At 39.6% G+C, this 144,179-nt stretch overlaps 6 protein-coding genes and 1 long non-coding RNA gene across 7 annotated transcripts; 2 read left to right on the top strand and 5 right to left on the bottom strand.

Annotated features, from left to right (window-relative positions):
- Positions 1–23,800: 23,800 nt before the first annotated feature.
- On the bottom strand, positions 23,801–31,418 carry LOC137737602 (coatomer subunit beta-1-like). Its single transcript, XM_068477137.1, has 5 exons — positions 31,219–31,418; positions 28,113–30,169; positions 26,229–26,738; positions 25,288–25,373; positions 23,801–24,435 (listed from the first exon to the last, which is right to left on the bottom strand). The coding sequence occupies exons 2-5, from the start codon at positions 30,153–30,155 to the stop codon at positions 24,231–24,233; spliced, it is 2,844 nt and encodes a 947-aa protein (XP_068333238.1). The 5' UTR covers positions 30,156–30,169; positions 31,219–31,418; the 3' UTR covers positions 23,801–24,230.
- Positions 31,419–64,091: 32,673 nt separating this feature from the next.
- On the bottom strand, positions 64,092–66,577 carry LOC137736564 (probable aldo-keto reductase 2). The gene is made up of 5 exons (XM_068475813.1): positions 66,316–66,577; positions 65,410–65,610; positions 64,920–65,092; positions 64,734–64,836; positions 64,092–64,526 (listed from the first exon to the last, which is right to left on the bottom strand). Exons 1-5 carry the CDS (start codon positions 66,538–66,540, stop codon positions 64,191–64,193), a joined length of 1,038 nt encoding a protein of 345 aa, XP_068331914.1. The 5' UTR covers positions 66,541–66,577; the 3' UTR covers positions 64,092–64,190.
- A 1,414-nt stretch (positions 66,578–67,991) lies between these two features.
- LOC137736565 (probable aldo-keto reductase 2) lies at positions 67,992–71,509 on the bottom strand. The gene is made up of 5 exons (XM_068475814.1): positions 71,157–71,509; positions 70,578–70,778; positions 69,461–69,633; positions 69,280–69,382; positions 67,992–68,554 (listed from the first exon to the last, which is right to left on the bottom strand). Exons 1-5 carry the CDS (start codon positions 71,370–71,372, stop codon positions 68,228–68,230), a joined length of 1,020 nt encoding a protein of 339 aa, XP_068331915.1. The 5' UTR covers positions 71,373–71,509; the 3' UTR covers positions 67,992–68,227.
- Positions 71,510–73,276: 1,767 nt separating this feature from the next.
- On the bottom strand, positions 73,277–102,271 carry LOC137736542 (uncharacterized). Its single transcript, XR_011068764.1, has 3 exons — positions 102,207–102,271; positions 73,695–73,815; positions 73,277–73,617 (listed from the first exon to the last, which is right to left on the bottom strand). It is a non-coding gene; the product is annotated as an uncharacterized lncRNA (long non-coding RNA).
- Positions 83,668–87,732, top strand: LOC137737261 (uncharacterized). The gene is made up of 6 exons (XM_068476694.1): positions 83,668–84,424; positions 84,478–84,837; positions 86,101–86,387; positions 86,556–86,832; positions 86,932–87,124; positions 87,426–87,732. The coding sequence occupies exons 1-6, from the start codon at positions 83,668–83,670 to the stop codon at positions 87,730–87,732; spliced, it is 2,181 nt and encodes a 726-aa protein (XP_068332795.1).
- A 7,533-nt stretch (positions 102,272–109,804) lies between the features above and the next one.
- On the bottom strand, positions 109,805–114,277 carry LOC137735931 (uncharacterized). Its single transcript, XM_068475284.1, has 9 exons — positions 113,911–114,277; positions 113,585–113,801; positions 113,418–113,502; positions 112,664–112,832; positions 112,482–112,615; positions 112,244–112,366; positions 111,985–112,120; positions 110,882–111,390; positions 109,805–110,572 (listed from the first exon to the last, which is right to left on the bottom strand). The coding sequence occupies exons 1-9, from the start codon at positions 114,275–114,277 to the stop codon at positions 109,805–109,807; spliced, it is 2,508 nt and encodes an 835-aa protein (XP_068331385.1).
- A 16,088-nt stretch (positions 114,278–130,365) lies between these two features.
- Positions 130,366–131,267, top strand: LOC137735930 (secreted RxLR effector protein 161-like). The gene is made up of 2 exons (XM_068475282.1): positions 130,366–130,524; positions 130,944–131,267. The coding sequence occupies exons 1-2, from the start codon at positions 130,366–130,368 to the stop codon at positions 131,265–131,267; spliced, it is 483 nt and encodes a 160-aa protein (XP_068331383.1).
- Positions 131,268–144,179: the final 12,912 nt, after the last annotated feature.

The following is a 144,179-nucleotide window of genomic DNA, read 5'->3' as shown; positions in this document are numbered from 1 at the left end:
GTTCAGAAGAGGATATGAGAAGCATACTTGGGTATGTTTTTACATCTGGTAGTGCAGTTTTCTCTTGGGCGTCTGTCAAACAACAATGTGTTGCTTTATCCACAACTTAAGTAGAGTATATCAGTGCATCGAAGGCAACTGCGCAAGCTACTCGGTTAAGATTTGTACTGAAAGATTTTGTTGAAATGCAATCTATTGCAACACCACTGAACTGTGACAACACTTCAGCTATTGCTATCACTAAGAACCCCATATTTCACCAGAAAACCAAGCATATCAACAGAAGGTATCATTTCATCAAGGAGGCATTGCAGCAGGGAGTGTTTAACTTAGTTCACTGTCCTACAAAGGAACATGTTCCTGACATTTTCACAAAGGCACTGGCGAGAGAGCAATACACTTATCTTAGAGATCTTCTTAGAGTGAAATCAGTTCACAATTTAAAGGGGAGTGTTAGTGTGTAAATTGATGAACTGATTAGTGAAGATTATAAGTATTTCATTTGTGTTATGCCTCAGCTCATAGGCTGAGTTTGTGTGTTAAAATGTAATGTGTTGGTTAAGTCTCATAGGGCTTAACATTGGACAAGTGTCTTAATCTCAAAATAGGATGTAATGGATGGCTGAGATTGAATTTAGAATTGTGTCTATCTCTCTCTAACCTCCAACGGTTATAATTGCTAATGTATGAGCTCATATGCTCAAAATGAGTGCCCGAAATATATGGAAGAATGCAGAAGTATATTCTCTGAGATTTTCTAATCCAGTTTCTTTTCATCTTTTCCCTAAAACTTTTTGTGACTCTTCTATAACTATTGCTAGAATTCCCATGTAATTTTAATCCTCTAATAGATGCACCACACCGTCTGAATAGTTGAAACGCCTTTAACGAAGTTGTACCACATCTTGGTTTTTCGATCAGTTTTGCACGCTTATGCTTGAATTTCGGACAGGTGGACAAGAGGTTGAGATCAGTAGAGAAGGGGACAAAAGGTCGTGAAGGGGAAAAAAGAGGAAGATTTTTATTTTTTTTTAGTTTTTAATTATATAAAAATAAAATTTATTTTTAATTATATGGCATTATTTAATTAAACTTGTGGGACTCCGTTATGTGCCACATCAGCACATAATATAATTTTTAATAGAATTGTGACGAAAGGAACACATTAATTTCAGGGACTACATTTGACACACCCTAACCCGGAATGTCCACTAGGACCTCGAATCGAGCTGTGCTGGCCGACACCTGGAAGGTGACGAAGCCATAAAGTGTGATAGTGTATAAAATGTGAATAAATTAAAACCTAAAAGTGCTTAAGTACACAAGTGTGCGATGAGCGGGTCTGGACCCATTTCACGCGTGATACAGAGCATAAGTATAGTACAGTAAGGTAAGATAATGATTATACCATCATAAGAAGACATCTGTACTGAAAAGTGCCACAAATCTTCGTTGATACGGAACTCTGCTGCTAGAACCTGGAGGGGTGCAAAAATAAAAAATTTGAGTGAGCGAAACAAAACTTTTCAAATCAATTTCAATTACCAAAGGCAGTAACCCCTCACCGTAACACCTGTATAATTTCCCAAAAAATAACATGCGCGACGATAACTCAAAACCATAACCAAAATAACAGTCTCACAGCTATGCCGTGTCAAATATCTCAACAAGAATAAGTAACCCAGGTGAAATAAATCAATATGAAATGGTATGTTAGCCGGATCCACCTATTGTGGCCTGTACGGCTGAACCAATAGCTCATCAACATGCTAGCTGGAGTCACCTCACGTGACCTGTACGACTGAATCAATAACTCATCAACATGCTATCCAATAGCTCATCAACATGCTAGCCAATAGCTCAATAACATGCTAGCCAATAGCTCAATAACATGCTAGCTAATAGCTCATCAACATGCTAGCCAATAGCTCAATAACATGCTAGCCAATATCTCAATAAGTATACATGCACACGAGTTGGAACCACCTAAAGTGGTATGTACAACAGTACTGTCCACCTACCTTGTATCCAAGGTGAGCATAAGGTGCGGGAGGTGAACATCACGTGAAGAACTGTGCCCTGGCCACGGGTGGGAGCACTAACACCGAGGTGCATGTTTATGAGCTCTAACTGCATCTAATATAACATGTACTCTGTACAACAAGGTCGGAGTTGCCTATTATTGCAACCTGTACAACAATTACAGAGTTGCCTAAAACATAAATGTAGTCATGCCATAACTCCATTATTTTAATTTATTCCATAAACTCACCTGAACTTACCTGTGTGTCCTGCGTTCACCTTTGCACTTCAAAGCATTCACAATAATTATGTGCAGATAATATACATATGGATATGCCATGATGCAATCTAATACTCAACCATAACATAGTGTTTCCAAATATATATACACACACACACACACACACACAACATGGCGTGAAATGCATAATCTATAACGCCCTACTTCCAAACTATTTATTTTTGGGAATAATTATCGGTGATAAGCCTAACTAGACACTAGTTTAATTAACTATCATTTCCTTACTTTAATTTCTTGATTCTTCACACATTGAATTCTGACCAACATTTAACCACCAAATCATAAGGTTAAATCTCACCTTTTCCACCAATGTCCCTCACATTGCTCAATTCCCCAAACAAGGCTATTGTCTCAATTATTTAGTCTCATTTATTATATGGTTGCATCTAACGTCTAGTAGACTGCCTATACCCTAAATAGGGATCAAGCCATTCGTAGTTCGCACTAGCACTTCAAAGCATTCGCAGTAATTATATGTGATATTAAATTTATAACGTTTTAGAATTATTAATCATATATATGCAAATACAATAGAAAGGAAAAGTCCACGCTATGGTTCTCTAGCACGCACCTTGAGGCGTCCCAAATGATAGGCGCCTAGAACAATTATCAAATCACATCTTAGAACTCTTATCAATAGAATATGTAATTCACATAAAATACATCCTCAAGGACATTCTAAAATAATTTGAGACCCATTGCCCACAAGTCAACCATCGATCGAAGATCGACGGTAGGGTCTACAACCAAGTATAACTTGATCCGGAAGATCCGCATATCAAATTTCTAATCCGCAACTTCCAAATATCCACATTATGCTTCTAGAATAACATACTAAAATTTCATTACAATCCAACGGTCGGATCTTCGCCAATTGCCCAAACCAAGTGGCGGTTAACATTTATTTTACAAACTTACAAATCCAATTCAGAAAGATCCGTACATTAGATTCTCGATCCATAAGTTTCTATGGTCATCAAATATTACATACTATAATGTATTAAGGTTTGGTGACGATCTAACGGTCAGATCGTCGATTCATATTGTAGAGAATTTAGGTTCCAATGATCAATCCACGTCCTACGAACCTCAAAACTGAACTCCAGGCATCTAATTTATCCTAAACATAGCATTGACAGCCCTCTGGCCACATGCCGCCGCACGCATCGCCGTGAGTGGCGGTCGGCTGCCCCGACTCACCGGAAAATTCAACTATTTCTAAAAATTCTCAAAAATTACAGAAATGAAGATCTTAGTGAGTAGAACAACTTTCATACCTGTGACCAAGGCCAATTTGGCCGAGAAACACCTCAATTTTACACAAACCCGTCGGAAATCCCTAACTTGGGTGTCCTTAATTCGCCTCCAAACAAGCTCCAACACCCCAACCATTGCTTGGGCTTTGTTCCAGGCCCCAAGAGGATGCTATGGGTGGTGGTGATCAGAGGAATTTGTTTCAGATTTGCTCAATCGAAAACAAGGAACTCCCGCACCCACTAGTGCGGGTTTCACGATTTCAAAGCCAATTTCATCAATTTTTGGGTTGGAAAAGGAAGAGGGAAGGACTAGATGATGTTTGGGAATGTTTTCTTGGTCCAATTTGTGGAAAATCTGATGGAAAACCATAGGGAATTATGGAGAAAATGGGTCGAAGGCACGGGTTGAAACGGGTCAAGGGAATCCAGCTGATTCCCTCCCTCTCTCTCCCTCATTTCCCTCCTAAAACTCCCCTTCTTGCTGATTGGGCAGCATCCATCTCCTTCTCCTCTGATTCTTCTTCTCCCCCATTCCTCTTCTAAGCCACCCCTGTGGCCCAATCATTTAGTACAAAATAATATAATATACTTAGAATAATTATTTCTTCAAAATACATTCGGTTCGTAGCTCCGAAAAACTTTAACCGTAACTCCAAATTCACTTCTGCTGTGTTTACTTGTTAGTATCATCGAGTACTTTAGGAATACACTAAAAGAATATTTAGTACGTCTTACTACACGTTGGTCAATGAAAGTCAACACCTTCACCTTTAGGGCATTTTCGTAAATTCATGCTTTTAAAATTAATAAAAACGTAAAATTAGGGACGGGTTGTTACAACATTGATCGATTTTCAATTTCAAAGACCATCTTGATGGGACACGTCAATTTCAGGAACTACTTGTGATGAAGACCCTTAATTAATTAAATCGGATTAATTCCATCCACTGCGCATTCCCTATATATACATCCCGCCCCTTGCCCACTCAAGCTAATCAACTTCCTCTTCAAATTTTGACCGAAATCCCCAGAATAGAAGACCAGCAAGAAGCTCCACCTACAGAGACATCTTAGAGGCCATACTCTACCATGTGCCTCTCCTTCACCTCGTTCTTGCCTGTCACGTGTCCAAGTCCTGGAAGCATCAAGCCCTGGCTCATTATCTTCGCCCAAACCACTAGGTCTCCCTACAAGCAATGTTCTAAAAAAAGGGCCTAGGCATTGGGTGGTGGTGAGCCGATGCATTTTTTTGCAAATTGGTGGGAAAAATCCGATGGGCTCTAGGTGGTGATGTGAAAATTAACTTGACACACAAATTAAACCCTATTGATGACAATTGTAGTATATATGCAAGTAGGGATCGTTCTAGACCGGGGATTAACTAGGGATGCTAATCAACACAAATAAGACTCAAAAACACTGACCTAGACTCTATAGACTCAAAACTAACTTAAAACACTCAAAACAACAACAATAAAAAAGACTCAATTTTAGACCTAACAAGTGATTTTGACGAAAATAAAACTTAACTTGACTCAAAAGACTAAAAGAAAACAGATTTTGACTCAAATAACAAGACTAAATGAAAGGGGGATTGTTTTTGACGAAATTAAAACTTAAAACAGAAACTTTGCATGAAACACTTTGTAAAAACGAATTTGGGTGAATTAAATGGGTGAAAGACTAGTTAGAGGGTCCTTCTCCACGCATGATATATGCATACAAACCAATTTCCAGTTATTATTCCTTTAGACTATGAATGACAACGCCCCAAGTTAATTGCTTCGCACAATCAACCATCAGATTTTCCTTATTTTATTGAATTGAATGGAATACGCATCACAACCAAATTATCTTTCTCAAGTTCCTTATATGAAATGCATAATAAAGATACATATCAAAAGTCATTAAGTTCTATGAAAATCATAAGCATTGACAAGGCATTCATCAATATGAAACGCATGAGACTCATACCAAGGATTTACTTAACACGATTGTGACTAGCAACCTCCACTACTTGTGAATATAAGTGAATAACTATTATGTGAAACTCCCTTATACTCTAGCATCAAATTCATGCATGCAAATTAAGTGTCGACCCTCAACCAACACACATAAACAAGTTTTAATAACTTAGATAAGAAACTCACACTCAAGGCTTAAGAAACAATAACTGGATGTAATCAATTCATATAAAACATATAATCATGGCTTCGAATTCACCTCTAACTAAAAAGAAATTAGTTCCACATATTCATCATAATTGAAAACCAAATTAATATAAACGTTGAACTAAAACTAAGGATAGAATACACCTAGAAACACTCCACACTCCAATGGCATGCACGACACTCCCTTGGATGGCAGATTGCACAAGTCTTCTTCTCATTCCTTCCTTACTTGCGACACTAGGGTGATGTGGTATGAATTATGGTGTTTGATGGCTGAATGTATGAATGAATGAATGAGTGAATGGATGGATGAATGGTGTGGCAAAAGCTTGAATTTATAGGCTAGGTTATGCATAATTTCTGAAGGAAAAGGATTGCACAATCCTAAGGGAAAAGGACTAGGGTTTTGGACCTTCTAGAAATCAGAAAACCAAGGAGAAGATGGAGAGGGTGCGGCATACATTTAGGAGCAGATAAGGGCTTATAGAAAGAGTATTTAGGGCAGATTTCTGGACCTAAATGGACAAGGACTCACAACATAGGTGTAGAAGAGGGATTACAACTCCTAAACCTCCAAGGAATGGCGTACATGCGGCACACAAAGGGATTAGGCTTCTAAATAGTTAGAATTAAGGCACAAACTGATTTGGATAAGATAAGATAGGATAATGCTAGATTTAGGAAAGGATAAGATTGGTTAGGATAGGATAAGATAAGGTTGGATAATGTTCCTTATTTCTTGCTCTTTCCTTATCTTCTTTGTATTTGAACTTCTTTCTCCATATTTGTAGCATTCCCTAGCCTCTCTTGACTTCAATTTCGTCCATCCACTTTGCTCCATAGTTAAGCTATCCAATCCATGCCCAAAATTGCTCCAAATGGCATCAAAATGCACTTTCTTGCTCCTTTTGCCATTAGGACCTAAAAACATACGAAAATAGCTTAGAAGACTATAATAAGTAGTAATTAACTAACTAAATGCAAGGAAACAACATAGCTAAGTAGCATAAATATGCTCCTATCAGGCAGCCGCCTAGGTGAGCTAGGCGGCTAGGCGGTTTTTTTTCTTTCTTTCTAATGAAATTTAAAAAATAAAATAAAAAATCCTATCTAAGTCTAAGTGGTTTAAAATTGTGAACTTGTTGTACATGTGTCACCCTACAATACTCCTCACTATCGTTATATGGCATATATGGTTAATGTGTTTTTAAATTTTGGACTTGTTGGATACTCTTTTTGCATTTTATCATTATTTTATTATCTTATCTATGGATTTCATACAAGTATAATTTTTTTTGTAAGTATTAATATGCACTTATTTACAAGATATACAAGAAATTTACCTAAATCCGTCTAGGCCACCTAGGCACTAGACGCCAGCCCGCCACCCGACTAGCGCCTAGCGTTTTTTAAAAATTTGCCTACAAGACCACCTCACGTGCCTACGACCCTGCCTCGCACGCTTGGATCGACATCCACTCTCAGTCGTCCATCAATTCCATCTGCACCCTCCGATCCTCCCACTCCACACTCCTCTACATGCTGTTTCCTCCAAATTCGCTTTCTCAACGGACCCCCTCCACCACACGTGGAACCACGTGGACACCCCGTTCGTCTGGCGCAGCGACCCAATTTTCGCGCTGGTGGGCCACCTCATTGTCGTCGCAGGCGGCACTTACGATTACGAGGACGACCACCTGGCCGTTCGACACGAGGGAGAGCACGTGGGAACGTGCAACTCAATGCCCGCTATCCTCAAGGACTCCGCTGCCTCCACGTGGTTCTCTGTCGCCGTCGACGACATCAAAATGTACGTGACAGATGAAAACACCGGTTTAACCTACACGTTCGATCCAGATTCCAAGACGTGGTGTTGACCGTACTATCTGTGTCCCGACGGGACGGTGTTCGGCACCATGACGTGATTTGCTAATGGCCGCTTTATTTTGGCGGAGGCTGTCGGAAGCGCGGTGAATTTGAAAACTGTAAAAGTGTGGGAAGTGAACGGGGTGTCGCTTGAGTGCAAAAGGTTGATCGGGGAGATGCCGCCGACGATGGTGGAGAAGCTGAAGGGCGAGACCGACTGCGCGGGGACGACTTCGATGAGCTGCACGAGAGATATGGTGTGCCTGCATAACACTTGGTCGCGGGAGGAGCTGATCCTCTGTGAGCTTGTCGACGGCGGGTGCAGGCGGGGGAGCGTACGGAATGCGGTTGTGAACGACGGCACCCGAATGCAAAAGTTGGTGGTGACGTGTTCGAATGTTGGTCTACCGGATTCGCATAAAGCCATACAACTTAGAGCGCTGAAAGTGGTTTGAAAAAGGCAGCAAGAATCATGGTGGAAGATTAATCATATTTTATATAAGGAATATTTTTAATTTACCAAGGACTATGTTGTTTTGAGAGCCTTCGTTGAATTTAATACATCTAAATAATCGTGACACATGTTACGTTAAAATGTAATACTAATAATACAATCATTAACACCACATCATTTGATTTAGTTTAAAATTGGTTAAATTGGATTAATAGTTTCCATGAGAATAGAGTAATCAAAAGATAGGTCCCGTGGTGAAACAAATTTCGAATTTAAACTCTCGTGGTGAACTCCGTTAAGATTCAAGGCTAAAATTAATATTTCTATCAACTCTTCGCTAACTCAAAATTAACAATCCCACCCTTCCCCAAAGATTTCATTGGATTTTCAAAGGTTAATCTCGATTTACTACTTTGAAGTTTCTTGGTTTTCAACATTTGGTACATGAAGTTTTTTTGTCCCAATATGATACCTAAAGTCATAATTCTGGAACACTTTCATACATTTGTTAAGTTTTCCATCATAACCTCCGTTAACTGATGATGTGATGCCAACGCGGACAATAATTGAGCATCACGTGTCAATATGGGTTCACATGGATATAAAAAATTTAAAATTTAAAATTTAAAATAAATAAATAAACTTTTTTTTCACCCACCCTTCTCCTACAACAATCCCCCAACCCCCTCCCTCCCTTCTCTCCTCTACAACCCACACCAAACCTTCTTGCACACCCAACCCAACAAAATCTCACCCAAAAGAATTAAAATTCAACAAAAAAAACCCTTTCAATTTCTGTAATTTATCAAAAATCCAAGTTACCCAAATCCTTAATTTGGATAAAACGCAAACCGTAACCGATTCTTTTGCATTTCTAGCCCCTGCCTCCACCCCATTAGACTCCAGCAATAGCACCGGCACGTGGTGGCTCCCCTGCTTCGGCGCTTGGGTTCTTATATCTCCTCGGGTGGCTCACAAACTAGAGTTGCTCCTCAGATTTTGAGATTATGGTTTTTGCAAAGGGGGAGGTGATAAGGGTGGAGGAGAGAGAAGGGAGGGGAGGCAAAGATGGTGGAGGTGGGTCGGATATAGAGAGTTTGGGTAGGCGCATAGGAGAGAAAGGAGGGAGCGGGGTGAAGTGAGGTAAGAGAGGTGGGTGTGCGAGAAGGGTGGGTGCGGGTTGCAGAGGACAGAAGGGAGTGAGGGGGTTGAAGGGGGTTGTGAGGTAGGAGACTGGTAAATCCAAAAAACAATTTTTTTTTTTTAAGTTTTAAATTTTAAATTTTTTAATATCCACGTTGATCCTATATTGACACGTGGTGTCCAATTATTGTCTACGTGGGCACCACTTCATTAGTTGATGGATGTTCTGACGAAAAACTTAACCGATATATAAAAGTGTCATAGAATTATGACATTAGGTATCAAACTAGGATGAAAAAAAACTTCATGTACCAAATATTGGAAACCAAAAATCTTCAGGTAGTAAATTGAAATTAACCTAATTTTCAAACTACAAAGCCTATTTTGTTCAACCTCAATTTTACATGCGTTTTCTCCCTGCGTTGTATTTGAATGGATGGGGATCCCATCCGGATCCAAATGGTGGGGATCCTAGGGATCCTCACATCTTAGTCATTCATCGTATATCGTGCGGTCAGAAATCATTTGAATTTTATTATTTAAAATTAAACACAAATAGTAACTGATAAAAACTGACCGTACGATATACGATGAACGGTTAGGATGTGAGGATCCCTAGGATCCCCACCATTTGGATCCGGATGGGATCCTCATCCTATTTGAATAGCTCCAACCTCAATCTTTTGATTAGAAAAAAGCAAAAGAAGAAAGAATAATTGTGTGCGCATTGAGATAGAAAGTGCATTCGAAGTAGCAACATTCTTACCATCAAATCAATGGCACCAAACAATCCAAACCCATCTCCCATCTCCCTTCCAAAAGAGAACCTCATTATCATGTTTCTTCAATCTCCATGGATGCATCTAACAGAAGAAACCCTTTTTCATCTTTCTTCAATCTCTATAGACGCAACCAACAGAAGAACTCCATTTCCTTGTAAATGACTACCACTACATATTTTGGATTTTCATCGCCAATTTTCTCCTCCCATCGTTTATAATTTATAACATTCATTTTCATTTCACCACGAGAGTTTAAATCCAATTTTTTTCACCATAGTAGTTATCTTCCGATTACCCTCTTACAACAAGAACCATTCATCCAATTTAGCCTTAAAAATTTATGCATTACCCTAATATTTAACAGTAATAAGAAAAATATGCAGTGGTGCCATTATTTTATATTTTTCCGTTCCACAGTTACTAGAACACTAGTTTCCAAAAAAAAAGACATGGGTTCGAGTTAGGGATGGCAATTCAAACCGCTAAATCGATAATAGTAAATAACCGCCCGAATGGAGCAGATTTGGGTATTAAAATTTGGGTATATTATGGATATGGGGAAAAACCGTGAACTTTATTTGGTTATGGTTTGGATATGGTTATAGGGGTCCCAAATCCGTATCCGTCCTCGAATCCGAATTGAATAATAATATAAAATATAATATAATTTATATATAATACTATTGTTGTAGGCCTAATTTACTGAACAATATAAATAATAGGGAGAGAGGGGGCTGTCGGCATAGAGAGAAGAGAGAGATGTGTATTTATGAGGTGTGTGCTATGTCACCTCATTGTGCCTTTAATTTTAGTAGCAGAGAAGGTAAATTCCTTACCGCAATAGGATTACAACTCTAATAGGATAATATCTAATCTAAGAGATATGGTAGAATCCCAAAGGGGATATCCTAGATATGTTAGGATTTACACAAGTACATTCCTAATCTGACAGGATTGCAACACTTTCCCTTGAGTGTGTAAACACTGAAATAAAACATCGCATCAGGCCTTCAGCAAATGAAGTAGGTTAATTGACACAACGGGCGAATGCGAGTCTCAAATTGAAGAAAGTATGCATTGGCAGTAAAACTCACAAAACCTCATTATAGTAAAACCTAAGATAGGTACAAAACCCATAGACTAAGGAGAAAAGTGAGAAGTATGCGTAATGTTTAAAACAAAAGTCATACAGGACAAAAGTAATGAACCTCAACGGAGTATGATTATCCCATGATGGGTGCCTCATCAAAACCTCGTTAGGTAGCAAAAACCCAATGGGAAAATGCTCCTAATAGGGAAAAAAGTACATTAAGATCAAGTGAGTATACTTTGGGATACTTCCCCTGAGTTAGACATAACTTCCAAATAAGAGAACTACAAGCTATTCAACTCAGAAATTTTACACATACCGATTCCTTGGACAAGCTTCTGAAAAGTAGACTTCAATAATGACTTGGTGAAGAGATCAGCCAGGTTGTCTTGGGAATGGATTTGCTTGACTCTGATGTTCTAATGCTAATGTTGTTGGTGAGGATAAAAGAACTTCGGCCCAATGTGCTTGGTGTTGTCTCCCTTGATGTATCCCTTCTTCAGTTGCTTGATACATGCGGCATTGTCTTCAAAGATTGTAATATGAAGGTCAACGACGGTAGTAAGATCACTAATGCTTTGAATATGTTCCATGACTGCTTTTAACAAAAAAGCATTCAAGCGAGGCTTCATGCAAGGCAGGAATCTCAACATGGTTCGAAAAAGTCGCAACTAGTATTTGCTTGGTAGACTTTTAAGATATTGCGGTGTCTTCAACAATAAAGACATAACCCATTTCAGAACGTGCCTTATGTGGGTCAAACAGATGACCTGCATCTGCACAAGAATGAACCCGAAGACCGAGGGAGCAGCGGCTCCTCTCGAGGATTCATGGGTACAGAACAGGCTCAATTTTGGCATACCCTTGAGGTAGTAGAAAATGTCTTTAATAGCATTCCAATATCTATGTGTAGGCATAATGTTGTATCTTGCCAAAAGATTCACAGAGAAGGAGATGTCAGGTCTAGTGCATTGAGCAAGTACAATAAAGCACTAAGTGCATTTTGGTATGGAACTTTAGGCTTCAAAATCTCTTCCTTATCCTCTTGGGACAAAAGGGATCTCACTTAGCATCTCCGAACGACCATAGGAGTACTCGAAGGCTTCGGTTTATCCATATTAAAATGCCACAACACCATCTGGATGTAGTTTGATTGTTGTACTAGGATTCTATCCGAACAGTGCTTAATCTCTAGGCCGAGGCAATATCGAGTTTTTCCAAGATCCTTCATCTCAAATTCTGATTTCAAGAGAACAAAAATTTCCTTAAGCTCAATCTTTAGGCCGAGGCGTGCTTTGCATCACACTATTTCATTCTTCTTATTACGCTTTCTCACGACAACCTACTTGTAGCCCACGGGCTTCACATGTAGTGCAGTATGAGCTACGGATCCAAACACCTTACGTTTCACAAGCGAATCGAGTTTGACTTGGATTGCTTGTTTCCAGTTTGACCAATCCATTCTACATCGACATTCATCACTGGAACGTGGTTCAATGTCATTGGTAAGCATAATGTCAATAGCTATTGTGTATGCAAAAGCATTATGTCAATAACTACTGCGTAATGAACTGAAATCGTGATTCTCGAGAGGCTGATATGTCTCGTATAAGACATCACTATAATCTAGAATAACCTCATGCATTGGAATAGATGAGTAACCGATGGTCATATTCATACTAGGTTCACTAATTTGTGCCGTTTTCCTCTTCTGGGATTGTGAATCCTTTAAACCAAGGGGTCTGCCACGCTTCAAGGTATGATCAAATGATTGGCTAGTCACCAATGTACCGGGCTGCGTGGGAAGTGCGGCCAACCCTCCTTCAAGGATGACTCGTCCTTTTGAGGCGATGTTACGGCGTACGTTAGGTACGTCGATCCTTGTAGATGCGTTTGCAACGGGTATATGTGATATCGTCACCTTTGCTAGATCAGTAAAAGCATCCAGCATGCTTTGAGAAATGCTTTGAAGGTCTAGAAAATGACGCACCTCAATTTTAGATTGAGATGTGCAGAGAGCTAAATGAGACAAAGTGGGAGTAATCCACGACAATTCGCTGCGTTCGACAAGAATATGAGTGTTATTATCTTCCCTTAACGACGAGAAGATTGTCACATCAAAGTGACAATCCGCAAACGTGTGGTAAAGAGATCTCTTGTCAAGGGATCTAAGTAGCGAATAATTGATAGCGAATCATAACCGATATAGATTCTCATTCTTCTCTGAGGATCCATTTTGGTACGTAGTGGCAACACTATTGGCACAAAGACTGCGTACCCAAACACACATAAATGTGAGACGTCAGGCTCATATCCAGTAACCAATTGTAATGGAAAATGAGGTTAGGTAGCGGTGGGCCTCAGGCAGACCAACATAGTTGCATGCAATATTGCATAGCCCCAGGCGGATACCGGCAACTCGGTTTGCATAACCAAAATCCAACCCATCGTTTCAAGGCACTTTATGAAAGCTTATGCCAAGCCGTTTTGGGTGTGAACATGAGGTACAAGATGTTTTAATTTCAATCCTAACTGACATCAAATAACCATCAAAATTTTGTGACGTAAACTATCCACCATTATCCAGTCGAATCGACTTAATTGGATAATCAAGGTTGTGAGCCCAAGGCTTAATGATTTGAGCTAAGAGTTCAGCAAAAGCAGTGTTGCATGTGGACAATAAGCAAACATGTGACCAACGTGTCGATGCATCAACCAACACCATGAAGTATTTAAATGATCCACATGTTGATTAGATAGGTCCACAAATATCCCCTTGAATTCTTTGAAGAAATATAGGGGGTTGTGAATAATATTTGTAGATGAGGGTTGAATATTCAACTTCCCCAGGAAGCATGCTTTGCAAGATGAATGGTCGGGATAAGATGTTAGGTGAAGCCCATATGACACTTTAAGGATACAACACATCGTATCTTGTCTAGGATGTTGCATACAATCATGCCAAAGAAACAAAGTGCTTTGGAACCCAAGCACAAGGCCGCCCACATGGTGGATCTCAATGGCTCAAATGGTTGTGATGTACAACTCACTCGAGACGTTCCAACTTCTCGTGAGTAAGCTTTTGGCCATATTCATAAGAAGTGATACAAAGAAATTCAGAACCACTCTTTTCAGTGGTTTAATATGATATTGATTGTCTCGAATATCTCTAAAACTCAACAACGTTCTTCCAGAACAAGGAGAATAGAGGGCCTCTTTAATAGTTAATTTGGTACCATTAGACAACATTATATGGGCCTTTATGTATCCTTCAATCAAGTTGGATGAGCCTGAGGGTTGTTAAAGGTGTATCTTTAGGTACGAAGTTAGTAAAATAGTGTTGCTCACGCAAGATGGTGTGCTTGGTAGCATTATCAGCCAGACAACTAACTTCCCCACTACTCATACCTAGAAATAAATTAATTGAATCGGTCACATACATAAATATAATTTCATTCATTCAATTAAGCAATCAAGAAATAATATCCAAAAAAATAATTATCCACAGTTCAAAACAAATTATTCCAAAGACTTGGAAAAATTGTCCGAAAAAATTAAACCATAAACGTAGAAAATAGGGGGGAAGGTTCGTTCACACCTAGTGGGTTCGGTCACTACGGATGAAAATCACCCTAACATGTCTTAGAAAAATAGAATTGTATTCTTTCCATAGGAGCTTATGCCTCCTGAAATTTTGAAACCTCCATGGTTATGGTAGTATCGCTAGGATGTTCCACATGCGTAAAGTTAGACTCACAATGAGAATGATACTTGGCAATAGCCTCAGGAGTAGCTCAGCATACGCATGACCAATGATCCCTTGTTCTTGAAGTTTAGGGCCTTAGGGGCAAGGGAATTGCCCTTCTGGGTCAAATTTCCTCCTTTGGCATTTGTTAACCTTGGGCCCGTGGCTGGAGTTGCTTCCACGGTCACAACGAGTTTTCCATCATTTGTAGCTACTAGAATTAGTCACATGCGCTTCATGCATAGCATTCGATTCAGTGGGTTGAGCTTGATGACTCTTCATCAAAAACTGGTTCTGCCTTTCTATGAGAAGTAAAACAGAGATTAAATCCAAAAATGTGGTGAACTTCTATGCCCTATATTGTTGTTGTAAGACAATATTAGTGGTATTGAAGGTCGAATAGGTCTTCTCCAGGAGATCATGTTCAGTCAAGTTCTCATTACAGAACGTAAGTAGTGATCGGATTCTACAAACTTTAGAGTTGTATTCATTCACGGGCTTAAAGTCTTATAAGCGTGGATGTTGCTAGTTGTGTCTTGCTTCAGGCAAGTAAATGTCTTTCTGGTGATCGAAGCGATCGGCTAGAAACGAGCCATAGGGCGCATGGATCCTCTTCCGCAAGGTACTCGATTTACAACGCATCATGAATGTGTCTTTGGATGAAGATTATGAAGGTAGCTTTTTGAGCTTCGTCAACTGGGACATTCATAGTCTTTTCAATGGCGGCTTGTAAACTTTTAGCAATGAGATGGAGCTTCATGTCATCGACCCACTTAGTTTTTTTCCAGATACTTCCAAACTGGTAAATTCAAGCTTGTTCAAGTTTGACATGTCCCTAAAACAAGGGGTACAAAAAGAACGTGGTTAGTCATATGGAAAGCCATATAAATACAGTTTTGAACATTTGGGTTTTATAGACATGTATAGGTTCAATTTAAGGAAAACTAATGAAAAGGGCTTGAAAACTTTGAGTTTTAATGATAAGGACAAAATAAAGGGTAAAGTGAATAGTACCAGAATTGACTTTTTAGTGTAAAAATGTGGTTTTTCGTTACAGTGAACAGTACCGTGGGCTTTTTGTTAAAACTCCCTTTAATTTAAACATGAAAGCCTCGAGTTTCATGGTGTAAGCTTTGAATGAAAACTTCAGGTTTCAAAGGCACTAAATTCGAAGCTACAGGTTCGATTTAATTATAAACTTCCAATTCATAAGCACCTACAAAAATACAGAATATACAACGAAGTGTAGTGAATTTGGGGTTTGCTTCAGTAACCTAAGTGTGAGTGCATCGTAACTACGAAAGATAGTATATGATTCAAAGAAAAGAAATAATTTATTGAATCGTTAATTGCCAAAAAGTGGGCTTCACACCAATAATATTGGATGTCTTGTCAAATTAGTGGACTTCTGGTCACTTTAATTAATTCAATAGATCGTAACCATATAGGTTTGATCGTCGGAGTAAAATAATGACATTCGGATCATATTAGCTTGAATTTTGGCTCTGGGTCAAGTGACAATAAAATTATAGCTTGATAAGCTTTAACCAATAATGTCCCAATAATTATATGGGTATGGTTATGCAACAAGGATGCAAAATATGGCATCGGGTCGAAAAAGGACGCAACCCAGCTCGGTTAGGTTGGCTGCAGTGCACTGGCAGGGCTCTGCAGCATGGCTACAGGTCTATTACGTCATAGGGAAGGTTGCAGGCCATTGGGCCGTGGGTTGGGATAAACCCAGCAGCAAGAGCTATTGGAATTTGGGCCATAACTGGTGTGGGGAAGCAGGCCCAACACAAGTTGGCCTGGGTGGATGCGCAGTGAAGCCCAACGTAAGCTGGCTTTGGGTTTTGGGCCAGGGCGTGGCAAGCCCAGCAACACAGGGGATACTGGCAAGTGGGTCGAGGCACAGGGAAAACCTAGTAAGCAACCGGGGCTTGCTGCAAGCGAGCTGTAACACTTGGGCAAGTCCAGCAAGCAAAAAGCTTGCTGCAAGCGGGCCGGGGCTCATAGGGACAAGCCCAGCAGCAAAAGGATACTGGTTTTGGGCCAGGGGCGCATGTGATAAAGCCCAGCATTGTTGGAGGCTTGCTGGAGATGGGCTGGGGGATGCAAGCCTGTGCCAAACCCTACTAGGCCGAAGCTTGGGGTGTTAGTGTGTATGCAGCAAGCCCAAATGGTTGATGCTGCGGTGGTCCAGACGTCAAACAGCGTCGTCCCAAAGCTGCTCAACACAGCTAGGCTTCTAGCCAGCTAGCATGGCTCAGCTCGGTGGTGCCAACGGCAGTGCGGCTGTGTGTCGTGGCCTATGCGGCAAAAAAAATCCCAATTTTTTTTTTCTACATCTAGAGTTAAAAATCCTAATTGCTTCTAAATTATTTCGATTCTTTGACTCACAAATTCCATATAGCATAATTGCATATTGCATGAACGTGTGTGTGTGTGTGTGTGTATATATATATATTGACAAATATATGAAACATATACAATAAATATTGGAAGGAAAATGTAAATATAGGGGGTTCATGCATCATGAGAAATGTTTTCATGCTTTATGGTCGTTTCAAATATCTTAATTTATTTTAAAAGAACCTGATTAGCAGAAAAAACTGAGCCTTTGATATTGAAGAAGAGCCTCATCCACGAACCTTCAGTTCCTTAGCTTTTGGCAAGAGTGTGCTGATAACGTATTGTAGGCCTAATTTATTGAAAAATATAAAGGATAGGGAGAGAGGGGGTCAGCAGCACAGAGAGAAGAGAGAGACGTGTAAGGTGTGTGTATGCCACCTCATTGTACCTTTATTTATAGTAGTAGGGAAGGTAAATTTCTTACCCCAATAGGATTACAACTCTAATAGGATAATCTCTAATTTAAGAGATATGGTATAATCCCAAAGGGATATCTTAGATCTGTTAGGATTTACGCAATCACATTCCAAATCTAATAGAACTAGTTATATATATATATATATATATATATATATATGTATATATGTGTGATATGTGTGTGTGTGTGTGTGTGTATTTATATTCAATGAACCTATACTATTATTACCATATTCATTATTCACCGCATAATATATTTAATATTTAATATAATAGTATCCAGTGGACCCTATATTATATTTATTATGTGTCAAACCCTGTACTATATTCATTACGCATCAAACATCATACTTATGGGAGATATCAACGGCCAACATCATCAATGTTTACTCAATACTCTTATTTTTATACTCTACAAAATTCATTCATTGCTATGTTTTTTTATTATTGGATGTGGCTATTTAATGAAGAAATTAGTATCTACTAAATTTTTGTGCGTCAATTGTATGAATATAATTTTTTGGTTTTGACGAAAATGGATATAACCGTTAACCGTTAGAAAATCCGTTACCCAGTGGGCATGGTTATGGATAATCCCCAATGGTTAATTTGTGATTATGAATATGGTTAATTTCGTGGTTATAGAGATGCATATATCATTTCTGTTTCCAAACCAAACCATTGCCATCCTTAGTTCGAGTCTTATAATTGATCTCTTTTTTCTACAGAATATTCGTCATCTCATTGTGCTAGTGTGAAAAATAACGGAAAAGGATCCTCGCCGGATGTCACCCCCCCCCCCCCCCCGATCTGAACGTACGTCCAGGATCGACATGTGACGTCACCAAGTACCCGTAGAACTAACATACCCCACTTCCGGGATATGGACAAAGCACAACTCAAGCTTTGATTTGCTAAGTAATTTCTTATACTTTCCGGATGCATCTAACCTCCTCGTTAGACTGCCTGTGACACACCCCGATCGAAATCAGGGCATGCTGGCCGTCACGTGGAAGTGACGTAACCAAGTGCACAGTGCGGACTGCGGAAGCTATTAAAATAATAATAAAAGTACAAATAAATGAAAACCAGTTATACACAACGTAAGAACATACATGTGCAAGCGCAAGTGTGAAAAACAAAGTTCAGAGCTCGAAGACCTAATGCAGTCCGGGAGAAACGACACTACAAAAACACACCCAAAGGTGGTCCTACACTGGTAATAATCTGTCAGATATGCCGGGAAAATCCTCTGGGGAGCCACCAAAAGAGCTAGCCAACTAGAACCTGGAGGGGCACAAAACAAAAAGTGAGAGTGGGCAAAAACAAAGCTTTTCAAAAACCATTTCATAAACAAAGTTCTAACTCCTCGCCGTAAAACCTGTATACTTCCAAGAAAAATAGAGTATACATATATATAAGTCATGCTCCGAAATATGCCATGCTAAAAACCTCGAAGTAAAATACAAGTGCTCAGGAATGTCAAATCAATGCCATGTAATCTGTCAGCCGGAGTCACCTAACGTGACCTGTACGGCTGAATCTAGAGCTCAAATCTCCATCTCACTAATTGTACCTGCACACGAGTCGGAACCACCTAAAGTGGTCTGGACGACAGGACTGGGTGTAATATAAGTACACTCAAGTGCTACGATCACGTGAAGGCTGAGCGACTAATCGCGGGTCACCTACGAGTCGGAACCACCTAAAGTGGTCTATACGACAGGACTGTGCACCTAACTTGGATCCAAGATGAGCGTGTGGTGCGGGAGGTGAACATCACGTGAAGGACTGTGCCCAACTCTGGGCGGGAGCACTAACACCGGGGGTGCAGGTTATGAGCTCTCTATGCATCTCAAACCACTACTGAATATAAGCATAAACCATACTCACCTGGCACTTACATGTGCATCCGCAGCACCAAACATATATATATGTAGGCTACTAACAATGCATAAACCAATGGCAAGCATAATGCATGGCATAAAAACGTATAAACGTTTTAATTCATTTTTCTGGGAAAAAATATAAGTATATAGGTATATACGGAAAACCAAAAGCCCACTCACTGGTATGTAGAAGGGTCGTAACCCCCTTGCATCAAGTGACCGTGCTCGTCCTCGGGATAGGTCTCACCTAAATGCGAAACAACTATAAAAACGTTAATTTTAAAGCACAGAACCAACATCACGAAATAATTTCTCATACAATGCTCAAATGGGGTGTATAAATACACCAACGTGATCTACTCAACCTCAGGAACATCCCCATATCTTTAGAAAAAATTTTCACCGCCGCACGCGCCCCCACGCGCAGGCACGTGCCTGGTACACTGACGGCGTCAGTTAACGCTGTCAGGAATATTCCGTCATCTTCTCCGGCCAAACTCCGGCGCCAGAAAACCGAGAAAACTTCAAAACCTTGTAACTTCTTCATTTTTCAACCAAATTTCACAAAATTGGTACCAAAATGAAGCTTACAACGAGAGGAACAAATCCATACCACTTTCAAGTGCTAAAACACACAGAATCTCGCCAGGAAAACACCACCAACTCCGGCCAACCTTGTAACTCACAATCCCGATGTCCAAAACCTTCAAACGAACCACCCCAAGCCTCCTAAGGGCCTCACCAAGCTTCCTACAAGCTTGAAATTCCCAAAAACACAAGAATTAACGTGTGCATGAACAGTGACCAAATCAGGGTATCCCGAGTTCGACGTGAAAACGAAGGTATCCTTACCTAAAATGGGTATGGTTGAACTCCTACGGACCTCACGAGCACGAATATGTAATTTGTTTCCTCGATCTGTGAAGGTTTGGATGATTTCTAGGTGTGTCCGTACAAAGAGAATAGGAAAGGGAGAGAGAGAGGGCTCGGGACAGGGATGCAGTCAGGGGAAAGGGTGAGGGGGTGTGGGAAAGAGTGTGTGTGGTCCAGAACCTGCCAACAAAATCCAAAAACAACCACACAACGAAATAACCACACTAGGGGCAAAAACGTCATTTCACCCCTACGGTACGAAAATCAGGAACGGGCTATCACAGCCTGCATACTCTAAATAGGGATCAAGCCATTCGTAGTTTACCATTGTTAAACTCTGAATTTTTCGTAAACATAGAGTACCACACTACACATCAACCATAAGCCAAACAACAATTGTCATCTTGCCATGCACACAGGTATGCCATTCACACTCATATGCTTCCAACACCATTCCACAATCACATCAATCAATAACACATACAATGCATCAAAATTCAGGGTTAGAGTGACACAGTTCGGCCGAAGCCTACATCTCTGAAGAATGGGATTTCGGACCACCCAACGAAATCCAACAACATCAGGTTCCAGACTACTCAACAGAACCAAAATACCAAACGACTTCTCGTAATCTACTCAGACCTGTCACATGTACAATCAATGCCTACACCATAGGAATGGTGCACCGGGCAATCAAGAGCCCGGATAAGCTGCGAAGCTCGTGTGAGTGACAATAATACAACGTATATGATAATCAATAAAAAAAAAAAAATCATCGATCACAATTTATAAACCTCAAATATAAATTCATACTTATGAAATCATAGTCAAGTCACTAAAAACTCCGAATGAGTCACCCAGACATCCAACGGCTTTTCTAATTCAAACCAAAAAGATTCTCAAAAACTATTGTTCATCAATACACTAAAAACTAGGGTTGGAGGGACGCAGTTCGGCCGAAGCCTACATAAGTAACCAAACATGAAGTGGCTCCATAGCGAATTAACCAAGTAGAGCCCCCCTTGAGAAGGTGGCCAAGTAGGTAGTGACCCTTAATCGTGGATTAACCAAGCAGAGTCAAAACCTACGAAGCTATTAGGCAGTGATCACCCATCGTGGATTAACCAAGCATGATCACCCCTAAGTATGTATAGCCATAAGGATTGCCCATCACGGATTAACCAAGCACAATCCATAAATAGTATGGTCCCCTATCCCGGATTAATCAAGCAGGACCACCTCTGAGAAGATAACCAAGTAGGTAGTGACCCCCCATCGCGGATTAACCAAGCAAAGTCACACCTTCGAAATTGTTAGGTAGTGATCACCCATTGTAGATGATCACCCCACAGTATGTATGGCCATAAGGATTGCCCATCACGGATTAACCAAGCACAATCCATAAATAGTATGGTCCCCTATCGTGGATTAACCAAGCAGGACCATCCATGTACCAATGCTACATGGTGCAGACTCGGTGTCACCTAATCCTGTGACGCTAGGGTAACAGTCCTTTACTAGCCTTCACGTTTAACAAACATTTCAAATATATATTTCAAAACACAGTTCATAAATATTTCAAATAGGCAAGTAACATAACATTTCATAAAGTAGATTGATGACAAACTTTATAAAAACAATTATTTAACATAAAACATAATTTAAAAATTCATGTTGTATCCACGAAGTATACTAGCACGGGAGGTTTTCAAGGTAATAACTATCTCACATATATTAAAGTCACTCATCGAGATAAGCCCTCAAAGCCTCACTGAGTCTCTAGTAATACTAATTTTAATATTTCAAACGGTTCGAGACATGTTGACCAAAGGTCAACTCTCAGTCAACAATGGGGTCCACAACCCTACGTAATTCGATTCGGAATATCCGTCCATGAATTTTTTATCCATAACTTCCCAAGAGTCTTATTAATCTTCTAGAACAATATCCTAACAATTCGAAACAATCCAACGGTCGGATCTCCGTCAATCGCTAAAATTACGAGGCGGTCAACATATGGTTTTACAAACTTACAAATTCAATTCTAGAAGAGCCATACATCAGATTCCCGATTCGTAAGTTTCTAAGGTCTTCAAATATTACGTACTATAACCCATTAAAGTTTGGTGACGATCGAATGGTCAGATCGTCGATTCATATAATGATCAAGTGGAGTGCCATAATGAAACTAGGTTCAAACAATCAAATCACATCAAGCAGATATCAAATATGAAATCAGGACATCTAATCAAACTTGAAAAGGCATGTCGGCCCAATGGCCACGCGACGCCTCATGTGGCAGTTTCCGGCAAACGGAAACCCAATTTTCCAACTAACTCTAAAAATTACCAAATTTTACAGGCATGTAGATCTCAATGAGAGGAACAACTTTCATACTTGGGCCGAAGTCCAATTCGGACGGGAAACACCTTAAATCACCCTCGATCCACCGGAAGCCCAAAAATGGTTGTCCTTGATTTGACCTCAAAACAAGCTCCAATGCCTCCACCACTGCTTGAGCTTTGTTCCTGAGGTTGAGGAAAGTCTATTGGTGGTAGTGGTTGACGAAGTTAGCTTCAGGTTTGGCAGATCGCCACTATGGAACCTCCGCACGCACCGATGCGGTTCTTTATGAAACCGAGCCAAATTTCATCAATTTTGGGGTGGAAAAAGAAGAGGGAACGATAGGGAATGTTTTCAATGTGGTGGCAAGCATTGGATTGTCGAAAAAATGACATAGTCGATGTCATAATGTGTGGAGGAACCGGGTCACGGATTGAATCCACAAAACTATAGGGGTAATTTTGTCCTTTCACTTATAAAAAAAATTATACGCCGTAAATACAAACGCGTCAAAACTAAAAATAACAATACAAAGTACGAAATACGCAATCTTAAATAGTGAAATCCAGGGATGGGATTTCACACTGGATCCTTTTCTTGGGGATCCGAGGGATCTCGTGATCATAACCGTTCATCGTATATCGTGCGGTCAGAAATCATTTTAAATTTAAAATTAAATATAAATAATACCTAACGAAAATTGAACGCAAGATGTACAATGAACGGTTATGATCACAGGATCCCTCAAATCCTCGCAAGATCCTTTTCCAAAAAGAACCACAAAATTGAACACTAAAAAGGGGCAATTCCATCCTTTTACTGTGCTTAAAAACAGTGAAGCTGCTAAACTGAGTTTTAGTACATATAGAATTTATTTTGTTGAATTACATCTCATGGCGTTGATGGTTGTCTGACTATTTTCATATGCTGATTCTCTAGCTAGCCGCGTATGCTTTTTCCACCAGATACTACGAAGCACCCAAGAATTTACCGAGCACATAATTAATCAATCCCCAAGAACCCCACCAACATGAAATTTGATCCTCAATTGCTGACAAAAAAAATGTAATGGTTTCTACAGAATTCCGATCAAACACCGGTGCTGAAATTATACATACAATTGAATTTTATGAAATAATATTACGGGAAAGAAATAAAACTCACCTCAACAGAAGCAAAAAGGAGTGCTACAGCGGTTCTATCAACCTCTCGAACCAAATACGCGCCTAAAATGGAATCCCTAAGTTTAAAATTATATAATCCTGCACCTTGAAACAAACTGCAGAGACTGCAGCTTATGATGTACCACCGGAGCGAAAAGGGATCAAAACTTGCGTCCAGGAGGAGAGACATTATTCATATGCATTATTGAAACCGCAAATGATTTCTTTATTGTTCGACGTCACAGTTTCAGATAGAAGAGTGTACCACTGCACCGGTATTATATGTTCAAATGAAACGTCCTTTTAACTGCCTCCCTTCTGCTTGAGTGTAATCTTATCTCCCAAACTGAGAGCAATTCCTTGGGTCTTGCTCCTTATCCGGATATAGCCGCTAAGCTTTCCATCTGTTTGCTTTTCAATGCTCACATTCACCAAGGCGTCCTCCCCAAACAAACTCTTTGCATACAAGTTGGCTGCCAGGAATCCGCACTCACCATCCAGTGCCAATCTGAATCAAACAGAGGATGTCAGAATGCTTTGTGAGAAAACCAAAATCCATCATGTACCAATGACTACAAGTGTCCCGTGGCAAAAACTCAAAGCACAAAGGAAGATACACTGTTCATTTGTTCCTATTTTCGGTTAAGCTCACTCTTAGTTTACTATTCTGTTTTACTAGACTCCTTTGATCTACGGGTAAAAAAGCAGGATGTGATGTCAGACAATTGAACCAATTCCAACTAATAAGAAATCTTGGAATCCTAGCTCAGCCGGACTTCAATAACATTTTGATCTGAATTGGTTCATGCTAGCCAACACAACCAGACCTAAGCTTGGTCATACATCTTATAGCCCACAGCAAAGAAACAAGTCTAGATTTATTAATACAATAAATATTTATCTGCAACAAATAACAGAAGCCCATTCACAGTTCAGACTGACGACCAAATCTATCTTTATCATTTAGCTCTACCTAAAATTAAAAAAATGCAAAAAAATCATCAGACCTAACAATATTGATATAGCAAGCCCCAACTACATTGAATATTCGGCCCCAGCACAGTACACTTGACAATGAATGTGTTCCAACAGTTGAGGGAAATTCCAGAAACTTAAATCCTTTTCCTATTTACAACATAACTTCATTTACTTCATAACGAGGAAATATATTTCAGCAATAAGCATAGCATGGGTAGGTTATCTTGGAATCACAAATTCACAATTGTTTTAAAATGTTTAACAGCTTATGGTAACGCCATACTCAGCATGATATTTTGGACTACCCTATGGTGTGAACATTCTTCTCACTGAACCCTAAATTGTAGTAAAAGCAATTCTAGCAGTGAAGAAGACAACTTACGGTGCAGTAAGGCACTTCATGTTAGTTGATTTCATAATATGGTCAAGAAATTCCTTCTCATCTTGAATTATAGTGTTGACAGCCACCTGAAACGGAACAGAATGTCATCAAGATTTAACACCATTTGCTCTCATAAAACAAAAACAAACAAAAAGAAAAAGACAATTAAGACCATTCATACACAAACAAAAACAAGATATCACTAAGTAAAGTTTACTTTGACCAGTTAATAACAAGTAAACAAACAAGAGTAACACTGAAAAAAAAAGGCAACAACATCAACTTAAAATTGAATGAAAGGACATTTTTCCCTGCATAAATGAAATTTTCATCAACTAGAAAGTTTCATCCACCACATCACTTCATATTTAGCTATTACATTTGTCAAAGAACTTTTAGAGAGTGATTGCAGAAAAATCAATTCTTCCTTGTATTTTATCAGCATGTACGTATATAATATCATAGGTGATGTACTACATTCAGTGTATGCTGCAGGATTCATGTACTTGTTATGTATTTACCTATTATTAAGTGCAGTATTTTTGTATTCCCTATTCATTACATACCCAACAAAATGTGTGTCACTACAGACTGAGACACTTAAATAGTAGATGAGGGAAAAAATAGATCCCCGCCAATCTATACATGACACAGATACAAAAAGATAGACTAACTTCATAAAGGGAGAAAAAGGCAACTGAGACAAGACAAATTCATCAAACCAGAAAGGATACAAGGACACAGACTCAGTTCAAAATGGGAAAAAAAGGCAACCAAGACAAGAAAAATTCATCAAACAACAAAAATGAATAAAATTTAATTATTTGATAAAACAGTAACAGAAATATTGCAATGCCCCCAAAGCTAGCGGTGCCAGCAAAATTTATGCAAGCAACTTTATTATTGATGTAGGAATCAGGCCAGAAATGAATGCTGCATACCTTGTTCTCCCATTCAAACTCTGCCCACATGGTCCTGAAAGCTCCATCACTACAAACAGCAGGAGAGATGTAGTCCATAATGTCAATATGAATATCATTGAGCACAACAACTGTACGCTCATGCACATTCGAGGTCTCATAAACAATGTTTCCAAATATGACTCCAGTCTCAGTTGAGGACACCTTGATATTAGCCTTTATTTGCTTACTAGATTCAGGAGCTAGAGTATAATTCTGTGGCCGCTCAACTAGCTTAAGATCACCCATGGTTGCCAACTCCAAGCACAAGTTCTGTAAGGTCTCCTTGGTTCGATTGATAACAGTGACATCAAGGACAATATCATAATGATGAACAGTCACATATGCTTCGGCATACACTGGGTCACTAAATCCAGTGAGTTGGATGATTCGATTAAGCTTGTTTACATCATCCCCATCTTTGACAAACTCTCCTGTAGCACGTTTTAAATCATCTTGAACCTCATCTTCCAGTTCCAGTTGGCTCATACCCTTCATTTTAGATGTAGAATAGAGAATTAATTTAAATATAATACCAATCCAATATGCATCAAGTATGTTTTACAAAAATATCAAATTTAGCTATCTCAAACCAATAGAATCTAAAAGATTCAAAATAAAGGCTTGTTCAAAACTACCTAGACCTGACTTGGAAAATAGATTCCAATGAAACCTTAAGTGTGTAAGTGTTGTGATATCGCGTTTATGAATTGGAAAAACAAACAAAACATAGGAAACCGGAAACAAATAACCAAGATATATAACACCAAGAATTAACATGGTTTGGCTATATGTGCCTATCGTCCACTGGGCAGTAACAACAAACTTTCACTATATCAATAATGAGTACAACAAATAATCTTGTCAAGCCTCTAGAATTAAGACTTGATGAGAAAACCTGAAAGAACAAGAACAAGAAATAAACTCTGATCTCTTTTCAATTCTTTTTCACACCTTTGCCCTTATAAAATTCTCTCACTCTAACTCCTTGAGTGGTAAACAACTTATTGTTTTGCTCCAATTGAAAACTAGTGCAATAGCCCCTCTTTGTATAGACATAAAAAGGTATTCTTCAATAAGGAATACTAATCCTAATTGGAATCTAGTTATGAATCCTTCTCCAATTGAGAAACCAACTTCAATTGGGAAAACCACTGCAATTGAGAAAACAACTTCAATTGGGAAACCAATTTAATCCTCTAAGACTATAATTCCTAATAGACTTAAGACAACTCCTCATGGGCTTGAAAAACCAACAGTAAGCAAATTCTAGACATAGACTAAGACCATAATATATCCTTGTGAAAGATAGCAAGATAAACAGCATATCACTCAAAAGACATAAGCCCACCAGGAGAAGAATGAGAAAACCACATTTTCATATGATACATTTCTGACATAAGCAATTGTATCTTTTAATCAATCATTGTATGCAATGATAATTTGTAACCATTCTAAACAATTGTACTTTCTATTATGCGTGGCTTTAATTATCTTCCACTTAAGCAAAAAAAGTGGGCCCCACATATGACAAATCATCAACTGATGATTCCCCTGACAGTCATCCAGAACCATATTGTCAAAATCTCATGAGGAAAGGGTACTAAAGACTCCAAATTGAAACCACAGGTATGAACAAGCAACATCAGGGTACTAAAATCAAATTAACCCATAAACAATGCAATAACTAACAGATAAGCAACCATACAGTGTAGTGTATCTAGTACATCACAAGTTATCTAAATTGGTCAGCATAAAAATTGAAATGGAAATAGTGAAAGGCAACTCTGTAAATTATATCAGATTTTACAGAATTTGCACATAAGGCTAGATATATATAGAGGACAATGAATGCGAAAGTTGTACCTTCCTGTTCTTTAAATGGTAAAAGTCAATAAGGTCGTCTGGTTGTGCATGAGAAATCTGAGACTTTGCTTTTATCTCTTCTGTCTCCCTTAATTGTTTTTCTGAAAGCATGTCAATAAAACTTTGACGGCAAGATTTCAGCCATATTTTTCTGATCTCATCACCAGTATTGCATAGCAACCTTATGCAGAGGACAATCCTATCATAAGAATCACTGTCAATTGGATGTGGAAGAACTGGAGAGTGTCCTAATTGCAGCATAGAGACAACTATCAGCAGTGCTTGTGAAGATGCTTTATTCACTTCAACTTTTGATGGCTGGACCTCTTCCAATCTCAGGACAAGCTTGGTCAGAGTGCATGCAACAACTGCTCCAAGGAAAAAGTCACCACTGAGAAGCAGCGATCTCAAGTTCCCGGATGCTAAGGATCCTTGAACAAGGGTAGGATGGGAGAAAACAGTTTCAGATGCAGCACTCTGAGTGGCATAAGTTCCATCAGCAAGAATAGCTGGTCTTTTAGAAGACACGGTCATGGAGTTTAGTTGTGGAACCTTTTTTGAAGAATCATTACTTTCTTCTTCTGAAACTGAGAAAAAGGGCAATTCTCCAAGGCACTGTTTAATTGTTGCAATTCCGCTCTCAACTTCAGAAAGTGAGAGGCAATATTCTCCAATAATCCAAAGGGCACAAGAACAAACCCGTGATGCTCGGATTTGGTAGAAAGTGTCCAAAAGCCTTGTTATTATAGATACCCTCAATTTAGGGTTGGTTTCTATTATCTCTCGGACAAAAATAACCACATCAACAGCAGAAGCAACATTGCTGTCTCCCAAGAAATCCATCAACAGATGTACCACTGTGCTCGCAACTTCTGGGAACTTTATTGCACAAGAATGAATGGCTTGAATAAGCATCTGCCTGTATTCACCATTCTTTTCTAGCTCGCCATTCTGAGTCTTAACCACTTCCTTTTTCAAAGTAAGAACAACCTCATTGATGTTCTTGTGAGTAACCAAGTCAAGAACAATGTCTAGGGTCTTCCTCCTGATGTCAAGATTTGGACTAGAAAGTGCCCTAAGCACGTCCATGAACATATCAACCACAACTTCCCTATGAGAAGACTTTAGCTCGGTCAGTCGATCAAGAACAATAAGCTTCACATTGTTGTCACTCTGAGAAAGAAGCAGCTGACAGTAGGTATTGGCAGCAGCTCTAATAGCAGTAGGAGCATATGACAAGGAAACAAGTGTCCCAGCACATTCATATACAACTGCAGTTGAAGGCGCATTCAGCAAAGATATAATGATCTTAATGTACCTCCCCTTCTCTCCACGGTTTGTTCTACACACTTTTCGTATCAGCTCTAACACAATCATCTGCAACAATTCACCCCATTCAGACACCCTATCAACATTGGTCAAAAGGTAATTAACTGCACGCTCCTGGGCACAAGTAAAGAGCATAAGAAATGCATTCCTCTTAGCAGATTGATCCTGCTCTGTAGAAAGAATCTTCTCAATCATTTCAGGTGCATCAACCAAGAGTTGCTCCCCATTTGGTAGCTTATATATAGACATCACAGCTAATATAGCATTTCTTCTAATATAAGGATGCCGATGCTCCAAATTTTGCAAAACAGAGGGGATTAAGGGCTCAACAATTTCAGCCTCGTTCAATCGGCAAAGAAACCTCAAAGTTACACCACGAATATACTCATTGGGGTGCTGTAGGTTGTTCCTCAAATTTTGGCATATTAAAATCATTTCAGGCAAGACCCTACCCTTTTGATCAGTTTTGTCAATTATTTCCAAATATAGAAGCAACAACTTTTGGACTGTGTGGTCTTCAGAAGGCAAAACATATCTGACAATTGTAATAAAAAGTTGAGGTAACGTTTCACCATTCAACAAAAGCATGATTGCCTTTTTCATTGCATCAATCTTTGCATCCACGTCATTGCCCTCAAGAGATTCCTTGATTTCATTAGCAATTGCAGGTGTCCCTTTATCAAAGTGAACAAGCAGACTACAAGATTTCTCCATTTCTTTTTTGCTTCCTGAAAAACAATGGCTTCCTATGAGTTTAAATAATCAATGGAATGACTTAAGCATGTGGTAACCAATACATACACATACATATATAATTATATATATATATGACTGGGCTGTTTGTCAAGGTACATAAAGGGCAATGCATTATATAGTTTGCTGCATAATCACATCTAAGATGTTTAAATTTGACTTATCTCCTAATAATACAAAATTTTTAGCTCAACACATGAAGCGCCACGCTTTAAGAGCAGAAAATGTAATCACCAAGTTTATCAATATGTCATTTAGATGTTCATACTACCCAACAACTCCGGCGCATTATATGTATTTGTCTTCATGCAGAATCAGAAGGATTCATGCAAAGTTTACTACAGTGAACAAGCTCAACAAAATGTTGCATGACTTCTCTACTTCATATACACCTGTTTCCATCATGCCTTTGCACAGACTGACGAAACCCCCCTCTTCTGTCGCATATATTCAGGATCTTGTTACAGCGATTCACAGGAAGGATTATCAGACAGAGTCGATTGTAATTTGCAAGAAAACGGTACTTGTACTAGTAAAAGGGAAAAACCATTTTCGAATTTGCTCGAAACAGAAAACATCAGATCTGAAATTCTAGCCTTAACGAAATTGCGTTGGCTGAATTAATCAAATGTACATTACTGATCTGCGTCTACATTTACTTTCAAGCCTTGTTGCAATTTCTATAAGCAGACGAAGAAGAATTCTTCTCAATTTCAAATCAAATTCTACCATTTCAGATCAACAAACAAATAAACAAAAGAAGCGGACAAGATTTAGCTTCGGAATAAGAAACAAGCTAAAGCATTAATCAATCAAATACTAATCAATTGACGAGAGAAAAGTTGAAATCAAACAAAAACCAGAAGCTCTTTTCCATGTAAATCCGGCATCTTTTTACGTCAATAAGAATAGATTATCTCAATTTTCTCGGTAACCAAACAGAAAAGAATGACCAAGTTTTGAGATCTGCAGATTAGCAGAGAGAGAGAGAGAGAGAGAGAGAGAGAGAGAGAGAGAGACTGACCTGCGTCAAAATTTGAGTCGAGCAGATGCAGCGACGTAGGGAGTGCAGAGAGATATTAGATCCAAAAAAATGGATGGATATTTATATCATATTTAGAGAAACCAGTTTACAGGCTCATAAGTCTCTATAGAGCTACTCGATCCGCGGGACACAGTTTTGCGCTTTTTATCTTACCCTGCTCTTTCTAATTTGTATCATTTGTTTTTTTATTTTTATTTTTTTTTATTTTCCCGTGAGACAGACCCTACTGATTAGTTTTCTACACAATTGCTATTGCTAATAAAAGATGTCGCCTAGCGATAACCATAGGAAATGACGAATTTTAGGAGGCACCTTCAAACGCCAGATCATTTCTATAATTCCTTCGGGACCAAACGAGCACCAGGCAGCCGATGATCCCTTAAATCTAAGGACCTAGATCGAAGCCATTGGTATCCTGCCTTTACCGAATATCTCCCATTCTTGCAAGCAGCCCAAACTAGACGATCCTTCCTCAAATGGTCTCCAATCAGAGTTTTTTTTTATAGCCTCTTGATTTTCCTGAGAGAGAAACGGTTGCAAAAAATCAATCTCCCACTCACGGGAAGAGGAGCCAATAAGAGAGCTAACCCACAAATTTTTAGTAATCGCAACCTCACCAAGCGGTACAGGGTGCCCCAAAGGTAAAGAGGGTAGCCACTTATCCACCCAGACACGTACCTCCTCACCCCCCCCCCCCCCCATAATCTGCCAATGGGAGCCACTCCACAACAATTCCCTACCCGTGAGGAGACTGGACCAAGCCCACGAAGCCTTACTCCCCTTTTTAGCTTCCCAAAATGAACAATTCGGGACGTAACGGCCCTTGATAACTTGAGCCCAAAGCGAATGAGGCTCCAAGATTAACCTCCAACATTGCTTAGCAAGTAAGGCATCATTGAAATCTTGAAAGTTCCTGATGCCCAAACCACCCAAATCTTTAGCAAGGCCTAAGACCTCCTTAGATACCCAATGAATTTTCCGCTTTTCACTGATGCTTCCCTACCAAAAGCTAGCAACCATGGCATCTAATTCCTAACAAACAACTGCGGGAAATTTAAAAATACTCATAGGATATGAAGGAATAGCCTAGACCACAACCTTAATTAGAACTTCTCTTCTTGCTCTTGACAAAGTGCTCTACTTCCACCCTTGTAACTTCCCCAAGATTCGCCCCTTCACATAAGCAAGGCCACGCTTCTTCAAACGACCCCAAATGGCAGGAACACCTAAATAAGTTCCAAGATTATCCACCACTGGCATACCAAGAATACAGCCCAACTCATCAGCAAGGTGGTTATCCCCATCCCCTACTTGTCCTCTTTGTCTTTGCGATGATGAAACTGTTGAGCATGTTTTTCTAGGGTGTCCTTGGGTGGAGGTTCTTTGGTTTGGTGGTGCTCTTAATTACAAAGTTGATAGAGCTGGTATCCTTTCATGGGTTCTTTGGTTGCAAGCAGTCTTATCTAATTGGGGGTCCTTGGTTAACCGGAATTGGTTTCAGTCTTATGTTGCCTTCACATGTTGGTATATTTGGAAAGCCCGATGCAATTTTGTGTTCAACCAAGTCTCTATTAATCCCTCTAAGGTGCTCTTTGCACTTTCTAATGCGTTGGGATGTTTTTTTGCATGCGGTGAAGGAATTAGGAACTCAAAGTTCTGCGGTTGGTTCTCGGAATGCTCTAGTTACATGGTGGAGTCCTTCTACTTCTCCTTTTATTAAAATAAATGTGGATGCTAGCTAGTCCAAAGTTTCTAGATTGGGTTTTGCAGGGGTGGTTGCTAGGAAGGAAGGAGGGTGTTTTTTGGTTGCTGCAAGATACCCTCTTCTGGCTTCTTCTTCTGCTGTGGTTGAGGCTCTGGCGCTGTTACGGGGCTGCGAGTTGGGTGTCTCGTTGGGTGTTAGTTTTGTTATTTTTGAATCTGATTCTCTTGAAGCGATATCTTGTCTTAGTGGTCCTATTGATAATGGCAGATGGGAGGCTTTCCCCTTCTTGGCAAGGGTTCAACGGTTGAGTGGGGCTTTCCAGATTTGTCGCTGGTCTTGGGTGCCAAGATTAGCCAATTGTGCAGCGGATGTTCTTGCATCGGCTGGTCTTACGAAGATGTGCAATTTTGTTTGGGTCGATAGGCCCCATCTTCGTTAGTTTATGTCTTGTGTAATGATGGTATTCCGTGTTCTCATTAGCTTTGTTGTGGTGGTGTTTGGGGTGACAATTTTACTTGGTGGAAGTGTCTGATGCTTGTATCCCGGCTCACTGCCTTGGTCTTTCTTGGTGTTTGCCTCTTGGTAGGCTTTCTTGTCCTTGTTTGGCTTCTTTGCCCTGGAATGTGAATTCCTAGTTTTCAAAAAATAAAATAAAAAATAAAAGATGTCGCCTTCTATTATTACGGTTTAGTTGTACTCTTTTTCATTATAAGTAAGAGGTTTTAGGCTTGACTCTTGCTAAAAATAAATTTAATTTACATTATTATAACCATTTCATTGTGAGGTCCCTTAATGTAAAATCTAATTTGTTCAAAAAAAAAAAAATTCTTATAAAATATAATTTTGGGTGTTATTTGACACACCCTGATCGAGATCAGGGCATGCTGGCCATCACGTGGAGGTGACGTAACCATGTGCACAGTGCGAAAGCTAATAAAATAGTAATGTAACTAGTACGAATAAATAAAAACTAGTCTTACACAAAGCAATAACAAGTGCAAGCGTAAGTGTGACGCTAAGTTCAGAGCATAAAGCCTAAAGCAGTCCAAAAGAAAACGACGCAACAACAGTACACCCGAAGGTGGCCCTACGCTGGTGATCGTCTGTCAGATATGCCAGGGAAATCCTCTGGAAAAACACCAAACGTGCTAGCCAACTAGAACCTGGAGGGGCGCAAAACAAAAGCATGAGTGGGCAAAAACAAAGCTTTTCGAAAACCATTTAACAATTAAGTTCTAACCCCTCGCCGTAAAACCTGTATACTTCCCAGAAAATAGACATATATATATATAACAATCATGCTTAAGAATATGCCATGCCAAAACCTCAGAATAAAATGCAAGTGCTCAGGTATAATCATATCACTGTCATATAATCTGGTAGCCGGAGTCACCTAACGTGACCTGTACGGCTGAATCTAGAGCTCAAATCTCAATCTCACTAACTGGACCTGCACACGAGTCGGAACCACCTAAAATGGTCTGTACGACAGGGCTGTGCACCTAACCTGGATCCAAGCTGAGCGTGTGGTGCGGGAGGTGAACATCACGTGAAGGACTGTGCCCAACTCTGGGCGGGAGCACTAACACCGGGGGTGCAGGTTATGAGCTCTATATGCATCTCAATCACCACTGAATGTAAACATAAATCACACGTACCTGGCACTTATCTGTGCGTCCGCAACACTAGTACATACATATATATAAATGCAACTAACGATGCATAAACAACGGTAATATAATGCATGGCATATAAACGAATAAACGTTTCAATCAATTTCTGGGAAAATATAAGTATATAGACCAAAAGCCCACTCACTGGTATGTGGAAGGGTCGTAACCCCCTTACCTCGAGTGACCACGCTCGTCCTCGGGATAGGTATCACCTATATGCGAAACAACTACAAAAACGTTAATTTTAAAGCACATAACCAACCTTTAGAAATAACTTCTCATACAATGCTCAAATGGGGTGTATGAATACACCAACATGATCTACTCAACCTCAGGAACATCCCCATATTTTTAAAATAATTTTTCACCGTCTCACGCACCCCCACGCGCCGGCCACGCGCAGGCACGTGCCTGGCATACTGACGGCGTCAGTTGACGCCGTCAGGAATATTCCGTTATCTTTAACGGTAACCGTCAACGGCGTCAAGAATATTTCGTCAGATTTGACGGAATATTCCGTCGTCTTCTCTGGCGAGGCTCCGGCGCCGTCACCAGCGCCGAAAAATCGGGAAAAATTCAAACCTTTGTAACTTCTTCGTTTTTCAACCAAATTTCACAAAATTGGTACCAAAATGAAGCTTACAACGAGAGGAACACAATCATACCACTTTCAAGTGCTAAAATCCACGAAATCTCACCTGGAATATCACCCCAACTCCGGCCAACCTCGAAAGTCGTGATCCCGACGTCCAAAACCTTCAAACGAACACCCCGAGCCTCCTAGGGACCTCACCAAGCTTCCTACAAGCTTGAAATTCCCAAAAACGTGAGAAATTACGTGTGCATGAACAGTACCAAAATCGGGCATTCCGAGTTCGACATGAAAACGAAGGTATTCTCACTTGAAATAGGTATGGTTGGACTCCTACGAGCCTCACGAGCATGGATATGTGCTTGGTTTCTTAGATCTGTAGAGGTTTGATGTGTTTGTGTGTGTGTCCGTACAATGGAGGGGAAAATGGGAAGGGAACTGGGCACGGGATAGGGGGGTACAGGGCAAGGGAAAGGATGTGGGTGCAGGTTAGGGGGTGTGGTCCAAAACATGCCAACAAGGAACCCAAAAACAACCACGAAACGTAAAGGAAACGCACTAGGGGCAAAATCGTCTTTTCACGCGTATGTTTTAAAATTCCCGGGACGGGCTATCACATTATTCGTCCGATTAATGTTTTTCGTATGTTCAAAAATTAAATTATTTGTTCAAAAGATGCTTGACACACGTGTTAATTGATGACAAAAGAGATAGTAGTTCATGGCTGTCATTACTCCAATAAAAATGTGATATGTTTATATAAGTTAATTATGATTAATTATTTCTTAATTCATACTGTTATTTTTTTCTTTTTTTTTTTTGGTAATAAGATGCTTTATAAAATATCATAAGGTTGTATATCAGAAAGCACAAAGTCTATTCAAAACTCAAACGTAAATATTTCGAACGAGGAAGAAAGCGTCACACATTCTTCAAGTACAACTCCAATCAGTCATATCATTAGCCTACACCTCATCCATAATCTCCAAAACCTTTCAAATAATTAAGGAACCTATTAAAAAAATAGGTAGATAAAAAGTCAAAATAAATGCATGCAAAATAGTATCATGCAACATAAAGACTTACATAAAACGGGTTCATCGTCACGTGGCGTCCCGATGTTATAATATATTATCATGTGAAGAAAACTTACACATACCAATGCACTATTGGACAAAGGATGTCACATGGCAGTAAGCATGTTTCATGTAAGTTGCTCTCATATAACACACTCAAGCCTAACATTATTCTTTAACTAAGAAAACCTAATAGTAAATCACAATGGCAAAATTAAGTAAGTAAAATTGCTTTACGGGAAACTTTTTGAAATGTCATATGAACTTATACATTTTTTTTCAAATTGTCATATAAACTAAAATTTTAAGCGATTTGTCAATATCAAGATTTTGAAATCATTAATTTGTCATCTCACCTAACTCGATTAAATTTTCCATCCAAAATAAATCAAGCGCAATGCACATGACTTGTGTTCAGGTTTATTCCAGCCATTTGAGCCCTTTACACAATTTTATTTTATTTTATTTTGCTTTCTTATACATAGATACACACACACACACACACACACGGTAGGGGAATAAATTGGTTTTGGGACTTTAGACCTCCTTTTCACAAGTCCTCTACTTCTCTTTAGTACGAACCCAAAACACTTGGTTGGTAAATAGAACATGTCGGATTCATTAACATGTCGGGTTCGTTTCAAAAACATAATGTCAACTAATGAAAAAACATGAGATGTTACCCATATAACCTCATTCTATACCCAACTTAAAACATTAAATGTGAATTGTCTTTTTTACCCCATTGCATACTTACCATCAAGTACAAGGGAAGTGAGGCTCACACTCTTCTATCACTTCGTTAATGGCCTCCAAAAACTTCAATTCACCTTGTTAATAACACCGTTTTTATCATTTGAGTTGGAGTCTTCTTGCTAATTGCCGATGGTGAAATCCTAAAACAGACCAAAGAGAAATTCCTCGGACAACAATTTCAAACCTTTGGTCCATCCCCACAAGACCTTTAAAACGCTTGGCCATTTTTACATCACTTCTCATAAAGTTTCTAAGGTTTTCCACGCCATAGCTTCTAAGAACAGTCCATACCTTCATGGCCCGAAACCTCCGGGTTAAGGCTATTTGCCAGTCATTGTAGTCCACCACTTGCTTTGAATATGTGGCCTTGTGCCTCAACTCCTCAAGATTCATAGCATTGAGTGTGTCAATGCACTTGGATTCTTAAGCCAAAGGTAGCAACAATCGAGAGTAGTGAAGAACCATTTATGTGCATTGAGACGGAACGCATTTGCACCCTTGGTTCCATCAATAAAATGCGAAATTTGGGACAAATGCAAGCATTCCCAACATATGCAACATCCACGTGAACCCACATGCCATAATCTTTTGCAACATCGCATATTGGCTCCAATAGATCAACGGCACTGGTTATGGTTGTTCTCGTTGTGACACATAAATAAAATGGGTATAAAGATAAATTTACATGTTAATTAAATTGGACTTGTGAGGATAGTTTAGATGGTAAAATTGTGTTTAAATAGATATTAATAGTTTCATTAAAAATAATATGGTTGTAGAGAGTAAACTTGGTTTAGAGTGGGGTCATATGCGTTCAAAAAAAATTTCTCAAAGATATTAGGCTCACTAACATGAATTTTAACTACTTGCAAGTTTTGAGAATTCAACCTGGTCATTCATGTCCATAAAGAAAATGAGTTGAAATGTTCAAAATAACTATGAAACTTCCGACATAATTTGAAGTGGGGAATTGAATTGTCCAAAATAATCTTGAAAATAAGTCATGTGCAAGTCACATGGCTTGTTTTTAACAGAAAACTTAATGGAGTTAGAATAAGATGACAAATTAATGACTTCGAAAGCTGATATGACAAATTGCTTAAAATTTTAGTTCATATGACAAATTGAAAAAGGTGTATATGTCATATGACATTTCAAAAAATATTTCCTTATTTTAATAATAAATATTACTTGATTCTCAATTATCAAGATTTAAAAATGGTACTAAATAAAGTGAGTTTGATATTGAACTTAGCCGTTAGGATGATTGTTGCCGGACCAAAGGCGGATGAGTTCACGGAATATATGGTATTGGATTTGGAGAAGCTAGTGCGGAGGGCCAATATCGGAGCCAAATTTTCCAGACATGAGAAGGAGCTTTTCACCAAGTTTTTACAGGAAATTAGGGATGTTTTTGCCTACTTTATAGAGGATATGTTGGGGATTGACCCCAATGTGATTTGCCATAAGTTGCACAGGGAACCAAATTTTAAAGCAATTTTTAAGAAGAAGAGAAATCAAGGCCCGGAGTGGGGCAAAATTATTGAAACTGTTTGGGTTAATATTTAGACTTTGGACTTAAAGGAGAGAAAGCCCAAAAGAACTAAAGAAAGGAGACTTGCCTGAGGCCCATCACCAAACCCATCCATCCATCTCAAGACAATATGGCAGCTTCTCATTAATGAAAAGGCTATACAAGAGAAGTGACAACTAATGGAAATCAACCTACTATCAGCCAAAAAACACTTTATGGTGGCAATACAAGTAAAATGTTGATGACTCACTACCCCCAAGTTACTTTCGGGGAAATACAAGGGCACAACAATTGGGCTAATTCGTCTATAAAAGGAGGAAAAGGCCCCAGAGACAAGGACACTCAACCAATCAAACAAGCAAACATACAAACTCTGATCTCAAGCCAGATTTGCACCTAAAAGTTGAAATCAGCCCAAATCTCAATCCTTTTCAGGATCATTCCCTACAAAAGCCATCTTTTGTCTAGTGTAAAAGCTCTGCTACCTTTTCTAAATGTTGTAGTATCGATTCTCTTGTGTGAACTTGTTCACCACTCATGCTGCTTTAGTACTCAACCCCCTGTAACTACAAAGAGAAGAGACCACAAGACATTTAAACCTTGCCCGACAAGGTGAAATCTTGCCCGACTGTCTTTGTTTTGTCTTTAAGTTAATAGATCTGGTGTTATGATGTATTCCCCAGTATATATTCAAGTCATTTCCAGTCTTTTGATGAACTAAAGTTCCATCAGTTCTCAGATTTGGTTCACTTAGTAGTTTTACTATCATAAGAAGACTAAATGTCAATTAAACTGATGACTTGATCAGATATGGACCTCCACCCTTTAAGCATACAAGTTAACCAACTAAAAGTCATTGATCTCAAGGCATAGAAAAGAACTTAATGTAGACTTAACCCATTTACGGCAATCCTTTGATTACAAGAAGTTAGAATAACTTGGGGCACTAGTAATCGGCTTAAACCACTTGTTCTACATCTGTCATACTAAGATGGCAGTGGCACGCCTAAGTACTTAGTTAGTTTTGATTGTGAGCCTCAAGGCCTACACCTAAGGCCCCACAAAGGCACCTTTCAGAATTAACTTTGTCATCCTCTTGCAGCATCTCAACAAGTAGGAACTCGACAACCAACCAAAGTGCCAACTCCTCGGGGAGCTGTGTGCTCGAGCCAGGGACCCCTCCTAGCGATATTTCCTGCTTGTACATAGTTTTGACATGCCCAGTGGGATCACAAGTCTTGTATGTCAAGAAGATGAAGGAAAGAACAAACCTTCAGGAGGAAAACAGAGCAGAAACCACCCCAGTATACACTAAGATTTAGCATGGCAAATCTCCCCGAAGACTTGCAAAGGCCTATCTTGACGGAAAGCCAAACTCCTTTTGAGAAATCATGAAGAAGGGTCACAAATGAAGACCTGCAGAAATTGAGATTGAAAAACTTAAGAATGCAGGGTTCATCATGGAATTCTTCCACCTGGAGTGGCTCTCCAACGTAGTTTTGGTGAAGAAGAAAAATGGAAGCAGTGAGTATGTGTGGACTTCACGAATTTGAACAAGTCTTGTCCAAAGGATAAATTTCCTTTGCCCAAAATTAACCAACTTGTGGACTCCACATCGGAGCACGAGAGGCTTAGTTTTATGGATGCCCCTAGTGGCTACAATCATATATGCATGAACTATTCCGATATGGAGAAAACTTCCTTTGTAGTTAACAAAAGCACCTACTGCTACAAGGTGATGTTGTTTGGTTGAAGAACGTTGGGGCAACATACCAAAGGTTGGTGAGCCAAGTTCTCAAAGAGAAAATTGGATTGACCATGAACGTGCATGTTGACAACATGGTTGTGAAAAGTAAGAGAAAAAACGACCACCTCACTAATTTGACAGAATCGTTCAAGCTGCTCCGACAATACAAGGTGAAACTTAACTCATGAAGTATCTGTTTGAAGTCTAAAGTGCCAAATTCTTGGGCTACCTGGTGACCCAGAGAGGCATTGAGGCTACTTCAGATTAAATCAGAGCCATTGTTAAGATGTAGTCCTGCAGACCGTGAAAGAAATTCAAAGCTTCATAGGGAGTGTCACAATGCTCAATCACTTCCTCTTCATATCCACATATAAGTGCAAGTTTTTCTTTAATGCCATTAAAAAAAATTGAGGATTGTTGTGGAACAAGGAGTGTGAATAAACATTCCTCAAACTGAGGGAGTACTTGTCCTTATCCCATTATTTGTAGTTGTATTAAACTATCTCTGGATTTGCAGTTAGCGCTGCTCTAGTCCAAGAAGACCTGACAAGCTAGAATCTTATATATTACGTCTCGAAGGCTCTTCTTGGACTAGAGACGAGATACCCTAAGATGGGAAAAGTTAACCCTAGCATTGGTCATGGCGGCAAGGAAGCTCATGCCTTATTTCAATTCATTCTAAGTTATGGTGATGATTGAGTTCCTACTCGGATTGATCCTCCACTATCTTGACGACTCCACCAGGGTCAAGAAATGGGTTATCGAGCTAGGGAAGCATGGCCTAATTTATAAATCCAAGGTAGCCATCAAGGAGCAAGTGTTAGTAGACTTTGTGGTTGAATTCACTTCGGATGGACTAACTCCAGTATAGGCCATTCCGGAGTCCACAAATGTTGATACACGTTGGCGCCTGTTTCTTGACAGATCCGTCAATCTGAATAGTGTCGGGGCTAGACTGGTATTGTTCACTCCAGATGGGTCTATGCAAGCACTCAAGTTAGGATTCGAGCTAGTAATAATGAAGTCGAGTACAAGGCCCTGTTGGCAGAACTAAGAGTCGCCCACGATCTTTTGGGTAAAAGAAATCATAATCTTTTGCTACTCCCTGTTGGTGGCAAACAAGGTCATAGGCAAATACACTGCTCATCATCTAGTCATGGCACTGTACCTGGAGAAAGCTAAGGGCTGTTAAAGAATTTCACCAAGTATAACATCCAGCAACTCATTTGGAGCGAAAATAGTCACGCAGACACACTAGCCATCCTCTAATCATTAGTGCATCACTGACTCCGTCGGAGCATCCCTTTTGAGTACTTGAAAAGCCTCACGATCGCCAAAGACATACCCGAGCAGGTGGTTGTAGTGGACACACGCGAGAACTTGATGGATCAAATCTTGACCTACATCCAGCACGACACCCTACCAGATGATCGCCATTAGGCATAGAGAATCATACAAATATCATCTTAGTATGTTGTTTTCCAAGACAAGCTATATCACCGCTCCTACTCAGGGCCACACTTACTCTATGTCATTTTGGAGAAATGGTTGCACATCCGAAAGATAACCACTCCAGACTCTACGACACCCACTCTAGATATGGTCACTCATTCAAAAGGCCCTCACAACTTGATATTACTGGCCTTCAATGCTTAGGGACTCCCAAGATTGCGCCAAACATGCAACAAGTGCCGAAGATTCGCTCATATGGCTCATCAACCAACCATAAAATCAAAAATGATGACGGCTTTTCATGCAATGAGTGTTGGACCATGATTTTCTAGGCCTATGAGACATGGAAAGAATGATTGGAATGCCTAAAGCCTATAAAGGGTAGCTCGATAGGCTAGGCTTAGGCCTATTAAAGATATTACTTGTCTCCCAAGTAAGGAAACCCTAATTAAAGTCAAATTAAGATATCTTAAGGATTAGGTAACATAATCATAATTCTAGGAAGATTGGATATCTTATCCTAGATAGTTTCTTGATTTGATGAAGGTTACTTTCCCTAGAAGATCTCTTAAGATCCCTATAAGTACACTGGCATGGGTATTTATCAAAGGGACATCGAAATCTATCTCTCTCTTAGACTTACATACACATACGCTCTCTATGCCTAACAGAGGTCCCTTATGCTGCCATCTACAGGTAGAGGTGGGTTCAGTACGGTTACCGTACCAAAACTCCAATAGTAATTACTGTACCAAAATTTCGGTTTGGTAAAATCCGTTACCATTACTCGTACTAAACTCTTGGTATGCCAAATAATTCGGCTGGTGTGGTATGGTAATGATAATTGTCACCTTGTTTTGGCTAATCCTGGACTTCATGTTTACCTAATACAATAATACCCAAAATAAGACACTATTATTATCATATTAACATCAATAGAAAATGGACTATCAATCAACAATATCTCCTCCATCAAATGAAACCTCCAGAACGACAACCAATTAATAAATTATAAATCAATTGGTTAGGTTAGGTTAGTGGGAGTGCTCGACGCAGAAATGGTACTCTAGATGGATGTGGAGTGTCGACGACGGAATGGGAAGTGTTTGAAGAGAGAGGGAGAGAACTGAGTTACTGAAGGTGAAGGGTTGTCTTTGACCATCAACCGTGTTTTGATTTAGATAACCAACCACCATATAAAGCCATTGCCCAGATGCATTTGAATGAACCAATAGAATCATGGAAGCATCTTTATCTCTTCTTAAAGGGTTTGAATTTCTGTACAACAATTTACGAGAGTCTGAAAATGGTAGATTCAATTTGTATCATCTTTGTTGGATATTAGATATTCGTGTGTCAATCAATCAAGTCAAGTTCATATGATAAAATCAGCTATCAAATTGAAAAAAAAAGGACAAAATCGGTTGCTTTCTAGTTTCCATGATATGAAATGTTAGAGAAGGTGGGTTCTTATTATTATTTTTTTTTCAAATTTTTCAAAGAAAAGCAAGGGGATGAGAAGAAACAATACGCAACTGGGAAGAAAATCTGACAAGAAAAATGAGAGGAGGAATTGAGTAAAAAAGTGGGAGGTGTAATTATTTAATAGAAAATTCTATCATGAAAAAATTAAATATAAAATTATAACAAATATTGTAGATAAGGCTTCTAAGTGGCATGTTTTGAGTGGGTGGTTGATGTGATATAAACTAACACACAAATTAAACCCTCTTTTTGATAGTTGAAGTATGTGAAAGTAGGGATCGTTCTAGGTCGGGGATTAGGAGGGATGCTAATCTACACAAATTAAACTCTAAATCACTAAACTAGACTCAAAAACAGAAAAATAAACTTAAACAAGCTAAACTAACCAAATAACACAAAACTGACTCAAATAACCCAAAACAAGCACTAAGGAGTGATTTGGACGACATTTAAACTAAAAAGACTCAAAATACTAAATGGGGATTTGTTTGGATGAATTCTAACTTAAAACAAGTAAATTGCAGAAACAAAATAAAGGGTACACGGAATTGGGTGAATTAAAGGGTGAAATGCTAGCTAGAGGATTCTTCTCCACACATGAACCATATGCATACAAATCGATTTCCAATTATTATTCCAATAAACCATGCAATGGCCCAAATTAATTGGGAACTGCACAAATTAACTCTCAGATTTTCCTAATTTCATTGAATTGGACTCAGCGACGCAATCAAATTATTCTTATCAAGTTCCCTATATGAACTGCATGATAGAGATACATATCAAAGATCATTAAGTTCTATGAAAATCATAAGCATTGACAAGACATTCGTAACTATGAACTGCATGATACCCTTGCTATGGATTTACTTAACACAATCATGACTAGTGACTTCCACTACTTATAAATATAAGTTCATATCTATTAGGTGAAATTCCCTTATATTTTAGCATCAAATACATGCATGCAAACTAAGTATGCATCCTTAATCAACATATAAGAATGAGTTATCAATCAAACAAATAAGTAAATCGCATTCATGTTTTACAAAACAATAATTGGAGGAAATCAATTCATATCACATATATGTTCATGGCTTTGAATTCACCTCTAACTAAAATGAAATTAGTTAGAGGAAATCAATTCATATCACATATATGTTCATGGCTTTGAATTCACCTCTAACTAAAACGACATTAGTTAAACATGTTCATCATAATTGAAAACCAAATTAAAACAAACATTGAACTAAAAATAAGGATAGTATACACCTAGAAACACTCCAGCAATCCAAAGGCCTTGGATGGTAAGCACGGCTCCAAAGCTCTTCTTCCTTCCTTGCACATCACAAGTTGAATTTTTCTGATTTTTTCTCTAAAAGGCTCTCTAGTGTGTGGTAGAATTATGCGGCACTAAGTGGTATTTATAGGGTTAGGTGTGGCATAATTTCTGAAGGGAAAAGGATTGCATGGCATAGTTTGTAAAGGAGAAGGATAGCACAATCCTAGGAGGAAAGGGACTAGGATGCACGGCAGATTTCTAGGCTTTTAGAAAGGGTGGTGCGGCAGAGATTTTAGGATTGAGGATAGGACTTCTAGAACCTGATATTTAGGTGATTTAATGTGAAAAGGAGTCCCCTTTGCAGATGGAATTAAGGTGGAAAAAGATTAGGATAGGATAAGATAAGATAAGGTTGTTTGGATAACGTTTCCTTCTTTATAGCTGATTCCTTATCTTCCAAGTCTTGAATTAATTCTTCCAGATGTTAAGTATATTCCTAGCCTCTTTTGATCTTCAAAAACGTCCATCCACCTTGCTCCATGCATGTGCTATCCATTTCAGGCTCAAAACTGCTCCAAATTGCTCCAAATTGCTCCAAAATGCCATTTCTCGCCAACTTTGCCATTTGGACCTACAAACACACGAAAATGGCTTAAAACACTCCAATAAATAGAAACCAACTGAGTAAATGCAAGGAAATAGGCTAACAAAGTCGCATAAATATGCTCCACTTAGCTTTTGCTAGTCCCCGAGCAATACAAAGAAAACAAAACACAACCTAAACCTTCCAACAATTGCCTTAGGGATTTCCAATGAAACATGACATGTTAAAAATCACTACTCCCACAGATTTTAGCTATCCTTACTCTTGAGCATACACTTAACCGCAGTCACCACTCACTAGCTCGCATTTAATCAATTAAAATAACATTTTCAATGTAGTAACATGCCTTAGAGAATCCCTCAATTCCTCACCGGATATACTCTCTATTTTCACACAGATTTTTTGACTACACTCCCTACACTAAGTATATGTGAGAAGATTGATGTAAACATGTAGACTAGCACTCACATATGTTATAACAAAGAAGGCATTTTCTAGAATTATTAATACAACATGTATATGATCTCATGAACGGAATGTCACTGCTTAGAAGCGAGAACCAGGGATACCATATGCTCGTACCAATTTTAAACTCCACATATTGAAACACATAACAATCAAGATAGAAGTCTAAGGATTGTAACGGCGCTAAAGTATTGGCTAACAAAGAAAGGTAAGGATAAACAAAAGTTCTTAAAGCGATAGCAAGCAAAGTAATGAAATAAACACTTAGAATTCACTTTTGAATGCAGAAATCAACTTGAAACACCCATGGGAGATTCACACAACACTTAGGGCCAAATTCAAACTTTTGGACCCTTTCTTCAACAACCAATACTTTTGAGTTCATTGTCATTTATTTCTCAACTCTTTTCCCTTCTTTTCTGAACTTTTTTTTCTTCTTTTTTTTTTTTTTTTTTTCCTCTTATCTTATCTTTTTCACGTTTTTTCTTTCTTTCTCTCTCGTGCCCTTTCTCTTTGGCACACAAAACGTACATCCTCATAGATTTCCAATGAAAAACCTTCCCCCACACTTGTTTTTCTACAAATTGTAGATCAAAAGGAATTCCCAACAAGTCATGCTCCACTATTCTTTAAGAACAAGGGTATGGATTGTCCTATACTAGGCTAGGTAAGGATAAAGTCGCTAACAAAGAAAATAGGCTAACTAAGGCTCAACGGGGTTAAAACTACAATACATATGCAAAGGGTAAGGCTTTTTGGCTCTGGTTTAACTAAACAACTTCATCTTGTTATTTGTTATGCAATCAATTTTTTGCTTTGAATGAAATGCACATGAGTTCTAGTATTTGGAACTAAAATAATGAAAACGCATACTAAATAGCAACCAAGCAAAGAAATAATGAGATCATGCAAAGACTTTAGAAAACAAAAATCACAAATTAATAACTCTCCAAACAAAGTTTAGGCTCAAGTCTCTCAGGTTGTAGCGTTAGTTTGAGTTCCTTTCTTCAAGCATGTTACAAAAACTAATTTTTTTTTCTTTTTGTGATTACATGTGAATTCGTAAATGACAAATACAACTAAGCATAAACCAAAGAGCATATCAACCTTCCACCCATGTTTGTAACTTTCCTTAACAATCATGCAATTAAAAACCAAATCCTCATCATTGTGTTGGAAGGTACCCTAAGACACAAACAAACAAACACAAATGACTCTTTTTTTTTTTTTTTTTTTTTTTTTTTTTGTATTTGTATTTTCTTAAGCTTTTTCGAATTTTTTTTTCAAAACTTTCGGATTTTCTGTTACAGGACACATTAAAACACAATAAAAACACTTAAAAACAGTGAGTAACAACTTTTAGAAGTGATAGGTGATAAAATTCGAAAATAGGTCATGAAAAACATTTGTTTACCCCCCCCCCCCCCCAACACTTAAACCAAACATTGTCCTCAATGTTTCAAAAGTAGACTCACACGCAAACAATCAAACCACACAACTAACAAACATGACAATTATGGCAAAGTAAAAGCAATAAGGAGTAGGGTTAAGGAACGCAAATCTGGTTGTGGAGTCGGAGATTCCTAGGTCTTCTTGATAGGAGCATATTTAGGCGACTTACTTAGCTTGTTTTCGTGCATCTATGTTGTTAATTCATAATTGTTTTAGTAGTTTAAGCCATTTTCGTGTGTTTTTAGGTTCATATGGCTAAGGAAGCAAAAAGATGCATTTTGGAGCATTTTGGAGCAAAATTGGGCTTGGAATGGATAGCATATGCTTGGAGCCAAAGTGTTGGACGAATTTGAAAGCCTTGTATGCACTTTGGACATAAAACAAAGGGCCTAGCCCAATCAAAAAATCCTTTGAGCCATGCAAAACCTCTAGCCCAATCAACAACCCTTAGCCACATGCATTCACATGCATCACAACCCCAAAACCATCATTGCACCACCATTCACACACATGCATTTACTCTTTCATCATTGCACCACCATTCACACACACATGCACTTACTCCTTCATCATTACACCACCTTCTCCATCTTTATTCCACATGCATTCATCATAATTCACCCTAGCTACCACCATTCATACACACATGCACTTATTCTTTCATCATTGCACCACCATTCACACACACATGCACTTACTCTTTCATCATTGCACCACCATTTACACACACATGCACTTACTCTTTCATCATTGCACCACCAATTCAACACATGCATTCACACACCAACAACCTAGCTCTTTCTCCATCATTATTTCATCCACATGCACTCTCAATCATAACAACCACATTCACTCTTAAACAATCACCCACATATTCTCCCATTCCCCTTATAAAAACCCATGCATTCATACACAAAAATCACATATCATTTTCATACACAAGACACCACAAACACATCCAATCTTCCCCTTTGCCGCAAATCCCCTTCCATTTCTACACAATCTCTTCTTGGCTTCATTCCATTCCATACACTCTCCCATTCGCAGAAACCATTCAACCTTAGCCGCTCCACCTTCATTTACAACACACTTGGAGCACCCACACCGAAGGCAACTCTTAAGGGATTTCGACATCAGTTTTGCTTCAAGGGTTCTTTCTTCTTAATCCTATGTTCACTCATGTTATATATTTTTATGTCAAACCTTTTGTAAACATGAAGTGTAACTAATCTCTCTCTAGGGATTCGATGTAGCCTTGCAAGATTGCCATGTAGTTAATTCAGAATTCTCATTTAATCTATCTATTTCTTGTTTCATTCTCCGTTTTAATTGTGACTTAGTGTGCTGATTTTAATGCTTGATCATCATTTGAATTAACCACAGGTTGTTTAGCCAAGATTAAAGCACACATCATGCATAATCTTGGTGGATATGTGAATGAATGAAGGGAATATTTTGCAAACATCCTGCCGAGTGTTCCCTTTGGTTTTGTGAAAGTTTCTTGTGCACTATATATTCTTGATTAGGAACCAAAGTTGCACATCACAATTAGGCTCATGATTAGAGACATTTGATCAAATCCACACATCATATGGTTGATCATATCTAAGTGAAACAAACTCAAGAAATAGGTAGATGGATGAGTATAATCTGATTCAACAAGCATGGCCTTGGGTTAGCAATGGTAAAATCGAATCCCTAGCTTCATCTCCATTGGTACTATCTCTTTTTATTAGCTGTTGATTCATTCATTTTGTGTTTACTTCATTTCCTTATGCTTTAATTTACAATCTGTCATTTAGTTTAATCAAAACCTAAATCCCCATTTACCTTATTGTTCAATTTAGTTAGAAATCAATTTAGTTTATGCTTTAAAGCATTTTGAGTCTTTGGTTTGTCTTAGTGTTTTAAAAGTTTAGTTTTGCATTCTTTGAGTCTAGTATAGTGTTTTAGATTGTGTTTTTAGCGTTTTTGAGTCAAATCCAAGTGATTAACAATCCCTCCTAATCCCCGGTCCAGAACGATCCCTACTTACATACTTACTACAATTGTCAAAAAGAGGGTTTAATTTGTGTGCGTATAATTCTCGCATCAAATTTTGGCGCCGTTGCCGGGGATTAGCAACTTTGCTAATCCCTTGGATTGTTTTATTTTCGTTTGTTTTTATTTTTCCAGATTCTTAATTTTGTTTTGTTTCTTGTTTTAGGTACTAGTTCATGACTAGGAGTTCTCATCCGATTCGTGAACATATCCTGGAGTGATTGGGTTCTTCGTTCGGCTGCAAGACGTAAAAGAAAGCGCTACTTGGGAGGCAACCCAATGCATTGAATAAAACAAAGCATGTTCATGATAAAAAAAAAAAAAAAAAAAAAAAAAAAAAAAAAAAAAAAAAGAGATACTAAACATGGAGAAAGGTGGATTTCACAAAGGTTGTTTACGTGAAGCCCCACTACGAGGCGTCGGAGCGGAAGGCATAGAAGCGGGAGGCATCGGAGCGAAAGCCATCGGAGCGGGAGGCATCGGAGCTAGAGCATTCCAGGCCTCAATACTTGGCCAAGCGCTGGATGACCCAGGAAAAAGGTGCCTCTGGAGATAAGCAGCAAGCTTTTGACGGTCACTTTGAATCCGACCTTCAGATTCTTGCAGCTCATCCAACTTCCTCTTCATGCCCGCCGAATAGTTATTTGCAAGCACATGCAAACTTCTATTTGCGTACTTAAGCTGTTTGATCTCCTGCTTAAGACTTTCCACCTCTCCCATCAACGATTCCACTTGGCGGGACCGAGCAAGCAGGCGTTGGCCCATGTTGGACACAGAGCTCGCACACTGAACACTAAGTGCGAGGGACTCTTGAACGGCCAACTCATCGGACCGTCCTGACAGCAGCCTACTATCTTTTGGAGTGAGGAGGTTCCTAGCTACTATTGTAGCTGTTGTGGCGTCCTGCATCACGGAGTCTTCACCTGTAAGAAGACCGTTAGAAGATAAAAAAGAAGGGCGCCATACATTACCTTGACGGGGCGCAACCGGATCGCTGCTGAGACTCAAATCTAAGCTAAGGTTCGATGAGTTTGCCATTTTTTCAAAAGTGTTCAAAGAGATGGGGTGGATGGAGTTAATTCTCAAAGGGCCGGAGTCGATTTTCAAGAATGGGAAATCTTCAGAGTGTGTTTGTTGTGGTGATCAATAGCTCTATAAAAAAGGCGACGCGTCCACCGATTCAAAAAGCCGGAATTTCCGGCATAATTTTGGCGACGCTTTCTCGGCTTTTCAGAAGACGTGTTCAACTTTGTCAAAAGATTTCTTCTTTTCAGAAAACACGTGGAGGCCATCATCGCAACTACACATCTTTAGCCGACAAGCGCAAAGTCCGGCGACGCTTTCTCTGCTTTTCAGAAAACGCGTGCAGCTTTGTCAAAAGGAGCCGCATCCGCACTACTACGTGTCGTTCAGAAAGAAAAAGGGCGTCGTTTAGAAATCGAAGGGGCGCCTGCTCAGAAATCGAAGAGACGTCTTCAACGATCGAAGAGGCGCCACTATTTCAAAAAGCCGGATTTGCGGGATCAAAACGTTTGTCGACAAGGGTAAAAGAAGAGTACCACCACTTGATATTATCTCTATATATGTCGACCTTCGTCTTTTATGGCAAGGAAAACCTGAAGAAAATGCCCAACTCTCCCTCACCTCTGAGGGCGCACTCCCAACAAAGCCTTTCGAAATACTCTAATTCTTCTTCTTCCCCAAAGATGATACCAGATGCCTGGAGTACAGATGACCCAGGAGGAAACACTAGATTGAAGTGTGCTGATTCATTCACCGCTTCTTCAAAAGCAAAGGTATCTCATATCATCAAGGTCAAAAGCAAAAGTATCTCATATCATGCTCTTTCCCTGTCCTTTTCTTTGTCCTTGTTCTTACTCGCATGGCAAAGTGAAAGAAGCAATCAGCCGGCACTTGGAGTCAGTCTTCCGATCTGGTTCCGACTGCCTGGAATTTATTCCTGGTTGCTTACCTAGCATTGCTCTCGAGTAGTCATCTTCAACGGTTGATACACTTCCAGAGAAGGGACCACTCCTGCAAAGATTGAATAAAGAAACAGATAAAAGGGGTAAGCTCAGACCTTCGGGGACGACCAAAAGAATCCTGCTGCCCAGTTCAAGATTATATAGCACAAAGGAAAATCAACGATGGGCGGAAGCCAGTTCAAGAGTAAGCCTGTGGAATCACAAAGATCAAAGCCTCAATGCAATCACCAAGGAGAAGAGGGAATTTACACTCCATAACCAGATTTGCGTCCCTAAACTCTTCTCTTTGTTAATTACATTCTGCCATGTTTAGTATGTTTAAGTGCTTTTTGTGTGTTTACTTATGTTTTGTGTGAATCTATGCTTAAAACATTGAGGACAATGTTTGATTTAAGTGTTGGGGGGGGGGGGGGTAACTAAGTATATTTGATGCAAATTCGTGGGATTTTATCACCCATAACTTCAAATGTTGTTCCTTACTGTTTTAAGGTGTTTTTAAGTTGTTTTAGAGTGTTTTAGTATGTTTTGTTTTTATAACTCCGAAAATCACATAAAAATTTGAAAAACATGTTTTAAAAAGCCTAAAAAGAGTGTTTTGAGTCGGTTTTGTGTGTTTATGTCTTAGGGTACCTTCCAACACAATGACATGGATTTGGTTTGTAATTGCATGACGGTTAAAAAGAGTTATAAACATAGAGAAAAGTTTGATTTACTCTTGGTTATGGTTATAATGTATGACTTCACATGCAATCATAAAAGAAAAATTCGTTTTTGTGACATGCTTGAAGGAAGGAACTCAAACAAACGCTACAACCCTGTGAGACTCGAGCCATTACCTTCTTTGGAGAGTTATTTTCTGTGATTCTTTGTTTTCTAAAGTTGTTGCATGATCTCATTATTCCTTGCTTGGTTACTACTTAGAATGCAATTGTATCATGATAGAACTAAATGCTAGAACTTATATCCATTTCATTCAAAGCATGACATTGAATTGCATAACATATATCAAGATAAAGTTGTGTAGTTGCCACCATAGCCAAATAGCCTTACTTCCCATATTTCGTATTTGTTGTAAGTTTTAACCCCTTTGAGCCTTGTTTAGCCTATGTTCTTTGTTAACCCATGTTATCCTTACCTAGCCTAGAATAGGACCATCCATGCCTTTGTTCTTAAAGCATAGTAAGCATGACGGAAAATGAATTCTTTTTTTATTAATATGTTGCAGAAAATAAGTGTGGGGGAAGGATTATTGATGAGAATTGTTGTGCCATAGGCACGGCTAAAAAAAAAAAAAAGAAGAAAAAAAAAATTTGAAAAAAAAGAAAAAGAAAAATAAGAGTTGTTTGAATTTCCCCTATTAGTCTAAAAGTTGTTTTCCGCGCTCTAAAGGGAATTCTAAGTGCCTAATTCAATACTTTGCTCACTATTGCTTTAAGAATGTTTGTTTATCCTTCACCTTTCATTGTTAACCAGTACCCTAGCCCCGTTACACCCCTTTGACTTCTATCTTGATCGTTATGTGTTCAATAATGTGGAGTTTGGATTTGATATGAGCTTATGGAATCACTGGTTCTCATTCTAAGTAGTAGCATTCCATTCATGAGATCATATTCATGTCATTATCGTAAATCCAGAAAATGCTTTCTTTGTTATAACATATGTGAGATACTAGTCTTTCATGTTTACATCAATCTCTCACATATAACTAGTGTAGGGTGTGTAGTCAGAAAATCTGTGTGAAAATAGAGTGCATTCTAGTAAGGAATTGAGTAAATTCTCTAAAGCATGTTACTACATTTGAAATGTGTTTTAATTGCTTAATTGTGAACTAGTATGTGGTGACTATGATTAAGAATGTACTTAAGTGTAAAGATGGCTAAAATCTGTGAGAATAATGATTTTTAACTTGTCATGTGCATTGGAAATCCCTAAGACGGTTGTTGGAAGGTTTAGGTTGTGTTTTACTTGTTTAGTGTCGTTTTGTTTATTTGTTATTATTTTGTTTTGCTCGAGGACTAGCAAAAGCTAAGTGTGGGGGAATTTGATAGGAGCATATTTAGGCGACTTACTTAGCTTGTTTTCGTGCATCTATGTTGTTAATTCATAATTGTTTTAGTAGTTTAAGCCATTTTCGTGTGTTTTTAGGTTCATATGGCTAAGGAAGCAAAAAGATGCATTTTGGAGCATTTTGGAGCAAAATTGGGCTTGGAATGGATAGCATATGCTTGGAGCTAAAGTGTTGGACGAATTTGAAAGCCTTGTATGCACTTTGGACATAAAACAAAGGGCCTAGCCCAATCAAACAATCCTTTGAGCCATGCAAAACCTCTAGCCCAATCAACAACCCTTAGCCACATGCATTCACATGCATCACAACCCCAAAACCATCATTGCACCACCATTCACACACATGCACTTACTCTTTCATCATTGCACCACCATTCACACACACATGCACTTACTCCTTCATCATTACACCACATTCTCCATCTTTATTCCACATGCATTCATCATAATTCACCCTAGCTACCACCATTCACACACACATGCACTTATTTTTTCATCATTGCACCACCATTCACACACACATGCACTTACTCTTTCATCATTGCACCACCAATTCAACACATGCATTCACACACCAACAACCTAGCTCTTTTTCCATCATTATTTCATCCACATGCACTCTCAATCATAACAACCACATTCACTCTTAAACAATCACCCACATATTCTCCCATTCCCCCTATAAAAACCCATGCATTCATACACAAAAATCACATCTCATTTTCATACACAAGACACCACAAACACATCCAATCTTCCCCTTTGCCGCAAATCCCCTTCCATTTCTACACAATCTCTTCTTGGCTTCATTCCATTCCATACACTCTCCCATTCGCAGAAACCATTCAACCTTAGCCGCTCCACCTTCATTTACAACACACTTGGAGCACCCACACCGAAGGCAACTCTTAAGGGATTTCGACATCAGTTTTGCTTCAAGGGTTCTTTCTTCTTAATCCTATGTTCACTCATGTTATATATTTTTATGTCAAACCTTTTGTAAACATGAAGTGTAACTAATCTCTCTCTAGGGATTCGATGTAGCCTTGCAAGATTGCCATGTAGTTAATTCAGAATTCTCATTTAATCTATCTATTTCTTGTTTCATTCTCCGTTTTAATTGTGACTTAGTGTGTTGATTTTAATGCTTGATCATCATTTGAATTAACCACAGGTTGTTTAGCCAAGATTAAAGCACACATCATGCATAATCTTGGTGGATATGTGAATGAATGAAGGGAATGTTTTGCAAACATCCTGCCGAGTGTTCCCTTTGGTTTTGTGAAAGTTTCTTGTGCACTATATATTCTTGATTAGGAACCAAAGTTGCACATCACAATTAGGCTCATGATTAGAGACATTTGATCAAATCCACACATCATATGGTTGATCATATCTAAGTGAAACAAACTCAAGAAATAGGTAGATGGATGAGTATAATCTGATTCAACAAGCGTGGCCTTGGGTTAGCAATGGTAAAATCGAATCCCTAGCTTCATCTCCATTGGTACTATCTCTTTTTATTAGCTGTTGATTCATTCATTTTGTGTTTACTTCATTTCCTTATGCTTTAATTTACAATCTGTCATTTAGTTTAATCAAAACCTAAATCCCCCTTTACCTTATTGTTCAATTTAGTTAGAAATCAATTTAGTTTATGCTTTAAAGCATTTTGAGTCTTTGGTTTGTCTTAGTGTTTTAAAAGTTTAGTTTTGCATTCTTTGAGTCTAGTATAGTGTTTTAGATTGTGTTTTTAGCGTTTTTGAGTCAAATCCAAGTGATTAACAATCCCTCCTAATCCCCGGTCCAGAACGATCCCTACTTACATACTTACTACAATTGTCAAAAAGAGGGTTTAATTTGTGTGCGTATAATTCTTGCATCACTTCTTTATTTGAATGCATGGGTTGCCTCCCAAGAAGCGCTTGGTTTAACGTCTTCCAGCCGGACGGTATTCAAGCCCCACTAGGACCAGCGACATGGAGTTGATCTTTGAATGGAAGGTGATACTTGAAATGATCTGGTAATGGTTTAAATTCTTGATTGGGTGCCTGAATCATTAACAACTTGTTAGTAGAAAACGAAATTGGACCTACAAACACACGAAAATGGCTTAAAACACTCTAATAAATAAAAGCTAACTGAGTAAATGCAAGGAAATAGGCTAACAAAGTCGCATAAATATGCTACTATCAGTGGTAGTGCCACTCAGCATTATACAGTAGCAAGTTAAGCCCCACACAAATTTTTCTCCTCAGGTGGGGATCAAATATGTTTATAAATTATATATTATTATATTTTGGTGATGGTATCCAATACCAAAATCTTACCAAAAAAGTTCGGTTCGGTACAATACCATTTGTTACACAAAATTTGGCACAAAATCGGTATGGTACGGTTGATACGATATTTTGGCAATAAATTCCACCCCTAACTACTCGTAGACATGTCCATGGAAAACTCATCTCCTTAATGATCTACCATAGGCTAGTCATCAAGAATGGTTCACTCCATTCTTCTTTAGAACTACACTTGTGGTTTGATTCTCCTTCCCTAAGATATATAGGCAATCCTTCCCAGATTCAACCACAACCCCCAATCAACCCTCATTATTCCCTCATCAGAGATCATGGGATAGTCCAACTGGATTTCGCCTCCGTCTACGAATGTGCACGAATTTGGTTCTAACAATGGGGACTCGATCTTATTAGACCCTTTAAGCAGGGTAGGGGCAACAAGGAATATATGGGATCAGGCACCTCACCTTCACTCCGAGGTACCCACAAGGTAACAGCCTGGCCAAATGAGCACTTGGAGTCTTGTGGTGTATAGGATCGCGGTGCAAAAGTTACGGGTGAGTCGCCTTTCTCCCTGGCTTTCGGTTCTGAAGTCATCATCCCTATTCAGAGGAGCATGACAACTCTCCACACCGACAAAGGGATTGAGATGGAGAATGCAGACATCATCTAGAAAGAGTTGAATTTCCTGGAAAAAAAATAGGGAGACATCGCCAAGTTCACTTAGTAGCTTACCATCAATAGGTCATGTCCTACTACAACAAGGAATTCAAACCCTAAAGCTTCAAAATTGGAGACTTAGACCTGCAGGAAGTATTCCAAAATACCCAGATCCTCGGAGAGGGAAAGCTGGGTGCAATTAGGAAGGCTTTCAGACAAACCCAATTGCTCTTCAGCAAACCCCTTAAAGGCTCTTTAGCTACAATTTAAAAATTCTTTCTTCAAAGCAAGCACTGAGCTATTATAGATCTATCACCCCGTGGTATGATCTGATTGTTATGCAATTCCAACCACCCTAATTCATCTAAGGCGTATGTTTTGTACCAAGTTCAGTTCGATACAAGTGATCTTGGTGGGCTCCTCAAACATTATCTTGTCCTTCATAACCTGAATCTTGCTAGAGTTTCACATCTTTCTTTACATTTCCAGTTTATTTACTTTTCAAGTTGTGTAGGTCACCCTATCGGCCTAGATTTTTCTTTTGTTAACGTTTGTAATCCCAACTCCATCATGAAATGATTACAATATGTTTCTACTTTAAGTTTACATTTCTTTCTTTAATTTACTCTTTATGCAAAACACAAATCCACACTGAATTTTAAGACTTCGCACATTCGAGGCATAAAAAAGAACTTAACTGAACTAATGTCCCACTCGGTGCACAATCATTTGGTTAAGAAGTCAATTTTACGTGCAACCTCACACTCACTAAAACAAACACTGTCTGTTGGTAGCCTCCAACAGTCCTATTCTCTATTTCACTCAAGCCATCACATGGCACTAAAACCAAAAGCAACAATCGGGACAAATACGTGTTGAACCCCTTGCAAGTTTTTGCACCAACAGTGTGACAGTATGCAAGTTATGAAATCCATTTGACATACCCTGCTAGCATCTCTATTATAATGAAGAATAATAGAAGATAAATACAAATTATTCAGATCATTTCCTTTCAATTTTCTGCAACAAACAGAAAATTGTCACGTACTTACGTACAGTTAAGCTTGTTTACTCCGCATATACAAGAATGTTCAGCAAGATCCGTTCCACTGAGTTTTACATCTGCTGTCTGCAATGAATACCCAGATATGGGGCATTTTTTTGAATACTTACAGAGTTACAAACAGAGATTCAATAGTGCTGCGGCCGTGTCTAGACTATATAGATATCATTACCACTAAGACATCCTTCTATATCTGCGGAGAGCCAAACTTCCGCTCAAGGAAAAGTCCCACTGTATTGAGGTGCTGACCAAGCTGTTGATGGAAAATTAGATCAACAGTTAATGGTTTCTTGCTGCAATCTATACTGAAATGGATAACCTCCCCATCAGCAAAGGCTGCACCGACTAGCTCCTCACTGAAATTCGCAAATGCCAGAGTTCGTATATTCCCATCAAATTTCACAGACGATAAACACCAGGGTGTGCCCCTAGTGCCTGAAGCCAAAGTTTCACCAAGGCCAGAAGCAATTTCAGCCTCAACAAAATTATGATCTTGGTCTATTGGATTGACTGTGTGAAGCATAAATGATAAGTCTGGTGAAAGCATTTCTTGCACCAGAATTGCCATTGTAGCTTCCTTCTAAGGCACACCAACAACTCGACGGCTCAAAACTGCCCTCCAATTGTAAAGTGAGGCCCATACTCTGCTAATAGCATTTGCAAAAACTGTTGGATTTGAAACACTAACATTGGGAGTTGAGTCGTATAATACAGCAGCTGACATTCTGGCCAAATCCTCAATGTTAGCACTTGAACGAACAATTAGGTGTGAATTTCCTGGAAATATTTTCCCTATGCTATCACTGATGTCTTTCGGGGGCTGTAGGGAAGAGATTAGTTCTTGGAGCTAACTGCAAAGTTGTTCAAGCTCCCAACCTTCCAGCTTCTCTGTGTCTACCTTATCTAGTAAGGACCCGAATAATTCGATACTTTGCTTTGTTCCAATGCCAATTCCTATGGTATCACTGCCCCCAAAGGGACATTGAATGAAGCTAATAACCCTTTGTCATTATAAACTGCCAATCAAAAACCACAAGCCTTGGGTACATGTAAAGGAACAAAAACATATGTAGGAAAATAGCTGATATTGCTATTAGGCAATCCACGATCATCCCCTCATCCATTACATGTAAGTCCTTTGTATCCACTAATTTTCTGCAATACATTATAATGCATACCGAAGATAATTAAGTTTTCATATGAATATGGAAAATGATAAAAATTCAAGTGGTTTCATTTTATCCTAACCACATTGACGGAAACATTCATCATTCATCACCAATCAATTATTAAAACTAGAAGAAAAGTTGATAATAATCTTTCTTGCTTCTTAGAATAATATCACGATTCCTTCAATGGACGTAGTCATTTGTTTCCGTATGAGTGGTAGAATTTGAAGACATCCACTTCTATTTCACAACATAATCAGCTACTCGTTATCCAGTTTTTTATCAAGGGCCATCCACAAAGTGGTATTGAACTATTTTGATTTCATATATCTGTTATAAATTTTCAATCAAGGGCCAATCGAAACAACAAAAACGACTATTATAAATTTTCCTATTGCAATCCTCGAAGTCAAAGAAGTAGACTTCAATGCATGCTTGGTAGTAGTCTCATTGGGGTAATATTGTTGTAAATGAATCAATTATAATCTATCAAGTATGAAGCACATAAAGAACATAAAGTAAACTATTTCCACTAATTACACAACTTAATATCAATCCCTAGAGTTCAATTTGTACTGGCCAAAGCCATTCACAGACAACTTGATGTTCGTGCATTAAACTTACTATGGGAAGTCCCGTCCCTGAACTCCTACTCTTAATTGCCATAAAAAAACACAGAAGCAGCAATCCATTCCGCAAGACATTCAGCAAAGCAAAAAGCTTTTTGGCTCCAAATAGGAAATAATTATGTGATTAATGAAAAAACACCACACTGTACTTGTACAATTAGAAGGATACACAAATTTATGTTTGGCAACTGAGAAAATGCAAGAAAATTAGGAACTAAGTGGGAAGGACAGAGGGAATTCTGAAAATTAAACAAAGAAAGGTTTACATGGATTGAGCAGAGGAAACGACAACACTGCAAGGGATCTGACAAGTGTTGGATTTGTGGTAGAGGGGATGATCATTCCTCTTATGGGCGAAGAGGGGTAGGATGGCAAGGCTTCCCAAGCATTGTTGCAGAGGGTAAAGGCATCAGAATTGCTTGCGACGGTGGAGTTGTGGCGAGGAAGCGGAGGTGTGCAGCTTATGGACGCAATCCATTCGACAAAATGCCATAGCAAATTTTACAAGAGAGAGGGAGAGAGTGAGTGAGGCTTGGGTTTGGAAGCAGAGATGATGAGTCAGTGCATGTGGGTGAGACGTTGAGGAGGAAGATTGGAGGAGAAGTAAGAGGTACTTACTTTTGGCTTTTTTTATTAATACCTCACGTAATGTTGAATAATCTTACATTAAAATTCAATATTAAATCACGTATATATATAATATGCAATGACAATTTTAACCTCATAAAGTTAAATAAAAAATATAAATACACCCCAAATCACAACTTTAACATGTATATCCTACAATTATTTTTCTTCACCTCTCAAAACCAATCTCATCCTCTGTTGTAGTACAAAGCCTAAATCAATGAAACTACAAACACGTTGATCACAACTTTAAAAGCCCAGGGATATTGATCAATATCCTCTTAATTTTCATTCACCATACCACTACAACTTCATCTCCGTATGAAATCAACAAATCTGCTTTGTTATGACAATTTTCACAGAGGGGACTCAAAACTTGCGGATTCTCGTTATGACGCCTCAAATTACACCCAAACAGGAAGGGAAGGAGAGGAGCGTCCAAGTCAAGCTACTCGCCTCTTTGGCTATGATACCAAAAGCTCTTGCAGATGCATATATGATTGGTTGTTTTGTACATACAATGAAATTCTTCAATCCAATGATTCATGGATGCATTCTATCAACCCCACATTCTTCTTCAATCCGATTTCATTGAGTAAAAAATTAAAAAAAAAAAATGTGAAGTGGAGTGTAGGTAAAAAAAAATGTGGTGTGTATGTTGAGAGTGTGGGGTGTGAGGGTATTAAGGGAAAGTAAGTGGGGTGTATAAAGATAACTTTTAAGTGAAAAAATAAATGTGGGGTGTATTAAGTATGTGAGGTGTATTCAACAATATTTGGGGTGCTAAGCCCTTACTTTTCTGTTTTATTTTCAAAAAATCGCCATTCACACACTCGTTCTTATATTTACACACTTTTGTTAATTTTTAATCATTAATCTTCTTCAATTCATTTTATTCGACGACCAAAAAATTAAAAAAAAATTAAAAAGTGAAAATAGGTATATGGCTAGCACAATTCTTAATTTATTTGGGACACGTGGCAGGGATCGAATCCAAATCCCCAAAATAAGAGATATCCTATTGTCCAGGTTCTTTACGCAAAGCTTTCCAAAATTTTAGGGTTTGTGTTCCTTCTTGGAAAGCCACGAATAACATAATTCAAAATATCTTTCTTGTTGCCACTCAACATTACCGTGTATTCCTCTTCAAGTAGAAGTGAGAGGTAGGCTGCCCATTATGTGGCTTAGTTGAATTTTCCCTCCTCTTAGTGTAAAAATATCGATATACTCAAATTATTCTTGTTTTTGTAATAAAATATCTTAATTGGGCAGTATTTGTATATTTGCTTAAAACTAAAGCGAATATTATGAGGCTTCCTTAAAACTAAAAATTGAAGGTCTCCAATTCGAAACCCGCTGCTAGTGTACAAGCTAGACTTGTGGTCAGGGGAGACTAAAATACCTCTGTAAGTCTACCCAGCCCCTGGAAAGGGTGAATAATCGTGGCTTGCCACTAGTTGTCCTTTTAAAAAAAAAAATGTTTATGTCATGCCACCTAGTATTACTATGACAGCCCGTCCCGAGAAATTTAAAAACGTACGCGTGAAATGACGAAATTGCCCCTAGTTTGATTTCTTTACGTTTAATGGTTGTGGTGAGTTTGGTTGGCATGTTTTGAGCCACACACTTACTCCCACACTCCACACCCTTTCCCCCTGTTTCCTGCATCTGTCCCGAGCCCATTTCCCTTCCCATTTTCTATCCTTTGTACGGACCACACTCAAAACACATCAAACCTTCACAGATCGAGGAAACCAAGACCATATTCGAGCTCGTGAGGCTTGTAGGAGTCCAACCATACCATTTTCAGGTAAGAACACCTTCGTTTTCACGTCGAATCCACGATGTCCGATTTCGAGTACTGTTCATGCTCACGTGATTTCTCACGTTTTAGGGAATTTCAAGCTTGTAGGAAGCTTGGTGAGGTCCCTAGGAGGCTCGGGGTGGTTCGTTTGAAGGTTTTGGATGTCGGGATCACGAGTTTCGAGGTTGGCCGGATTTGGGGTGTTTTTGCAGGTGAGATTTCGTGGTTTTTGGTCCTTAAAAGTAGTATGATTGTGTTCCTCTAGTTCTAAGCTTCATTTTGGTACCAATTTTGTGAAATTTGGATGAAAAACGAAGAAGATATCGAAGTTTGAAAATTTCTCGGTTTTCCGGCGCCGTCGCTGGAGAAGACGACGGAATATTCCTGACGCCGTTAACGGAATCTGTTAAAACTGACGGAATATTCCCTACGGCGTCAGTTGACGCCGTCAGCTTGCCAGGCACGTGCCTGCGCATGGCCGGCGCGTGTGGCCGTGCCTTGGCCGGCGCGTGGGGGCGCGTGCGACGGTGAAAAATTATTTTAAAAATATGGGGATGTTCTTGAGATTGAGTAGATCACGTTGGTGTATTCATACACCCCATTTGAGCATTGTATGAGAAGTTATTTCTAAAGGTTGGTTATGTGCTTTAAAATTGACGTTTTTGTAGTTGTTTCGCATATAGGTGATACCTATCCCGAGGACGAGCGTGGTCACTCGAGGCAGGGGGGCTACAACCCTTCCACATACCAGTGAGTGGACTTTTGGTTTTCCGTATATACCTATATACATATATTTTCCCAGAAATTGATTTGAATTGTTAATTGCCATATGCCATGCATTATTTTATTGTTGGTTATGCATCGTTAGTTGCATTATTGTTTGTATACATATTTATATGCATATGTGGTGTTGTGGACGCACAGGTAAGTGCCAGGTAAGTGTTATTCATGTCTATATTCAGTAGTGTTTCGAGATGTATAGAGAGCTCATAACCTGCACCCCCGGTGTTAGTGCTCCCGCCCAGAGTAGGGCACAGTCCTTCACGTGATGTTCACCTCCCGCACCACATGCTCAGCTTGGATCCAAGTTAGGTGTATAGTCCTGTCGTACAGACCACTTTAGGTGGTTCCGACTCGTAGGTGACCCGCGATTATTCGCCCAGCCTTTACGTGATCGTAGCACTAGAGCGTATATATATATATATTACACCCAGGCCTGTCGTACAGACCACTTTAGGTGGTTCCGACTCGTGTGCAAGTCCAGATAGTGAGATTGAGATTTGAGCTCTAGATGCAGCCGTACAGGTCACGTTAGGTGACTCCGGCTGCCAGATTATATGTTATCGATATGATTTATACCTGAGCACTTGCATTTCATTTTGAGGTTTTGGCATGGCATATTCTTGAGCATGATTGGTATATATATATATATATATATATATATATATATACACACGTATATCTATTTTCTGGGAAGTATACAGGTTTTACGGCGAGAGGTTAGAACGTATTTATTAAATGGTTTTCGAAAAGTTTTGTTTTTGCCCACTCACGCTTTTGTTTTGCGCCCCTCCAGGTTTTAGTTGAGTAGCAGGGTTGGTGGTTTCCCAGAGGGCTTTTCCGGCATTTCTGACAGACATTCACCAGCGTAGGGTCACCTTCGGGTGCACTGTTGTCGTATCATTTTCATTTGGACTGCTTTAGGCTTATGCTCTGAATTCGTGTCTCACTTACGCTAGCACTTGTTTCTATTACTGGTTGTATGCTAGTTTTTATTTATTCGTATTACTACTTTATTAGCTTCTGCACTGTGCACATGGCTACGTCACTTCCACGTGAAGGCCAGCATGCCCTGATCTCGATCGGGGTGTGTCAATTACGGTTTAATAGTATTCATTTTTACTTGTAAGTGAGAGGTTTTAGATTCGATTCTCATCAAGGGCAAATTTGAACTGTATTATTGCTAGCTTATTGTGAGGCTAAACTCATCCCTCGTCCTTAATATAGATGATATTGTTTATTAAAAAAAAATAAAAAAATTATGTCATGTATTGATGCATAACCGGTTAAAGAAAATATTAAAGGCCTTTGCATTGACATAATTCGTAGAATAATAAAAAGCAAAGACATAAGATATATATGCTATAGATTCATGTTGATCGTGTGTTGCAAGGCTTGGTGGAGAAAGACAAACAGCAATATCTTCCAACCAACACGCACACACATAACAAGGTGGGATAATAAACAATCGCTAGCATTCCAAATAAATTCATACCAAAATAAATTCAACGCTCGATTAATATTTGTAAAAAGAAAAAAAAAAAAAAAAAAAAAAAAAAAACTAACGACTTTGAGCATGGTGAAGTCCAATGGTTGAATATAAGAAACTCTGAATCACAGTATAACTCTAGCTTAAAATAAATATAATAAACACGTTCTGATAATATGTTAGAAATAAAATTAGAAAAAAATAGAGAATAGTAAGATACGGGAGAAAGTGGAGGAGAATCAAGATATGTTTCCTTCTTATTAGATTGCCTATTTGTAGGCGTAGAAATTACGTAGAAAGGTGTTCAACTATTGAGATATTACATATTGATCCGGAATGTGAACAACCACATAATAAATCTTTTATATATATATATATATATATGTATGTATGTTAAGTAGAACCATGTGAGTAATGTTATTATTGTTATATGATATATTTAATTAAGACAAAAAAAAAATCGACTAGGCCCCTGCTTAGAATGCAGCGGCATCCGCTCGACTAGTTCCTAATGCTTTTTAGAAGTTTGACGAAGACAGTGGCGGAGTTTCGGAGTTCGTCCAAGTGCTATAGTAGTTCGGATATCTATCACCTTTAACGGCATCTGCTGAAGCATAAGATTCAAGCTCAGCCAACTCTTCCGGTGTCAGTTTAACAGACAGAGCTGCGATATTCTGGTAAAAATTCGCAATCTTCGTGGTTCCGGGGATAGGACACACATCATTCCCTTGGTGATGAACCCAGGCCAATGCTAGCTGAGATGGTGTGCACCCTTTCCTTGTTGCAAGATTACTAACTCGCTCGAATAGTGTTTTGTTGTGCTCTACATTTTCGGGTTGGAACCTCGGTAGATTCTGCAGCCAATGAATGAAAGCACTTCAGCTCTTAAGTGCTTCTGCTGTTAAAAGCTTTCATTACAAAGACGGTTAATCATTTTTATTAAAAATTCAAGTGCTTGCTTCCCGAAGAAGCATTTGGCATGTTCATTCTTTCAAAAAATGCTTCTATGACCGAGAACCACTTTTAACTTTAGAAAGAAAAATTTTGTGACATTGACAAACCTTTCGGGAATCATCGTGGGCAAGGTTTTCGACAAACTTAGCACCTGATGAGAAGAATCCTCTTCCTAAAGGACTATACGCAACAATACCAATGCCAAGCTCCCTGGTAAGTTTAGGAAACTAAGATCAGAATTAACAATTACTTTGGACTTGGTAAACAAGTTACGTTGTTTTAGTGAACCTCACCGACAAGTAGGAATTATTTCTTGCTCGACATCCCTTGACCACAAGGACCACTCCAACTGCACAGCTGTTATAGGATGAACAGCATGGGCTCTTCTAATCGTTGAAGCTGAGGCCTCGGATAGACCAATGTACTTTACCTTACCCTCTTCAACTAATTTCTTCAGTTCCCCAACCTTGTATAAGACATAATAAAGGAATTTAAGGGATGGCAAGCATTCGGCAAAATAAGTGAATCAGGATGCATGCCATTACAAACGAGAAAAATACATATGGACACTAAGAAATGAAACGAAATTGAGGATAAAATATGCGACTTTGACAAGGTGATACAGGATGCTGTGAGTCAGTGAAATAACCTTAACTTTCACTAGGCCCGTAGAATCGCAGACGCAGATGCATATTGTTCTATGTTTGTAATTAAAAGGAAATGCATATTGTTCTATGTTTGGGATTAAAAGGAGATCAAAATTCAAGAGGGAAGAAGACAAACCGTGACTTCAATGGGGACGGAGGTGTCAATGCGATGCTGATAATAGAGATCAATAGAATCAACACCAAGGCGCTTCAAGCTACTCTCGAGAGCAGCTCTCACATAAGCAGGGTCACCTTGCACCTCCATCTTGTTCTCCGCAAATCTGACACCAAACTTGGTGGCCAATTCAACCTTGTCTCGTACCCCTCCCTTGAGAGCCTGCTCCTCATCAATCCCACAAAAGCCAGTTCATTTCATAACCAGTTTACTTAATTCGACATTAATCCAAAACAAAACCCAAATACCATGTTCACGGTTCAGTAAATTCAGTTAAATTAATGCAACAATATAGTGAACATAAACCCAATTCATGTTATCATCAGCGAACCCAATACAACAAAGCAACAATTTCATTTGGGGCTGCTTCTATAAGAAGCACTTCTGCTCACAAGCAATTTTTTTTTTTTTTTTTCTCAAAAGGTCTTTTACTATAAAGAAGTCAAAATTGTTATTAAAAAATCAAGTGTTTCCTAGAAAAGCACTTACTTAAATGAGCCATAAGCACTTTTTAAATTGTTTCGCCAAAACGCAGTCACATAATCTTTTGACTACGCATTCGGAGACTCTTTTGGCTACCAGAAGGCACGTTTAGCCCTCCCAATTCACTTCGTCATCAGTTCATTCCATTCAACATTAATCAAAACAAAACCCAGAAAGCAGTTATATACAGTATTGCCTCTCTCAGTGCTAGTGCTTGATTTGGTAACATCAAAACAGGATGTAGACCGATCGAACCTACTTGAGTTCATCACCAATTCAACATTTAATCCAAACAAACCGGAATATCTATTAATACAATACGAGTTAAGATGGATTACAGTTTAAAGTAAACGCAAATCATAATCAACAATGTGGGTAACCTACCTTGCCAAGAAGGATTTCGTTGGTGAAGGGACCGTAGATGTCAGAGGTATCAAGGAAGGTGACGCCGCTGTTAATGGCATGGTGGATGAGAGTGATCATGTCTTGGTCGGGCTTTGGAGCGCCGTAGAAGGCAGACATGCCCATGCAGCCAAGGCCTTGAGCCGACACCTCGAGGCCTTGTGAACCCAACTTCATCCTCTTCACTATTCCTGCTCCTCCTGCCATTTGTGTAAGCAGATTAAGTGAACTGATAAGTAAGCTAAGCTTGTATCATATATATAAACAACAGAGTTGCGTGGTGGTGAAGTGATGGCGTAAGAGCATATGGCTTGGTGGTGAAGTGATGGCGTAAGAGCATACGTATATCGACTACCAAAAGGAAACTCGAAACTTCTCTGTCAAGATACAAGATTTCAGCGAAATGTATGCAGCGGCCGTTAACGATACCCGTACTATTGAGTATGGATGGCATGCATGATACATTCCACTTACAGATCTAACGGTGCGTATGATTTTTTATTTTTTATTTTTTATTGTCAAGCAATAGCGTTAGTCAGTTAAATGTTAGATTGGTCACCGACGGGTTCGAATCTACATCGTCATGCAAGGGTACAACATCTTTCCACCACTGTAGTAAAAGAACACTTGCAAATGCGTATAATTTTTTTAATTTTAAGAAAAAAAAGTAAATTTATCTGATCTTAAAATATAATATCCGAAGAATTTGTCCATGTGCTTGTTATTCAAAGGCTCAATTTTACCTTCTTGCAACTACTAATGTAAGCAAATAGCCATTAACAATTTTCGACATGCCACCCAAGTATGATCTCAAATATCCATGGGTGTAACCGACTGTTTTTCTAATTGATGTGACACACGATATGACAAAATAAATATAATTTTTTTTTTTCAATAATCTTAAAGTAATGAGTAGTTTAGGAAATGAATGATGAAGATCGAGTATAAAACTCAAACAGTGAACATTGTTTAGAAAGTCAAATTACTTGGTAAGCTTAACTATTGAAGTCATACCCGAATAATAAGCTTTAGAAATACGCACAAAAAATCAACCATATACTATTATATCAGTTGGTATTAAGTAATGTTATTTGGAAATACCAAAATTGACACACTGATACTTTCTAATGCAGGTAGATCCCACTTATAATAGTATAGCCCATTTATATTAGAGAATGTCAGTAATTATGTTAGTTTTGGGCGTCAAAATAGCATTATTGATTTTATAATAGTTTGGAGGCTTGGAGCCTTTGGTACTACTCGTAAATATCATTATCTTTTAAATGTTACGATAAACCAAATTCACTTAGTAATGTGATCTAGTAGTATTTATATCCACTTATAAGTGGAACGTCTTAGGTTCAAATTTGAAGTTCGATACCAATTTTGTTATGGTTGACTAGCTATCTGGCTTAGTCCCACTTTCTTACTTTAGTGTAAATACATCGTTGTAAAGAAAAAAAAAAACTATCATCCTCGGTTACAGAAATTAACAAGACATTAGTGAACCCTTTTAGCTTCTTGAACTTATATTGACACCATTGGGAAATGTATTTTCAACCTACATCGAAAATTAGTAAACAAAACCTTATTTTGGTTTCTTGGTAGGCAATCTCATATTTTGGTTGTAATCTACTAAAAACTGGAAGTCAAAACAATTGAAGCTAAGACGCAACCATGTCCAAAATTAAGTTAAAAATAGTTCAAAGTTTTGATACAAAAACACCACGAGGAAATTTGCGTACAAAATGTCTATTGTCTCAGACTCAGCCATAACATACAATGTAGCATACACTACTTATTCTCGGAACCGCAAGGATATTCAGAAGAGCATAAAATGCAGAGACAACACTATGGCATGAAGACAGTGGCACTGAACATACTCATGTGGCTCTCATGAAGACAGTGGAGGAGTTTCGGAGTTCTTCCAAGTACTAGAGTCATCCATATATCTGCCTCCTTTAACCGCATCTGCTGAAGCATAAGATTCAAGCTCGGCCATTTCTTCTGGTGTCAGTTTCACAGATAGAGCTCCAATATTCTGGTTAAAATTCTCAATCTTGGTGGTTCCGGGTATAGGACACACATCATTCCCTTGGTGATGAACCCAGGCCAGTGCTAGCTGAGATGGGGTGCACCCCTTCCTTGCTGCAAGATCACTAACCTGCTCGAATATTGTTTTATTATGCTCTAGGTTCTCCGCTTGGAACCTGGGTAGATACTGCAAACAACAAGCCACATATATACAAGCAACAAGATTAATGACTTTATCAAATGGCATGATAAAAAGCCAGCACAGTTCGTAGGCCTTGATAAGCATATTCAGCATAACTTTGTAGCAACACAATACAGATTCCTCGATTGGAATGTTCGGCACCAATCCCTTCTTTTCATGGCATTAATTAAAAAATAGCTGAGGATGGTCGTAAAGAAATAAATTAAGGCAGGTTGGCCTGATGGCAAACTGTCAATTGCCAAATGGTTAATCTACCTGAGATGAAAACAAAATTGCAGTAACTTTCATAGAAATAAGGAAAGGCTGATCGGCAACCTGGCTTCAAGACTCTTCAAATTATAATGGTGTAGGAGGTGAATGGCAAAAACAACCATTATCTTTTTTTTTAAAGAAAAAATAATCTCATTTGGCCTTATATGCTACTCTAAGAATTTGTTACCTTACAACATGATTATATTAAGGATGTTTAAGCCTCTGACGTCGGAATAAATCAGGTCCATTTGGATGCATAAGTTAGAAAATTAAACCTTTACTGCATAAGTTCCACTAGAGGATAGGCTGCTAGGAGCGATTACTAAATTTCGAGAAGTCATTTCCTAACTTGAAGACTTAGGGATATATTCACAATAATAGCATGAGGATGCTACAATGTTCTTTAATGTACATGGACTTTTGTACTTCAGAATATTTTATGAAACATGTCAACAAACCTTTCGGAAATCATCATTGGCTAGATTGTCGATGAACTTAGCACCTGATGAAAAGAATCCTCTTCCTAGAGGACTGTATGCAACAATACCAATGCCAAGCTCCCTGATAAGATAAGAAAATGAGATTAATATTGGCTGCTACCTCCTAAAACAAACTTTAGTTAGTCCTATTAAGCCTCACCGGCAAGTAGGAATTATATCTTCCTCCACATCTCTTGACCACAATGACCACTCCAACTGCACGGCTGTTATTGGATGAACAGCATGCGCTCTTCTTATTGTGGAAGCTGAGGCCTCCGATAGACCGATGTACTTTATCTTACCCTCTTCAACTAGTTTCTTCATTTCCCCAACCTTGCAAAATAGGTGAATCATGATGCACCAGTCTAGTAAGAAACGTGACATAGCTACAGCCAACAGATAATTATACCATGCATTACGTAATTAGACTAATTTGGATACAACAAATGCACTTAAATAGAGGAGGATAGTGGCCAATCATGTTAAATGAATGGTGGTTAACTATGAACGCACTTTGCTTAATTCAAGATTTAAAGTTTCAAAAGATATGCATCTGGTAGTTATCCCGGTCCCAACAAAAGGATGCAAGCACAATAATCACCATATCTAATAGCCATCATGTATCAAATAAAGAATTCAAATTTTATGTAGAACAGAGTTCAGACATATGATGAAGATGACACGCACGCACACATATGATAGTTAATAACATTCATATACCAGCCCACCTGGCTGCCCCCTCCAATATAATTAAGACCTTTTTAACTTCTTGTAGTTATAATTATTAAGAAGATTTACACAAACCAACATCTAAAGGTTGACAAATATTAAGACGAGTTTAAACTTTTGTAACTCCTTTGTCATCACTTAGCATTTTGCAACTATGAGGAGAAATGTAAAGAGAAAATATTACACTCATCAGTGACAACACGCCCCCTCACGTGTGACGAATTTTCAAGCCTAGCACGTGGGCAACACAAATCGGGTGATATGGAGAACGTATGGCCATTGGGCTTCACAAGTGAGACAGCTTGCTGTGATGCAATAAAGAAAGTTTGAGGTTCCACCATAAAACCAATTGGCCATATGAGGAATAGCTCAATTACTTTAAAGCTCATGCAAGGTCTATCCTCAGGTCTCTCTTCCCACCAATGTGGGATTCATTCTCAACACTCAATTCATTGCAGACAATATAAATATTATACAATTTAGTAACCACATTGATCTTTAATTGTAAACAAAATGAGATAACAACTTAGAAGGTGAAGAAAACATACTGTGACTTCAATGGGGACACGGGTGTCAACCCGATGCTGATAATAGAGATCAACAGAACCAACGCCAAGGCGTTTCAAGCTACCCTCGATAGCAGCTCTCACATATGCAGGGTCACCTCGAATCTCCCTCTTGTTATCCGCAAAGCTGATACCGAATTTTGTGGCCAATTCAACCTTGTCCCGTACCCCTCCCTTGAGAGCCTGGTCCTCATCAAACCAAACAAAACCCAATTCACTCCATCATCATTCCACTCAATTCAACATCAAACCAAACAAAACCCATAAAGCAATTACATATAAATTCACTACAGGAACAAGAGTAAATCGATTCGAACCCAATTCACTTGACCATTAGTTCATTCCCCCAAAAAACCCAAACACAACCCACAAAGCAAAGTTATATATTTTATTCCCTCTCTCTCTCAAGAAGAACAAGAGTGAAGAAGACAAGCCAATTGATTTCATCATCAATCCATTCAGTTCAACAATCCAAACAATTCCAAATCCAAAAAGTTACTAACAAAAACTATCAGAGTGAGTGATTGTGGCTGTGAGGAAAGAAGTAAAACAAAAGTTAACCTGGCCAAGGAGAATTTCGTTGGTGTAGGGGCCGTAGATGTCGGAGGTGTCGAGGAAGGTGACGCCGGTGGCGACGGCATGGTGGATGAGAGCGATCATGTCTTCATCGGGCTTGGGAGGGCCGTAGAAGGCGGACATGCCCATGCAGCCAAGTCCCTGAGCGGAGACCTCGAGGCCTTGCGATCCCAACTTGATCCTCCTCACTACTCCTGCCATTGCTGGTTAACTGCGGCTGCTCTTGTTTTGAACTGAATGATTAGATTGCCAACTGAGGGAGCAGGAGATAGATATACGAAGAAGAGTGGCTGTTTGGTAAAATGAGCGAGCAGGAATAATACAAATGGTGGTGGTTGGAGTGGAACTGTGCAAGTCAGTCTTCTACTCTTGTACGCTTCTACGCTTCTACTCTTCCACTCTTCTATAATCGTAAGTAAACGTAAGGGCCTGCGTCACACTCATGTTTTTTTTTTTTTTTTTTTTGGGTCAAAGAAGGAATTTTATACCAAGCCCAAACGGACACAGTACAAAGGTCACAGCGCCACACTGATGTTGACACATACTACTTTTTTGTGTTTTTGTCGGAATTTTAGCTTAGTGTTTTTATCCCAACAACCGTGAAGACGGCAAGGGAATTGGATTCTCTCCAGACAAACCTTTGGAATCCTTCTGATCAACTAACACGGGTTGTTAAATTTTGATCTAACGACTACAAACACGAGAGTCTTTCTAAAGTTATAATAATTGTAACCGTTGGATCAAAATTTAATGGTCCGTTTTATTAAGTCAGGAAGATCTTGAGGGTTTGCCTATGAGAGAATTCAATTCCGACGACAAGATGCAAGCCAAACTAAATCATTTTCACATTGTTTAATACTTCGGACTTCTTTATTATTACAGTTTATTTTTTATTTTAAACAAAAAATTTAACAATTAAAATATTTTTGAGTAGCCGAAAGGCTAAAATGGATTAATTTATGGTGAAATTCTGTATGCTTCAAATTTAAAATTAACATTTCTGTATACTCCCCATTAACATCCCCTCAGAAAATACCTAGCAGTACAAAACAATCAGACCCCCAACAAAGATTACATGCAATCCTCAACAAGGAGGTCCAAGATGAAATTAGGGGATTTAAAAATCACAAAAACAAACTTCTGAAACAAATCTCAGAAACAAACCATTGGTTTCTGCTCCTCTTTTCGTGTTTGTGGGTTTTTGTTTTGCTTGATATAAGTGATCGAGCTACAAGGGACAAAGCATTTGTTTCATTTAGTGCTAGCCTAGCTTGAGAGACCGAGAATTTTTCTAGTGGTGGATTTTGTCTCGATAAGTCCCATATACAGTGCATTTTTATTTGTCCATTAACTTAGCACGATCCTAAAGCTTACAACTCTCATGGAATAGGCATCATCGTATGGGACAATTTAATGGAAGCGTGACGCGTCTTTTTGCTTCAGTTGGAAACTCATACTGCAGTTCATAATATACTACTAAACATTTCTTTGCTTCACTCAATGGTAAATTTTAGTGCACTCCAGATATTTTATATTCTGGAGCACCGTAAAATTTTCGTCAATCACGTTGCCAGAACTTGTTCGTGTCTCTACATGATTCATGGTGCAAACTTCAAACAATCTTTCTTCAATTCAAGTTTCAAAAGGAGAGAGTGAGCCACTTATGCGTAGGTTAATAAACTTAATATAAACAAAAATGAGACTAAAGTTCATATAGAGAAATGGTACGAATCCGTCTTCATAACTCGGCGTCATCTAAATATGCACTGTTCTCCGTTTCCTTTACGATTTTGAGATGTTTTCAGAATTTGTTATTACAGAAGCTTAGCATACATATAGAATGAGAAGTACAAAACAGACATTTTTCAGTCACTGCCAAAAAAAAAGTCCATGCTAAAAAATTGCAATTTGGTCAAATTGTATTTCAGGTGGATCGTATTCCAATGAATCCAAAAGACAAACGGCAGAATATGATCGTATTCCAATGTATTTCAGGTGGATTGTATTAAGCAAATACATATTACTACTGCATACATCACAACTAAAACATCAAGCAAGACTTTTTATCACACCTGCTGAATTTTAAAAAACTTTTCCCCGATACTTCCAGCTTTCAGTAGCTGCTTGCCCGAGGAAACCGATTAAAAAAGTCTCGTATAAACATAAATCACTTTCTGTACTGTAAATATGTAGAAACGCAAACACAAATATGCGATGAGCAACTAATGTGTTTAATATGCACACCCAAAAACAAGTTGACCCACATCTGATCTTTTTTTTTTTTTTTTTTTTTTTTTTTTCTGTTATCAAAGACCCACATCTGATCTGATATACACCTGGCCTTACACCCTACACTCTAAACATCCCCACATGCTTATACACCAACCAGTTTAAATGTGAACAAAATACCTCTATCACATGACAATTCTCAATGGTCCCAACGATGCTGCAACAAGAAATGCCCAAAATGTCAAACAAAAACAAAGTGATGATTCTTTACTTTTCAAAGAATAAGGTCCTCACCTTTTGCACTTTTCAGTTACCTGTATTTGATTTTCAGGTTGTGAAACCATTTGTTTGGCGTTATGTGCTACCTATGCTTCAACTACTGCTTCCAACACAAGGTCTGATCCTTTAACATTTTCTGTCATCACAACCACTGGTTATTATTCCGACATATATATGTGAGACACTGAGATGAAAAGGTAAACTGTTTGCAAATTCCCAGGAAACTCTAAGGGATGTTTAGTAATAAAATGAAACTAGTATGTGTGTGTGTGTGTCAGAACAAAGGTTTGTAGAAATAGTTTAACGTGTATTGTATTTCCAGGAAATATTCCAAGAGTATTCCTATGACATGTGTTTAAGCCCATGGCCCAGCAAATAGCAAATCAATTCCGTATGGGTATCAATTATCATACATAACTAGACTAAATGAAAGAGCAACACCTCTGTTGAAAAGGCATACAAGGGTATAGATAAAAGATGGCTAGGAAGCACAACCATTGATATGAAACCATAATTGTGAAGCACATAAACTCTTGACCTCTATGACTCAATATAATATTGGCAATACAGAAAAGTAAGTAGTTTCATACGAAAATTTAAGGATATTGTTGTTTCTCTAGATATTGAAATGGGAATTCCATCCCCGGCTGGTACCTATGTTGTGCCCAAATTTGGACAACAAATAAATGATATCAACATTTAGTTTTATAATTGTTGACCCTAAAAATTACAAAGCCTACGTGGCGCGCAAGCCGAGTAACTAATAAGCTAACTACGTCATTCGGTTGAATGCGGGGCGTGCCAACTCGTCGGCCGAGCTCGGCCGAGGAGTAAAATTTGTTGATGTTGCGTTGAGCGCGTTGCTGACTTCTTTATCTTGCGACTGCGACCGAGGAAGGAACACTCTCGGTCTTTGGGTTCTAGAGCCTGAAGACAAGGCTGCTAGTTCTACGAAGTTCACAAATCGTCGGCGCCCGATTCGGTCACTGTGATTATATTCGTAAGAGTATAGGCACGTCGAATCGACACCAAACTATATGGACACAAGTACTCAAATGTGATGTATGTCTTGATGGTGAATGTAGTTCGACCGTCAGAATGCCGAACTCTGAAACTCACTTGTGAGTATCCAATCATAGAATCACTCGACGTCCAGTCCACCGAATAACGTAATTCGTAACACCTTATTACGCCGAGAGGGCTAACAAGGTGACCTCTGCCAACAAGGATTCGAAAACCCTTCTCGGCCGACACTTGGATAGGTAACCAGTCGACCTCGACGCAGTGTTGTTTATCCAAACTGAAGGTGCTTCTCGGTCGGTTGATTCTGCGGCAACAGTGTTGTTTATCCAAACTGAAAGTGTTCGCCGGGTGCCTCCACAGTGCTGTTTATCCAAATTGAAGGTGTGTCGGCTGAAAAAGAAAAGGAAAAAATCTCAAAGTACTTGAGAGGCTTTGCGCAGGGCAATTGTATGTTAAATTGAAGGTCCTTTTTTGTTGCATGATTTCTTGTATTTATAGCACCCATTCCTTGAGACTGAATCGCGCCCCTATCTGGATTGGGAGTCCTTGTCCCGTTCCAACTTTACTTCGAACAAACCTACTCCCATTATGACTTTGAACTTTCCCCTATTCCGAGGTTTTATTCCTTGCTGGCCGGGAATCCTGGTTGCACCAAGACTTCCTCGCCCCTTTTTGTTTATCTGGATTACTCCTTCTTAGGATAAGATTCGACTGACCCTGCTAACTGGCCCGAAATCTATCAAGCAGCCCATAATAGTTGACATAGCTTTGGGCAGAGCACGACCCTATGCTCGGCCCAACAATATTATGTCGGGCCCAAACATTGCCCCCTCGCTTCTAAAGTCACCGACTGTCAACCTTTGGTCGGGCTTCGACCTTGAAGAAGCGGAACCATCTTTTGCTTTTTAGACTTCGCTTTTCTTGATAACCATCACTATGCACATTTATGGGATATGATTACACTATCCTCGTTACTCCCGACGTACAACCACGTGTCGACTCTCTGCCAATCCTAACAACTTTCAATCATGGCCCTCGAAAATGTGCAACCACCAAAGCCATTTGTTCTGTATTTAAAAAAATACGGGTTCTCACAAGTCCATGCCTGTCCCAAGGAATGCACTCCTCCCTCTTTGAAGAAGAGTTCAGTGTGAAAGCCTGCTCAAGGATGAGGAAGGGCGTTAAGAGGGCGGTTCATGGTAGAAATCCACTCACCAGTCTCTCAGGGAGAATAAACCCAAGCCACTATGGTTACCATTAGAAATTTGGAGCCAAGGGAAAAGAGTTGAAGAACAAGAAGAATTCCCGAAGAATTTGAACTATGGGAGTTCTAAGGAGTTGTGAAAAATCCAGAGGCTTGAAATGGCTAGGATATTTTTCGAGAGAGATCAAGTAAAGATTATATAGAGGAATGGTTGAGTAACAGTAGTGTTCGTGGGGAAGTACAAAGGGTTTCAGGCAAACGAACGGTTGCATTAAAATGGCATAAGTTTCGAGTAGGGGTATGCGACTGTGGCAGCTGTTCAATCATTATTTATGCCTTGAGTTGCAAGCTCGACAACGATTGAAGGGGGCATTGTTTGGGTTAATATTTAGACTTTGGACTTAAAGGAAAGAAAGCCCAAAAGAACTAAAGAAAGAAGACTTGCTTGAGGCCCAGCACCAAGCCCATCCATCCATCTCAAAGATAATATGACGGCCCCTCATTAATGCAAAGGTTAGGTGCTTACAAGGGAAGTGACAACCGATGGAAATCAACCTACTATGAGCCCAAAAGCACTTTCTGAAGGGCAGAACATGTAAGAAATGTGATGACTCACTGAAGTGCTTTCGGGCAAAGCTTGCAACAGCCAAGATCATTGCCTATAAAAGGGAAAACAGGGCCCAAAGACAAGGACACTCAACCAATCAAACAAACAAACATACAAACTCTGCTCTCAAGCCAGATTTGCATCTAAAAGCTGTAATCATCCCAGATCTCAATCCTTTTCAGGATCATTCCCTACAAAAGCCATATTTTGTCTAGCTTAAAGCTCTGCTATCACCCTTAATGGCATAGTATCGATTGTCTCGTGTAAACTTGTTTACCACCCATCCATTCCAAACACACAACCTTTTGTAATCACAAAGAGAAGAGACTGCAAGACGTTCAACCTTGCCCGACAAGGTGAAATCTTGCCCGACTCTCTTGTTTCGTCTTTCCATTAGTAGATCTGGTATTATGATGTATTCTACAGTATATATTCAAGTTATTTGCAGTCTTTTGGTGATCAGAAGCTCCATTAGTCCTTAGATCTGGTTCACTTAGTGGTTTTACTATCATAAAAGATGAATGAGAATTAGACCGATGGCTTAAGCCAGATCTGGACTTTCACCCCTTAAAGTGTACAAGATAATAAACTAAAAGTCCTTGGTCTCAAGGCACACAAAAGAACTTAATGTAGACTTAACTCATCTATGACAATCCTTTGATAACAAGAAGTTAGAATAACTTGGGCTACATCTGCCATACTGAGATGGCAGTGGCAAGCCTAAGCACTTAGCTAGTTTTGATTATGAGCCTGAATGCCTGCACCTAAGGCCCTACAAAGGCACCTTACAGAACAAAATTTGTTCTCTTCTTGTAGCCTCTCAGCAAGAAGGAGCTCGACAACCAACCAAAGTGACAACTCCTCGAGGAGCTGTGTGCTCGAGCCAGGGACCTTTGCCAGTGAAATTCCTGCCCAAACAGAGGTAGCAATCGATCGTTAGCCTCACCTTCTTTGGCTCTGCTCCTGAGTTATGTCGAAGATCCGACCCCTTTGTTATAACATTTTATCACACACCCTATATTTCTCACACAACCTTTGTTATAACATTTTATCACACACCCTATATTTCTCACACAAATATTCCAACCACCCCTTCTTACAAATTACCATACTACTAGGGAATAGGGATGGAGAATAAGGAACAGTTGACAAACTCAACTCTAAGCTGAATATTCGTGAGAATCACCAGATCAAATATCAAGATTCTATACATCGGTATAACCGGTTTCATCATCTTCTGGAAATCATTCATCCGAAAGCTGAAAATCAGAGTTAGTTTGAGGGAAGACAATGTGCACAACTGTCAATCACATATATGTGATGTAGGCGTTGGGAGAAGTCAGTTTCATTAAAGGAGGATACAGCAGGCTCCGCTGCGCTGTTCACATCCCAATAGTATCCTTATAATTTTCTCCAAAACAAGTTGATCAGTTCCTTCCCAACTATATTAGTCTCATATCGGTTCAACATTTTACACAAATATTACACAGAAACGTATCTGTTAACTGAGATCCGGAGCTACAGATCATCCATCACCAAACGCATTTGTCCAACAAATTTTGCTATGCAATTTGGAAAGGCAATGGACACCGAATGCAACCATACGATGACAAGTTTGAAGATGAAATGTGATGGGCAGCACTTCATCATACGGATGGAGGATATATATCAAATGCGTTAACGTCTTATCACCTGTATATTCATGGATGGGGATGAATGAAATTTTTTTTATTGATCAGGTCAGGTACCAAAAGAAAGATAAAGTCATAACACAAATGCGAATGCCTGAGCAACCAAGAATGCAAGCAACAGGCTACCGGTATTACAACCTGAGACATAACCCCAAAATTAAAACAACAAAACAAGAACTCCTCATGCAATCATATAAGTAAACTAAATCTCTGCTGCTCATAAGTACAACAGCAGTCGCAGAAGCTCTTTAATTTGCATCTTATCAAGTTTGTCTCGTCTATCTTTCACTTGCATAGATGTTCTTCTACCCAGTTTTGGGTGCCCCTCTATTATCTAATTCAGTCAAAGTCGCATGCATTTTGCCATCCAATTTCTAAAACACTCTGCCCCGAACTCCACGACCTGAAAGTTAAAACCATCCCTTCCACTTTTCCTCACCTAAAATCATATCTTCTCTCTTTTTTTTTTCTTTTTTTTTTTCCCTCTTTTTTCTTTATTTTATTTTTATTTTTATGTATTTTATTTTCAGGAAAGGAAAGAAAAACAAGCAAACCCCAGCCCAAATAAAAAAAACAAGAAGGAAAATACCTACATGTGCTTCTTCAACCTTCCCATTCCAACCCCTTTTGAGCTTTATTAATTACCCTTCTGTTATTCCTCTGTAATTTCGAACCCAATGTAACACATTTCTCTTTTGTTATTTCGTTTCATTAATTTATTGATAGTAATTCTTGTGTTCTCCTCAACCCCAGCTGTAACTTGTGCTTTACTTTTTCAACCCTCAATCCTCGTGTCATTGGCTCAAGGGGTTCTTGGGTTGCTTCTGATAGCTCATAATATTATTCAACTGGGTTTTCATTGTTAATCATAATATTATTAATATTATTGTTGATCATTGACTGATTAATCATGCTTCAATCCCAGCAGAAAAATCCATATGGGGCTGGGGCTTCACAATCTCTGCAGAAACAACCAGAAACGCCCTTCTCCATAAGGTGATTATTTCTTTCGATTTTCTTCCATTAATTTCAAATATAAAATATTCTTTCTTTCTTTCATACAACTCTGCACTGTTTTCCCCAGAAGAACAATTGGAGTAAACTAAATTTCCTGTTTCCACTAAGCAGCAGCTCGCATATGAAATATTTTGTGTGAATGATATCGACGCTACATTTCAGATTTTAACTGAAACATGGTTGTGAAAATATTTCCTTTACTTGGGCATGGCTTGATTTTCTTATGAACAAATTGCGGTTCTCGGTAATATATGAGGTATATTTAGTAGTCGTGAGCGTGAAGAAAGCAAGGCGGACTTTAGTTCCCACGTATCTTCTAATAGCATATATGGTTTCAACTGATCAACCTTCAACTACAATACCAAGTTCGCACCTTAATGTCGTTCAGTGCAATGAAACTTTGACTTCTTCTAGGAAGCCAAGGCATATGAAAAACGACACAAGGGTAAGAAGCGGTCGATGGGGAATATCTTAGATGTAGCCAAGCCTTGTACATCGGAGGATCTCCTTAGAATTAAAAGATTGTGCTGTATTTCAAGCGGTGTCGGGGGTTCGAATCCCTCCTCGCCCACAACCGGCCGAAAAGGGAAGGACCTTTCCCTTTGGGGGTAGGAAAATCATGGGGGTAGGAAAATCATGACGGGAAAATCATGACGGGAGAAAATCATGACGGGAAAATCATGACGGGACCTTTCCCTTTTCTGTCAAGCCTCGTGTGTATTTTGACATCTCCTCTATCTCTTTGTCGTTCTGCATTATTTGGTACCAGAGCTTCGCTATGCTCTTTGGGTTGCTTCCGCGCTATTTATCTAAATGGCAACGATGGGAGGTAGAGGAAGGCGTGGTAACCAAGAGCCTAGGGATCTGAGAGTTGAAAGAGATGATGAAATTCAAGAGCTGCGACAAGAAATCGAGTTGCTTGGCTTGTCCTACATCAAGTGGATCAGAGCAGGTTAGCCGCTGCGGTTGAAGACCATGGCTGTGATTTTCAATCTGCTTGAAGAGCACACTATCGAAGAAACTAGTTTCATAGATTGGAATTTACCACCAATTTATGATGAGTATGTTGATGACGATCTCAAAGAGAACTTTTTCGATGGGTGTTTTCTACTAATTTATGGCGAGCAAGATGAAGATTACAAGGCTATGCTTACGGTGGTTAATCACCAGTGTTGCTTGCAACTTGGAGTCAATGCCAATCCTGCTTCAATTTTTATGAATACTGCTACGATGACAAAGGAATGAGTTCATCTATGAAAGAACGGTGCGTGCATCATCATAAAGAGGTAATATTTGACCTTGATACCCATTATATATGTGACTACATTTGGGAATCCTTTATTGCTTCCCACAGTAGGAAAATATACTTGGACCAAAGCATTTTTCCAAGTCATTGATATCAAAAGGAAATCTGGAAGGTTGATGAGCATTTTTCAAAAGAAATTGTTGCTCTCATGAAACGGTTAAGCGGTGCACAGAACTTGAGAAAGTTTTGGAAAGCAAAATACTTGGAATATTCTACTATTTGGATTTGCTCAAGGAATTGGAAAATTTTGGTACTAAATTGCGTATTGTGGAACATCTTGGTTGGACATCCAAAAGATCGAGGAAAAAAAAAGAGGTCAATTGAAACTCGAGGATGAGTTTTTTTCGAGAAGAGGAAAATGATGTGGGAGGAAGACTTGGAGAAAACAATTTGAAACCGTTAATATGCTTTGGAATAACAAAGGTTTTGTATTTTAATTACTTGGGAATTTGTTAAGTTATTTTGGGAGTTGTAAGCGTGTCATGGAAACTTAAAGTTTATTAATCTGTAAACGTTTATAAATATTGTACTAGAAAACCTTGAATGGGAGACTTGAATGAATTAAAAATATTATTTGCTTAGTGTAATCGAAGTGAGTGATGTGAGCAAGCTTTGTTGCCCTTGGTTGAGCGAATCCTAGGTCATCTATCCCTGTCTCCTTGAGACCTTTGGTTCCGTCCTGCATCACCCCGCGAACACAGCTTACAACTTTCATCGTACTGTCCTCTTGAGCAGGGGGTGAAGGAATTGAGAATTTGATTTATGTTAAGCAAGATTGCAACTCTGATCTAACCAAGGATTACTCAAGTGAAAAGCTTGAAAGATCGGTAGTGAAGCAGCGAATCTGAGCATGCAGTCCAGCACAATATTTGTAGTGAAGTTCACATTTAGCGGTTGCAAGTCTAATGTCCGATTATTAAAAAAAATTGCACATTATAAATGAGGTAAGTCTCAGCTTCGTTATCTTTCTCCCATGATTGACTATCGATGCTCATAAGTTTTAAAGATTTTGTTACATTTTGATTGCATCTCCATGCAACCATTCATAGTCGTTGAGTTTATAAAATGATCTGAAACGACAAATGTCTTTGATTTGAAATTCGTTTTAAAAACTATGTTCCTAGACCGTTATCTAATATATATACCTATAAACAAAGACAATAACAATACAACTAGTACAAATAAATATTCTCAAAGCATGTACGTGTGCCAGCTTTCCCCTTGAACATTAATCCTTGTGAAATGCTTGTCCACTGCGGGGTGAATATATAGGATATGTATGCGATGAGGGACGGTAGGGGTGCATCCAGTTGTTTATCTTGAACCATATCCAAGCTAAGGAAAGCATGGTCTCTGGCATTTCCAGCCAAGGTTCAGACTTTCCTCTGGAGAGCACGCCACATCATATTGCCATATGATGGCAACTTATTCATCGTTGAGTTCCACGGGATTGAGATACCTGAGTTGTCATGGTCTTTTGAAGTCATTTTCTTTCCTTATTGACAAGGCTGTGTTCAATAGCAAAGCCAGGAATTATTTGATGGATGGGCTAAACTAAAATTATTACTAAGAGATCAAATGGTTAAATTTTTTTGTTACTTACATAAAGTTACACAATAAAAAGCCCGAAAGTAATAATTTAAAGTAAGAAATTTAACCATGAATAAAGCAAGTTTCAACTAGATTTAACAAAGAAAACATTTGAAGTTGCAATTTATAGTAGAAAGAAAATACATCATCAATCTTGTCATAACAACTTAACAAATAAAGAAAAAGTACCTATTCAAGTTGCGCCCTTCGATCCTTAATGGAATTGAAATCCTTTGTTATTTCTTCTGAATCAATCTTTTCGGCAAGCTCTTTTTCAATGTACACAACCATTGAATCTGTTAGAAATTCACTCTCCATCTTGTTGTGAAGTCTTGTTTTAATAATACAAGTTTATATAATAAATTATATTTCCAAGAAATCTATCAGACTATTAGAAAAAATATATTAAACTTGAAATTGAATTTTTAAAATATGATTGTACGAACTCTTATAATTAAAGCAATAAACAAATAAAAGCATCAAGATATAAAAATAAAATGGTCAAAAACTTACCTATTGATGAGAAAAATCAATAAACTTTCTCACTTGTATGCTTGGTTTCTGTGAACTACAGACGAGACAGGACGAAGGCTTCCTGAACTGAAAAGTGAAATAGGGTCACCGTTGTACCCCAAAAGTCAGAAAAAAATATAATAAACTACTCCTAGGAAACCTAAAATAATAAAATATTAAATCTACTTTTTAAAACGGATGACTACTCCTAGGAAACCTAAACTAAGCACTATAGACTACTCCCTATAAACTAATCAAATAAATAGACTTATTGGGACGTGTGTGTCAGTGTGTGTACAATTTGAAATATAATAATAATAAATTTTGATATTGATTAAAGTAAATCATTTATTTAATATTTATTAACTCTTACTTTTTCTAAAAGTAATCATATTTTTCAGAACTTTTACTTGTTGGGTGGGCTATAACAATTAAAAATAATATAATAGTCTAAATTATCAATATTTTTAACCTTAAACAACTAAAACTCTCCCTATGCTATAGCCCACCTTAGCCTTGTTATTGCCTCCGCCGTTGGTTGTGTTATTGTAACAGTTTCTTCTTTTATTCTCAATATCAATGTACGTGGAAACATGTTGGACGATTTCCCAAAAAATGTGTTGTGATGCTACATCTACTGATAGTGCATCAATGATGCTGCATATGGAGTCTACTAACAAGGTGACCCCTAGGGTAAATCTCTGGGGTAAGACTCATTGTCATCTTTAGGGTAAGGGTATGTAAATCACCTTTTTCCCTTGATTTAAGGGAGGAGACTGATTAGGGTAATGTCTTTGTGAAAGGTTTAGATTAGGTAGGCAACATGCCTTCTTCTTTCTTGTCAGCTGTTTTCTACAGCCATCATTCCCATCTCTTTTCCCTCTCTCTTTTCATATATAATCGAACTCACTCTTGTACAAAAATACATGAAATATACATTGAAACTTCAAACCAGAAAATCTACATGGTATCAGAGCAGGTTTTGTAACCTGCCTCTGGCCATTTTTTTCGCTGCATCTTTCCTTCAATCTTAAGCCATGGTTGAAGAAGATTTAGTAAACATAGAGGGTGACATCTCGCATACCTCTCCTTCAAATTTCTCAGACGTTAAGGTTAACACCAATCAACTTTTTTGTTCAGTTCTCTTGAACGAGTTTAACTATCTCCCTTGGTCTCGAGCTGTGTCTCTTGCTCTCGGAGGCAAAGGGAAATTAGGGTTTGTAAATGGAAGTGTGGAAGCTCCAGACATCTCTTCCTCTACATATGTTGCATGGCTTTGCAAGGATCAACTTGTCATGTCCTTGCTGCTCAACACCATGGAGAAACATGTTGCTAAGATTTTTAGCTACTACAATTCTTCATGTGAGCTTTGGAAAGCCTTGCAGGATATGTATGGAAATCAAAACAACTATGCACGTGTCTTCCAACTTAAGAAGGACATTGCCAATGCCCAACAAGAAGGGAAAGCATTTGTTCAACACCTTGGATGCCTCAAGGCTATGTGGAATGAGTTGGATGTATACCTTCCACTTACCACAGATCCTGCCATTCTCCTGAAACAAGCAGAGGAAGACATAATATATCAGCTGTTGGGGAGTTTGAACTCCAAGTATGAGGATCTAAGGAGTCATGTCTTGATGAGTCAAGAGTTTCCCACCTTCAACAATGTCTGTGCAACTATCCAACGAGAAGAAGTAAGGAAGAAAGTGATGAATGCTAAGCACAAGTCGAGATTGACCGAGACTCGTGCATATGCTTCAAATTACAAGATATCAGAGGCTAAGGTGTACAAGGGTAGAAATCCACACCTGAAATGCAAATATTGCAATGTCTTGGTCATGTTGAAGACAAGTGTTGGGAACTTCATCCTGAACTCAAGCCTAAGTTTAGCAAAGATGCAAAAATGATACCAAGGTCCTCACAGCAATTTCAACCTCAGTACAAGGCCCAACTTGCTAATGCTCATCCCTCTATTGTCTCACAAGGATCCATGGAGTTCACTGCCAATCCATTCTCTCTTATCAATGAGTTTGCAGCTTATCTTCAAAGCGAAGGACAAGGAGGAGGTTCACAAGCTCAAGGAAATGAAGAGAAAAATCATGCAGCCATGTTGGGACAGTTTTTCGGATTTCTTAATGGAAATGAGAAAGTTTCACAGGATGAAGCACCAGGAATACTCAAAGCATTCACTACTGCCTTGTTAACTAGTACTAAAAATGATTGTTGGATAATTGATTCAAGAGCCACATATCATATGACAAACAAAATCACAAGTTTGCATCATTTTAAACGTTTTTCAAATCCCTCACTTGTGTCTGTTGCAAATGGCAAAACTGTTTTAGTTTTGGGAAAAGGAGAAATAAACTTACTCTCACACAAAACACCTTCCACTATCTTATATTTACTAACCTTTCCTTTCCAACTTTTGTCAATTGGAAAGATCACAAACACCCTAAACTACCGTGCCATTTTCTCACCAAATAACGTGATGTTTCGGGATGTTCTCACCAAGAAGATGATTAGTGAAGGGGTATTCATAAATGGAGTTTACTACTTGTGCAAGAACACCTATTTTACATAGGCTCTTCAAGCTCAATCGAACACCTATTTGGCATAAGAGATTAGCTCACCCCTTTGAAGTTATCTTGTCTAAACTGTTTCCAAATTTTTGTAAATCACATTTTACTTGTGATACTTGTCAATTTTCTAAGTTTACTAGACTATCTTTTGGTAACTCAATGTTTAGGACAAGTAAATTTTTTGAAATGGTGCACACCGATGTATGGGGACCAGCAACTGAATCAATAGAAGGGTTTAGGTACTTTGTCTTATTTGTTGATGACTTCTCTCGAATGAGTTTTGTGTATCTTATGAAATCAAAGAGTGAAGTCCAAACTATTTTCGAAGATTTTCATATGCATGTTAAAACACAATTTCAATCAGACATTACGGTGTTGAGATCAGATAATGGCACTAAATTTCTATCCAACAACATGCTTCAATACATAAGTTCTCAGGGCATAATACATCAAACTAGATGTGTAGGGACTCCCCAACAAAATGGAGTAGCCGAGAGAAAAAATAGAGATCTCTTGGAGAAGACTCGTGCTCTTATGCTTCACATGCATGTTCCAAAGAAATTTTGGTCATTAGCCATCCTCACTGCCACTTACCTCATCAACCGACTCCCAAGTTGTGTGCTAAGGTTTAAATCTCCCTATGAAGTACTCAAGGGTAGAAAAATTGATTTGACACACCTCAAGGTATTTGGATGTGTTTGCTTTGTTCACATTCAAGCCTTAAACCGTGACAAATTAGATGTCAGGGCAACCAAGTGTGTGTTGTGGGGTATTCTTCCACAAAAAAGGGATACAAGTGCTACAATCCAGCCACTAAGAACTGTGTTGTGTCAAAGGATGTGAAATTTGAAGAAGATTGCCCTTATTTTACTCATAAAGGGAATACTATAGGTCAGGGGGAGGAACTGTTTGAAATGTTTCCACTTCCTCCGATCATTAATAATCCAATGTTGGAAGAAAGCTTAGTTGCTATGACACCAGATATTGAAGAAATACAAACTGACTCAATCTCTAATCATCGTATCCCTACCAATAAGGGAGACGAGGAGTCTCATTTTGATCATTCACAATCTCCTACAGAGTCTCAAGGGCTTAGAAGAAATCATTCTCGAACCAGAAAACCTCCAACTATGTTACTTATGCCTCACGGTATCCTATCAGTGAAAGTATCAGCCTTGGTGAGTTCTCAACATCTCAGGCTGCATTTCTCTGTGAAATTGATAAACACAACGAACCTAGAAGCTTTCAAGAGGCATCTCTCCTCCCATAATGGAATCAAGCCATGGCAGATGAGCTTCATGCTCTAGAAGAAAATAAAACTTGGAGCTTGGTTCAACTACTACCAGGAAAAAAAGGCTGTTGGAAGTCGTTGGATTTACAAGATTAAATTCAAGGCTGATGGTTCTATCAAAAGACACAAGGCCAGGCTTGTTGATCGAGGGTTCACTCAAACCTTTGGGGTTGATTACAAGGAAACATTTGCACCTATGTCCCAAATGAATTCAATGCAGGTTCTACTCTCAGTTGCAATCAATTGTGGGTGGACTCTTTATCAAATGGATGTGAAGAATGCTTTCCTTCACGAAGAGTTACAAGAAAAAGTGTATATGCAGTGTCCTCCAGGTTATGATGGTATTAAAGGCAACATGGTTTGTAAACTACACAAGGCATTCTATGGATTGAAATAATCCCCAAGAGCTTGGTATGCCAAGCTCAGCTCAGGTTTAGAGAAGGCTGGATTCCTACGAAGTAATGCTGACTCCATATTGTTTGTAAGAACTGGCACTAGTGGGAAATTTGTGGTGCTTATCTATGTCGATGATCTCATCATCATAGGAGATAGTGTCACTGAAATTGAGGCACTAAAACTCTCATTACGCCAAACCTTTGCTATCAAAGACTTGGGAAAACTGAAGTATTTTTTGGGCATCAAAATGGCACTCTTCAAAGGGATTGTTTCTACATTAACGAAAATATGTATTGGATCTTCTCCAGGAAGGAAAACTGCTTGATTGCAAACCTGCTATCACTCCCGTGGACTCTAAACTAACGCTCAACACAGATGAAGAAGCCATGCATGATGTGAGCTACTATCAATGATTGGTGGGCAAACTTATATATCTCACCATCACTCGTCCTGATATCACATATGCAGTGAGCTTGGCAAGCCAATTTATACATTCTACTATGGTTAATCATCTTAACATGGTTAACAGAGTCCTGCGTTATCTCAAGGGTTCGATAGGACAAGGAATCATCATGCGTAACAATTCCACTGCCATTAGTGGCTACACTGATGCAGATTGGGCAGGGAATGCACTTGATAGGAAATCTACCACGGGCTATTGCATGTTTGTTGGTGGAAATCTTGTCACTTGGAAGAGTAAGAAGCAACATGTCATTGCTCGCTCCAGCGCAAAGGCTGAATGTCAAGCCATGACAGCCACTGCATGTGAACTTATGTGGCCTAAAGGGCTTCTTTCAAACTTAGGGTGTACTAGTACTACTCCCATGTCTCTGTGATAATCAAGTAGCCATGCACATTGCTGCTAACCCTGTGTTCCATGAAAGAAAGAAACACATTGAAGTGGACTGTCATTTTGTTAGAGCGCAAGTGCAAACTCAAGTCATCTGGACCATCTTCAATCAAAGCCATGATTAACTAGTAGATCTCTTTACCAAGGCTCTGGCATCTGCTCCATTCCATCGTTTTCTGGGCAAGCTTGGCTCGATTAACCTTCTCGATGCAGCTTGAGGGGGAGTGTTGTGATGCTGCAAATGGAGTCTACTACCAAGGTGACCCCTAGGGTAAATCTCTAGGGTAAGGCTTATTGTAATCTTTAGGGTAAGGGTATGTAAATCACCTTTTCCCTTGATTTAAGGGAGGAGACTGATTGGGGTAATGTCTTTGTGTAAGGTTTAGATTAGGTAGGCAACATGCCTTCTTCTTTCTTGTCGGCTGCTTTATGCAACCATCATTCCCATCTCTTTTCTCTCTCTCTTCTCATATATACCCAGACTCACTCTTGTACAAAAATACATGAAATATACATTGAAACTTCAAACTAAAAAATCTACAAAATGTATACATTTCTATTCATAGGCAGGACCAGTGCCTCGTTTGGTGTCTAAAACTGAACTGGAATGGATAACTCGCTATATTGAAGGTATGTTGAAGGAAAAATGAAAAAGAAAATTGTGTCCAATTTGAAAGTAGAAGATAAATTATTGATTAAGGAAACTTATTCCTTCAAATTTCCCCATAATGTTAGCATTAGAAGGGATAAGTTTCTTTTTTGTTTAATCCTTTTCTAATCCTGTCAAAATGAAAGATCATTCGCCTCGACATTCATAGGCACCAGACCTGCCCTAGCTGTGACAACCCGTTCCAAATTTTACGTTTTTATTTTATTTTAAAAGCGTGAATTTACGAAATTGCCCTAGAGGCAAGGAATTTGACTTCCGTTGACCATCGACTTGAGAGATGTGGGACTTATTCTTTTAGCATATCCTCGTAGTACTCTTTGGTACGAACGTATAGGTGAAAGCCGTTTGCGAATCCGGATTATAACGGTATAGTTACGGATGTTCGAAATTGGTTATTCAAGGTTTAGTGTTTATTTAAATTAAATCCCCACTTTGTGGGGGAAGCCCAATCAGAAATGGAGGGAGGAAAGAGAAAAAAAAAAATAAATAAATAAATAAATAAATAAAAAGAAGAAAAGGAAGTGGTTCCCGTCCACCCGCACCCACCGCGGGTCCATTTTCCAAGGCCGATTCCGGCCAACTCCGGTGGAGTTTTTCGATGCCACCACCACCATCTTGAAGCTCTCATTTCCCTCAACAAAACCCAACCAAGAACCACCTTGATTAACCGTGGTATGGGGCGGTTTGAGGCCACTAAAGTTGACGAAAATCAATGGTGCTCCGGCCACCCTTTTCGATTTTCCGGCAAATCGGCAAAGCGATGGCCGATGCCACCACTTGGGCTTTGTAGCCCATCATCCCAGGAGCGAAACCCAACCAACCTTGACCTCGTTGGACCACCGTAGACGACGAATCGACGTCGGGAAGTTTTAGGCACCCGCCGGCTTTGTGGGCAAAATTGATCATCTACCGTCCACTTTTGGACTTCGTGGCAGGTATGAAAGTTGCTCCACTCACTGAGATCTTCATTTCTGTGAAGTTTGAGAATTTTTGGAAATAGTTGGATTTTCCGCCGAGTCGGGGCGGCCGACCGCCACCCACAGCGGCGCGTGCGGCGGCGCGTGGCCAGTGGGCCGCCAATGCTATTTTTAGGCTATGTCAAATGTCTTGAATTCATTTTTTTCATATGAATGACGTAGGTTGATAGTTGGAACCTAAATTCGTTACGATACGTTACTTGATAAAAATGTGAATCGATGATCCGACCGTTGGATCGTCACCAAAATTGGATACATTATAATACATAATATTTAAAGATCATAGGAATTTATGGATCGGGAATCCGACTTACGGATCTTCCTAAATTGGATTTGTAAGTTAGTAAAATAAATGTTCACTGCCACTTGTTTTAGGCAATTGGCGGAGATCTGACCGTTGGATCGTAATGAAATTTTAATATGTTATTCTAGAAACATATTGTGGATTGTTGGGAGTTGCGGATTGGAAATCTGATATGCGGATCTTCCGGGTCAAGTTATACAGGGTTGTAAACCCTACCGTCGATCTTTGGTCGACGGTTGACTTGTGGTCAATGGGTCTCAAACTATTTTAGAATGTCGTTGAGGTTGTGTTTTATGTGAATTACGTATTCTTCGAATAAGAGTTCTGAGATGTGATTTGATAATTGGTCACAGGGACCAATCATTCAGGACGCCTCGATGTGTGCGCTAGAGAATCATATCGTGGACTCCAGGTGAGTGGATCTTTTCCTTTTTATCGTATATATTGTTGAGAGTTCTATCGACACTTTTAAATTGATTAGGTATATTACCTTCGTATAATTATTGTGAATGCTTGAAGTACCTATATGAACTACGAATGGCTTGATCCCTGTCTAGGGTACGTAGGCAGTCTAACGAGACGTTAGATGCAGCCATAAAATATTTGAGACATAAGCCTTGCTTGGGAAATTGAGTAATGCGAAGGAAATTGGTAAAGGCAAGTTTTAGTTTTATGCATTAGTTTGTTAAATTAGTGTTAATTGGGTTGTCATGGATAATTATCCCTGAAAATAAGTAGTTTGGGAGTAGGACGTTATTGATTGTACACTTCTCACTGTATTGTTTATAATTGAAAATGCTATGACATGGTTGAGTATTAGATTGCATCATGGTATATCCATATGTATATTACTTGCATATAATTATTGGGAATGCTTTCAAGTGCAAAGGTGAACTTAGGACACCCAGGTAAGTTCAGGTGAGTTTATGGTATTAGTTGAATCGATTGAGTTATAGCATGACTACAGTTATGTGTTAGGCAACTTCGATATTGTCGTACTGGTTGCCATGAGTTCCACATGTTATATTGAGATGCATTGAGAGCTCATAAACCTGCACCCCGGTGTTAGTGCTCCCGCCCGTGGCCAGGGCACAGTCCTTCATGTGATGTTCACCTCCCACACCTTACCCTCACCTTGGATTCAAGGTAGGTGCACAGTCCTGTCGTACAGACCAATTTAGGTGGTTCCGACTCGTAGGTGACCCGCGATTATTCACCCAGTCTTCACGTGATCGTAGCACTTGAGCGTATTTATTAAAACCCAGTCCTGTCGTACAGACCACTTTAGGTGGTTCCGACTCGTGTGCAGGTATACTTATTGAGCTATTGGCTAGCCAGGATTGATGAGATATGGATAAGTCGTACAGGTCACTATAGGTGACTCCGACTTATATGCTAGCCATGATTGATGAGATATGAATAAGTTGTACATGTCATTTTAGATGACTCTGACTGATATATCACTTTGTATTGATTTAGTTCATTTGACCTACTTATTAATGTATGGTGGAGTTGTTGGCAAACCGTGGTTTTGGTCATTTCTGAGTATGGTTTGGATATATGTATATATGTTGTACTGTCTTATGGAAAACGATACGGGTTTTACATTTAGGGGCATTACTTTTAGAGAGGTAATAACTTTGGGAAGCTTGGTTTTATTGCTTACTCACACCTTCTGTTTGGTGCCCTCCAGATTTTAGCTGCTGAGTTTGTATCGACAAGAATCTGTGGCGAATCTTAGTATTGATAGATATTTCTGAGGGTATGATTCTTACCCACACTATTGTACCTTACTTATGCTCCGACATCGCGTGTGAAATGAGTTCGCTCCCACTCGTAGCGCTCTAGTACTTAGACACTTTTAGATTCAAATTTATTCACTTTTTATACACTATCACATTTTATAGCTTCGTCACCTTCCAGGTGTCGGCCATCACAGCTCGATTCAGGGTCCAAGTGGACTTTCCGAGTCGGGGTGTGTCAGTTTGGTATCAGAGCATATGTTAGGCAGTATTGTGGTCATCACACGCGTGATGTGAGCTCTCTTGGTTTTTGTGTTTGACGTTCGAATGATGCCACCTCGTCGAATATGGAAAAATATGTTAACTTTTCTTCAGTTTTGGACAATTTTGTGGTCTTGACGACATTTTATAAAATCATTTTGGTGGTTGTCCTTAGAATTAAAACGAAGATTTTCCTTGTGGAGGAAATGTATAAAAGTGAGGCAAGTTGATAGCCTAAGTAAATGTTTTGATAATCATGTATCGCCAGAGATATTACCAAATAATTCTATCATTGTCCTACCGCCGTTAGTATTGATCCTTTAGAGATTGGAAATCTTAGTTAGTCTTGATTTCTTAGTAACATTTCGCGGAAGATCATCTGAGGGTTAATTTTTTTTTTTGGTCCCTATTAGCACTAATATCTTCAAGCATACTTGTGTTCATGTTGAATCTTTAGGAGGAAGATCGACTGTCGATGAAGTCTTTTTGAAAGTAGATATTAAGCAAGGTCTTTTTCTAGCATTGAGATTTTTCAATCAACGTTATTCCCAGATTTTTGCTTTCATAGTTGGTACTTATTAAATGGGTGAGAATAGGCTTGCGAATGTAAGTTGTCATATCCTGGGAGTTGTAGAAATCCAAAAAGCAATCATCAAATCCTCCTAGGATCAATGAACTACTTCGCTTGAGCCGAATAAATTAGGATCGTGGAAGCTTAGGAATAAGCTTTGCAATAGGACGGTAAACTCATGATTGTTGTTTTTACCCTATCACTTATCTAGGTAAACGAAAACCCTTTGACTAACCACCTCTCGATCACTTCCATAGGTAGACATTAGAATCGAAATGCGGGATGATATCTCACTGTTAGATTGTTATGAGTGTCGAGGAAACTGTGAAGACCTTTTAGTTCGTGTCGTAGAGTTGGTTAGTAGTACTGTAAATTCGAGGACGTATACTTTTGGCGTCATATCCCAAAAATCTTACTGCGGATACCACCACATTGTTAAGTTGGTATGGCAACATGACGGAGTATTGCTTTTATTTTTCACGATTAGAACCGTTTGAAACGAACCATCTTATTCATTGACCTAAAGTCAACAGTCATCACCTTATTTCGAAGGCTAGATGACACTTCTCGGTGGAGATTTTGATGATGCATAGTGATTGTAGATTGATGTGACAAGTCAATTCGGATTCAAACTTTCTTAGTAGGTTAACGCTTATGTTTCTCGGTGGTAGAACCGCTAAAGATGAACCATCATACTTATGATCTAGAATTAACAATTTCTAAATTCATTGGAATATTGATTGGGACTTTTATGTAGAAAAGTGTGTCCAAATCTTCATTGATCTTAGAACTTTTTATTACATTTACTTTTTGGAACAAGCTAAGTTCTGTCAGAGGCAATAGTAGAATTAAATTAGCATCTATGAGTGCACTATCGTGTATCTACTCTCGCACACTTCCAGCATGTCCTATTCTATTTAGTTGGGAAATATGAGTATTGATATAGAGTTACCTTTAATCTATCAAGAAATGGTTCAAATGATTTTAATCATTTTGTATGAATGGAGTTAGGAAGTATCTTTTTATATGCTCAGTTCGAGATATGTTGTATATGTAAAGAATGTGAAATTCATTAATCGTGATGCTAAACCAATGATACGCTTATATGATGTTCCAATTGGTGGTTGTTTACTTAAGTAGAAAACAATATTCTTCTTGCTCTAAAAATTGAAGTATTGGCAATAGTTATTTCCTGAAAATGGGTGTTGAAATTTCAACAACAAGACACTTGTGAACACCACTAAGATAGAAGTCGGATGTAGTCAACCTCTTCGGGTGATGTGATCTAGAAATTCTCTTTGTGACGTGACCAAAAGTGGAAGTAGGGAAGGGATAAAATCGAGGCTCCCTTTGATGTGTTCTAAATGAATCCTCACTCTAGATGCACCCCACTTTTGATTAATGTTGTGGGGATATTGAGGATATAGAGTTCAAACTTCCTTGGGCAACTACAATTTTCTAATTGCGTCCAGAGGACGATGACTTTTTGAGAAAACTACTCCTAGACTTCTATACAAATTCAGCAAACAAAAACCTGACAAGATTATCATCTTGGTGTATTTATATTTCATCGTGTTACATGTTTCACTTCCAAGCCTTTGGAAGTCGTTATGAAGGTTTTGAGTATTAGAAGTTGTTCATTATTGCATTTCTATCCCTAGATTAACGATTAGTTTGAAATGAGTTACTCAGACCTTTGTGGACGAGTTGCATCTTGTTTGTCCCACCAGTAGCATGGTTGCAGTATATCCTTATCTCCATTCTAGTCACTTGTAACCAGTAGCATGGTTGATGTATGGAGATTTTACGCACAGCGCATATTTAATGGACGCATACTTTTGTTAGAATTATGGGTAACTATGGTTACATTCCTGTTTAGGAGTATGGTATCCTTCGAAATATAATACAAATATTGTATGTGCAGCTTGTGATTTACAGCAGATTATTGCGAACAAATATTTGATTGAGATTGTGATGTAGAAAATTTATGTTATTAACGATGTTGCCTCAGAAGGTAGTGAATGAGTACGATAAAGGCTGGTATGTGTATTTCCCATTGAGGGGCAAGATGGTAATATTGCACCCTCGGGAATTGTTACTTGCTTATCAAGACAACAGTGAATTGTCGGTTTTGCGGGGTGCAGACCGTAATATTAATAACTTATTCGTTGGGTTGTTAAGCAAGTAAACAAGTAGATTATTCTACGTTAATATTTGTATTTACTTATTTAATTCGTTAATGGTTGTTTGGGCTTGACCCAAAAATATTACATGCTTAATTTCGAAGTGCGTTACGCTTTGAACACGTTTATGAGAGGATGGTAGGAATTTGGAGGCATGAAAGAAGAGTCACTACACTCCGATCATGACGGAATGTCATCCTCTTTTATGTAGTCGCTATCACTTTGTGTGTTATTCGTGTATGTATTTACATACATATATCTCTTTAATTTTGAGTATTCTACTTTGGACTGATGATTTTAAATTTCGAGAACGAAATTTTCTTAAGGTGGGTAGATTGTGACAACCCGTTCCAAATTTTACGTTTTTATTTTATTTTAAAAGCGTGAATTTACGAAATTGCCCTAGAGGCAAGGAATTTGACTTCCGTTGACCATCGACTTGAGAGATGTGGGACTTATTCTTTTAGCATATCCTCGTAGTACTCTTTGGTAAGAACGTATAGGCGAAAGCCGTTTGCGAGTCCGGATTATAACGGTATAATTACGGACGTTCGAAATTGGTTATTCAAGGTTTAGTGTTTATTTAAATTAAATCCCCACTTTGTGGGGGAAGCCCAATCAGAAATGGAGGGAGGAAAGAGAAAAAAAAAAAAAAAAAAAAAAAAAAGAAGAAAAGGAAGTGGTTCCCGTCCACCCGCACCCACCGCGGGTCCATTTTCCAAGGCCGATTCCGGCCAACTCCGGTGGAGTTTTTCGATGCCACCACCACCATCTTGAAGCTATCATTCCCCCCTACAAAACCCACCCAAGAACCACCTTGATTAACCATGGTATGGGGCGGTTTGAGGCCACGAAAGTTGATGAAAATCAATGGTGCTCCGGCCACCCTTTTCGATTTTCCGGCAAATCGGCAAAGCGATGGCCGATGCCACCACTTGGGCTTTGTAGCCCATCATCCCAGGAGAAAAACCCAACCAACCTTGACCCCGTTGGACCACCGTAGACGACGAATCGGCGTCGGGAAGTTTTAGGCACCCGCCGGCTTTGTGGGAAAATTTGACCATCTTCCGTCCACTTTTTGACTTCGTGGCAGGTATGAAAGTTGCTCCACTAACTGAGATCTTCATTTCTGTGAAGTTTGAGAATTTTTGGAAATAGTTGGATTTTCCGACGAGTCAGGGCGGCCGACCACCACCCGCGGCGGCGCGTGGCCATTGGGCCGCCAATGCTATTTTTAGGCTATGTCAAATGTCTTGAATTCAGTTTTTTCATATGAATGACGTAGGTTGATATTTGGAACCTAAATTCGTTACAATACGTTACTTGATAAAAATGTGAATCGATGATCTGACCGTTGGATCGTCACCAAAATTGGATACATTATAATACGTAATATTTAAAGATCATAGGAATTTATGGATCGGGAATCCAACTTACGGATCTTCCTGAATTGGATTTGTAAGTTAGTAAAATAAATGTTCACGGCCACTTGTTTTAGGCAATTGGCGGAGATCTGACCGTTGGATCGTAATGAAATTTTAATATGTTATTCTAGAAACATATTGTGGATCGTTGGGAGTTGCGGATTGGAAATCTGATATGCGGATCTTCCGGGTCAAGTTATACAGGGTTGTAAACCCTACCGTCGATCTTTGGTCGACGGTTGACTTGTGGTCAATGGGTCTCAAACTATTTTAGAATGTCGTTGAGGTTGTGTTTTATGTGAATTACGTATTCTTTGGATAAGAGTTCTGAGATGTGATTTGATAATTGGTCACAGGGACCAATCATTCAGGACGCCTCGATGTGTGCGCTAGAGAATCATAGCATGGACTCCAGGTGAGTGGATCTTTTCCTTTTTATCGTACATATTGTTGAGAGTTCTATCGACACTTTTAAATTGATTAGGTATATTACCTTCGTATAATTATTGTGAATGCTTGAAGTACCTATATGAACTACGAATGGCTTGATCCCTATCTAGGGTACGTCGGCAATCTAACGAGACGTTAGATGCAGCCATAAAATATTTGAGACAAAAGCCTTGCTTGGGAAATTGAGTAATGCGAAGGAAATTGGTAAAGGCAAGTTTTATGAATTAGTTTGTTAAATTAGTGTTAATTGGGTTGTCATGGATAATTATCCCTGAAAATAAGTAGTTTGGGAGTAAGGCGTTATTGATTGTACACTTCTCACTGTATTGTTTATAATTGAAAATGCTACGACATGGTTGAGTATTAGATTGCATCATGGTATATCCATATGTATATTACTTGCATATAATTATTAGGAATGCTTTCAAGTGCAAAGGTGAACTCAGGACACCCAGGTAAGTTCATGTGAGTTTATGGTATTAGTTGAATCGATTGAGTTATGGCATGACTACAGTTATGTGTTAGGCAACTTCGATACTGTCGTACTGGTTGCCATGAGTTCCATATGTTATATTGAGATGCATTGAGAGCTCATAAACTTGCGCCCCGGTGTTAGTGCTCCCGCCCGTGGCCAGGGCACAGTCCTTCACGTGATGTTCACCTCCCGCACCTTACGCTCACCTTGGATTCAAGGTAGGTGCACAGTCCTGTCGTACAGACCACTTTAGGTGGTTCCGACTCGTAGGTGACCCGCGATTATTCGCCCAGTCTTCACGTGATCGTAGCACTTGAGCGTATTTATTTACACCCAGTCCTGTCGTACAGACCACTTTAGGTGGTTCCGACTCGTGTGCAGGTATACTTATTGAGCTATTGGCTAGCCAGGATTGATGAGATATGGATAAGTCGTACAGGTCACTATAGGTGACTCCGACTTATATGCTAGCCAGGATTGATGAGATATGGATAAGTCGTACAAGTCACTATAGGTGACTCCGACTTATAAGCTAGCCATGATTGATGAGATATGGATAAGTTGTACATGTCATTTAGATGACTCTGACTGATATATCACTTTGCATTGATTTAGTTCATTTGGCCTACTTATTAATGTATGGTGGAGTTGATGGCAAACCGTGGTTTTGGTCATTTCTGAGTATGGTTTGGATATATGTATATTTGTTGTACTGTCTTATGGAAAACGATACGGGTTTCACATTTAGGGGCATTACTTTTTGAGAGGTAATAACTTTGGGAAGCTTGGTTTTATTGCTTACTCACACCTTTTGTTTGGTGCCCTCCAGGTTTTAGCTGCTGAGTTTGTATCGACAAGAATCTGTGGCGAATCTTAGTATTGATAGATATTTCTGAGGGTATGATTCTTACCCACACTACTGACATCGCGTGTGAAATGGGTTCGCTCCCACTCGTAGCGCACTCTGGTACTTAGACACTTTTAGATTCAAATTTATTCACTTTTTATACACTATCACATTTTATGGCTTCGTCATCTTCCAGGTGTCGGCCAGCACAGCTCGATTCAGGGTCCAAGTGGACTTTCCGAGTCGGGGTGTGTCACTAGCTGCCTGCCCTACACTGGGGTTTTGTAATCTCGGCAGAATAATAATCGTGGTGAACCAGATGTGAATCCCTTTTCCCGGAAAGGTGATTCATCTTCTTTCTCTCGCTTATTCTCTCCTTTTTCTACAATTTTTGAATCAAGTCTTACATTTTTTCCATCACTATCAACAATTTTAAGACGATTTTGTACTTCATTATATGTATCATAAACATATAGCTAAGCAAATTTTGGACTCATTATTAGAGGATAAAAGAGATCCCATCAAATGATAAACTTGACCGCTAATTTTAAAAATGTAAGGACTTGATCCATCATTAATTGAATGATCAACTTTCGCTCCCATTGAAGTAAATGAAAACATAGAATTATAAGCTCTAATATTTTCTTGAAATGATAAACTTTGTTGACATCCATTCGGATCAAGCAAGGAATCTAAAAAATCAGCGTTCGCTTTGGAGTTGAAAATTTAATTTTTCCTTGTTGACAACAAAGAGTGAAAATGGGTTGATTTTTTTTCCAACTTTGTTTAAGCGACTCTTTTAACCAAAAATATGCACCACAATCAACACATTTATAACTCTTATCACTCAAGTCCGCATAATCTTTCACTCTTCCACCATTCAGAGGCGTCGGAGAAACAAAGTTGTGAAGCTTAGGAATGAGAATGGAAGTTGGGTTGATCGCCCGTTTCAAGTCCGCCAATTGGTGGAAAATCATTTCACTTCGGTTTTTCGCTCGGCCGGGGATCGTGATTGGGGAACGTTGTTGGATTGCTTGACTCCCTCGGTATCTAACGAGATGAATGAGGCTCTCATTGCGCCTGTGTCGGAGGAGGAAATTAAGGAGGCAGCTTTGCAAATGGGCGGTCTAAAGGCTCCAGGCCCTGATGGATTCCAGGGGATTTTTTATCAAACGTACTGGGAGATTGTGAGGGAGGATATTCTTGCTCTGGTCAAAGACTTGCTTCAGGATTCTGGGGGTACGGGGCATTTAAACCTAACCCATATTGTGTTGATTCCCAAGGTTCCAAACCCGGAGTATGTGTCGCAATTTAGGCCCATCAGCTTGTGCAACTACTCGTATAAAATTCTCTCTAAGATTCTCGCCAACCGATTGAAGGTCTTATTACCATCAATTATCTCTCAGACTCAGAATGCTTTTGTGGCGGGCAGACAAATTCAGGACAGCATTGGTATTGCCCATGAGATGTTTCATTTTCTGAAGGGGAGAAAAGCAAGGAACAAGTTTGAGATGGGTATTAAGCTGGATATGCAGAAGGCTTATGACCGAGTGGAATGGGATTTTTTGGATGCAGTTATGGATAGAATGGGGTTCTGTAGTAGATGGAGATCGCTGATTAATGGTTGCTTATCGTCTGTACATTTCGCTGTTCTCCTAAATGGGCAGGCAGGGAAGTCTTTTGTTCCCTCTCGGGGTATCCGTCAGGGGGATCCCCTTTCTCCTTATTTATTTATTCTGGTGGGGGAGGTGTTGTCAAAACTGATTCAGGATGCGGTTGTTCAGGGTCGTTTGGAGGGTGTCAAGATGGGCGGCTCGGGTCCTGTGATTTCTCACCTTTTCTTTGCTGATGATACTCTCTTGTTTCTGCGTGCTGATCAGAAAAACTGCCGTAACCTAAGACAGTTGCTTGACAGTTTCTGTGTAGCTTCTGGGCAGAAGGTGAATTTAATGAAGTCTAGTGTTTTCTTTGGGGTAAATGTGCCGGCGGGGATCGCTGATCAGTTGGGGAGGTCTCTTGGCATGGATGTGGTTAACAATCCGGGGACCTACTTGGGGGTTCCTGCTATTTGGGGTCGGTCGAAGCAGCGTGGTCTTGCTTATGTGAAGGGAAGAATTATGGAAAAGCTTCAAGGGTGGAAACAAAGCTCACTTTCCCGTGCCGGCAAAGAGGTTTTGATTAAGGCAGTAATCCAAGCTATTCCGGCGTATCCTATGAGTATCTTCAAATTCCCCGCAGTTGTGTGTAATGAATTAGATGCGTTAGTGGCTGGTTTTTGGTGGGGATGTAAGGAGGGAGTCCATAAAATTCATTGGGTCTCAAAGGAGGTTCTGGGTATTCCTAAAGATCAGGGAGGTTTAGGCTTCAGAAATTTTCAGGATTTTAATGATGCTCTGCTTGCTAAGCAGTGCTGGAGATTAATTACTGAGCCAGAATCGTTATGGGCTCAGGTCATTAAGGCTAGGTATTTTCCCCATTGCTCGATATGGGACGCGAAGAAGGGTGGTCGGGCGTCTTGGGCGTGGAGTAGCCTTCTTTGTGGCAGGGACTTGATTAGGGAGGGTTCTCATTGGCAGATTATGGGGGGTCAGGAGGTTCGGGTATGGCAGGACAGATGGCTGCCATCCTTGGCCCTTGGTCATCCGGTACCGGTTGGTCCGGTCGCTGTTACTCCTGGCTTACGAGTTAGTGCACTTATTTGTCCGGAGGAGGGGCGGTGGAACCTTGATTTTTTGCAGGCCGTCATTTCGGGGGAGGATATGCAGGCTATTGAGGAGACGCCTCTGGGGGATCTAAGTCGTAAAGATCGGCTTGTCTGGGAGCTTAATAAGAATGGGTGTTACTCGGTTAAGTCGGGGTATAAATGGCTGCAAGATAGATCGATAGAGTTGAGGGATACTCGTCGGCCTTCTGTTCGTGGGGTTCCCAGGGATTTATGGAAAGGTATCTGGAAGTTGGAGGTGCCTCCTAAGTTGCGGCATTTTTTGTGGCTCTCGGTGCATGGGTGTCTTCCTACTCGGGATGCTCTATTCCACCGGCGATCCTCTCAGACCTCTACTTGCCCTATCTGTGGACATCACGATGAAACCTTGGAGCATATGTTCCTCTCTTGTTCATGGGTGGAACTTATATGGTTTGGAGGGGTGTTGGGTTACAAAGTGGATCGGCTTTCTCTCCCAACGTGGGTGGAATGGATTATGGCAGTCTTCTCTCCGAACATGTGCACCACGGGCGACACGAAATGGAGGCGATCCTACATTGTATTCACTTGTTGGTGTATTTGGAAGGCCCGCTGTGATTTCGTGTTTAATGGGGTGCCATTATGTCCTCCTAAAGTTTTGGCTGCGATCTCTGTGGCGGTGAGCTCTTTCTTTAGTTCAAAGGCAGCGGTTGGGTGTAGAAACGTGGGTGAAGGGAGGAAGGAAATTTTGAATGTGCGATGGTGTGCTCCGGTCCATCCTTTTGTGAAGATTAACGTGGATGCTAGCTGGTCCAAAGCCTCAAATTTGGGTTTTGCTGGAGTGATTGCGCGGGGACAGGACAGAAGGATGGTGGCTGCTGCGAGGTACGCTATCAGGGCTCCTTCGGCGGCTGCTGCGGAGGCCACCGCGCTGATGCATGGGTGCCAGTTAGGTGCGGCCTTGGGAGTCAGGTATGTCATCTTGGAATCTGACTCCCTTGAAGCTATAAAATGTCTCTCTAGTTCGTTGTCTAGGGGAAGTTGGGAGGCCTTTCCCATGTTGGCTCGGGTTCAGCAATTGGGAAGGCAATTTCTGGACTGTCAATGGTCGTGGGTGCCTAGAGTAGCTAATAGTGTGGCGCATGAGTTAGCGTCGGTTGATTGTCCGGAGATGTGTGATGTTGTTTGGGTCGATAGACCCCCATCTTCATTGGTCTTTGTACTGAATAATGATGGGCTACCTTGTCCTCATTAATTTGGGTGTGGTGGTGATGGGGGTGACATCTCTACTAGGTGGGGGGTCTTTATGGTCTATCCCTTGTCACTGCTTGGTATTGTTTTGTTCTTTGCCTCCTGTAGGCTTCTATAAAATCAGCTCGTTGGGTTTCAAAAAAAAAAACTAACAACGTTTTTCCCTTTTCGATGACGTGTGTACAATTTCTTTTCAAGTGGGGTCACATCTAGCGTTTCATCATTAACACATTCAATGGCACAGTGCTCAGCAGAAGGTCTGCTGGTGGAGCAGTGAGAATTATGGATATAAGTAGTTTTATACTCTTTTTGATTGATGATTATGCTCAAACAATGTATTATCATATTTGTCATTAGTGATATTTTGTTTTCGCTTTATAACATCATTTGTTTGACCATTTATAGGCTTTTTATACATGATGGAAACAAACTGGTACTGTTATTTGAAAAACAAACAACTGCAAAACATATTTAAAAAAAAAAAAAGACAATTGAGACATGAAACATATGCAATAACAATATAGCTCTCATCTAATATAAACAGTAAATGAAAGTTGACTTGAACTATAGAAAACTATATAATTAAACTTTCAATTAAATCATTCCAGAAGTTTAAATTACTAACCTTGAGCAGAGAGCGTTTTGGAAGCTAGAAACAAACAGCTTAGAAACCAGAATAACTAATTGCTTTTCAAATCCTATTGAAAAAAAATGATCACTTATCATTAGCTCAGAAAAGTAAATTGAATTTAATAAATATAGTTAATTTCATAAAAACAAACTAAGGGCTGGTTTGGTATTGCTGTGCTTTGAAAAAAAGCTATTTCTGCTGTCCTGTGAGAATAAGCAGCTGTGAAATAAAGCAGCAGAGTGTTTGGTAAACTTTTTTGTAAAAGTGCTTTTGAAAAAAAAAAAAAAAACAGTATTATAGTATTTAATAAACTTTTATGTAAAACAGATGTGAAAAAAACCAGTTTTTCAAAGCTGGGTTTTGCAGCTTCTTGTTTTTGGCTTTTTTTCACCCAAAACTGTGAAAAAAAGCTGAAGCTGAATGTTTACCAAACACAAAAACAGCTCCCAGCTTTTTTCAGAATCACCTCAGTACCAAACCAGGCCTAAGTCTCATTTCTCCATTGCATGGAACGTTTTAACCATAAGTATTACAACCGTAGCAACCATAATAGCTCGCTGCTTCACATATATATAATTTCTTTGAGCAAATACATTAAAAAACAAATAGACGATCCAAAACCAGTAATCAACATTCCACAGTAACAAAAAAAAATGGAATTAAAAAACAATAATACTATACAAATAGTTATTCAAAAGGGTGTTGCTGGCCATTGCAAGGAAACCCAATCCAAAATTTACTTTATCACTAAATTGCCAATTTCTTCCCTAGAACGATACGTTTTAGATCCCATGGAGAAGGTCCAAAACGAAGGTTTCTTTCTACTCATAATTTTACTCAAGAAATTACTACAACACCCTCCTTTTGCCAACTACATTGTTGAGACTTTGGAGATTACAAAATCAGCAAAAGACTCCAAATAATTTCTTGAATGAAAACAATAGGTTTCCCAAACAACTCCACCTCTGCAAATTTGTTAGTTTTAGTTGTTGGCCAGTTCTTGCATCCAAGACACCAATCCTCTAATCCCCTGCTCTAACCCACCAATTATGTGAGAGAGAGAGAGAGACCCAATTAATAAATTCGAAAAGAGAGGAGAACCAATATTTCTCTTCTAATACACACCCGAATTTGTGATCCACATTTAATATCAATTTCGTCTCCCGAGGAGTGCAAGAACACTCAAAAAATTATAGCAATGGAAAAAGCAGGCATGATTATCATAAATGAGTATAAAAAAAAAACTTGAGGCATCCATTTAAATGAAATCACACAAAACGAAGAAACATTTGATAAAAGCACAACTGCCTTCTCAAATTTTGAGATATCCATAGAAATGAATTCACACAAATTCCAATGATTTAAATAAGAAATGCATACAGAATAATGAAGAAGTGGAGGCACGGAAACCATACCCAAAACAACGGTTCCAGCTGCTGCCCAATTTCAAATTTTTCAACGGAGGACGTCAAAGGTAGAATCCACTTTTAGCTGGCAAAGCCTCGACAACACTACAACTCACCGTAAAACCAAACCGTTAGGGTTTCGTTCGTTCAAATCAATAAAAATCCAAAAAAAAAAAAAACACACAGAGCTGTTATAAAACGACCTGGTTTCAATAGAATTTATCGGACAATAACCTGGAAACAGGCCGTTCCCAAGCTGGGCTGAAAATTCGTCGGAAATCCGACGACAACTCCGATATGACAGATGGAAAAAGAGACACAAAGTCTTCCCAGCGATTGCAAGTTCAAGATAAAACCTTGGGAACCAATTTTATGAGTTTCCACAGAACGTCAACAAATCTACGTTCACAGGGATGCACGACTTCTTTGAAAACGGAGATCGCAAACGAAATCCCCAAAAAACAAAAATAAGAACGGCTGGATTTTAGAACAAAGGATAAAACTTTAGAGACCAATTTTGTGAATATTTTGTGAAATAAAGTACAGAGGATTTGAGAGGAACGCAAGATTTTAGAAGAACATAACGCAAAATAAGATGGATCGAAGCAGAGATCAGCGAGAGAGAAACCAACAAAAAGGTAAGGGGAAGAAAAAAAACCTAATTGAAGGCTAAAGAAGTAGGATGATGGACCTGTGCCCAACATGGGAGAAGAGAACAGAACTGAGAACCAAGAAGAAACAGAGGGCAATTTCGCCATTTCACTGTTAATGAACAGTGTTCATCAACCGAGTTTTAGTATACATAATTTCCGTAAATCTCATACTTTCACAATAAACTGACACACCCCGATCGAGATTAGGGCATGCTGGCCGTCATGTGGAAGTGACGTAACCATGTGCACAGTGCGGAAACTAATAAAATAATAATGGAAATAGTAATACGAATAAATAAAAACTGGTTTACATAAAGTAATAACAAGTGCAAGCGTAAGTATGACGCTAAGTTCAGAGCATAAAGCCTAAAGCAGTCCCAAGAAAATGTCGCAACAAAAGTACACCCGAAGGTGATCCTACGCTGGTGATCGTCTGTCAGAAATGCTGGGAAAAATCCTCTGGGAAACCACCAAACCTGCTAGTCAACTAGAACCTGGAGGGGCGCAAAACAAAAGCGTGAGTGGGCAAAAACAAAGCTTTTCGAAAACCATTTAACAAATAAGTTCTAACCCCTCACCGTAAAACCTGTATACTTCCCAGAAAATAGACATATATACATAACAATCATGCTCAAGAATATGCCGTGCCAAAACCTCAGAATAATATGTAAGTGCTCAGGTATAATCATGTCACTGTCATATAATCTGGCAGCCGGAGTCACCTAACGTGACCTGTACGGCTGAATCTAGAGCTCAAATCTCAATCTCACTAACTGGACCTGCACACGAGTCAGAACCACCTAAAGTGGTCTGTACGACAGGCCTGGGTGTAATACATATAAACGCTCAAGTGCTACGATCACGTGAAGGCTGGGCGAATAATCGCGGGTCACCTACGAGTCGGAACCACCTATAGTGGTCTGTACGACAGGACTGTGCACCGAACTTGGATCCAAGCTAAGCGTGTGGTGCGGGAGGTGAACATCACGTGAAGGACTGTGCCCAACTCTGGGCGGGAGCACTATCACCGAGGGTGCAGGTTATGAGCTCTCTATGCATCTCAAATTGCTACTGAGCGTAAATATAAATCACACTTACCTGGCACTTACCTGTGCATCCGCAGCACCAGTACATACATATATATAAATGTAAATAACGATGCATAAACAACGGTAATATAATGCATGGCATATAAACGAATAAACGTTTAAATCAATTTCTGGGAAAATATAAGTATATAGGTATATACGGAAAACCAAAAGCCCACTCACTGGTATGTGGAAGGGTCGTAACCCCCTGCCTCGAGTGACCACGCTCGTCCTCGGGATAGGTATCACCTATATGCGAAACAACTACAAAAACGTTAATTTTAAAGCACATAACCAACCTTTAGAAATAACTTCTCATACAATGCTCAAATGGGGTGTATGAATACACCAACGTGATTTACTCAACCTCAGGAACATCCCCATATTTTTAAAATAATTTTTCACCGTCGCACGCACCCCCACGCGCCGGCGACGCGCATGCACGTGCCTGGCACGCTGACGGCGTCAGTTGACGCCGTTAGGAATATTCCGTTATACCTAACAGATTCCGTCAACGGCGTCAGGAATATTCCGTCAGATTTGACGGAATATTCCATCGTCTTCTCCGGTGACGGCGCCGGAAAATCGGGAAATTTTCAAACCTTTGTAACTTCTTTGTTTTTCACCCAAATTTCACAAAATTGGTACCAAAATGAAGCTTACAACGAGAGGAACACAATCATACCACTTTCAAGTGCTAAAATCCACAAAATCTCACCTGGAAAATCACCCCAACTCCGGCCAACCTCGAAACTCGTGATCCCGACGTCCAAAACCTTCAAACGAACCACCCCGAGCCTCCTAGGGACCTCACCAAGCTTCCTACAAGCTTGAAATTCCCAAAAACGTGAGAAATTACGTGTGCATGAACAGTACCCAAAATCGGGCATCGTGAGTTCGACGTGAAAACGAAGGTATTCTCACCTGAAATAGGTATGGTTGGACTCCTACGAGCCTCACGAGCATGAATATGTGCTTGGTTTCTTCGATCTGTAGAGGTTTGATTTGTTTGTGTGTGTGTCCGTACAATGGAGGGGAAAATGGGAAGGGAACTGGGCACGGGATAGGGGGTACAGGGCAAGGGAAAGGATGTGGGTGCATGTTATGATGTGTGGCCCAAAACATGCCAACAAGGAACCCAAAAACAACCTCAAAACGTAAAGGAAACGCACTAGGGGCAAAACCATCTTTTCACGCGTACGTTTTAAAATTCCCGAGACGGGCTGTCACAATAATGCTTGTGCTACTGTCCGAATCTAAGTATGTACACCATAAAGGATGATGAGAAGGAAAAATATCAATGTCTTTTTTTATATTGTTGCAAATTCCACAATTGTCTTATGCGATATATCAGTGTCTTTTCAAATGTCATTATATCAATGCTCATACACATGAAAAAATGAATAAATATATCACACAATCAACAACATATGGGTGGAAAATAAACATAAAAAAAACAAAGAAATAACAAAACCCATATTGATTTAATTTATGCAATCAGGTTCGTGAAGAGAAAAAAATAAGAACTAATAATGCCCACCCAAAGAATGCTTGAAAATTACTACAAGGTTGATAAGAGATGTTAGATTTCATATTATCTTGTAGTAGTTTTGATAAATTCATTGCCAAAGGCAGTTAATTTAGAATTAAAAATCCTATCCATTGTTACTACCATTTTACCCAAAGTTGCTAATGGCTGTAGGTGCTTTTTAACCAAGTAACACCCAAATAGTTTTCTTCTTAGCTGAAGTAACAAAAAATTTCTCTATATTTTTTAATGTGATGATGAAATACCAAATAAACCTAAAATGGATATAAATAGAAATATAAAAAGGAAAAGAAATCCATTTTGATATATCTATAATGAATGAAATGACCAAGTCAAAATATTCTGCTGAATCCTATTTCTGCCAATTATTTCCTCCCTAGATTGGTAAGAGATAAATATTAGAACTTTTAGCCCTTAGTTTAAGTTCCTGATCTAAACTGTTGAAAGCTTCTAACATAAAAGCTGAATGTACCAAAAACAGAACCACATAACCAAGAAAATAGAAAACTCAATGTAAGTGTGCGCAATTAATTCCGTATGTAGATTCACACTAACATTAACAATACCATACTTGAGTCACTGAAGTAGAGCAAGGTTATTAAAATTGTGATGGCAGAAACAAATTATGAATGGAAAGGTTAATGTCTACAAATTAGAGGACATTGACACACCCCGACCGAGATCAAGGCATGCTATCCGTCACGTGAAGGTGACATAACTATGTGCACAGTGCGGAAGCTAAGAATAATACTAAAAGTATGAATAAATAAAAACAAAGCTATACATTGCATAAATAACATACATGTGCAAGCGTAAGTGTGAAAAACAATATTCAGAGCACGGAAGACCTAGTGCAGTCCGGAGAAACAAACACTAAATAAACACACCCAAAGGTGGTCCTACACTGGTGATAATCTGTCAGATATGCCGTGAATCCCTCGAGAGCCACCAACAGAGCTATCCAAACTAGAACCTGAAGGGGCGCAAAACAGAAAACGTGAGTGGGCAAAAACAAAACTTTTCGAAATCATTTCAATAACAAAAGTCCTAACCCCTCGCCGTAAAACCTGTATAAGTTCCCAGAAAATAGAATATGCATATATATATAACTCATGCTCAGAAATATGCCACGTCGATTGCCTCTACATAGAAATGCAAGTACTCAGGTAATGTCAAATCAATGCCATGAAATCTGTCAGCTGGAGTCACCTAACGTGACCTTTACAGCTAAATCTAGAGCTCAAATCTCCAACTCACTAACTATACATGCACACGAGTCGGAATCACCTAAAGTGGTCTGTACGACAGGACTGGGTGTAAATAAATATGCTCAAGTGCTACGATCACGTGAAGACTGGGCGAATAATCACGGGTCAACTACGAGTCGGAACCACCTATAGTGGTCTGTACGACAGGGTTGTGCACCTAACTTGGATCCAAGATGAGCGTGTGGTGCGGGAGGTGAACATCACGTGAAGGACTGTGCCCTACTCAGGGCGGGAGCACTAACACCGGGGGTGCAAATTATGAGCTCTCTATGCATCTCAAATCACTACTAAACATAAACATAAACCATAACTTACCTGGCACTTACCTTTGTGTCCGCAGAACCAAACATATGTATATATGCAACTAATAATGCATAATTAAACGCGCAAACATAATGCATGGCATATAAAACATATAAACGTTTAATTTCATTTTCTGGAAAAATCACAAGTATATAGGTATATACAGAAAACCAAAAGCCCACTCACTGGTATGTAGAAGGGTCGTAACCCCCTTGCCTCGAGTGACTACGCTCGTCCTCGGGATAGGTCTCACCTATATGCGAAATAACTATAAAAATGTTAATTTAAAGCACATAACCCAAACTAGGTAAAAACTTCTCATACAATGCTCAAATGGGGTGTATGAATACACCAACGTGATCTACTCAACCTCATAAACATCCCCATATTTTTAAAATAATTTTCTGACACTGCACGCGCCCCCACGCGCCGGCCAAGGCACGGCCACACGCGCCGCCCACGTGCAGGCATGTGCCTGGCACACTGACAGCGTCAATTAACGCCGTTAGGAATATTCCGTTAACTTTGACAGATTCCGTTAAAGTTAACCTAACGCCGTTAGGAATATTCCGTCCAAACTGACGGAATATTCCGTCATCTTCTCAGGCCAACCTTCGGCGCCGTCACCGGAAAATCGGAAAAACTTCTAAACTTAATATCTCACTCGTTTTTCACCTAAATTTCACGAAATTGGTACCAAAATGAAGCTTACAACTAGAGGAACAAATCCTTACCACTTTCAAGCACTAAAACCAACGGAATCTCACTGGGAAAACTCCACCAACTCCGGCCAAACCTGTAACTCACAAACCCGACGTCCAAAACCTTCAAATGAACTACCCCGAGCTTCCTAAGGACCTCACCAAGCTTCTTACAAGCCTAAAAATCCCAAAAACACAAGATTTTACGTGTGCATGAACAATGACCAAATCGGGGATCTCGAGTTCGACGTGAAAATGAAGGTATCCTTACCTGAAATGGGTATGGTTGAACTCCTAAGAACCTCACGAGCACAAATATGTAGTTTGCTTCCTCGATCTACCACGTTTTTGAACACTTTGGTTCTTGTCCGTACAAGGAAGAAAGGAAAGGGAGAGAGAGGCAGGGATACGGGACAAGGAAAGGATGAGGATGAGTGTGGGTGTGTGTGTGGTCCAAAACAGCCAACCAATACCCCAAAATAACCACACAAAAAAACAAAAATACTAGGGGCAAAACCATCATTTTACCCCTATGATACGAAAAATCCGGGAGGGACTGTCACAACCTACCCACCTTAATAAAATTTTCATCCCGAAATTCATAACAACCACTCACAGCAACCACTAGCGATCAAAGAACAACCGAGGATACAAATCTCTTATCCGATCTTCAGTTTCCCAAGTAGCCTCCTCCACTGTATGATTCATCCACAAAACTTTCACCAAATTCACTGTCTTGTTCCTCATATCATTTTCCTTCCAATCCAGAATCGTCACTGGTTCCTCATCATAAGTCAAATCCGGATTAATTTCCAAGGGTTGAGGAGGTGTCACATGAGACGGATCCACAACATAATGTTGAAGCATAGACACGTGAAAAACGTTATGTACTTTAGCTAGCTCAGAAGGCAACTCCAGCCTGTAAGCCACCTCACCAACTCGCTCAATGATCATGTACAGTCCGATATACCTGGGACTCAACTTACCTTTCTTTCCAAACCGCACAACACCTCTCCACGGTGAAAGCTTCAGAAACACCCAATCGTCAACCTTATACACTCTGTCAGTAGCATGCCGATCCGCCAAGCTCTTTTGTTGATCCTGGACTGCCTTCAGGTTAGACTTGATTACCAGAACATTTTGAGTAATCTCCTCCACAATCTCCGGGCCCACCAAAACTCTTTCTCCGACCTCTGACCAACATATGGGTGTGCGACAAGACCTACCATACAACGCCTCAAATGGTGCCATGCCGATACTCGAGTGAAAACTGTTGTTGTAGGCAAATTCTATTAAATCCAACCGCTTGTGCCAAGCATCGTCAAACTGTAGCACCGAAGATCTCAACATATCCTCCAACGTCTGAATGGTTCTCTCTGACTGTCCGTCTATCTGAGGATGATATGCCGTACTATAAAGTAATCTCGTACCTAAAGCTTCCTGAAAAGCCACCCAAAATTTAGAAGTAAATCTTAGGTCACGATCCGAGACAATACTCACAGGAACACCATGGTACTTCACGATCATCGAGATGAACAACTTAGCTAATCAGCCCAAAGAATACTTTTCCCTCACTGGAATGAAATGTGCTGACTTAGTAAGCCGATCAACAATCACCCAAATGTCGTCAAAACCATTATGTGTACGCGGAAGCTTGTACACAAAATCCATAGTAATGTTTTCCCATTTCCACTCTGGAACGGGAAACGGCTGCAACAACCCAAACGGCTTCTTCCTTTCAGCTTTAACTTGTTGGCAAACAACACACCTACTAACATACTCAACTATTTCCTTCTTCATACCCAACCAATAATAAAATGATCGAATGGTATACATTTTAGTAGCTCCTGGATGCATAGCATAAGCCGAGATATATGCTTCATCGAGAATTACTTTCTTTAAATCCAAATTATTAGGCATAAACATCCTACCCTCCTGCTTAAGCATGCCATCCGATTCACGAACTCTGAGGTCTTTCCTCTTCCCCTGATTCCTTGCTTGGATTATTTCTTGAGTTTCCTCATCAGCTACCTGAGCTTCAAGCACACGATCAACTAAAATTGGCCTAACTTGAAAATTAGCAAGTAAAGCCACCTCTTGATCCTCTGTCTCTAGCCTTACTCCCATAGATCTTAAGTCTGCCAGAAGAGGAATGTGACTAGCATACAACGCATTGATACGGCCCTGAGACTTCCTGCTAAGTGCATCAGCTACCACATTTGCACGACCAGGGTGATAATCAATCGTGCAATCATAATCACTAAGCAGTTCCAACCACCTCCGTTGATGAAGATTAAGATCCCTCTGCGTGAAAAGATACTGAAGACTCTTATGATCTGTAAAGATCTTGCATTTTTCTCCATAAAGATAATGTCTCCACAACTTCAACACAAATATAATGGCTGCTAACTCCAAATCATGCGTAGGGTAATTCAACTCATGAGGCTTCAATTGTCGTGAGGCATAAGCAATTACCCTACCATGCTGCATCAACACACATCCCAGACCATTCAAGGAAGCATCACTATAGACCTCGAAATCATCACTATCGTCCGGGAGTGCCAAAACAGGTGCATGAGTGAGACAATACTTCATTTGCTGGAAACTCTGCTCACAATCATCATCCCACTCAAATTTAACATCTTTCCTCGTTAACCTCATCAGTGGTAAAGCAATCATAGAAAAATCCTTAACAAACCGTCGATAATACCCTGCTAAACCAAGGAAATTGCTCACCTCAGTGACGGTTCACGGTTGCTCCCACTTCTCCACAGCTGCCACCTTTTGAGGATCCACCAAGATACCTTGAGCTGAAATGACGTGCCCCAAAAATGCTACTTGATCTAACCAGAACTGGCACTTGCTAAACTTAGCATACAGTTGGTGTTCCCTCAACCTTTTCAACACCAAAGTAAAATGTCGAACATGCTTCGATTTAGACTTAGAGTACACCAGAATATCGTCAATGAAGACAATAACAAACCTATCCAAATACGGCTGGAATACTCGGTTCATCAAATCCATAAAAGCAGCTGGCACATTCGTCAATCCAAATGGCATAACCAGAAACTCGTAATGACCATAACGAGTCCTGAAAGCAGTCTTGGGGATATCCTTCCTACTAATCTTCAACTGATAGTATCCAGACCTCATGTTAATCTTGGAGAATACACAAGCACCTCGAAGCTGATGAAACAAATCATCAATACGCGGCAATGGATAACGATTTTTAATCGTTACCCGATTCAATTGCCGGTAATTAATACAAAGCCTCAAAGTTCCGTCTTTCTTTCTCACAAACAACACTGGAGCTCCCCAAGGTGAAGTTACTAGGCTGAATAAAACCCTTATCCACTAATTCCTGCAACTGAACTTTTAATTCCCTCAACTCAGCAGGAGATATATAGTAAGGAGTCAAAGATATAGGATTAATACCTGGAAGCAAATCAATGGTGAACTCCACGTCTCAGTCTGGCAGCAAACCAAGTAATTCCTCAGGGAAAACATTAGGAAAATGCCTGACTACCCTTACATCCTCCACACTACTAGGAGTAGCATCGTTCAACACCACATGAGCTAAGTATCCCTGGCAACCTTTCGATAATAACCTTTTCGCTCGCATAGTAGAAATAACGCCATGTCTCACCCCACTCTGCTCGCCCACAAAAGTAACCACAGGTAATCCAGGACAATGGAAGGTAACTATTTTCCCGTAACAATCAATATTGGCACAATTGAAATGCAACCAATCCGTGCCCAAAATCACATCAAAGTCAACAATATCTAATGGGATAAGATCAGCTGGCATAATAACATCCTCCACCATCACTGGACATCCTGGATACACACAATCAACAATACATCTTTCCCCTCTAGGCATAGCAAACTCTAAATCATACCCTAGAGGTGTAGGGTGAGGTTGCGTCACTTGAGCAAAGGTAAGAAAAATCACAGAATGTGTAGCACCACAATCAATTAATACTCTAGCAAAATAACCAAGGATATTTAACGTACCCATGATCAAGTCTGTATTATTTTGAGCGTCCTGTAGAGATATATTGTGAATACGCCCCTGGGTCTGTTACCGTCCACCACAACCTCTACTCGTCTGGCCACCACGACTCTGTGCACCACACCCCTGACTAGGCTGACCAGACTGCCTAGAAGATCCCGCAATACTCACAACAATCTCCCCCTACTGAGGCTGTCCTCCTTGATACCATTGAGACCCACCTACTGGAATTGGAGGATACGGCATATAGCCACCAGAATACTGGGGATAACCACCCTGAGAATATGGATCCTGGGATATGGATACTGTCCTGGGGCATAAGGAACAACATCGCCCTTGTAGTAATAGGCACCATCATAACCCGTTTGCCCATAACTACCAGTACCAGGAACCTGCTGGATCGGTGCAGGTGGTGGCAAGAAAGTCTGTTGGGGCCTCTGCTAACTCTGGGGACAATTTGCAGCCCGATGTCCCATTTACCCATAAGTGAAGCAACCACCGCTGCCTCTCTTGCACTCTCCAAAATGTCGATTATTACACCTGTGGTAAATCGGAGCCCTTCCTCTACCAGCATCACCCTGCCTCTGGCCTCTAGCACCCCCAGCAAATCTACCACCACGACCCTGACCAGTGGCACTAAAACCACCGCTAGAAGAGCTAGAACTGGTTCCACCTCGCTTAAATCTCTGGGTCTTGCGAGGTCCGAGAGACGCCTAACCATTGCCCTTGTCATCTTTCCTCTGGTTACCATCTTTTTCTTCCTCCTCACAATCGCTGGGCATGTTCTCGGAATCCTTAATCCTCAACAGAATCTCGTAGAACTCCTGATAGGTGTCACAAGGGGTAGTGGTCGCCATAGAACGCCACTTCATCTTAGTACCCAAACGGAAACGACGAAGCATCTCTGTCCAATTGCCAGCAATATCGGGATGATAATGGGACAAGTCAGTAAACCTCCAGTAATACTCGTTTACCATCAACTTCCCCTGCCTCAACTCCGTGAATTCCTGCTTTTTGCGGTCTAAATACTCAGGAGGCACAAACCTTTTCCTGAACAACTCTCTGAATACCTCCCAATCAGTCATCTCCTCTGGGGACAAACGACGAACCTCCTGTTCCTACCAGGATGCCGAATCTTTACCCAAAAACCAAGATGTCATCTCAACCCACTTCTCAACAGGGAGATTCCCCTGATTATGCAGAACACAAAAGGTTTTCTCAATATGTTCTAGCTACCGCTCCGCTCCCTCAAAACCCTCAAGGCCTTCGAATTTTTCCAACTTCAAATTGTATATAGTCTCCAGAGGTGTCTTTTGGGGAGGGCGGAGCGCCGACTGAATAGCGGTGGCGATAGCTTCCCCCAGTTGAGCTACATCGGGGAAGCTAGGCTCATCAGAGCGATGTGGTTCCCTACGAGGTGGCATAGTTCTAACAGAAGACACCAAAACAATTAGAATACTCACAAAAGTACAGGACTGCCAAACCTATGCTCTGATACCAAACTGACACACCCCGACCGAGATCAGTGCATGCTGGCCGTCACGTGAAGGTGACGTAACCATGTGCACAGTGCGGAAGCTAAGAATAATAATAAAAGTATGAATAAATAAAAACCAAGCTATACACTGCGTAAATAACTTACATGTGTAAGCGTAAGTGTGAAAAACAATATTCAGAGCATGCAAGACCTAGTGCAGTCCGGAGAAACAAACACTAAATAAACACACCCAAAGGTGGTCCTACACTAGTGATAATCTGTCAGATATTCCGTGAATCCCTCGAGAGCCACCAACAGAGCTATCCAAACTAGAACCTGGAGGGGCACAAAACAGAAAACGTGAGTGGGCAAAAACAAAACTTTTTGAAATCATTTCAATAACAAAAGGTCTAACCCCTCGCCGTAAAACCTGTATAGTTTCCCAGAAAATAGAATATGCACATATATATAACTCATGCTCAAAAATATGCCACGTCGATTGCCTCTACATAGAAATGCAAGTACTCAGGGCGGGAGCACTAACATCGGGGTTGCAGGTTATGAGCTCTCTATGCATCTCAAATCACTACTAAACATAAACATAAACCATAACTTACCTGACACTTACCTGTGCATCTGTAGCACCAAACATATGTATATATGCAACTAATAATGCATAATTAAACGGGCAAACATAATGCATGGCTTATAAAACATATAAACGTTTAATTTCATTTTCAGGAAAAATCACAAGTATATAGGTATATATGGAAAACCAAAAGCCCACTCACTGGTATGTAGAAGGGTCGTAACCTCCTTGCCTCGAGTGACTGCACTCGTTCTCGGGATAGGTCTCACCAATATGCAAAATAACTATAAAAAGGTTAATTTAAAGCACATAACCCAAACTAGGTAAAAACTTCTCATACAATGCTCAAATGGGGTGTATGAATACACCAACGTGATCTACTCAACCTCATAAACATCCCCATATTTTTAAAATAATTTTCTGACACCGCACGCGCCCCCACGCGCCGGCCAAGGCACGGCCTCACACGCAGCCCACGCGCAGGCACGTGCCTGGCACACTGACAGCGTCAGTTAACGCCGTTAGGAATATTCCGTTAAGTTTGACAGATTTCGTTAAAGTTAACTTGACGACGTTAGGAATATTCCGTCCAAACTGACGGACTATTTCGTCATCTTCTCTGGCCAACCTCTGGCGCCGTCGCCGTCGCCATCCCCAGAAAAGCGGAAAAACTTCGAAACTTAATATCTCACTCGTTTTTTTACCCAAATTTCACGAAATTGGTACCAAAATGAAGCTTACAACTAGAAGAACAAATCCTTACCACTTTCAAGCACTAAAACCAACGGAATCTCACCGGGAAAACTCCACCAACTCCTGCCAAACCTGTAACTCACAAACCTAACGTCCAAAACCTTCAAATGAACCACCCCGAGCCTCCTAAGGACCTCACCAAGCTTCCTATAAGCCTGAAAATCCCAAAAATACAAGATTTTACTTGTGCATGAACAGTGACCAAATCGGGGATCTCAAGTTCGACGTGAAAACGAAGGTATCCTTACCTGAAATGGGTATGGTTGAACTCCTAAGAACCTTATGAGCACAAATATGTAGTTTGCTTCCTCAATCTACCACGTTTTCAAACACTTTGGTTCTTGTCCGTACAAGGAAGAAAGGAAAGGGAAAGAGAGATAGGGATACGGGACAGGGAAAGGATGAGGATGAGTGTGGGTGTGTGTGTGTTGTCCAAAACAGCCAACCAAAACCCCAAAATAACCACACAATGAAACAAAAATACTAGGGGCAAAACCATCATTTTACCCCTACAGTACGAAAAATCCGGGACGGGCTATCACAACATCTGAAAGAAATGTAAGAAAAGAATTTGTGCCTCCAAATACTAATGCTTCCCCATAACCTAGAATTTAAAATTACAATTTTGTGCCATTGGGATGTGAAAAGCTCAAGTGGCAGGCAGCAACAGTGGTAATAGATAACAATTCTAAATCTAGGAATAGAAAATGGGTGATAATTAGCCCAGAAACAAATCAAAATATATGACAACCTAACAAAAAGGTTGCAAGTATTTTGCATTCAAAGGCAGATATCCCCTAAAAACAACATCTAATATCCTAAATCACACAAAATCCAAAAAACAACAACCTAAATACATTTTTAACATTTACATCAAAACTCACCAACCAAAATCTAGTGATTCATCCAGTAAATAGAGAATCATACTGTGAAAGCCCTTTGTTGGAGTTGTGGTTAAAACTTGGTCTGTGTTATGGTACGAACTCGGTGGCTGCAACTGCAGATCTGAACTGTAAAACCCAGATAAAAATAGTTTACCAAGAGACCAAACAAGATGATTTCAGAGAGGGGATTTGTTGGCCGGACCTGCAAATTTGCAACCAAAAGCAAATTTTTCCAAGCAAATTTTAAAACATATAAAAAAAATATAAAAAAAAAGAAAAAAATGGGAACCCAGAAAGCATTTTACAAATTGAACAAACGGGTAATGCTTAGATAGACAAACCCAAGATCAAGATCATTTCTTTTCAACACCGAATTTCGCATAAAAGATCAAGATCATTTAAGGTTTATGGATTATAGTGTTGGATTTCAAAGCTGACCCCTTTATGAAAGTTGTAAAGCTTGTCACTATGAGTGATTGTATTTTTTTTTTTTTTTACATTTTTTACACTTCTACAATAATTATTATTAATTTTATTAATTTTGCCCTCAAATAAAAAATATTATTCATGAGGGTTTGTAGGATTTTAAAAATCTAAACTATAATGTAAGTGTAACCATTATCTACTTGTATGTATGTCTTCTTAATTATACCTATACAAATACTATACTAGTTTATTTCAATTTTGGACAACAACATGTTAAGTAAAATTTATCCTAGTAATGATAATAAGAAACTCTCATAATAAAAATAAATGATGACTAAAACTTTTTTTTTTTAACTTATATAGAATAATAATACAAAACTATATATTTAATATAGAATATATTGTATATATTAATATTGTGACAGCCTGTTCCGGATTTTCGAATCGTAGGGGTGAAATGACGGTTTTGCCCCTAGCATGTTTGTTTCGTTGTGTGGTTGTTTTTGGGTTTTGTTTGGCTGGTTTTGGACCACACACACACTCCCACACTCCCTCACCCCTTTCCCTATCCCGTATCCCTGTCCCTTTCCCTCTCTCTCTCTCCCTTTTCTATCCCCATATGTACGGACACACCCAAAAACCATTGAAACCTTCACAGATCGAGGAAACAAATTACATATTCGTGCTCGTGAGGTCCTTAGGAGTTCAACCATACCCATTTTAGGTAAGGATACCTTCATTTTCACGTCAAACTCAAGATCCCCCGATTTGGTCATTGTTCATGCACACGTTAATTCTTGTGTTTTTGGGAATTTCAAGCTTGTAGGAAGCTTGGTGAGGTCCTTAGGAGGCTCGGGGTGGTTCGTTTGAAGGTTTTGGACGTCGGGATCGTGAGTTACAAGCTTGGCCGGAGTTGGTGATGTTTTCCCGGCGAGATTATGTGGGTTTTAATGCTTGAAAGTGGTATGGATTTGTTCTTCTTGTTGTAAGCTTCATTTTGGTACCAATTTTGTGAAATTTGGTTGAAAAATGAAGAAGATACAAGGTTTTAAAGTTTTCCCGGCGCCGGAGTTTGGCCGGAGAAGATGACGGAATATTCCGTCAGTTTGGACGGAATATTCCTAACGGCGTTAACGACATCAGTTAGATTTAACGGAATATTCCTGACGGCGTTAACTGACGCCGTCAGTGTGCCAGGCACGTGCATGCGCGTGGGTGGCGCGTGTGGCCGTGCCTTGGCCGGCGCGTGGGGGTGCGTGCGGCATCGGAAAATTTTTCTAAAAATATGGGGATGTTCCTAAGGTTAAGTAGATCACGTTGGTGTATTCATACACCCCATTTGAGCATTGTATGAGAAGTTATTTCGCATATAGGTGAGACCTATCCCGAGGACGAGCACGGTCACTCGAGGCAAGGTGGTTACGACCCTTCTACATACCAGTGAGTGGGCTTTTGGTTTTCCGTATAGACTTATATACTTTCATTTTTCCCAGAAAGTGAATGGAAACTTTTATACATTTACATGCCATGCATTGTGTTTGCCGTTGGTTTATGCATTATTAGTAGCATATACATATTTGTATGTTGGTGCTGCGGGCGCACAGGTAAGTGCCAGGTGAGTATGGTTTATGCTTATATTCAGTAGTGGTTTGAGATGCATAGAGAGCTCATAACCTGCACCCTCGGTGTTAGTGCTCCCGCCCAGAGTTGGGCACAGTCCTTCACGTGATGTTCACCTCCCGCACCACACGCTCATCTTGGATCCAAATTAGGTGCACAGTCCTGTCGTACAAACCACTTTAGGTGGTTCCGACTCGTAGGTGACCCGCGATCATTCGCCCAGCCTTCACGTGATCGTAGCACTTGAGCGTACTTATTATACCCCAGTCCTGTCGTACAGACCACTTTAGGTGGTTCCGACTCATGTGCGGGTATAGTTAGTGAGATGGAGATTTTAGCTCTAGATTCAGCCGTACAGATCATGTTAGGTGGCTCCGGCTGACAGATTACATGGCATTGATTTGACATTTCCTGAGCACTTGCATTTTATTTCGAGGCATTTGGCATGGCATATTTCTGAGCATGACATATATATATGTATATTCTATTTTTCTGGGAAGTATACAAGTTTTACGGCGAGGGGTTAGAACCTTGTTTATGAAATGGTTTTCGAAAAGTTTTGTTTTTTCCCACTCACACTTTCTGTTTTGCGCCCCTCCAGGTTCTAGTTGGCTAGCACTTGTGGTGGCTCCCCAGAGGATTTTCCCGGCATATCTGACAGATTATCACCAGTGTCAGACCACCTTTGGGTGTGTTTTTGTAGTGTTGTTTCTCCCGGACTGCATTAGGTCTTCGTGCTCTGAACTTTGTTTTCACACTTACGCTTGCACATGTATGTTTCTACGCTGTGTATAGCTGGTTTTTATTTATTCGTACTTTTATTATTATTTTATTAGCTTCCGCACTATGCACATGGTTACGTCACTTCCACGTGACGGCCAGCATGCCCTGACCTCGGTCGGGATGTGTCAGTTTGGTATCAGAGCATAGGTTTGGCAATCCTGTACTTTTGAGAGTATTCTAATGGTTTTGGTGTCTTCTGTCAGAATTATGTCGCCTTGTCGGAAACCATGTCGCTCGGCTGAGCCTAGTTTCCCTGATGTAGCTCAGCTGGGGAAAGCTATCACTACAGCTATTCAGTCGACGCTCCGCCCTCCCCAGAGGACTCCTCTGGAGACTATGTATAATTTGAAGTTGGATAAATTCGAGGGCCACGAGGGCTTTGAGGGTGCGGAGCGGTGGCTAGAACATATTGAGAAGACCTTTCATGTTTTGCATAATCAGGGGAATCTCCCTGTTGAGAAGTGGGTAGAGACGACATCGTGGTTTTTGGGTAAGGATTTTGCATCCAAGTGGGAGCAGGAACTTTGTCGTTTATCTCCAGTGGAGATGACGGATTGGGAAGTATTCAGAGAGTTGTTCAGGAGAAGGTTTGTGCCTCATGAGTATATTGACCGCAAAAAGCAGGAATTCACTGAGTTGAGACAGGGGAAGCTGACAACAAACGAGACAGCAAGAATTCACTGCAGTAAGGTAAGATAATGATTATACCATCATAAGAAGACATCTGTACTGAAAAGTGCCACGAATCCTTGTCGATACGGAACTCTGCTGCTAGAACCTGGAGGGGTGCAAAAATAGAAAATGTGAGTGAGTGAAACAAAACTTTTCAAACCAATTTCAATTACTAGAGGCAGTAGCCCTTCGTCGTAACACCTGTATAATTTCCTAGAAATAACAGGCGTGACTATAACTCAAAACCATAACCAAAATAACAGTCTCATAGTTATGCCGTGTCAAATATCTTAAAAGAGTAAGTAACCCAGGTGAAATAAATCAATATGAAATGGTATGTCAACCGAATCCACCTATTATGGCCTATACGGTTGAACCAATAGCTCATCAACATGTTAGCTGGAGTCACCTTACGTGACCTATACAACCGAATCATTAGCTCATCAACATGCTAGCCGGAGTCACCTCACATGACTTGTACGGCTGAATCAATAGCTCATCAATCAATGCTAGCACATAAGTTGAAGTCACCTATAATGACCTGTACGACTTATCCATATCTCATCAATCAATGCTAGCATAAAAGTCGGAGTCACCTATAGTGACTTGTACGACTTATCCATATTTCATCAATCAATGCTAGCACATAAGTTGAAGTCACCTATAGTGACTTGTACGACTTATCCATGTCTCATCAATCAATGCTATCACATAAGTCGGAGTTACCTATAGTGACCTGTACGACTTATCTATATTTCATCAATCAATGCTAGCACATAAGTCAGAGTCACCTATACTGACTTGTACGACTTATCCAGGTCTCATCAATCAATGCTAGCACATAAGTCAAAGTCATCAAAGTCACCTATAGTGACCTGTACGACTTATCCATGTCTCATCAATCAATGCTAGCGCATAAGTCAGAGTCACCTATAATGACCTGTACGACTGAATCAATAGCTCATCAAATATCCTTGCACACGAGTCGGAACCACCTTTAGTGGTTTGTACGACAGAACTAGGTGTAAATAGTACGCTCAAGTGCTATGATCACGTGAAGACTGTGCGAATAATCACGGGTTACCTACGAGTCGGAACCACCTATAGTGGTCTGACGATAGGCCTGTGCACTTACCTTGAATTCAAGGTGAGCGTAAGGTGTGGGAGGTGAACATCACATGAAGGACTGTGCCCTGGCCACGGGCGGGAGCACTAACACCGGGGTGCAGGTTTATGAGCTCTAAATGCATCTAATACCGCATGTATGACTTATAAGCAACCTGTACGACAGTGTCGGAGTTGCCTATTATTGCAACCTGTACGACAATGTCGGAGTTTCCTAAAACATAAATGTAGCCATGTCATAACCCCATCATTTCAAATAAAATGTAATCATAACCATGCATCTCACATTTCACAACATATACTCACCTGAACTTACCTGTGCGTTCTGCGTTCACCTTCGCACTTCAAAGCATTCACAATAATTATGTGCCGGTAATATACATATGGATATGCCATGATGCAATCTAAAACTCACCCATACCATAGCATTTTCAAGTATGTATAAATATATATATATATATATATAATATGGTGTAAAATGCACAATCTATAACGCTTTACTCCCGAACTATTTATTTTCCGGAATAATTATCGGTGATAAGCCCAACTAGACACTAATTTAATTAACCCTCATTACTTACGTTTCCTTACTTCATTTCCTTGATTCCTCACATATTGATTTATGACCAATATTTAACCACCAAAATCATAAGGTTAAATCCCACATTTTCCACCAATATTCTTCGCATTGCTGAATTCCCCAAACAAGGCTATTGTCCCAATTAATTAGTCTCGTTTATTGTATGGATGCATCTAACGTCTCGTTAGACTGCCTACGTACCCTAAACAGGGATTAAGCCATTCGTAGTTCGCACTAGTCCTCCAAAGCATTCACATAAATTATATGAAATATTCAATTTATAAATGTTTGTGGAGATGTCAATCTTACACACACACACACACACACACACACACGATAGAAGAGAAAAGAACCACTCACCTTAGGTCCGCACTACGACTCCCTCACATGAATATTGAGACATCACGAACTATCGTCGCCTGTGACCAATTATCAAATCACGTCTTAGAGTTCTTACCGATAAAATACATAATTTACATAAAACACATCCCTATGAAATACAATCCAGAATATTTGCATCACAGATCTCTGATCAGTTACTTCAAAGATCTACATTATGTTTCTAGAACAACGTCCTAAGGTTTTATTACGATCTAACGGTCGAATCTCCGCCAATTGCTAAAACCAAGTGACGGTCAACATTTTATTTTATGAACTTACAAATTCAATTTGGGAAGATCCGTACATCGGACTCCCGATCCGTAAGTTTCTATGGTTCTCAAATATTACGTAGTATAACGTATTAAAGTTTGGTGACGATCCAACGGTCAGATTGTCGATTCATGTAATGACCTTTTAACGTATTGTAGAGAATTTAGGTTTCAACAATCAATCTACGTCATACGATCCTTAGGACTGAACTCCAGGCATCTAATTTATCCTCAACATAGCATTGACAGTCTCTGGCCACATGCCACCGCGCGTGGTGGTTTCCGGCGACCATAAACCCACTTTTCCGTCTAACTCCAAATTTTACCAAAATTTACAAGAAGATAGAGCTCAACAAGAGGAACAAGTTTTATACTTGCCATGAAGTCCAAAGTGGACGGAAGAGGGTCAATTCCGCTGATAAAGCCGGCGGGTGCCTAAAGCTTCCCAGTGTCGATTCGTCGTCTACGGTGGTCCACATGGGTCAAGGTTGGTTGAGTTTTGCTCCTGGGATGATGGGCTACAAAGCCCAAGTGGTGGCATCGCCATCACTTTGCCATTTTGCTGGAAAAATAAAAAAGGGTAACCGAAGCACCATGACAACCGTCAACTTTCGTGGCCTCAAATCGCCAACAGAGGTTAATCAAGGTGATTTTTGGGTGGATTTTGTAGAGGGGAATGAGAGCTTCAAGATGGCGGTGGTGGCGCCGAGAAATTCCACTAGATTTTGTAGAGGGGAATGAGAGCTTCAAGATGGCGACTCTTCCCTTTTTTTTTTTTTTTTTCCTTCTGATTCTGATTGGGCTGCCGCCCTTTTTCTACCTTTTATCTAATTGGTCCTCCTTAACCAATTAACTAACTTTAAATAACCAACTTCAAACATTCGTAACTATACCGTTATAATCCGGACTCGCAAACGGCTTTCGCCTATGTGTTCGTACCAACGTGTACTACTTAAATACGCTAAAAGAATAAGTCATACGTTTCTCTAAATGATGGTTAACGAAAGTCAAAGTCCTTGCCTCTAGGGCATTTTCATCAATTCCCTTGATTAAAATAAATAAAAACATAAAATTAGGGATGGGTTGTCACATCAAGCCATTGTTGAGTATCATTCACGTAGTAAGAAGATTAAGATAAAATTTGCACGTGGATAATCCTGAAGATACCATCATGGAGATTTTTTATTTTCAAGAAGCATCCGCTCCAATGGAAGGTGAGATTAGTTTTTTGTAGACATAATTGTCAAGTTCCCACTAGTGGTTGCACCCTTCCCCCCTCATTTTCCTTGGTTTAATTTTTCAAACAATTTCATATGTATTTGGATCATTTGTTTGGTATTTTGTTTTAAATTTTTGAATAATTACTTTATGAGTATTATTTCTTGAATAGTTAACTAAATGAATGGAACTCAAATTTTTTTATTAGAAATGTGATCAATTTAATTAGTTTATTTCTAGGTATGACTTTGTGGAGGAGTTAGTTGTCTAACAAATAGTGCAACCATGCACACCATCTTGTGTGACCGCCACTATTTTACTAACTCCGTACCTAAAAAGTCACCTCTAACAACCATTTTAGGCTTGTCTAACCTAATTGAGAGGTATGGAACTGCCCGTATAATGTTGTCCAACCATCAAAAAGGCCTTTTACTCACCCAGTTTTGAAAGGACAGTGTTGAGCTTTAAGGATATTCAAGAGAATAACTATCATGCTAAAACCACTAAAGATAATGGTTTGGAATATCTTTGTATCACTTCATATGAATATGGCCAAAAGCGTATTCATGAGAAGATGGAACACCTATCAAATGGATTGTATATTACAACCATACGAGCCATGGAGGCCCACCACATGGCCGCCTAGGAGTCCGGGTTCTCCATCACTTTCTTTCTTTGTCACGAGCATTTGGGATATCCAAGAAGAGATATGATGTCGTGTCGGCAAAAAATCTCACGGGCATCCTCTTACCAGAAGTTTAGAACTCATTCCTAGACATGCAGCATGCCAAGCTTGCTCTTTGAGGAAATTGTTAACACAAACCTCAAATACAAAGATCATCCATGACTCTCCCCCCTCCCCAGAAGTTTCTTCAGAGGATTCAAGGGTTACTTCTGGAACTATTCAACTAGCATGCAAACCATTTAAATATTTATGGTGTTGGTTGATGCATTGACACTTTTGTCACATGTTTGCCTACTATCCACACACAATGCTACATTTCTGAATCTCCTAGCATAAATTATTAATCTCAAGGCTCACCATCCTGATTATTCGATTAAGCGATTCAACTAGATAATGTTAGAGAGTTTACATTGTAGACTTTTGATGATTATGGCATGTCCGTTGGGATTGCAGTTAAACATCCAGTACCCATGTTCACACCCAATGACCTAGCAAAAGTGTTCATTATGTGCTTTCAATTGAACATTCTAACCTTGGTCATGCGCACCAAGCTTCCGGTCTCTGCTTGGGGTTATGCAACTTTGCACATAACTATGTTTATTTGTCTGAGGCCCACTACCATCTAATATTTTTCACCATTACATTTGGTTTCTCGTTACAAGCCCGACGTCTGGCACTGAGGCTTGTTTGGGTGCACAATTTATATGCCAATAAAGCTGCCATTATGTGCCAAAATGGTTTGCGGGACCATGATTTTTCTGGGCCAGAGTAAGGCTGATCTGAATACTATTACCTCAGAAGTTGGTCATAGACTCACCAGCCGCTAGATGACCATGCTTATTCCGCAAGACATGCGATTTGATCCGGATATCAACATAAACAAATCCTACAAGTCTTGGAGTCCTTACAATCTAAGGATAGGCATGCATTGCAAGTAATCACAACTACTAAGAGGATGCAATATCTACTTACTAGATATCCTCTAGGATTCTCCCGGCTTAGAATGAGGATTATATCCTAGAAATGTCTCTCTCCCACAGTATAAATACACCCATCTAAGGTTTATCTATGGTAAAGCAATCTATACACTTGAATTCTCTTGCCCATTGCCTGAGTCTTAAATTATTCACTAACTTGACTGACCATCAGAAAAACTTTGGTTGGCACACCCTTCTCCCCCTCCCCCCACCTAAGGTTTGTTTACGATTGTTTTACTGTTTTGCAAGTTACTCAAGATTACTCAGATTTGTGCTCGACCACCACTCATGGAGGTGCGCTGATTTGGTTCCAACGGGGTCTCTAAAAAAGGATGAGAATTCATATCAGCTGTGATTCACAAACCATTATTCACTACTAGCCCTTGACAAATGATTTTTGTATTGCACATTTCATGGATTCTCACTTCGATAAGACAGTTTTCATATCGTTAGGGAGAGATAGGAACCTTAACGTTCCTGAAGAACGTCACAAATTCGTGGATTACCCCCATTATGTCTCATTTAGATCCCCACACTGCATAATCTGAAACTGAAGTGCGTCATATTTTAGAACTACAAAGTGTTGCCTAAAGCATGACTGGTGCGAATACTAATGTAGCAAAAGTGACGAGATCACATATACTAGCTGCAAACATGCCTGCAATGATAGAGGTACCTAATGTATATCGAAACATCGCCCATGAAAGATGAACCACCCCTAAAGGATGGTTGGCTGCACTCGTTGCATAGTTCGACACGCTGGCGACTACCCAATCCTTTGTCCAACCCTGAAGCGTGGCAAGTCTATTGGCTCATATCATTCATAACCTTGGAAGAAGAAGCCCACGACACAAACTAGTGAAATTAGTTTGAATCCGGCCATTGCTTACTCAACTGTTCCAACGCATGAAGTTATTCTAGATTATGCAAATGTCCTTGAAGAAATGAATTTGCCTCCCAAGGATTGTGAGATTTTGGTCCATTACACTAGTTTGGATGAGGTTTGGAATTAAACTAAGATGATAGTCGATGATGCATCTAGGGATGTCATGTTGAGCGATGACACTGAACCATGTTTCGTGATGAAATTCGATGTAGAATTGATTGGTCAAACTAGAAACAAGCATTCTAATTCAAACTTGATTCAGTAGTTCCTACACCTCCACATTTGAAGCTCATTGGCTATAAGTGGGTTTTCGTAGGGAAACGTAATGATAAGAATGAGATAGTGCAAGATAAGGTGCGCCTCGTGCTGCAAGGCTTCTCTTAGCGCCCTATGATTGATTACAAGGAGACGTATTTCCTCCGCAATGAATGTTATAATGTTCCACTACCTTATTAATTTGGTAGTTTTTGAAAAGAAAATTGAATATGTAGCTTATGTACTTGATAACTACATATCTCTATGGGAATCTTGATACGAAAATCTAGATGAAAGTTCTTGAAAGACTTACATTGACTGGATCAAATAGTTCTGGACCACGGAACACGCTTTCGATTAGATTGAGGCATTCACTCTATGGATTGAAATAATCCGGATGGATGTTGTATAATTGTCTAAGTGAGTATTTGATTAGTCAGGGATATGTGGATAATGAATTATGTCCATGCATGTTTATCAAGAAGTCACATTCCGAATTTGTGAAAATTGCAGTTTATGTCGATGATATGAATCTCATTAAAACTCCCGAAAATCTTGAGAAAATTGATGCACTCTTGAAGTCGGAATTTGAGATGTTCGTACTTCTATTATTGTTTGTCCGCTAATTGGAAAACTATATCCTTTCCGTTGTAAAGGCGATGAAAAAAAGGTCTCGGAGCCTGAAGTTCCATACTAGAGTGCAATCGACACTTTATTGTACTTAACCCAGCGCATTAGATCGAACATCTCCTTCGCTGTTAATCTTTTGGCAAGAAATATCAACGTGCCTACATGCAAACATTGGAATGGTGTTCAAAACATATTTTGTTACCTCAAAGGTACTACAATTTTGGGCTTGTTCTATCCCTATGCATCCTTGAGTTGAGCCGCCACCCTCGCTTCTCGAGTTGATTCTCGCCTTGTTGGTTATGTTGACGCATGTTATATATTTGACCTGCATATTCTTAAACAAATTATGTCTTTAAAGTTAGAGACACTACAATAACTTGGAGGTCAACCAAGCAGACCTTAATAGCGATTTCTTCGAATCATACTAAAATTCTCATCCTATATAAAGCTACACGTGAATGCTTTTGGTTGAGAATTGTTATTGAGCATATTCGAAGAACTAGTGGATTTTCTTCTATCGTTGATGCCTCTACAACAATTTATGAAGACAACTTCTGTATCGACCAGATCAAGAAAGGATATGTCAAAGAAGACAACACTAAGCATATTGCGCCAAATTTCTTCTTCTCATATTAGCAACAAGAGCATAAGAGGATTGAAGTCAAACAATCCTGTTCCCAGGATAAGCTTGTGGACCTCTTCAAGAAATTACTGCTAAAGTCTACTTTCCAGAAGCTTATCCAAGGAATTGGTAAATAATTTGATTTGAATTGCTTGTAGTTCTCATTTGGATGTTATGTCAAACTTAAGGGAAGTATCTACAATTATACTCACTTGATTTTAAAGTTCTTTTTCTTTTTCCTTAGGTTTGGAGCATTGCTGGGTTTTTGCTACATGACGAGGTTTAACGAGGCACATATCATGGGTTAGCCATACTTTTGTGTGCTTTCTACTTGCATCCTGAAGGCGTTTTGTTTTGACTTAATGCAATTTCTCACTCTTCTCCTTAGCCTATGGGGCTTTATCCTACCTTGGATTTCCCCATAACGAGGTTTTGTGAGTTTTACTACTTATGCATTCTTTCGTTTGTTTTAAGACTCTTATTCACTAATTGTGTCGACGACTTGATCAACTGCTCTTACTTCATCGTTGAAGGCCATATGTCACATTTGTTTGAGTATTTATACACTCAAGGGGGAGTGTTGCAATCCTAAATTCATTAAGAGTGTGATTTTGTAAATCCTAGTAGATTACATTAGGATTCTATAATATCTTTTAGGTAGGTTCTTGATTCTTACTATATTCTTTTGGGAGTAAGATTCTCTCTCTTATCATGTAAATAAAAGCACAATGGGGTGAAAAATCACAACCACATAATCACCAAATTCGATCTTCTCTTTGCCCTTACCACCAGTCATCTCCCTCTTCTTTCTCAGTAAAACAGGTCTACAACACATTTGATACCTTTTTGAATTTTAGATGATTTTCAAAATGGGTTATGAGTATAAGGTTTTAATTTTCTCACCTTGCAGACTTGCAGTTTCAGATTTTAAAATTGTATTAATTTATACATTTATTATCTACACTAAGGGGGAAGGGTAGGCTTAACCTCACAATGGGCTAGCAATACTGTGGTTCAAATTTGTCTTTGGCGAGAATTGAACCTAAGACCTCTCACTTACAAGTAAAGAGGAATAACACTAGACCGTAGTACTAAGTGACATCATTTTATTGAATTATCATACCATCAATTAGACCAAAATTACAAATTGATACAAATATATTTTTTAACAAACGATATTATTTGCACTAAGGGATGGGGGAGTGAGCTAGCCTCACAATGGGTAAGCAATAATGTAGTTCAAATTCACCTTTGGCGAAAATCAAACCTAAGACCTTTCACCTACAAATAAAGAGGAATATCGTTATACTGTAGCATTGAATGACACAAATTAATACAATTTTAATATCTCATAATGCAATATGAGAAATTATAATTTTGTGACCCATTTTGAAATTTAAATGTAGTTAACTCAAAACTTAAAATGGGAAGAAACCGTAGTCACAGGCCACCATCAACCAACAATTGCTTGCAACTCTTTTTTTTATTTTCCTAGAAAAGCACTTGCAACTCTTTTTATTTTTCTTTTCCTAAACTTGCAACTCTTTCTACGTGAAAGAAGAATGAAGTTTTATGGACTTGTTATTGGAAGTATGGCCACAAAGCCACTCATTTGATGTAATAGTTTTTGGAATACTTATTGTGTTAAAATATTATATGTTTAATGAAGGGCAAAGCTTATTGTTAATCACTATTTATTGTATTATGTGTTTAAGCAATAAGGGAATCCAAAGAATGTATTTAAACTAAGAGAGAAGTGATCTAAGTAAGTTAGATTAACGAGACCTTTCTCTTATGTTCATTCCTAAAACATTCCTAGCCATAGGATTGCCAATTGGGCATTGACAATCCGCTAAGGTTAGTATGTGTTATGTTAACTCAAGCGTGAGTATGACTAGTCTCAAGTCATTTAGTGTTGGACACTGAGACAAACACATAGATGCTCAAAAGGTAATCGAGTACACTAAACTACGATCAAAAGAGAGTTCGAACATACATGTCATGTAAGAACTCGTAAGTTGCAATATGTAAAGTAGTCCTTTAACTTGAGGCATCATATATGTCTAATGGTTAGGTCCTTGATCTTTGATCATGTCAAAGGCATTCCATTGAGAGTGTCCACGACATTATTGAGGTCAAGCTATCTAGTCATGTAGGCATATGAGAGCACAACAAAGGATCTCTAACCTTCCATGGTGGAGGGAGAATACTCTAAGATATGATTCGGGAGTCTTTGGCCAAAGGATACAAATATGTATTAGGAAGTTTGTTCCAAATCATATTCAATTGAATCATACCATGAGAAGGGATTGACTATGAAGAAACCTTCTCTCCTGTAGCCATGATTAAGTCCATTTGGATTCTGCTTGCTATAGCTGCATACCATGATTATGAGATATGGCAAATGGACGTGAAGAAGGCCTTTCTGAACAGCTACCTAGAGGAAGAGCTCTTTATGACTCAACCCGAAGGTTTCATGTCCAAGTCTAAAAAGACTAAGGTATGCAAGCTTCAGAGGTCCATTTATGGACTTAAGCAAGCCTTCAGAACTAGAACATTCATTTTGATACTGAAATCAAATCATTTGGTTTTACTCAAAACGAAGACGACAATTGTGTTTATTAAAAGGTTGTTGGGGATGCAGTTGTATTCCTAGTGTTATATGTAGATGACATATTACTATTCGGGAATGACACTGCGATATTTTCTTATGTAAAAGTGTGGTTGTCCAAAACCTTCCACATGAAAGATTTGGGAGATGCATCTTATGTGCTTGGGATAAAGCTCTATCGTGATAGATCTAGAAAATTAATTGGATTATCCCAATCTATGTACATAGATAAGGTGCTAAGTAGGTTCCAGATGAAATAATCTAAGAAAGGTTTTCTTCCTGTGAGACATGGAATTCACCTTTCTAAGTCCATGGGACCTAAGACTCCTGAAGAAATACAACAGATGAGTGTTGTTCCTTATGCTTCCGCCATAGGAAGTCTGATGTATGCCATGATATGCACAAGGCCTGATATCGCATATGCTGTGAGCATTACTAGTCGATATCAATCTAACCCAAGATCAGAATACTGGGCAGCTGTTAAGATAGTCCTTAAGTACTTAAGAAGAACTAAGGACATGTTCCTCGTTTATGGAGAAGTGACAGAGTTGCGAGTGGAAGCCTATACAGACACAGATTTCCAATCTGAACTTAATGATAGAAGTTCCAACTCCGATATGTGTTCACTCTGAATGGTGGGGCTATCAGCTGGAAAAGCAAGAAAAAAAATGTAATTGCTGATTCCACGATAGAGGCTGAATATGTCGCTGCAGCTAAAGCCGCGTTCTGGATGAAGAAGTTCATTACTGAACTTGGAGTGGTTCCAACCATTACATCACCAGTAACTTTGTACGGTGATAATAGTGGGGCGATAGCCCAAGCTAAGGAACCCAGGGCTTATCAAAAGAACTAATATTTTGACAAATGCTTTAACATCATTAGAAGATATGTTGTCGAGGGGAAAGTCAACATCCTCAGGGTTGCCTCAGCCAATAACATAGCAGATCCACTGAAGAAGCTAATGTCTCAAATCCAACTTGACCGCCATATGGAAAAGATGGGTATTAGATACATGGGAAGGTGGCTTTGAGTGCAAGTGGGAAACGGTTGGAAGTATGTCCACAAAGCCACTCATTTGATGTAATAACTTTTGGAATACATATTGTGTTAAACTATTCTATGTTTAATGAAGGGCAAAGCTTATTGTTAATCACTATTTATTGTATTATGTGTTTAAGCAATAAGGGAATCCAAGGAATGTATTTAATATAGGAGAGAAGTGATCTAAGTAAGTTAGACTAACGAGACCCTTCTCTTATGTTCATTCTTAAAATATTCCTAGCCATATGATTGCTAATTGGGCAATGACAATCTGCTAAGGTTAGTATGTGTTATGTTAAGTCAAGCGTGAGTATGATTAGTCTCAAGTCATTTAGTATTGGACACTGAGACAAACACATAGGTGCTCAAAATGTAATCGAGTACACTAAACTACGATCAAAAGAGAGTTCGAACATACATGTCAGGTAAGAACTCATAAATTGCAATATGCAAAGTAGTCCTTTGACTTTAGGCATCATAGGTGTCTAATGGTTAAGTCCTTGATCTTTGATCATGTCAAAGGCATTCCATCGAGAGTGTCCACGACATTGTTGGGGTCAAGCTATCTAGTCATGTAGGCATATGAGTGCACAACAAGGGATCTCTAACCTTCCATGGTGGAGGGAGAATACTCTGAGATATGATTCGGGAGTCTTTGGCCAAAGGATACAAATATGACTTAGGAAGTTTGTTCCAAATCATATTCAATTGAATCATATAGAGAAGTATTATATTGGATAGTAGACATGAATCAAACTATCACTCAAACAATGTGATTAAGAGTTTTGTATTAGAGAATGACCATATTGCATTGTAATTGTAACTGGATAGGTTCTCTAACCACTTATACTTAGCTTGGGTAGCCATGACATATTTTTAGGTGTCACTCATGGTTTCTGGAAACCCTAAAGATTAGCAAACACTAATCTTTATCAAAGGGAGAATTGAAATGAGGGAGAATTGAAATGAAGTTTCAATTCACAATCGATCGTTAAGAGTAACAATCACCCACTGCCTCGCTAATTGGAACCTGATGGATTGTACACTGAGTAAGGATGAAAGTGAAGAAATATAAATGAGATGGATAAGAAATTAATGGTTTAATTAAGAATGGTCAAGATTAATTAAGTAGACGAAAGGTTTGTATTGGGCTTTCAAGTTAGTTTCGGGTGTCGGGGCCCAAAAAGGGTTTTGGTCGACAAGGCCCATTGAGTTTAAGATTGTGTGACAACTAAAACTAAATGGAAATTAACCCAAATGCAAAGTCAAAATCGGCCATAGGGTGAGTGGTAGCAAACTTTGGTTAATTGCAAGTTTTCCACTCACATATGAGGTGGTGTAAGGACATCTTTATAGCCATTCTCTCACAAGGGTTTTCTTTGAGGCAAAAGAGCAAAACTCTTTCTCTCCTTGTCTTCCAAAGAGGCATGCCACTCTTAGAGGAAAATAGCTAGCTGAGGGAAAAATTTTGTCCTAGCTAAGAACATGTGAGAACATTTGAACACATAGCAAACTAATAACACTTTAAAGTAAGCATGCATTAAAAAACAATTCTAAAACCCATGACTTTCAAAGCCTAGTGAATGGTGAACCACAAAACTCTTTAACAACATTAAAGAGAAGAAAGGATTTTGAGATTCATTACCCTTGAAGCTCATTTTTGTTTACACAAGGAATTCACCAAAGTGGAGGGCCTTCAACTCACCTCCTAGCTCCTTAGATCTTCCTTGTGATTTTCTTCCTTTATTACTCCTTTGCTCCTTGAGGATGTGAGGAAAGAATCTCCAAGAACACCAAAAGTTTGGTGTCTCTAGGTCTCCACACCAAGGATGAAGTGTGAAGATGAAATGGATGACTTAGAGGAAGAAACATTACTAGCTATTTTCCCCTAAATGACCGGCCTCTATAGAGAAAAAGGGAGAAAATGTTTCTCTTCTTTGCCTCAAGAAAACCTTAGTGAGAGAATGGCTAAAAAGTTACCTTTATACGACCTAACATGTGAGAGGCAAACTTGCAATTAACCCAAGTTTGCTACCACTCACCCTTGGCCGATTTTGACTTTGTTTTTGGGTTAATTTCCATTTAGTTTTAGTTGTCTCACAACCTAAACTCAATGGGCCTTGTGGACCAAAAACCCTTTCGGGCCCCGAAACCCAAAACCAACTTAAAAGCCCAACACAAACTTTTCGTAACAAACTTTTCGTAAGATTAATTAACTAATTAATTAATCTTGACCATTCTCAATTAAACTATTTAATTGCTTATCCATCTCATTTATATTTCTTCACTTTCATCCTTACTTAGTGTACGATCCATTAGGTTCCAATTAGAGGCAGTGGGCGATTGTTACTCTTAATGATCGATTGTGAATTGAAACTACATTTCAATTCTCCCTTTGATGAATATTAGTGTTTGCTAATCCTCAAGGCTCCCACAAACCATGAGTGACACCTAGCAGTATGTCATGGCTACCTAAGCTAAGTAGAAGTGGTTGGAGAACCTATCCAGTTACAATTACAATGCAATACGGTCCTTCTCTAATAAAGTACTCTTAATCACATTGTTTGAGTGATAGTTTATTTCATGTCTACTGTCCAGTGTGATACTTCTCTATATGATTCAATTGAATATGATTTGGAACAAACTTCCTAAGTCATATTCGAATGCTTTGGCCAAAGACTCTTGAATCATATCTCAGAGTATTTTCCCTCCACCATAGAAGGTTAGAGATCTCTTGTTGTGCATTCATAAGCCTACATGACTAGTTAGCTTGTCCCCAACAATGTCGTGGACACTCTCAATGGAATGCCTTTGACATGATCAAAGATCTAGGACCTAACTATTAGACATCTATGATGCCTCAGGTCAAAGGACTACTTTGCATATTGCAACTTATGAGTTCTTACATGACATGTATGTTCGACCTCTCTTTTGATCGTTGTTTAGTGTACTTGGTTACCTTTTGAGCACCTATGTGTTTGTCTCAGTGTCCAACACTAAATGACTTGAGACTAGTCATACTCACGCTTGAGTTAACATAACACATACAAACCTTAGCGGATTGTCAATGCCCAATTGGCAATCCTATGGCTAGAAACGTTTTAGGAATGAACATAAGAGAAAGGTCTCGTTAATCTAACTTACTTAGATCACTTCTCTTTTATATTAAATACATTCCTTGGATTCCCTTATTGCTTAAACACATAATACAATAAATAGTGATTAACAATAAGCTTTGCCCTTCATTAAACATATAATAGTTTAACACAATAAGTATTCCAAAAGCTATTACATCAAATGAGTAGCTTTGTGGGCATACTTCCAACACTGGCAATCGTCCTTCCTCTAAGTCATCCATTTCATCTTCACACCTCATCCTTGGTATGGAGACTTAGAGACACCAAACTTTTGGTGTTCTTGGAGTTCCTCTCCTCACGTCCTCAATGAGCAAAGGAGACGCAAAGAAGCAACCATCCAATGAGCAAATGAGGTGACTTAAAGGCCCTCTACTTGGGTGAATCCTTTGTGTAAACAAGGATGAGCTTCAAGGGTAATGAAACTCAAACACTCTCTTCTCTTTAATTTGTTAAAGAGTCTTTTGGTTCATCATTCACTAGGCTTTGAAAGTCATGGGTTTTAGAATTGTTTGTGAATGCATGCCTACTTTGAAGTGTTATTAGTTTGCTTATGTGTTCAAATGTTCTCACATGTTCTTAGCTAGGACAAAATTTTTCCTTTACTTGCTAAATCAGAAACTATTTATAATGATTAAATTTTCTATTATGATTAAGGAACTAATTTTCACACTCATTAGAAAATATAGAAAATATGTTGTGGAGCCAAAAATAATCAAGAACAATATGGAGATGACACGTGAATTTTTGGGTGAATAAGACAAAATTACCCTCGAGGCACACCGGAACTCCAACGCGCAAGCAGCGGACAATCACGACTCAATCAAGGTGCTAATTGTTTTGTATGTGCAATTTCATCCAAGAAGAAGAAGGCAGAAATTTGCATCCACAAATTGGTGCTTTCATTGAGAGTTTTAGTCACACACTAGTAGAAGACTCTCGCATTCAAGGTTTTTTGTTTTCTTGTTCATTTGTAGATTTTTCGTACGTTCTCGCTCTTGGATTTTTTATTTATAAAAATTCTTAGATAAAACGTAAAAGAGAAGTACAATGACAAGAGATTCGAAAACCTCAACGAACGGAAATTCCAACGTTCAAGAAATGGGACCACAGCGACCCACGAGACTCAACACAACGATGAGTAGAACAGGGCACCATCATGGCAACCACCACGGTAGCCACCCTCGGCAAGGTCCACGACGCCACAACAACGGCCCAAGCCGTGCCATTCAAGCCCACACGGGCCCAAGCCACTCAAGCCCAATGCGAGCTCAAGACGTTGCCGAGTTGAGCCCTTGCCTCGCACCCACATACGCTGCACGCCAAGCAACCCACTCCAGTGGCCTTCTAAGCAGCCCAAATCGGTCCAAGACTAGTTCAACCATCTTGGCTCCAAATTTCTGGACTGACGACTGAACCAGGGATATTTTCAGCTCATTTCTCCACGGATTTGACATTCCCCAACTCAAATTTCGTGCTCGAGGTCTACCACAGTTCCACTGCTCAAGGAGACGCATTCCTTCTATGCTCTTCCAACCCAAATGGAGAACAAAACTTGTCTCAACAAGTCATAAAGTTGACAAGCATCCTCGCACAACAGACGACCTTGGTGAATCAGCTCTCACAACGCACCAAGATGCAACGTGCCCCATATGAAGTGTCCCCAAAGTAGGACAAGGGTAGATAAAAAACCTCTCAAACAACATCTCGGCTAGCAGCCACTCAACCAGCCACGAACCAAGTGTTCAGGCAGTGTACACTCCCAACTGGGCCCCCGAGATAGCGTATACTTCTGTCTTAGCGCGCAGAAGAGCGTGCACTATTGACTAGGCCCACAGATGAGCATGCATTCACGGTTGAGGCCATACTCTGATAGTCAACATGATCAACCTTCTAGGCAAAGTGTTCATTCGTAGTTAGGCCCACAAGGACTATCTTTCATCTCGCATCGGAGTAAGCAGCATGAAGGACGGAGAGAAGTAGTCACGTAGAAAAGATATGTATCGCTGTCTGCGAAGAATTCATCTGGCTCAAGTTCAACCAGCAGCCTGCGAAGAATTCCTTCGCCTACTAGGAATAAACCATATGTATCGCTGTCGCAGAATAGATGAGCTTATCACGTAGAAAAGTAGCCTAGACCAACAGGTTAAGACCGGGGGCAGCTGAGAGCTCCACTACCTCAACAAAGGCAGATTCAAGAAGAGGTAGAGATGTTATTAAATGAGCAATTGCACGATTTCCAACATAACAAAGTTGTCGACGAAGCGCTACGACGGGACATGACCAATTTGAGCAGGTCACCCTTCACAGATGAGATCAAGCAGGCAGAGCCTCCACACATGTTTAGCATGCCACATTTCACATATTTCAAAGGAGATGGAGATCCGAATAGGCACTTGAAGCACTACCAAAGAACGATGGTCCTTTATTGGAACAATTATGCTCTTATGTACAAGATATTCGCCACCACTTTACAAGGCGAGGATCATGATTGGTTCCACACCCTACCGCCACGATCCATCCGAAGTTTTGATGATCTTTCCTTGGTTTTCACCAAAGAATACTCATCCTACCGCTTGATCAAGAAAAAGTCTGACTACTTGTTCAACGTGAAGAAGAACCCAAAGGAGTTGCTTCGCGACGACTCAATAACAAGCACAACCTTCTAAAAATGACTCCTAGCAAACCACCCACTATTTGGAGAATTGATCATGAAAAAAGATCTAACCCTAGCAGAGTTTTTCGCTTTGGCAGAGAAGCACACACTTTGGGACAAGGCTTGACGAGCAGACAAGGCGCCAGAGCAGCCTCGAAAAGAGTCATCAGTGGCTCAAAAGAAGGAGGACAGGAAGCCGTACAACAAAAGCAGGCAGGAGGCCAAGCGTAGGGACTAACCCATGACTAAAAAGGCTCGACAACTAAGAACTAATCTAAGTTCTCAATCCCGATCCACCAAATCCTTCGCGACATCAAGAACGAGCCATGGTTCAAGCTGTCGAAACAATCAAAGGGAGATACTTCCAAGTTGGACCATACTAAGTACTGCGCATTCATCTGATGTCCTGGTTATACAACCGACGACTGCAACACTTGGAAGAACTATCTAGAAAAGCTCGTGAAAAAAGGCAAAGTCAACAGATACTTGGATAAGCTGGCTGTGCAGCCTAAAATGAGCGTAGATATCGATGAAAAACCACCCAACAAGACAATTTGGATCAATGGCATCTTCGTCGAATCTGAGCATTTGGGGGCCACCAATAACTCCAAGAAAAGGAAGATCTAGTAAGCTTTACTAGTCACACAGGTCCAGGCAGTTAATACCTAACCTGGACCTATCATTGGCTTCACTGAGCAGGATGCAGAAGACGTCAACTAACCACACGACAACGTACTAGTGATATCTGTCCAACTAACCCATGTTATAGTCGACAGAATGATAGTTGACAACGGAAGTGCAGTCAACCTACTTCATCTCTCAATAATTCAGAAAATGCGCCTGGAAAACACAATCATACGCCGAGCAGAGGTACACACCGGATTCAACGGGCACATCTCGACTATCATTGGCAACATTACATTTGATGTGAGAACACCACCAGTTATCTCAAAATAAACGTTCATGATCGTAAACGACCCGTTTCCCTACAATGGGACTTTTGGGAGACCTTGGCTAATCAAACTGGACGCTGTAACCTCCGTCAAGTATAAAAAAATCTGATTCCGCATCCTAAGAGGAGGAGTCGGAGAAATCAAGTTTGACCCACATCTCGACGATGCACTATGCAAGTACTGAAGGAATCAAGAAAGAAGACCTTTACCCCCGTAGAGGCTACTGAGGTCCAAAGGGACGATGAAGTTACCAAATAACAATTACAGCAGTCGGATCAAGAAGTTGGTGTCCAAGTCAACATACTAGCAGACAAGACAGGATGGAAACCCGAAGAGGACGTCGAGCACATCGTTCTTGAACCCCATCAGCTGCAAAAGACTACTAGTAACGACTCATGTCTAAGCCCAAAGGAAAAGGAAGAACTTACGACCTTCCTTAGGAAAAATCACGACATCTTCTCATGGTCACTTTCCGGCATGCCCAGCATCGACCCCAAGATAGCTTGCCATAAACTGCACGTTGACCTTGCTGCCAAACATGTGATCCAAAAAAGAAGGCATTTTGCACCTGAACGAGTGATGATCAATGAAGCGAAAATTGACAAGCTACTGGATGCCGGATTCATAGAAGAGGTAACATACTCATCATGGCTTGCCAACATCATACTAGTAAAGAAGAAAGAGAAGGGTAAATGGAGGGTTTGCGTAGACTACACCGAACTCAACAAAACATGCCTAAAGGATCCTTATCGTTTCCCCAAATCCATCTATTAGTAGATTCAACTTCTAGGAACCAACTGCTCAGTTTCTGGGACGCATACTTTAGCTACAGCCAAATAGCCATGTATGAGGCCGATAAGGAGAAAACCGCATTCATGATCGAGCGAGGCACCTGCTGCAACAAGGTCATGCCTTTTGGCCTCAAGAACGTGGAGCCACCTACAAAAGGTTAGTAAACATGATGTTCAAGAAGCAAATTGGAGTAACCATGGAGGTCTATGTCGATGACATCATGGTGAATGGCAAGCAGCGATCAAACCACATCGGCAACTTGGTGAAAACTTTCGAAATCCTTAGAAAGTACAAGATGAAGCTCAATCCGGCCAAATGCACATTTGGAGTATCTTCAGCTAGATTCTTAGGGTACCTAGTAACCCAACGAGGAATCGAAGCTCATCCAAAGTAAATCTGAGCAATCCTAGAGATGAAATCTCCAACTACCTTGAAGGAAATCCAAAGCTTGACTGGATGAACAACTGCCCTCAACCACTTTCTCTTGCGGTCCACCAATTGATGCAAGCCCTTTTTCAAAGCCATCAAGAGGGCACAACGAGACAAATGGGATGATGAGTATGAAAGAGCTTTCCAAGACCTGAAAAAGTATCTCACATCACCTTCCTTACTATCCAAGCTGGAAGCAGCGGAGGACTTATACATCTACTTGGCAGTCTCAGAAGTAGTAGTGAGCTCTGCCCTCATACAAGAAGAGCTAGAGGCCCAACTTCTACACTTCTAAAGCTTTTCTCGATCCAGAAACTAGATATCCAAAGATCAAATAATTAATTTTGGCGCTAGTTTTTGCGGCTCAGAAGCTCATACTATACTTTCAAGCTCATACAGTCATTGTCATGACTCAATATCCTCTGTGATTAATCCTACATGGTCCAGACGCATCTCAACGAGTGATGAAATGAGCGTTGGAACTTGGCTAATACAGTTTAGTTTTTCGACCCCGCACAACGATAAAGGCCCAAGCCTTAACAGACTTTATAGCAGAGTTTACACCTACCCTAGGCGACGTAACAGAGAGGCCCAACGATGCCTCGAAGGCTGCCAAGCACACCTTAACGGCACCTGCTCCACCTAATGGAAACTTTTGGCACTTAAATGTCGACGGCACATCCAACTACAAAGGCTCGAGAGAAGGTGTGGTCCTTGTCACCTCGGACAGTTTGATGCTCGAGCAGGCAATCATTATAGACTTCAAAGCATCTAATAATGAAGTAGAGTACGAAACCTTACTGGCAGGCCTCGGAATGGCAAAAAACTTGGCGATAAAAAAACTCACAATTTATTCCAATTCCCAGATAATCACTGGCCAGATTACTAGGGAGTACATGGCAAAACATCTAAGGATAACGCAATACCTAGAGAAGGTATGCAAGCAACTTGAGGCATTTCAAACTTACACTTTCACTCAAGTTCTGCGGGTAGACAACGCCCACGCAGACGCGCTAGCCAGCCTAGGCTCGGCCTTCGACTACCAACTCAAACGCTCTATCCTGGTGGAGTATCTAGACAAGCCAAGCATAGAGGCGGAGCCGACAGCCGAAGTGTCACAGGTTAGTACAACTCCTAACTGGCAACGTTCTATTATAGACTAATTGGTTAATGGCATACCCCCCACGGAAAGATTGAAGTCTAGAAAATTCCAAATAAAGACAGCTCGCTACTACATGTGGAACGGTATTCTCGTCCAAAGATCCTACACCGGATCATATCTCCACTGCCTAGCGCCTCCCAACAACCTAAAAGTTCTAAGCTCAATCCATGAAGGCGTTTATGGAAATCACTCTGAAGGCCGATCCTTAGCATAAAAGGCTCTTAACGCAAGCTACTACTGGCTTACCATGTACCAAGATGCTAAGGAGTTAGTACAAAAATGCGACTGCTACCAACCCTGCAAGCCGGTTCTAACACTGCCTTCCAACGAACTACATCTACAGACGAGTCCTTAGCCATTCATGCAGTGGGCAATCTACTTGGTAGGGCAAATGCCGTCTGTTACTAGGGGTAGGGGCATAATGATCGTGGCAACCGATTACTTCACCAAATGGGTAAAAGTAAAGCCCATGACAACCACGACTCAGGCGAACATAGAACGCTTCATATGGAGGAACATCATTTGCTGAGTTTGGCATCCCTCCATCCATCATCACCGACAACGGCCCGTAATTTATGGGCAAAGATTTAGCGAAGTTCTTCCAAAAGTATGTCATCAAGCAGCACATGTCAACGTCGAGATATCCTTAAGGCAATGGGCAAGTCGAAGCATCTAACAAGATGATTCTCAACTGCCTCAAGAAATCTCACTCCGAAAAGAAGCGAAAGTGGCCAGACGAACTCCCCAGTCTATGGGCATATCGCACAATCAAGCGACAAGCCACCGGTAAGACTCTTTTCTCTTTGGCATTTGGTTCAGAAGCAATCATTCCTCCCAAGGTCATCGTGCCATGTATTAGTGCTCTGCTGCTAATCATTGAGCAGAACAGTAAGAAGATGGCCACAAGCTTAGATCTGGCAGAGGAGAAACGCGAGCAGACCATCACCCGTATTGTAGCCTGCCAGCAGTAGCTCATCTCCAGCTACAACAAAAGGGCTAAGATTCGACAGTTCCAACCCGAAGATCTAGTCCTAAGAAAAGCCTTCATCACTACCTGTAGATAAGGCTCCAAAAGATGGATCCCATCCCAGATCCGTACAAGACCAGCAGAGTAGGCGGCAAAGGTAATTACACCTTCACCACCATGAACGACAAAGATATTGAAAAGCAGTGGAACACCTACAATTTGAGGAAGTACCATGTGTGACCTCTTACTACATCAAAGCCCAAAGAACTCAAGCAGCTCAACGAGCACCACCTTGCGAGCCGAGGATTATCCAGTTGTTATGCAGTCTCTACTTTACAGTTTAGTTTTCCTTCGTTTCACTCGTTTTTCAATGAAGAGTTTAGAAGTAATTTACAACTTGGCTTGACTATATGTCTACAACAACTTATCACTCTTGTACTTCAAAAGAAGACTACATCTTTCTTAAGGACTCATCACAGGAATTGAACCTCTCCTGACACCCATATAGGTCTGCACTCCAAAGTAGGAGGATAAATTCAACACTCCGAATATCCAGATGTGGATGAGCCGGGCTACCCTAGTATAACTAGATGCACAATGGCTTATGTTAGGATTCCTAGAAGTAGCCACAATAGTCTTTTTCAAGGCTTAGTTAAATGAAGGATTTTGGGTCTCTTGGCCTAATCCGCGGAGAGCCAAGCCCTAGAGATGAAAGGGGCACATTATGCAGTACACCATATAGACGGCTGCCCTAGAACCCTAAAGATGCTACCGAATGCACTAAGGTAGCCTATGATTTTCAAAAGACGATTTATGGCTTGCCCTTCGAGTAGTAAGTCGTGCTAAACTTGTACAATCACACATTTTTGTGAGAGGTTAAACAAGTTAGTGTGCGTATACGAAGCTGAAGGAATAATTTGTGAAAATAAGTTCATTTGAGCAACATCTATGCATGCAATTAACAATTAAAGGCGGAATCATGCTTGTGTGCACTCAAAAACAAAACTTTACCCATGAAGTTCAATGCCTAATAGTTGTGGTGAACCAAGACTTAGCTCAAATCTTAAAGAAAAGAGTTGAGAAATTTTTATACCTTTGAAGCACCTCTTTCCTTAGCAAAACATATTCACCCATGTGAGGGCCTTCTTTCCTTAGTCTCCTTGCTCCTTGGCTTCATAGATGTGGATGGAGGAACTTTGCTTCTTGGCTCGATGACTTATTGGATATGGATGAAGGAATGGATTCTCCAAGTTCCTATGAAAAGGAACCTCTAAGTTTCCACACCAAGGAGAGCATTGAGAAAAAGATGAGTGACCTAGGAAGAAATGGATGCTAGTCCATTTTTCCTAGGATGGCCGGCCTCCTAAGAGGAGGGAGCTTTTTGTATTTTTCTCTTTTTTCTCTAGAAAGCTCTTATGAGGGAATGGGTTATAATCTTCTTTCTATAGCCACTTACATTGAGTGGCATAATTGAAATTAAAACCAATTCTCCCTTACACTCTCTATGGCTACCCATGTGGGTTCATTGGGCTTTCATGCTCTTTGTGTTTTCAAGTTGTCATACAACTTGAGCTATTGGACATGACATTCAAAGCACATTAGGCCTTGAGGCCCAAAACTAACCTGAGGTCTAAAAGGAACTTATTCGTTTGATTAATTAACATATTAATTAATCCTAGCCATAAATAATTAAACCATTTAATTATCCTTACTCATCTCCGTTGTTTCTTCAATTTCTACCTTACACGGTGTACGATCCATTAGGTTCCTTTTAGCGAGGTAGTGCCAGATTAAAACTCTTCAAATCGATTGTGAATTCAAACTTACTTTTCAATTCTCCCTTTAGTGATTATGCACCTTTAGGGTTTCCACAAACCATGAGTGACACCTAGCAGTATATCATCGCTACCCAAGCTAATCAGAAGAGGTGGAGAACCTATTCAGTTTGGGATTACAATGCAATACGGTCTTTCTCTAATACAAAACTCTTAACCACATTATTTGATTTGATAGTTTATTCATGTCTACTATCCAATGTGATTCTCTTACTTATATGATTACCTCGAATGTGATTTGGAACAAATTCCTAAATCTCATTCATACTCTGGCCAGAGATTCTTAATCATATCATAGAGCCTTCTTCCTTAAATGATTTAAAGGTCAGAGATCCCTTGTTGTGCATTCACTTGCCTCCATGGGTAAGTGGCTTGACCCCAACTATGTTGTGGACACCCTTGGACGAAGTGATTTTGACATAGTCAAAGATCAAGGACCTAACCAGGAGACATCAACTTTCGCGAGGAGTCATATTGGGCCATGAAAAAACCAATACTTGGAATTTGAACGAAATTTTTTGCAAGGATGTAGATATAGATACAATGGATTTTCAGGAAAATATTCAGATTTTTTC

Source organism: Pyrus communis, chromosome 6 (genome assembly GCF_963583255.1).
Source record: "Pyrus communis chromosome 6, drPyrComm1.1, whole genome shotgun sequence".
NCBI classification, from domain to species: Eukaryota; Viridiplantae; Streptophyta; class Magnoliopsida; order Rosales; family Rosaceae; genus Pyrus; species Pyrus communis.
Note: the sequence above shows the minus strand (reverse complement) of the source record. Positions and strands in the feature narration are given on the sequence as shown.

Bases quoted from the DNA above. Each gene is read 5' to 3' on its own strand.
- LOC137737602 (XM_068477137.1), bottom strand. From the start codon at position 30,155: ATGGAGAAATCTTGTAGTCTGCTTGTTCACTTTGATAAAGGGACACCT. The intron at 26,739-28,112 runs GTACAACTTTCG...TCTAAAATGAAG, and splicing joins ACCATTTAAAGAACAGGAAG to GGTATGAGCCAACTGGAACT. The intron at 25,374-26,228 runs GTATGCAGCATT...GTTCCGTTTCAG, and splicing joins AGTTTGAATGGGAGAACAAG to GTGGCTGTCAACACTATAAT.
- LOC137736564 (XM_068475813.1), bottom strand. From the start codon at position 66,540: ATGGCAGGAGGAGCAGGAATAGTGAAGAGGATGAAGTTGGGTTCACAA. The intron at 65,093-65,409 runs GTTTGTCTTCTT...GTCTTATACAAG, and splicing joins CCGTCCCCATTGAAGTCACG to GTTGGGGAACTGAAGAAATT. The intron at 64,837-64,919 runs GTGAGGTTCACT...TAAACTTACCAG, and splicing joins GAAATAATTCCTACTTGTCG to GGAGCTTGGCATTGGTATTG.
- LOC137736565 (XM_068475814.1), bottom strand. From the start codon at position 71,372: ATGGCAGGAGTAGTGAGGAGGATCAAGTTGGGATCGCAAGGCCTCGAG. The intron at 70,779-71,156 runs GTTAACTTTTGT...GATGAGGACCAG, and splicing joins ACGAAATTCTCCTTGGCCAG to GCTCTCAAGGGAGGGGTACG. The intron at 69,634-70,577 runs GTATGTTTTCTT...CTATTTTGCAAG, and splicing joins GTGTCCCCATTGAAGTCACA to GTTGGGGAAATGAAGAAACT.
- LOC137737261 (XM_068476694.1), top strand. From the start codon at position 83,668: ATGGTTGAAGAAGATTTAGTAAACATAGAGGGTGACATCTCGCATACC. The intron at 86,388-86,555 runs GTGAGTTCTCAA...AACTACTACCAG, and splicing joins CAGTGAAAGTATCAGCCTTG to GAAAAAAAGGCTGTTGGAAG. The intron at 87,125-87,425 runs GTATTTTTTGGG...CATGGTTAACAG, and splicing joins AAAGACTTGGGAAAACTGAA to AGTCCTGCGTTATCTCAAGG.
- LOC137735931 (XM_068475284.1), bottom strand. From the start codon at position 114,277: ATGACTGATTGGGAGGTATTCAGAGAGTTGTTCAGGAAAAGGTTTGTG. The intron at 113,503-113,584 runs GTTCCTGGTACT...CTTATGCCCCAG, and splicing joins CACCTGCACCGATCCAGCAG to GACAGTATCCATATCCCAGG. The intron at 110,573-110,881 runs GTTCCAGAGTGG...TATCATCCTCAG, and splicing joins GGTTGTTGCAGCCGTTTCCC to ATAGACGGACAGTCAGAGAG.
- LOC137735930 (XM_068475282.1), top strand. From the start codon at position 130,366: ATGATTAAGTCCATTTGGATTCTGCTTGCTATAGCTGCATACCATGAT. The intron at 130,525-130,943 runs GTATGCAAGCTT...CACCTTTCTAAG, and splicing joins CCAAGTCTAAAAAGACTAAG to TCCATGGGACCTAAGACTCC.